Genomic DNA, 121,896 nt, shown 5'->3' with positions numbered 1-121,896 from the left:
GTGTATTTGGATGTAATGATTAAAATCATAGACAACAATTTACACACGACGGTTAATAGAAAACCTACGGATAGAAACAATCTGCTCTGTTATGAGAATTATCACCCTGTGGGGTTCAAGCAGGGGCTTCCCATTTCCCAGTTTTTCCAGATACGCTGCATTTGTGCCACATTACCAGAATTTAAAGCACAAGCTGACATCTTAAGTCAAAGATTTCTCGAGAGAGGATATCCGAAGAGTGTGGTGTGGAAGGCTTATAAAAGAGCCAGATACAGTGACAGAAAATCTCTGTTACAATACAAACCCACCAGAGAGCAGAATCGATTGGTATGTACTTTGCCACAGAGTACGTCCACTGCAGCCATCAAGGCGTCTATTAGGAAACATTGGCATATAGTAGCTCTTCATAAAATTTTGGAAGAAGAACCCTTAATAACAACCAAGAGAGGGGGGAATATTAGGGACCAAGTAGTGCATGCCCAACAGAAGAGTAAGAAAACTGACAGTGTGGGTTATCACAATAAATGTGGAAAGTGCACGGTTTGTGATACTACAATTGAAGGGGATGTATGGATCAATCCAGTTACTGGATACAAAGTGTACAGAAAGTCAATAACTGATTATAACACCAAAATCAATGATATATGTGATCATATGTCCGTGCCCAAAAGTATATGTTGGCCGCATGAGCAGAGCTATCAAAATTCGAATAGCAGAACATCGGTCCCATTTAAATACCTCCACGGTAACAGCTCCAATTGTACTTCATTGTATAGAGAAGAGCCACTCGTATGACCAACTGCGATGGACTGTGATTGACAGCATTGAGGAAAACAGGGGTACCTGTCATTACTCAATTACCGGGAGCAAGCATGGATATTTAAATTACGTTCTGAACAACCGGCAGGGCTGAATGATCAATTGGATTGGTTGTCTCTCATTTAAAAACCCTGTGATAGGTTAAGCTGGTATCCACAGTGCTCTTTAAAAAAGGAAACAGGAAGTAGGAGAGGTTTGAACGCCGCCAGAAGCAGCGTTACATGGAGGCTTTTTGAGCACCTAGGAAGCTGAGGTGGCAAAGGAAGAATATTGCTTTGGATTTTATGAAAAAAGAAAAAAAGAGTAAAAAGGAGATTGACAAACCCTGATGAAGACATTCGGTGTCAAAACTTGTGCCAAGTCGGGATGGTTTGAAGCGGGAGCTTTCGAAGCAGGACTTTGTCAACAGATGAACATTTCAAAGCTAAGTAAAGCGGTCCTATTTCTGACGGTTTAATGAATTAATAAGAAGAGTGTTGCACACGGAGAAACACATGAACAAAAGTTAAAAATATATAAAAAAAAGTTTAAAGAAAATAGGGGTTTCCCTGTTGTCTAGTTCTTGAAGTTTTTAAACAGTATAGTTGTAATAAAAGAAATGGAGATTGGAGGGTGAGTTAATGATTAAACAACAAGGCACCGAGGGGGTTGCCTATAGATAAAGGTATGAAACCATCCTCTTCCTCCCATTAAATTTTCTGGGAATATACCCGGTATATTGAAAAGGTATCTGAGCAAGGCAACAGAGAATACCTGAAAAAAGTTAGTGCCAGGTGAGTTTTAGGAGTGGAGTTAGAGTAAGCCATGGCAACTGACCAATGATAAACCCTTGTCAAATCATGCAACATCCTCATATTCTCCATTTTTGCCAACATAAGTGCTAATAAATTCAAGGGAAGTTTGGTAATAAAATCTGATCTTATAGATCTGTAATCATATTATAAGGTCCGCGACTGTCCTGTCTTTAAAGCAATGCTCCCTTTTTCTAGCTGCAAGAAATTCAAATCTGCAGAGAGTTTTGTGAATAAGTGAGACTTACAAAACAACTCCTAAATCATTTACAGGTAAAGTTTAAAAGGAGCGTGAATGCAATCATAAACACACATATTGGGCATGCAAGCAAAGATACGCTTAATTTTATATCGTGCGTGCAAGTACACGCGTATCATTTAAAATATCCCTGCCGCGCATATGTGTGCAGATTTATGCGAGTACTCACACAAGTGACTCATATTGGGGGAGGGAGGGAGCAAGAGAATCTGACACTATCTCCCACCATAAGAGGGGCACTTTCAACTCAGGGTGGGTTTTTGGGGGGGGGGTGGTGACGTTACATTGGTCTGCCTAGGGCACAAGGGTCTATAGACCCTTGTAACACCCCCCTCCCCCCTCCCATAAAACCCACTTTTCATAAAATTGAGCATCCGTTTTCCTAACCGGCTGACAGCCGATCCCTCTCCTGGGCTGCTTGCTGCCGAGCAGGCACTAGGGGCGCACAATTTCTCCTCGTGTCTCCTTTTTACTGTGGCAGCAGATTTAAACATTAAATCGGGCACCCTGGAGAGGTCGATCAGCGTGCATTGGGAAAGCAGGCACTCATGTTTTCCCCGTGCTGATATTGCATCAGCCTATTTGAGTTTGCAATGAATCTGAGGCCATGCTGCTGTTACCAGCTTAGGTGCAGTTAGACCCAGTGTAACTACAAAAAGTGTAGAGGAAGGTGACAAAAATGATAAAAGAGAATGGAATGGCTCCCATATGTATGAGAGGCTGCACAGCTTAGGGCTCTTCAGCTTGGAAAAGAGAAAGCTGAGAGGGGACATGATATAAGTTTATAAAACTGTTAGTGGTGTGGAATGAGTAAATAAAGAACAATTATTACCTTTTCAAAATAATACTAAAATAATGGGACACTCCATGAACCTTAACAACCAGCAGATTTATGTTTAACGTCTGTTTTATTAAGTTTCAACAAAAATTACATTTTGCAAAAACACAATGTAAGGCACCAACTGTTGTATGATTCCTGCAATGTAAATTACACACTCATATGTTAGCTCCACAGATTTTTGATCACATAATTCTCCCTCCCCCTAGCCCACCTGCCCCATCTCTCCCTCCATTTATGAGCCCCTGTCAGCTGTGCATGTTGACATTGAGGAAAACAAACTGATTAGACGTCTCCAATCCCCAGTAGACAATTCAAAAGCCCAACATTGAATCTGATCACCAATCAAAAATCATTTAATATCTGCCTACGGGTGTTGTGTGGAAGACTTTATATATATGGAAGCCAAATGTTTAAAATAATCTTTTTCTGTCTGGGAGGTGCTGATCTACAGGATAAGTGTTCCATGAATAATAGCTGATGTATCTTGTTTCTCCAGAAGATAATAGAAGGAGATTTTGTCTGTCTCCAAAAATATGAGGGTGACTTTAGCCAAGAGAAGAACCTTTCATATCTATGATCACTGAAGTGGAGCAGCAAGTCGAAGAACGAACGTCTCCAAACAATGCTGAGGCAGCATCAAAAACCAATGAGAGAGCTGTAATCCTTTTCTCATAGGAGTACACTTCCTTCCAGAAGATCTGGATTATCGGACAGGACCAAAAAGAATGTCCAAGATTTCCCACTGCAGATGCACACTTAATACAAACATCTGTATCAGAAATCTGTGCCATAAAGGCTTACCTTTGTGAAATAAATGCTCTATTAAGAAATATCCCTATTTGCCCACCCAGTACAAAGTTACTGTTACCCACTAAAGGCAAAAAAAGGAGAAACTCTAAAATTCAGATGTAGTCTAAGGGTTAACCATCTCCAGGTCCTTTGTAAAGGAACCAGCGAGCAATGATTTTTCAGATGAGTAGGTAAAGAACTGTTGAGTACGAGGAGAACAAACGATAAGGAGAGAGGAGTAAACAAATCGAACTCAAAGTGCAGGGATGTATAATAGCTTGTCCCTTGGAGCCAGTCACCGACATGATGTAAATTTGCTGCTAAATTATAAACTTTCAAATTAAGCAGTCCCCATTCCCCCTTTCCCCCAAGGTTTCATGAGTGGGGTAAAGGAAACACGAGATTTTTTCCTTCTCCATAGGTAGCTGCGTACTTCCCTTCAGAACAAAAGAATAGATGGACCATCCAAAAAAAGGGGAAGCATCCCCAACACATAAAGCCATTTTAGCAATACCATCATTTTAAGTAAATAAACTCTACCCAATAATGTAATATTCAGCGGTGTCCAGACTGTCAAGATATTTTTAGTACTAGTAAGTAATCGCTTGACATTTAGATCTTGCAATAATGTTAAATTCCTCAGCAAAAGGATTCCCACATAGTGAATCATCCCCACTGCCCAATTTAGGGGAAATTTCCCCACCCAGCCTGCGGTTGCCAGTTACCAATTGGAAGAACTTTTTCACTCAGTGCACTATCAAACAGAGGATTTGACCAAGGTGACTAGCATACCAGGGTTTAAAAGAGGTTTGGACAAGTTCCTGGGTAAAAAGTCCATAAACAATAATTAGCCAGACAGATTAAGGAAAGCTATTGCTCTCTCTGGGAATGAGTAATAACAAATAGATCTACTTTATGGGGGTTTGCCGGGTGCTTGCAACCTGGACTGACTACTGTTGGAGATAGGATGCTGGGGCTCAGTCGACCTGGGTCTGACCCAGCACAGCATTTCCTATGTTCACGGTTCCAGCATGGTTGGGAAGCTGCTCTTCAGAGGAGGGCTATCTCACTTGGGCGCAGATCTGATAGGGGCGTGGACTCGATGTGACTGCAAAGCGGGGCTCTAGGCGCGGTGTGGGCTGGCTCTCTGGGATGAGGAAGGTGAAACGTTGCATAAGGGTAGTGAAGAAGATGAAAAGCTCCATCCTGGCCAACTGCTCCCCCAAGCACACGCGGCGGCCTGTCAAAGAGATTACATATTAACTGTCTAGATTTTCACTTGGAATATTTACATTTTCTCATAGCATAGCCAACTGTTGCATTCTTATTATAGCAAGAAAATAAATTTTATTTGGGGGAAGTGCATAAAGAGTGGAGGAGAGCATACTGGACCTTTCCATCAGTTATTTGATCCACTGAAGGTCACAACTGAAGAAAGGAGCTTAGCTGTACATACAAACTCATGTACAGCATCATCCTTGAATCATTCTTAGGTTGACCTGCAAAGGATTCATTTTATCTTTGGGACCAAAAGATTACTAGAACTCTTTACTACTTATGTTGTTAAATACATTAATTTCCAAAAACTTACTTTGAAAAACAGAACAAAATATTTAAATCTGTTACTAATTTCCCAGCAATTTCCAGAAAACTCTTTTGACTTTTAAAAATCCTTTTTCATGTATTATTCACCTATTTGTACTCAGTGGCCTAAACCCTCTCTACATATACGTTATAAACAGCAAGCACCCACTCAAAAGGAATAGAGGGGCTGCAAGACTCAAAACATCAAAAACAGCAAACGAGCTTGCATATACAATCAGTTAGAAAATGGAGAAATTACTACCTACCTGATAATTTCGTTTTTCTGTTTAGACAAATGGACTCAGGACCAATGGGTTATGCTCCCCCTGCCAGCAGATGATGATGGAGCAAGCTGATGTCACAGTATATGTGCTCCTGCAGTGACATCAACCTGCTAGTATTCTCTTCAAAAGCAACTGTGGACAGACTAGTAAAAAATATGATTAAAAACAGTCAACCATTACTGTATTTAACCAGCAAGAAACACTGATCTTAAGCAAGAAACATATGCACCCCAATCCAGGGAGTGGAATAACACTTACCAGTAATCTTCTGGAACACATAGCCTCACAGAAGGACCACTGACACAATTATTCGGCAGCCGAGGGCAGGAAGCTGAGTCCATCTGTCTGCACTAAGGGAAATAAAATTATCAGGTAAGTAGTAATTTCTCCATATCCCAGTGTGCAGACAGATGGATTCAGGACCAGTGGGATGTACCAAAGCTACTCCCGAGAAGGGCGGGAGGCTGCCCACGGTCCAGTCAACACTGCACATGGAAAGGCTGTGTCCTGCTGGGTCTGCACATCCAGACGGTAAAACCTGGAAATCGTACGTAAGGAGGACCACATCGCAGTTCAGTAAATGTCGACGGGAGACAACAATCTAACCTCTGCACATGACACTGCCTGTGCCCTAGTGGAAAGAGCCTTAACCTGAGTAGGCAATGGTTTTCCAGCATCCACGTATGCGGCCGTGACTACCTCCTTAATCCAGCGAGCTATAGTAGCCCATGAAGCTGGTTTGCCCTGCTTCCTTCCACCATGAAGGACAAACAGGCGATCTATCTTTCAGAAAGGTTCAAAAACCTCCAGATACCACACGACAAATCTCCTGACATCCAAGGGTCGGCAAGAAAATGGACTGATTCAAATGAAATTCAAACACTACTTTGGGCAAGGAGGATGGAACAGTATGCAGCTGTAACGCCCCTGGAGACACCCGAAGGAACAGCTCCTGGCAAGACAAGGCCTGCAGCTTAGAAACAATACTCAGAACAGACAGCCATCAGGAACACGGACTTCAAAGTCAATAACCACAATGAAAGGCTAAGCAGCGGTCGGAACGTAGAGCCTGCCAAGAAGTCCAACACCAAATTAAGACTCCACAAAGGGACCGGTAACCTCAAGGGAGGCCAAGGATGCTTCACTCCCTTCAAAAAATGTGCCATACCAGGATGAAACGATAAGGAATCACCATTCACCGGGCCCCGGAAACAGGCAAAAGCCGCAACCTGTACCTTCAAGGAATTAGGGGCCAATCCATACTGCTGTTATGTTTTGTAAGGTTTGGGTGGACCCTTGGACACTGTGGCAGCTGACCACGCCCACGGGGGAAGGTCCCGTGAGGGGCCACAGGTCAGGCTCAGCTCTGGACACACAAACACAGATTATATTAGACAGTTTGTGAAGCCACCAGAGGTTGCAGTAGTGAGTAGAAGATGGAGCCCAGCTGGGCTAGTATTCCTCAGGGCGCTGGAACAGCGGTTCCTCCGGTAGCAGTGCTGTAGTGAAAAGAACTGAGAGAATGAGTACAATAAAACATTCACAGAGTCCCCAGTATGGAGAAGCCCTGAGATAGGGAGAGCTGGCCCTCGAGGAGCGAGTACCAGATCCCTGGGAGCAGAGACTCGTTGGCAAGTACTCACGCAGCAGTTCCACGTAGGAGATGGCACTGGCGCTGGAACGGAGGCAGGCCCTCGAGGAGCGAGTACCTGGTTCCAGGGAAACAGCTCTGAGGAGTAGATGATAGTAGTACTCACAGATGGTGTCTGTAGCGAATTCTTCCAAGTAGAAGAGGAGATGAACACAGGCAGCGAGTCAGGGAACGTAGGCCCTCGAGGAACGAATACCGGTTCCTGAGAGCGACCTGAAAGAAGCAGAGAGGCCCCCGAGGAGCGAGTACCCCATTAGCAGAAAAGAGTCCAATAGAAGTTGGAGGCAGAGTAGCTGGGTATGGAGAGCGAATCCCATCCGTAGAAAATCCCTTGCTAACTCAACGGCTAGCAATAAACAATAGGCTTAAATATCCAGGCAGCGTGACGTCATCACAGGGGGACGCCCCTGAGGTTCGCGCCATAGAGGAAATAAGAATGAGGGCTGCGCGGCATGCGCACACCCTAAGGTACCTGAGGAGCATGGCAGGAGGCAGCGCCCAAGCTGGTCCGGGGACGCCGGAGAGGACGGCGGGCAGACGCCGCGGCAGCCAGACGTCCACAAGGAGCAGGAGTCATCGTAGAAAAAGAAACGTAGGCGGAGTGAAGCAGTCGGGCAGTGACAGTTGCAACAACTGCAAAGCTTCCAGAATGAGCGGGAACTTGACTGAATGAGGAAGAACACCCCAATCCTCACACCAGGCCTCAAACACTCTCCAAAACCGCACATAGGCCAAGGAAGTGGAGAACTTCCAATCATGGAGCAAGGTAGCAATCACCACAGAAGAATACCCCCACTTCAACAAGCGAGCCTCTCAAGGGCCAAACTGTAAGACAAAACAGAGTCGGATCTTGATGAAGGATAGGTCCCTGCTGCAACAGATTCTTGTTCAGCGGAAGATGAATGGGGGGTCTCCACCAGTAGTCTTCGAAGATCTGCATACCATGGTTGTCGGGGCCAATCCAGTGCCACCAGGTGTACCATCCCCTTGTGGCCTTCGATCCTGTGAACCATCCTGCTCAACATAGGCCATGGAGGAATGGCATAAAGCAACGTGTCTTCCGGCCAGACCGGTACAAGATCATCTATGCCCAGGAACCATGGATCTCTCCTGCGACTGAAGAATTGAGGAACCTTCACATCGTGAGAAGTTGCCAGCAGGTCTAAAAACGGAAGGCCCCAGCAATCCACTGTCAGCTGAAACACTTCGTCTGACAATACCTATTCTCCTGGGTCCAGACTATCCCTGCTGAGAAAGTCTGCTCTCATGTGGTCTTTTCCTGCAATGTGAGAGGCCAAAATCATCTGTAGATATCCTTCCACCCATTACATAAGTTGGTCTATTTCCTGCAACACTTGCTCTTTTAGGACTCCTCCCTGTTGACTGATGTAGGCTACCATCGTTGTGTTGTCCAACATCACTCGGATTGCTTGACCCTGCAGACTATGGCTGAACTGCATGCATGCCAACCGAACTGCCCAGCCTTCCAAGGCTGTTGATATTCCAGAGACACTCTTCGGCATTTCAATGCCCTTGGGTTGTCAGCTCCTGACAGTGAACTCGCCAACCCTGGAGACTCGCATCTATTGTGAATATCAGAGAAACACCTTTCTCAGATGAACCACCTGCAACCACCACTGGAGGCGAAAGCAGATTTCCATAGGCAAGTGGAGCCGAAATGAATATTCCTGAGACTGCGGGTTCCAACGAGACAGCAGTGAGCGCTGAAGAGGACGCATATGCACCCTCGCCCATGGCACTACTTCCAGGGTTGCTGCCATCATACCGAGCACCTGTAGATAGGACCACACTGTCGGGCATATAGTGCTCACCAACTGATGCTCTTGTGACATCAATTTATGAATCTGAACTTCTGGCAGGAAGACCTTGTCCTGCCTCATGTCGAATCAAACACTCAGATATTCCAATGACTGAGATGGCTGAAGACTGTTCTTGGCCAGGTTCACCACCCAACTGAGTTCCTGCAACAAGGAGATCACCTTTTGAGTCACCAGGCGGCTCTCTTCCTGACACATGGCTCAAATCAGCCATTTATCTAAATACAGGTGTACCAGTAACCCATCTCTTCTCAAGACCACTGCTACTACCACTAGAGAACCACAGGAGGAGAAGCATGCCACTGCCATGCCCCGAGGCACGGCAGTGGCATGCTGGGCTGTGGGCTGTGGCATGCTGGGCTGTGAAGAGGCGAACCACACCAGAGGCACCCTCTTCCCCTCCACCGGAGAGCCGGGGCCCGTCCCCACCATGGCGGCGCAGCAGGTAAGGAAGGCTGGTCGCGAGCTCCACAGCTGGCCGACGCAACAATTTCTTGAGCCATAGGCACTGGAACCACCGCCCTGAACTCGAGAAGCCTTAGAAGCTTAGATTCCACTGCCTGCTTCTTCTGCGGGGAGTGGCAAGGAAACACCATAAACACGTCCTGAGGAATACTGTGAAATTCCAGCGCATCTCCTTCTTGTATCACCGCCAGGATCCTCTGATCCGATGTGATTTCGACCCACCTCTGATAAAAAAAAAAAAGAGAGAGAGGCGCCCCCCTATCTCTTGTTCCCGAAGTTGGGTCGACAAACCTTCTTTGGGAAGCTCGGGAGGATCCACCCCCTGAGCCCATTCCTTTCTTTGGCAGTCTGGGATGAAAGGATTGAGACCTACCGAAAGGCTGAGTCCTCTAAAAGGCTGACTCTCTGTAGGGACAAAAACGCTTAGAGCCCTGGAGACGACCCCTCATACCAGAGGGGTGCTGCAATGTACTTCTTAACCTCTGGCAATCGAGGGACTGGAGATTCGCTCCACTAACTGGCCAATTTCTCCAACTTGCTTCCAAACAGAGCGAGCCGTTAAAGGGCATTTTTGAAAGATTAGCCTTGGAGGTGGCGTCAGCTGACTCATGTCACAACCATAGTTGACACCTGGCCGCTACCCCGAAACCACTCCTCTGACCGAGGTACGGACCAAATCACAGCCCGCATCAGCTAAAAAGGTGGCAGTGGGGTCCATAAACGCTTTGAAATTCACTCCAGAAGCATCAACTTCCTGAAAGAGAAGCATACAAGATCGTACCACTAAGAACATAAAAACATAAGAAATTGCCATGCTGGGTCAGACCAAGGGTCCATCAAGCCCAGGATCCTGTTTCCAACAGAGGCCAAACCAGGCCACAAGAACCTGGCAAGTAACCAAACACCAAGAAGATCCCATGCTACTGATGCAATTAATAGCAGTGGCTATTAATTATCCTCCAAGAACTTCTCCAAACCTTTTTTGAACCCAGCTACACTAACTGCACTAACCACATCCTCTGGCAACAAATTCCAGAGCTTTATTGTGCATTGAGTGAAAAAGAATTTTCTCCGATTAGTCTTAAATGTGCTACTTGCTAACTTCATGGAATGCCCCCTAGTCCTTCTATTATTCGAAAGTGTAAATAACCGAGTCACATCTACTTGTTCAAGACCTCTCATGATCTTAAAGACCTCTATCATATCCCCCCTCAACCGTTTCTTCTCCAAGCTGAACAGCCCTTACCTCTTCAGCCTTTCCTCATAGGGGAGCTGTTCCATCCTCTTTATCATTTTGGTTGCCCTTTTCTGTACCTTCTTCATCGCAACTATATCTTTTTTGAGATGTGGCGACCAGAATTGTACACAGTATTCAAGGTGCGGTTTCACCATGGAGCGATATAGAGGCATTATGACATTTTCCGTTTTATTAACCATTCCCATCCTAATAATTCCTAACATTCTGTTTGCTTTTTTGACTGCCGCAGCACACTGATCCGACGATTTTAAAGTATTATCCACTATGATGCCTAGATCTTTTTCCTGGATGGTAGCCCCTAATATGGAACCTAACCGTGTAACTACAGCAAAAGTTATTTTTCCCTATATGCAATACCTTGCACTTGTCCACATTAAATTTAATCTGCCATTTCGATGCCCAATCTTCCAGTCTTGCAAGGTCCTTGTGATTGTGATTTAACTACTCTGAATAATTTTGTATCATCCGCAAATTTGATAACCTCACTCGTCTTATTCCTTTCCAGATCATTTATCACAACAAGAAGCTATCTATAAAGTCATCACTACTGCTTCAAAGGCTTGCTTAAGGATAGCCTAAATCCGCCTATCAGGCACATCCTTCAGGGCCGCTCCTCCTTCTGTGAGTGATAGACATCCGCTAGAGACAGCACAGACCAACACATCCACTTTGTGAAAATGTATATGATCCCTCACCACTGGATCCAGGGAGTACAGGCCTTCCAATGTCAGACCCCCTTTGAAACTTGCCTCTGGGGTTCCCCATTCAAGATCAATCAATTCTTGAATGGCGTCTATAACAGGGAAAAAACAAGAGGCTTTACACAAGGAAACCAAAATGGGATTCTTCGGTTCAGACATGGAATCTGCACCAGGAACACCCAGCATCTTCAAGGTCTGAGAAACCAGGGCTGGCAGTTCATCTCTATGAAAGAACCGCAACATGTTCCAATATGGTTCCAATCCCGGAGGAATTTTCCCATCTTCCAGGGAATTAGGATCTGCCTCAGTGTCGATCAGGTTCCTGTCAGAATTACCCGCAGTGAACTGACGCGTGCTCCGGTGCCTAAACATAGGACTGGATGAGGGAGGGGCCACCGGCTGAGGGTCCAACCTGACAGGAGTGAGTGAAGCTGAGGACCCAAGAAAAAGCAGCTGGATCCAGGTCAAACTCGGAAGGAACTGGAATGGGACCTACTGAACTGCCATCCCCTGCGGAGAAACCAGTCAAGAAAGTTCCAAGATCCAGCATACCTCCAGACAGATGCTTAATTAGACCATCATCAGGCTGGGAGGATCCAGGCTTAGCGAAATTAGAGGAAGCCAACTCTCCCAGAGCCTCTAAACAGCACTGCCACAGGTTAGAGAACATGTCAGGCTGAGATGCCCAAATATGACAGGCAACACAGAAGAGAAAGGCGCTTAGATTTCTAGCTTACTGGTGCCATCCGTATACAGGCGATGGAGAATGTGCATCCAGTCGGCTCCTGCTGAAAAAATATCAAGCGCATAAAATTTATGTGCACATAAACTAGGCACCACAAAAGTAAGTGCTGCAAAAATCACACGCACAAACTGTGCATCAAAGCCTGGGCACTCTACCAGCACTTAGAAATGTGTCCGCGCAAAAGGTGCACTGCACACACCAACATCCTGTAGAGGGCAATACGGCACGCACAGAAGCATGTGAAAACGCCGCCACAACCTATCACACGGCTCACATAAAAAAAGCCTAACTGCGGGGCCTAGCTTACCATGGCCGCTCAACCTGCCAGGCTGCCCAGTTCCCCTAACCCCCACAAGAGCAGGAATGAACGTCGTCGGAACGATGTACCTAGCATGGAGACCGGACGAAGTCCTGTAAACTCTTCTATATTGTCTCTGTCTTACAAACCTTTTTTTTTTTTTTTTTTTTTTTTTTTTAAACTTACCTGAGCTCAGCTCTTACTGGCTGAGTACAGAGACGGTCTCTGGCTGCGGGGGAAGAGGGCATGTGCTGTCACTGCCGCGCTCGGCCTCCTGTACCTGCTGCCTTTAAGCTGTACAATCAGATATGTCCATGCCAGGAAACCCAGCTACCAGACCAAGGCACACATCTGAGGGACCACAGAAATCACCTCAGGAATTCTCAACTGGGGGAGGGACCATTTGGTATCACTGCAGGAGAGCGAGGCTTTTCTGTTTCTATATTAAATTCTCCTTCTAAATTCTGAAGCAATCCTCATAGGGAGATGCACGTCCACCATCTGCTGGAATCGGAGAATACTGGCAGGCTGGTGTCACTGTAGGAGTGTATACACTGTGACATCAGCTTGCTCCATCTCCATCTGCTGGCAGGGGAGCATAACCCACTGGTCCTGAGTCCATCTGACTACATGCTAGGAAATCCAAATTTATTAGAATTTCATTAAAAACATACCATAGGCATGCAGGCTAGAAGGGAGAAATCCCCCAACGCCTTTCAAAAGCACTGGTGAGTGCTGGCTGTTTGCCCAGGTTCTTTTGCTGTTGTACATCTCTCTGCATCTATTCGGTGCAACACAGAGTGGCTACTTGACTGTTACCTGCAGAAAAGGGTAAGAAGGCCTCTCTTTTCGCAAACTTCCCCTCTGCATCCAAGAAGTGCTCGGGATAAAACTGGTGCGGCTTCTCCCAATAGGATTCGTCCTTTAAGGCTGAGGATAGGTTGGTGATGACGACTGTCCCCTAAAATCCATAAAGTTTATGCTGTTAAAAGCCTCTCTGGTGTGTGGTCAGACAGATGGTGAGGTGGAAAGATGCAACCCATTTGCACACACCCATGCAGAAGTGCCCTCCCGGCTACTGTATGCTAGCCAGGACTCCTTCCCTTACAGGGACTGTGAGTACTGCATACACATTGCTTCTTCTAACCTCTGCTGGCCTTAGAGTCTGAAAGTTGAACTTGTATCTCCTCCTTGGCATTGCTGTGCTGCCACTAGACCATCAGAATGACCTATATCTGCAATTTCTGATGTCAAAATTAGCAGCATGACTGCAGCTTGGGACACCCTATACATCAGGACCTGTGTGTTTCCCTTTTTCAGAAACCAACAGTACTGAGGAAATTATGCATTTCAACCAATATGTAACTCCCCCCCCCCCCTATCCATCTGGGATCACCTTCTCAGCTTCGGGGAAACTGGGGTAATTCACCTAAAATGCGGGAGAAAGATCTCTTGGCTCGTGGGCTAGGGCAAGCAGACCTGCAGGGCCAAACTGAGCCCAGGACCCTCACAAAACACCTCATTGTCCACTACAGAGGGTGTCCTCAGACAAGAGATAAGTTTATTTAAATAAACTGGTCAATCAGTTAAAAAATAGCAGAATTCACTCTTCCAGAAAACTCAGTAGTTCCACTCTCAATCTTTTCCCAGGATGTCAGACAAAGTCAAATCACAGTTCTATATATAATCTCTCTTCAGCCTTGGACTAAGCCTCACCTCTCCTTGCATCCACAACAGTTTAAGCCCCGAGTTTTCACTCACAACTTTTAGGATGGCTGCAAGGCAACTCACTCCCTCTCTCTGTAGATGGAATGTAGCGCCCCCAACCCTTTCTTGGGGGGGGGGGGGGCTCCAATCAGGCACAGGCTTCCTTCTGGTCCTGAAGGCACCCCCCCCCCCCCCCTTACAGTTCCTTTCGTCACTCTGTAACTCCAAGATCAACTTCTTCCACTGTTTCCTCGCCTTGTTCAGGCTTCCTCAGACATCTGTGGGGTATTGCTGCCCAACTCCTTCTCCTTTCCCCTGTCACCCTGAGGGAGCCCCAGCCAGGGCTGCCAGGTAATCATGAAAGAACCAGCGCTATTTTCCGAAAAAAAAACAAAAAACCAAGCCCAAAACACATGAGATTTGAAACTTTTATTAGAAGGTATTTATACACAGAAAACACTTTAAAAAAGATACTTTTGAGAGTGTAATGGAGGAAATACAGTGGCTTGCAATATTATTCAGCCCCCTAAAATGTGAGCAGATTTTTGTGGAGTACATATGACATTACACAGATTGTTCCAGACAGTATGTGCTAAAAGTACATTTTCAAAGTCACAATTCATTATTCAATAATGGCTTCTTTCCAGCCACCCTCCCGTGCAGGCCAGTTGTATGCAGAGCTCTTGATATGATTGACTGTTGCACCTCCACTCCAGTCTCGGCCACTGAACTCTGTAGCTCCTTCAAATTGATTGTTGGCCTCTCTGTGGCTTCCCTCACAAGTCTCCTTCTTGCTGAGACGCTGAGCTTTGAGGGACAACCTTGTATAGGCAGCGTCTGAGTGGTATATGATGCAGCTTCCATTTCCTCACAACTGATCCAACAATACTCACCAGGATATCCAAGCACTTGGTTGTTATTTTGTAGCCTTTTCCTATCTTCTGCACGTTTACACCTTCATCTTTAATTTTCTTAGACTGCTCTTTGGTCTTCATTTTCACAGCTTTCCTTCAGATTCACAGGCTGACCAATGGTACTGGAATTAGGGAGGGGTTTTATCCAGGAAAGCTGACCCTTTTTAATAATTCACAGGTAGAGGCCCAATTGTAAGCCAATTGTTAAGGCAATATCTTTCATCTATGTCAACTTGGAGCTTCCAAAGCACAGGGGTTGAATATTTATGCCACCAGCAATTTTCAGTTTTTAATTTTATTTAACAAAAGAATGCAGAGAAATAATGAATTGTGACTTTTGAAATCCACACAAAATAGCTGACTTTATTATAATAAATTACTGTAGCTCTCGCAGTTAACTAAAAAAAGGTCCGACAATCAATGACAACAGCCAGTACTTCTTCGTCCTCTGTACTGTCAGCATTGCCACGAGACATATTTTCATGGAATTGCTTCAGCGTACTACTGGCTGGCAAGAAGTTGGTACAGCAAATACCCCGGTGTCTCATTCCATTACGCACTTGCAATATTGCCGAAAGAGCTGCATTGATTATACAGTTTCTCGTCTTGGACTTATTTCTCACGAGTATGAGTACAGAGGCAGTGCTAAAAGCGACAGAGCAAATAATGCCAAATTCCCATATGCGCATTCACCACTAGCACCTCTGTAGTTGTAAACTTCAATCCAAAGAGCTTCCGAGTTTGTGTCATCAGCAGTCTTCCACTGTACTAAACCGAGTGATTTATACTGAAGGTCTAACATCCCTACTTCACCTTTGAATAACTTGATAAGTTCCAGAGCATAAAGCGGCTGTTTCACTTGAGATAGTATTGCAAAAGGGCTGAAAGATGTCAGCGATCGCCACAGCTTTATGTTCCCTGGGAGTTTGTTCGTTATTTGCTTTGCGGCCTCATTCAGGAAACCCATGCAACGATTCTTTATGTCTGTCACTTTGGTTTGAGCAAGTTTCAGCTCTCGAAGCGAGAGATGGGAAAACTGCTCCGAAATCAACTGCCGACATGGGCAGGAAGATAGATGCATCAGAAAGATTCAAAGCAATAAGATCCTCATTAGATTATGGTAGAAATGCAGGGATCAAGAATCGCGACAATATCAAGCAAAAAAAAAAATGATAGCAAATTGTCTTGCATTACAAAGTGATTACCAGATTCCACTTGAAATAATTTGTTAATTCTGTGAAACTGCTGCAGTACTGGTGTCAAAAAATGCAGGTATAACTTATCGACATGATCGCTGTGCATGCTTGACAAAATTTCAGCATCGTAACATCTCTCCTTGAATTTGCACAAGTTAAAGTGAAGTTTTAAATCGTCCCACTGAGAAAGAACACGCTCGCAGCAATTACACATGGACAGCCATCTGGTGGTTGACAGCTGAACAAGTCTAAGAGGGTCCTGTCCATCATTTATTTTCTTGTACAAGTTTGCGTAATTTCTCTGTCGCTGAGCAGTGTGAGAATACCAAGAATATGATCGCCCAACTAAAAACTCTAAATGCTGAGGCAGTTGTTCTACAGCTTTTCTCGCACACAGCTGAAGTGGGTGACACAAGCCCTTAACCAGCTGTAAATCTGTATTTACTTGTTTCATGTTGGTGTACACCAAGTTGTGTTTGCCAATCATAACGTTGCATCTATCAGTACCTATTCCAATACACTTGCTGAAATCAATGTTCAGTTTTTTTTTGTTTTTTTTTTAAACTCCAGCACAGACGAGGTTATATTATTAGCTGTTTCACCCTGCAAATCAATTACGCCAAGGAATGGAGAAACAATTTTATTTATTTATTTTAAAACATTTCTATACCATCCTTACAATAGAAATTGACCAAAATGGTTCTGTTTAAAGCTGTGCTGAAATATCTCACAATGACACACAGTTGTTTCGCCGAACTTATGTCTGTGCTTTCATCAATAATCAATAAGTACGACACGTTGTTGATGCCATCTAGAAGTTCATTGAGTAAACAGGGCGCAATCACATTGCAAATTAAGGTTCTACACTTAGTTCTGTGAAGCCTAATATCTTTGTTTTGCATCGCAGCTGTCAACTCGCATAGGTGATCAACAGTGGATACTGCATGATGACAGGCTATAAAACAAGCATACTTCAGTTACTGCTGTTGCATAGTTATGTTTCGTTTTACTGCAGTAGCACCAATGTCTTTGAGTCACATAGACGAGAAAGGAGTCAAATTTTTTGCGTGTTTCTCCATTTTAGCATGTTGCAGGAGGTCTGCATGATGCGCACAAATTTTGCATTCACAAAATTTGCACATAGCCTTACTGTCATTGCCAACAATAGGCGGAATCCATGTTTTTAGTTCACGTTCCTCTTCCCACGCTTTGCAGTACCTTTTACCGTAATTAGCCCAGTTCTTTACCTTAGCCATGGTAGATCAAAATCGTTTAGTAGAGTAGCAGCCAATGACAGAAATAGCAGGTATGGACAGGCTTTCTTACAGAGGTGATCTTCTGCAGAGAGAAGAAATAAAAAAAAAAACAATTAGATGAAATCAAAAGTGGTGTAGAATAAAAAACCACTCATTCCCCCTGCCCACCCCCTCCAAGCACATCTCTGGCCCCCACATACTCATTCCCTCCTCCCCACCCTCTCCAAGCACGCCTCTGGCCCCCACATACTCATTCCCCCCTCCCCACCCCCTCCAAGCATGTCTCCGGTCCTCTCACACTCATTCCCCCATCCACCACCCCCTCCAAGCACGTCTCCGGTCCTCTCACACTCATTCCCCCATCCACCACCCCCTCCAAGCACATCTCCGGTCCTCTCACACTCATTCTCCCCACCCAACACACTCATTCATCCCCCTCCAGATACCTCTTCTCTTTGATTGTAGCCAGCTGAGTGCTACACTCCCTTCAGCGTTCAGGCCTGCCATGCTGCATAAAAGCTTCCTTGGTAACCCGACGCTGTTGCTTGGCGTGCGGTGTCCGCTCATGTACTCCTGTGATCTTTGCAGCTCTGGCAGGCTATGCTGCCACAAAAATTTGGGGTGGGTCTGAATAAAAAGTGGGTGGGCCATGGCCCGCCCAGGTGCACCCATAGCAATGCCATTGCTATGGACAGGCCTTATCGGCAGCAGCAGCCAAATTACAGCAACAGCAGTGCACAAATCCCGCCCACAAGCCCAAAAAAACGCGACTGGCAGAAAAAAAACGACCAATAAGAAGCAACCTGCAAATTAAAAAAAAAAAAAAAAAAGTGAATCACTAGAAAAAAAGCCCATACTCGTGGGAAATAAGCAAGGTTGGCAACATTGGCCCCAGCTCATTTCCTAACCAGGGCAATATACCCTTTCTAAAAACCCTGCCCCTAGAGCAGAGCTTTCCAAACTGTGTGTCGCCTGCAGTGTGAAGGTGCGTCGCCTGGTCCACATAGCAGCAGGGCCGGCGGAAGCAGGGAACTACAGCAGGAAGATTGGCGGGGCTGGGGTGGAGCTTACCTCACCACGGCCCGAAGAAAAGGGTCACGTTCACTCCTCCTCCTTCCTGCCTGCGCAGCCCCGGAAGAAAAACGTTGCCGGAGCCGCATGGGCAGGAAGGAGGAGCATCTACCGTGTACAGAAGAAGAGCAGCGTTAATGGGCCGCCGCATAACCTACATCGCAGTGACCCGAGAAGAGGAGGAAACCCGGTATTAGGGCCGCTGTGAGAATGAGAACCTGATTGTGTGTTTGAAGGAAGAAGACAGATGAAGAGAAAAGAAATAGAAAAAAACAGACCCTGTAAAAGGAATTGGCAAAAAAACAAGAAAGGGAAGGTGGAAAAAAAAAGCCTGTGACCAACCGATTAGACAGCAAAGGTAAAAAAAAATATTTTTTAGTGATTGGCATATGTTATCTTTGGGAATGTGAAGGAGTAGCACTTTCTCTATGCTGATCTCGCAATGTACGAGATTGACATGGAGGAAGTGGAAGCCCGCAAATATTTAATACCGCGGGGCTTGCACAGAGGAGGTAGCAGAACGGGCTTCAGTGCCAGTAGCAACGATCAGCTCCTCCCCAAATATCCACATGGCAGCAGTGACAGCAGTAGCAGAGGAATGAGAGAGGCTGGCAAAAGAAAGAGAGGGAGGTCTGCCTTCATTGTGCAAGTGTATGAATAGGAGTCTGCCTGGGGGTGTATGTGTGTGAATGTATGGGTGCCTGCCTGAGGCTGTATCTGTGTATGAGAACGAATGGGTGTCTTCCTGGAGTCTGTCTGTGTGAGAATAGGTGCCGGCCTGTGTGTGGTGTAATGTGTGAGAGAATAAATTGGTGCCTGCCTGGGGGGTGGGGAGGGAGCGGTGTGAGAATGAATGGGAGCTGCCTGGGGGGGGTCAGTGTGGGTGTAACATTATGTAATCCACAAAAATGTATGTATATATTTAAGGAAACATACATAAATTGTGGAAATACGTTTTGTTTGTTTAAACCTTTAACCTCTGGTTTGCTAGTAGACTGAATTACTGGGTCGTGAAATTATGTTGTCTAAAAAGTGTGTCACCAACATGAAAAGTTTGGAAAGCTCTGCCCTAGAGGCTAAACCATTCTGTTTGTCAAGGACTTCAGGAACACCCTCTGCCCCACAGATAATCTTTAGTTAACTGGAACCTTTCCACCTCCACTAATTCACTCTAGGATCTCCCATAGGGGCGGGGGGAAACCATTTTAAGCACAATACACTCTCTGCACATTACTCTTTCCCTCTTTCTGTGGCACACAGGTGTTACAATAGGATTATAGTATGCAAACCAAAAGGCCAGGTTAGGATTCTGAAAGGTCAATAATAGTGTAGTGTGCCGACCTTCACAAGCTGCAGACGTAGGACCTGTGTGTTATTTGTGTCTCAGTCTTATCTGGTAAAATACTCCATTTCCTACTTGATGTTCGTAATGCTAAGGAGTAGTGCCATAACTAGGGTGGAGCAAGCTGGGCAGCTGCCCTGAGCACAGCCCAGAAGGGCACAGAGCTCCAGCTATCTCCTCGCCGCTGCCACCTCTCCTCGTCTCATCATTCTTAAAGGAACCATGCGTGAGAGTGGACAGCATGGAAGAGAGGGGTGTGTGAAGACCCATAAGGGAAGCAGAATAGGAAGAAGCAAGCAGAGTGCTGGACACAAAAATATCCAGTTACACATAGCAAGACAGCTTAGAGCAGGGCTTCCCAAACCTGTCCCGGGGAACTCACAGCCAGTCGGGTTTTCAGGATATTCACAATGAATATGCATGAGAAAAATTAACATATACTGAAGTTTCCAGTGCATGCAAATTTATCTCAAGCATATTTATTGTGGCTAACCTGAAAACCCGACCGGCTGTGGATCACCAAGATGGGTTTGGGAAGCCCTGGCTGAGAGTATCACCCAGCTCTTAATATGGGCCCTAGCTGGCAGTATTCTGACAGGTGTGGCAAAGTGGTCAACAGCAGCATGGCACAGGAGTAGGAGTGGCAAAGTGACCAGCACAATGGCCAGTCAGTCTGATACCCTGACCTGGCAGCAGCAGTAGCAGAATAGTAATGACCCGGTGTATAATCTCACCCAGTACAAAACTCTCCCGTGCAGCACTGGGGCACACTGCCTGCTCAGCAGAAATAGCTCACAGTTTTAGAAGGCTCACCAAATACTCAGCATTAAATATCAAATTAAACAAACCAACTCAAGCTTCCATCAAAATCTGACTGCCTAGTCATTTGAAGTCGCTCCTCAGTGTAGCCCTAATCCTAAAATGACATTCACTGAAACAATGCACCCACTGGCATTTTCCACTATAGTTTGAATGACTTAATGGCCTTGACTTTAGTGCTGTCAGTTAATGCTAGATGTATTAAAGGGTTTTCCCTATCTTGGGTAAAATGCTTAGTGCATCTGGTTCAAGTATGAGGACCTTGACAAAAGTTAATATTTGATTGCTATTGCCCAGCCATGCAACGAGAAAACAGTGGCTTTATCCAAGGCCACACAGCTAGCGGTACAGTGAAATCAGCTCATTAAGCCTTGCCCCCTGCAAACACTTCCTCAACCTTCATTGGTACATCACCCGGTGACCATAAAGGTCTCACGGCAACAGGGAAAATCAATTCGTACAGTAATATTTTAGTCACTGTTATGTAGTTCTCTATGGAAAAGCCAGGCCTTTTCAGCTTTTTTCTGAAATAAATAACGGAGATTGCCATTATCCACCAATTCTTGATATACCACATTCTGGTCTTTTCGTTTTTTGGGTTTTTTTTTTTAATGAATCTTGGCACAGCAAAGCCAATGCAAATGAATCCCCAAGGACTTGTTTTGCTGTTCCGAAATTAAATAAAGAACAGTTAATGATAGACAGGTCAGGACAGTGGCTTGAGTTTCACAGTGCATTAAGAGGAAAATTTTCAAAGCCCTTGCGTGGAAATCCAGGAGGATTTATGTGCGTAGGGGGGTTACCCGTGCCGGGCCTATTTTCAAAAGGCCCGGTGGCGCGTGTAAAGCCCCGGGATGTGCGTATGTCCCGGGGCTTGAAAAAAGTGCGGGAAATGGCGGGGCGGTCCGGGGGCGGGGCGTGGGTGGGAACGAGGCCTCTGGCACAGCAGCAAAGCCAGCCGTCAGGCGTAACTTACAAAATAAAGGTAGGGGGGGAATTTAGGTAGGGCTGGGGGGTTGGGGCCAAAGGAAAGTTCCCTCCGATCGGAGCAGCCTCGGAGGGAACAGGGAAAGCCATCGGGGCTCACTTAGGGCTCGGCGCGCGCAAGGTGCACTAGTGTGCACCCCTTGCGCGCGCCAACCCCGGATTTTATAACATGCGCTCGGCTGCACGCGCATGTTATAAAATCGGGCGTACATTTGTACTCTCCGGGTAGCGCGCACAAATGAAGGCTGTGCGCGTAGGTTTTAAAATCTGCCCCTATGTGGAAAATCAACCTGTGGGTTCAAGTACACATGTAACCTGCTTTCCCACAGACTTTTATCTGCGGTAGGAAGAGGCATTCCTGGGGGGGGGGGGGGGGAACAACAGAATTGGGGATGGGGAAATTTATAGCATATTTTTGATTTTCAGTTCATTTTCTCTGCAGGTTTCTCTCTATACATTGCTTTATGATCATTTTATTCTGTATTTGCTGAGGGTCTATCTGTGCTTGCGTGTGTGACAGAGGTGAGGGATTCTGCTGAGGTGCAGCCTCTGTAAGGATCTGTTGCAGGACAGCTTGTTGTGTTTTCCCCATAGGCCACGTATTGTTGTTCCAGATCCGGTGCAATATTGCAGTGCAGGCTTTTCCTCGATAGGGACTGTTGCTGTTTGAATTCTGGGATTTAGTGCGGCTATAGTACGGCAGGGTTGCTATGACCTTTTTTTTTTTGGCAGGGTTTTGTGTTACTTCACAAAGTATCTTGCAGTGGAAGGTGTCCGTCTTTCTCTCACTGAGGTGACACCAGACTTTGAAAATTTTATTTTGTGTGGTGAGGGAAAACATCCAAGGTCCAATCTAAGGAAAATTTCTGTGGATGTGGAGTGTGTTACAGAACTAGAGGTGCAGAGTTGGTATTGAGATTCTGTCCCTTCCTGCACAGACTCCATTCTCGTATCTATATTGAAAAACCAGCTGAATGAGGCTATCAAATAATTTTAGTTTTACCTGAAAAATAAAACTGGCTGGCTTTTAAAAAATTGCACAGGAGGCCTTTAAGACTTTTTTTTATTATCTCTTTTATAGCCAATTTAAAGGCAAGAGATCATGCTATGGTGATGGGCATGGTGTGGTTATTTAGCTTGCCCCCTCCATATTTAGCTTGCTTCACCCCCTAAATAATTCTGTTTAGAGATGCCACTGTGCATATTTCACTTTTTAAAATTTGTTTGAATTCCTTAAATAGTTCTCCTGCAATTCTCTAGTTTTAAAGAAGCAGCTATATTGAAAAGACTGTCAGCAGCAACATCATACACATAAGAACATAAGATTTGCCATAGTGGGTTGGATCAAGGGCCCATCAAGCCCAGTATCCTGTCTCCAACAGTCGCCAATCTAAGTCACAAGTACCTGGCAAGTATCCAAACATTAAACAGATTCCGTGCAACTAATGCTGGCAACAAGCAGTGGCTATTCCCTATTGATTAATAGCAGTTTATAGACTTCTCCAAGAACGTATCCAAACCTTTTTTAAACCCAGTTACACTAACTGCCTTAACCACATACTCTGGCAATGAATTTCAGAACTTAATTGTGCATTGAGTGAAAAAGAATTATCTCCGATTTGTTTTAAATGTGCTACTTGCTAACTTCATGAAGTGCCCACGAGTCCTTATATTATCCAAAAGAGTAAATAACCATTTCACATTTACCCGTTCAAGTCCTTTCACGATTTTGTAGACCTCTATCATATCCCCTCTCAGCAGTCTCATTTCCAAGCTGAACCGCCCTTACCCCTTTAGCCTTTCCTCATAGGGGAACTGTTCCATGCCCTTTATCATTTTGGTTGCCCTTCTCTGCATTTTCTCCAGTGCAACTATACCTTTTTTTGCGATGCAGTGTCTAGAACTGCACATAGTATTCACGGTGCGGTCTAACCACTGAGGTATTATGACATCCTCCATTTTATTTGCCATTCCCTTCCTAATAATTCCTAACATTCTGTTTGCTTTTTGACTGCCACAATACACAGCACATAATGGCAACTGAGATTTAATGGAAAATGTGTAGAGCACAGAAATCCTAGGGAGAGGTATATCATGGGAAGGTAGAGGGTGAGATAGTAATGTTCACCACACAGCAGAGAAATCTTGAGGTAATCCTATCTGATGATCTCAATATAGTGAAATACTGCAACAAAGCAGTGGCCAAAGCCAGAAAAAATTGCATATGGTGATTAGGAAAAGATAGTACCAGTGTAAAAAAAATTAAAGCAGAGTTGCTTACCTGTGACAGGTGTTCTCCGAGGTCAGCAGGAAGTTAGTCCTCACACATGGATGACATTATCAGATAGAACCCTGACACGGGAAACTTATGTCAAAATTTCTAGAACTTTGACTTGGCACACTGAGCTTGCCCAGCATGCCCTATACCATGGTTCCACGCAGGGACTTTTTACAGTCTTATAACAAAGAATCATTTGAAAATGAAAGTTTAAATTAGGAGAAACCTAACTCTGCAGGGTGGCAGGTGGGTTTCGTGAGGATTAACATCCTGCTGTCCTCGAAGAACATCTGTAACAGGTAACCAACTCTGCTTTCTCCGAGGACAAGCAGGATGGTATCCTCACACATGGGTGAATCTCTAGCTACAGGCTGTCCCCAACAGAAAAAGGGACCAACAGACACTCAAACATGTGCCAACGGGCACACCAACAATTGTGCTGTTGGTAACAAGAGGGGAAGACAACTGAATCCAAACAATAGGCCCTAGGTAGGAAAGAGTTGGGTTCTAGACCTCAAACAGATTCCGAAGGACAGACTGACCAAACCTACTGTTGCGTTGGCCATCCCTATCTAGACAATAGTGAGATGTGAATGTGTGGCAAGAACTCCACGTCGCAGCCTTGCAAATCTCCATTGACGCTGCCATGGCTCTAACAGAATGAGCTTTAACATGACCCCCAAGATGCAGACCCGCCTGAGCATAACAGAAGGAGATGCAATCTCCTAGCCAATTGGATAGTGTCTGTTTGGCAATAACAATGCCCAAACTATTCTTATCAAAAGAAATAAAAAGTTGGGTGGATTGTCTATAGGGTTCTGTCCGCTCCAGATAGAAGGTTAAGACTTGCTTGCAGTCCAAACTGTGCAGTGCTCGTTCGTCTTGGTGCGAATGGAGCATGGGAAATAATGTTGGCAGGACGATGGACTGGTTAAGATGTAAGTTTGGTGACCCACCCCATCATGATAAAACTTAGTGTAAGATGGATAAGTCACTAAGTCCTGGAGCTTGCTGACCCTGCACACTGAGGTGACCACCACCAAAAGTAAGACCTTCCAGGTCAGGTACTTCAGGTCACAGGTGTGCAGCAGCTCAAAAGGAGCTTTAATCAGTTGAGCTAACACCATGTTGAGGTCCCAAGACACAGCGGGAGGCCTTAGGGGTGGCTTCAATGAAGCAGGCCCTGCATGAATCGTACAACTATAGGCTGTACAGAGATGGACGTACCATCTATATCCTGGTGGTATGCACCATTTGCAATCAAATGAACTCTAACAGAGTTGCTTTTTAAGCTAGCTTCCGATCAAGCAGTTTTTGTGAAGGGCAGGAGAATGGATCTAGGGCTTTCTCACACCACCTGGAAAACCTCCTCCACTTCAGTCCATAGGACTTTCTAGTGGAAGGCTTTCTAGAAGCCACCAGAACCCAGAAACACATCCTCTGAGAGATCGACTGGTTGCAGAATTAACCTCTCAATATCCTGGTTGTGAGCGCCAGGGCCTGGAGGTTGGAATGTTGCAACCTACCTTGATCTTGCATGATGAAATTTGGGGAAGTCCCCAGACTGATCGGTCTCCGGATGGACAACTCCCGTAGGAGTGGAAACCAGACCTGTCTCGGCCAATGAGGAGCTATGAGGATCGTAGTCCCCATGTTCTTGTGAAGCTTCAACAGATTTTTCACCACTAAAGCAATCATAGGATATGTGCACAGAAGACCCTTTCCCCAATGATAGGCGAGGGCGTCAGAGGCTGGTTTGCCATCTGACCTGTACAGGGAGCAGAACCAAGGCACCTTCCTGTTGCAAGGCGACATGAATAGATCAATGTCCGGGCTCCCCCAGAGGTAGAATATCTGATTTGCCACCCCCTGGACCAGGGACCACTCATGGGGTCTGAAGGCACGACTCAAAGACTGTCCGTTATCATGTTCTCTGTCCTGGCCCAGTACATGGCCCTGAGCACTATCCTATGGTTCAGAACCCATGACCAGATCTGAACTGCTTCCTGACACAGGAGATGCAATCCCGGACCTCCCTGTTTGTTGACATACCACATCGCTACTTGGTTGTCGGTTTGGATCAGGACAACTTTGTTGGAAAGCCGATCTTTGAAAGTCCATAGTGCATATCTGATCACCTGAAGCTCCAGGAAGTTCATTTCACAACAGCTTTCCTGAGCAGTCCAGAGACCCTGGATGTTGAGCCTATCTACATGAGCTCCCCAGCCCAGGGTGGATGCATCCATGGTTAGGACAATTTGGGTAGGAGGACTGCAAAAAAAGATCCCCGTTCCAGATTTGAAAGTACCCGCCATCAAGACAACAAATCCCATAGAGACAGGGTGACTCGGATACAATCCTGGAGGTTCTGTGTGTCCTGGCATCACTGCAACCTCAAAGTCCATTGGGCTCTGCGCATCTATAATCATGCCAAGGGAGTGACATGGATGGTTGCAGCCATATGGCTCAACAGCCTCAATATATGTCAGGCTGACACCTGCTGGGGCTGACATCTGAGCCATGTCTAGCAGGGCTCCTATGAAGTCAAATTGAGGTGACGACTCAAGATGGGACTTTGGGTAGCTGATGATGAACCCGCTGACGATGATAATGACATCCCTGCTGACATCCTGCTCCCCCCGCCTCCCACCCTGCTCTCAACCTCCTCCCACTTCATCCCTGCTGACATCCTTCTCCCAAGCGTACACCGCTTATATCCTTTTTATTATGTTGATAGTTAAACCTCTTCTTTCTTCCCTCATTTTAAGAGTTAATATTTAGTCACCTTTTTTTAATTGACTTATCCAAAGATTTCTTCCTGTTTGCTTGACATTAAACTATTGTAAAGCTTGTTGCTATGTTATGTTATAATGTGAACCGGGGTGATGTTTTTAACGTGCCCCGGTATATAAAAAAATCTTTAAATAAATAAAAAATAAATAGTGACTCCAACACTCAGATGATCCAGCGCATGGACCTGACAGCCTCTGCTTGAGATGTGCTCTTGATCAGTCAATCATCCAGATAAGAGAAAACATGCATCCCCAGCCTGCAGAGGTGTGAAGCCACTACAGCCAGGCATTTTGTGAAGACTTGTGGGGCTGAAGCTAGCCTGGACGGCAACACCCGGTACTGGAAGTACTATTTTCCCACCACATATTGGAGATACTTCCTGTGACTGGGGAAGATGTTGATGTGAGTGTACAAGTCTTTTAGATTAAGGGAGCATAGCCAGTCCCCTTTTTTGCAAAGAGGAGATCAAGGTGTCCATGGAAACCATCTTGAACTTTTCTTTTTTTAGAAATTTGTTCAAGGCCCTTAGGTCTAGGATATGACGGAGTCCTCCTGTTCTCTTTGGAATCAGGAAATACCTGGAGTAAAATCCCTGCCCTCTTTGCCCTGGTAGAACAGGCTCGACTGCTTTGGCTTTTAAGAGGGAGGAGAGCTCTGTTAGCAGTACCTCCTGATGCGCTACCATCCCAAAATGGGATGAGAGGGTAATTTGGTGGAATACCCAGTAGGTTCAATTGGTACCCTTGATGGATGATGGAAATAAACCCACTGGCCCGAGGTTATAGTGGGCCACTAGATGACGAAGAACTGCAGCTTGCCCCTGACCAGAGAGTTCCAGGTATGGGTGACTGGCTTATACCCCCTACAACCCAGTCAAAACGCCGTCCCTGGAGTTAACCGAGGCACCGGCTAGGGCTTAAGGGCACTCTGCTGCCTCGCACCGCCACAGGAGCCCTGATACTGTTGACGGGAGCGAGGGGGTGGGGGATAGTACTTCTTCTGGCAAAAAAAAAAAAAGACTTCCTCTATCCTGATCTCGCCAACCTCCTAGAAGAGGAGGACAGGTCCGGAATGCTGGCAAAGAGCTGTCAGAGGGTTTCATGGTGGTCCTGGAACTGGGCCACCACATCTCTCACCCTATCTCCGAAGAGATTCTCCCCAGTACCAGCACGTCAGCAAGTCATTCCTGTACCTCTGGGTCAGAGATCCGAGGCCTGCAGCCATGCCATTCTGTGGGTGCTGATTCCTGCTGCAGAAACCCTTGATGCCATTTCGAAAACATCATAGATCCCTTGGACCTCTTGTTTTCTGCATTCCAAGCCCTTATGCACCAGCAACATGAGGCTGTCTTGCTGCTGTTGAGGCAGCTGCTCAGCCACCTCCTGCACTTGCTATGCAGAAGCTATACGGACAATAAGCATGGCTCCCTAAAACAACCTTCCTCCCCAAAGCATCCATCATGCTATGATCCTTCCCGGGGCACCGAGGAATGGGTCCAAGAATGCTTGGCTCTCTTGAGAGTGGATTCGACCATCACCGACTGGTGAGGTAGTTGATGCTTATCGAATTCAGCAGCCTTCTGGATGAGGCAGACAGCGTCAGCCTTCTTGTTAATGGGAGGCAATGTGAGGGGGTATTCCCATACCCTCAGCAGCTCCTTAAGGATATCGTATACCAGCAATGCCAGGATCTCCTTGGGAGGCTCCACGAACTGAAGGATCTCAACATTTTGTGCCTGGCATCCTCCTCCGTCAGTTACAAATGGGATGGCTTCCACCATCACCCTCAAAAACCCTGCAAAGGTTAAGACCTCAGGTGGAGACTTCCTTCACTCCTCTGAAGGAGAAGGGTCTGATGGGAAACCTTCAGAGCCCTCAGTGGAGGACTCCGAGATATCACCCCCCTAGGGGTCATAGGGACCCTCATTCTCACTGTAAGCAATAGGGGATGGGGCCCTAGACACATTGCCTTTGTCCAGAGGTAAAGGCACTGGCAAAGCTGGATGAGGCCACAGGCCTCAGCATCTCTGCTGGCCTGGGTGAAGCTTCCTTCTCCAAGGAACCGGCATCAACCACCGAATCGGTAGGGAGAAGCATCGATGTCCCGACGGGCACTAATGCTGTCCCGGAAACAGATGCCAGCTGGATCAATGTATTCCAGGACGGACGATACCGGCTCCAGTACCATCAGTGCCACAGGACCGATGTCCTGCAGCACCAGTTCCACCACCAGGTGGACTCTCCACTCCAGCAAACTCTTGAATGTTGCAGATGCCAACAAGACTGGGAGGAAGGAGGGGTGCCAGATCCTTTCAGACCTGCAAGGCAGATCGGTGACTGGCATCAGGACTCATGAAGAGCACTGCGGACCTCCGGCACTGATGAAGGATTGGCGCTGCTCGCTGCAGGGTCACTTCGAGGGCATTGCAGCATGAGCTGGTGCATTCCCATGCATCAACGGGGATCAGTGCTGGTGCTTCTATGGCTTCCCTTAATGCTTGCACAGTCCTTCCCTGGTGCCAAGGTTGATGAACACAATGTCCTCAGCCTGGAGAAAATTGACAGTGGTCGGTCTTCGGTGCCTCTACCTGTCGACTGACCGACGGTCCTGCAGATGTTGATAGTGAGGTGTCCATCGGTGCGGTTCTGAGGTCCATCAATGCCAATCCGCTGATGCTAATACCGATGGCATGGTCTTCTTTGGTCCGATGAACTGCTCCATCCTGTCAAGCTGAAGACGATGTGCCTTCAGGGTCATTTGTGTGCATAAGCAGCAAACCCGGACATCATGAGATGCCCCCATGCAGAGGATAATTGTTGGATATTATTCTGTTCATAGTTGTTGTGAAACATTTATTCTGCTTATTAGTATAGTTATACAATTATTTCTGTGTTGGGATCTATAGCTGCTTGTCTATTTCTGTTTTCCTAACAGGAGGTGTATTGGCGTTTATGGCCTGATTTTAATATTTGTAGTGTGGCTTTTCATAGATAGGGTTGCTCCTGTTTGAGTGTATTCCATAATACAGGTGTAACTGTGTGCGGATTAGTTTATGTGCATTACTGCAGATCCTAGGAGTATGTTAGGTCGGTTCTGTGTATGTGACCGAGGTGAGGTATTTTACTAGCATGTAAGCATTTGTATCAGTCTTATTTGTTGTATTTTCTCAAGAAGACATGCATTGGTGGTAAACTGCTGTCTTTCCATAAGTAGGAATATTGAGCCTGTAGTAGAAGGAGTTTGAGTTGCTGTTACTGAGATGACACTAGAACCAGAATATCATTTTTGTATGGTGAGTTGTACAGGGAATGTCATAATTTTGCTTTACATCCATAATTGTGGGTCAGGGGGGTTCCTGTGGATGCAAACTGTACTTTTACATTTAGCCCTATGATGGTCATGTGCTCAGTGTGTCAAGCATGTGAGAACCATCAGTCAGGTGTGTCCCGACAGAAAAAAAAGTTGAGAACCACTGTCTTAAGCCATTCTGTGTAAGGGTTTTTGCTGCAGGCTTTGTATTATTTCAGTAGCCTCTCTCTGAACTGCATCCATCCTTTCAATGTCCTTACAAAGGTACAGCTTCCAGAACTCAACAGTACTCAAAGTCAGGTCTCTCTAGTGACCTGTACAAAGTCAATATTACCTTATTTTTCCTGCTGGTGATACCTCTACCGAGTATACTATTAACTTTCACTGTTTTATTACATTAATTGGCAACCTTCAGGTCATCTGAAATTGATCCTAGGTATCCTTCCTATTTAACTGTTGCCAGTTATTGTCCTTCTAGTTGATAGATAGCTAATGGATTTTTGCACCCCAGATGCATAATTTTATGCTTTTTTGCATTGAAGATCAAATTCCAAATTTCCATTGACTATTCTTTTTGTTTTTTCAAGTCTCTTTTCATTTGTTGTCACCCTTCCGGTGTGTTTTCCCTGTTGCAGTATTTGTATCATCTGCAGGCAAAAATGTTTTACCTTCATGTTCTTCTAACAGACTCACTCCCAACCAGTTGCCCAATTAACAGCTTTTTGTTTTACTCCCATACTGACTAGTTTGCTTATCAGGCTTTAGTGTGCAAAGCTAAGAATTACCGAAGTCCAGACACATAGCATCTAGTGCACCTTCTTGATCCACCACATTTGTCACTTCCACTAAGGCAGTGGTCCCCAACCTTTTTTGCACCAGGGACCGGCTTCAAGCAAGACCATTTTTCCATGGCCCGGCAGGTCGGGATTGGGTGGGGCAGGGGCGGGGCTTTGGTCATATAGGGGCGGGGTTATGGAGGGGGTTAGATTTTAGTGCACACTTATTTAATTATGACATTTATAATGTGAATGTGACTCAACTCACCATAGGTTCTCACATGCATGACACACTGACCAATGATCGTCACGGGGCTAGATGTAAAAGTACAGTTTGCATCCACGGGAACCCCCCTGACCCACAATAATGGATGTAAAGCAGAATTATGACATTCCCCATACAACTCACCCAGACACAGAACCGACCTAACATACTCCCAGGATCTGTAGTAATGCACATAATCTAATCCGCACACAGTTACACCTGTATTATGGAATACACTCAAACAGGAGCAACCCTATCTATGAAAAGGCAACACTACAAATATTAAATCAGGTCTTAAAACCAATACCACCTCTTATTAGGAAAACAGAACTAGCAAGCAGCTATAGATCCCCACTCAGAAATAATTGTAAAACTATACTAATAAGCAGAATAAATTTTTCAAAACAGCTATGAACAGAATAACATCCAACAATTAAAAACTCATAAAAACTATTAAACATGCTCCAAACACCAATAAAATATTTCAAAAAAGCAGACATCACACAATTAAAATGGCAGTCAAGAAAAATAAACTTAAAAAGCCACCTTTACTTACCCTCCTCCAGCAGCTCTCCTACTCCCCTTCCCTGCAGGCCGTGGCACACACCAGAAGCAGCAGTAGAAGCTAAGCTCTATACTTATGGTCCTCTTCCTTAGTGCCCATGTCTCTCACACACACACACCCCATACCAGTCATGCCCCCATGACCAGCTTCTGTCTCTCACACACCAATCATCTCCCAGTCTTTGGCACACGCACACCAGTCACCTTCCTGAACAGTTTCTCTCATGCCATACACACACGCACACACAGGCTTCCCACTCCCATGTTCAACTTACATATATGGGCTTCTCACTCTCATAATCACTTTCTTTGTCTCTCTCACACACACACCAGTCTCTCACTCCCATGCTTGTTCTCTCCACATGCACAGGTTTCTCACTCCCATAATCACTTTCTTCACATGCACAGGCTTCTCATTCCCATAATCACTTTCTGTCTGTTACACACACACCTCTCTCTCTCATTTCCATGCTCACTCGCCACGTGCACAGGCTTCTCATTCCCTGAATCACATTCTCTCACATTCACACACACCAGTCACCTTATCAACCAGTCTCTCTCTCTCATGCATGCACACTCACCCAGGTTTCTCACTCCCATGCTTTCTTTCACCCCCCCCCCCCCCCCAACACCAGGCTTCTTACGCCCATGCTTTCCCACATACCCAGACTTCTCACTTCCATGCTTTCTCTCTCTCTCTCTCTCTCACACACACACACATCAGTCACCTCCCTGACTAATGTCTCATACTCTCACATACACATCAGTCATCTCCCTGAGCAGTCACTTTCATTGTCTCTCACATACACACACACATCAGCTCTCTGACCAGTCAATCACACACAGGCTGGCTGGCTGCTTCTCTCTCTTTCTCTCACTCACTTCCTCTCCCCTCCCCCGGAGCACAAATGGTAGCTGCAGCAGCCTCCTCCTCCAGCCCCCACCGGCCAAGAAAGAAGAATCCCATCGGCCGCGGGAGGCTCATGCTGCTCTCTCATTTCCCGATTACTGGCTGCTTCAATTGCTCGGGGGCCGATGCTGCAGCCGCCGCTGCTACTTTCACGCGGCACGGCTCTTTCTCCTTCCCGCGCATCACTTCCTGTTCCGGGTCACGGGAGGGGGGGGGCAGGCGCGGGAAGAAGAAAAGGCCAGCCACGGGTGCCACAGCTTCCTCTAACACCGCTGCCATTCCCACTGGGCTTGAACATGCTGATAGCCCGGCAGCAACGGCAGCAGGGAAGGAAGAGCAGCAGGAGAGACCGGGAGCACGCGACACACCAGCCGGTGCTTGGCGGTGGTGCCGCGGACCGGCAAAAATCCCCAACGGCCCGGTCCCGGTCCGTGGACCGGTGGTTGGGGACCCCTGCACTAAGGAACTCAACTGTGTTTGTTATACAGGCTCTTCCATTTGTGAAACTATATTGCCTTGTGTCCTGTAATTTACTTGTTTTAAGGTTGTTGTACTATATTTAATAATGTTTCCATAGTTTTTCCCACTGCTGAAATTAAACTGACATGTCTGAAGACACCTGCCTTCTCCTTGTTCCCATTTTTTGTGAACTGGGACCACATATGCCCACCTCTAATCTCTTGTAGCCTCCGTTTCACTTACTCTTTCCTGAGCTCTGTCAGTATTCTGGGGTGTACTCCCACTAGTTCCCATGACCCTGTCTCTGTGTATTATTTATTGATTATATCACACTTCCATTAACAGAATCATCAGAGCAGGTTACAATAAAATGACACATATATAACATATAAATACAATTATAACAAATAAAAGTACTTCAAGTAATTTTCTCCTCTGTAAATCGTTTCTGATCATTTCATAATCATTTATGTCCCCATTTCCTGGCTTGCGTACGTCATCTTAAACTTTCTTCTATAAATACTGAGAAAAAGAACTAATTTTTAAAAAAAATTTTATCTTCTGCTGGTTATCCTCCTCACTAACTCAATTTTCTTCCTTAATCTTTCCTCTTCCCTCTTTGGTTTTGTGCCTCTCCCTTATATATATATATATATATATATATATATAGGGCTGGATTTTAAAACATACGCATGCGGGGTACATTTGTGCGCGCTACCCGGCGCGCACAAATGTACGCCCGATTTTATAACATGCACGCGCAGCCGCGCGCATGTTATAAAATCAGGGGTCGGCGTGCGCAAGGGGGCGCACACTAGTGCACCTTGCACGCGCCGAGCCCTCGGGGAGACCAGCTGGCTTTCCCCGTTCCCCTCCTTTGAAAATTAACTCCCAAAGGAGAGTCTATGATTATCATACCCTGAAAGATTTGTCTTCATAAAAGAAAATAACCATTTTTCATTGTGTAATTATTTATTCCTGTGTGCCGCTGTTCAGTGAAAAATTGGCACAAAATTCCCTCCTTCCCCTCCCCCTTCCAGATTTTGACATTTCTGCACAGAAGTTTGCTGGCTGCTGCGCTGGAGCTGTGCCCTGGTGGCAGTGGGCCAGCAGGAGTCAGAACAGGGTCATGCTCTACCTGCTTCGGCTCATGTGGTCCAGAAGCAGACAGTATCGTTGCTGCCAGCCTTTGCCTGTGCTGGCTGGAAGAAGATGGCAGCTGAAGCTTTAGCCTACATGGGTGGGGAGCAGGCAGGCACAGTCTGCGAAGTGACAGCAATGTCAAGTAACTTCAGGGGTGCTGATTTGCTAAGGGGTGAGAGTGGGAGGAGAGGCTGGTGGGAGGGGGGGACAGTGGAAAGAAGCTGGGGGCTGAGCTGAGGAGAGGGAGGTTAGTGCGTTCAAACTAGTAGAGGTTGATAGGGACTCACTGAAGCAGGGAGGGAAGAGTGGTAGAGATGAGCTGAGGGGAGGGAGTGGTCCGCTGCCTTATAATGTACCTATTATAGAACTCTTGCCATCTTTTGAGAAGTAACTTTTTCTGTATAGCAATTAAAAAAAAAATCATTACACATAGATAGTGATTATATTGTGACATTTTAACAAAATTTTGGTGAATGCTGCAAAATTCTAAAATATTTTGTGCAAAATTAAATCATTTGTTGATGCAGAATTGTGTAAGAGTAATACTTAGTAAAGGCGCCTGACAAAGTACGAGCATACTTTCAGCCTGCAGAAACAAGCTGATCTTTCAAAGAAGGTGACCCGCACAGTTTTGTGTTTGGAAATCAGAATATTAATGGGATAAAAAGTATCCTACCGTAAGTTACCTCCAAGAGGGCGAAATGCACATACATTTTTTTTTTAAAGTTAAACGTCTGTGTGCAGTATCCTCCCAACAAATGTTCCTTCTTCTGCAGCTGATCGTGCCCATGTTGTGAAAGCATGCACTCTTAGGCAGCTGAAAATCCACTCGGGCCAGATTCTGCCATTCTCCCTGTGTAACCCCTCTGTAGTGGTTTACTTGCATAGATCCTGACTAAGCTTTTCAAAATGTACCCTTTAATTTTGGGGCACAGAATTCTCCCAGGAATAATTAATTGTAAACATTTTAATGGTATTTTTTTTTTAATCTTTTATTGATTTGAGGTTCTAGGGGAATTTTCAGGGTAATTGCATAAAGAATTTGAAAACAGCAACTTGAAGGTAAAAAAAAAAATTGTAACACATAAGAAGGTCTTCCACTTAGACCTACATAATTCTAGTGAGAGCAGTTACCTTGGGGATGAAGAAGCCCTGGATCTCAGTGTCCCGATATGCCATGTGAGGCAGCGCTATGGGAACAATATCTCCACAACGTTGAGTTTCATGGATGACCGCGTTGGTGAAAGGCATATTCACCTGATCCTCCATCACTGGTCTCCTGTTTCTTCTACCAATCACCAATCACCCGGTCAATTTCCTCATGAACTTTGCCTGGAAACACAGGGAAACTTTATACTGAGAAATGTAATGTAACATAAGGAGTCAGCAAGATATATATATTAGTTGCAGGTACACTATATGGTAGAAGTTATCTTTTACTTAATATATATGCACCAAATTGTTATTCACATAATTGTTTATCTTTATTGGTTGCCAAAGTGATTCAATGGGAAACATATTCATTAATTTTAGGTGGTGATTTTAATATTACAGATAACCTATATATAGATTGGAAACCACCAAAAATACAAAAAAAAATAAAAAAATCAAGCTGATATAGGGATAGGATTTTTAATGCAAGAATTGCATTTGATTGATACCTGGCATTTTTTACATATAAATGCTCAAGAAATTTCACTTTTTTCCAATTCTCATAAAGTTTATTCAAGAATTGATGATATATTATTATCAGAGTCACTTTTTAATACATTCATTTCTTGTGAAATGTTAGATATTGCCTTCTCTGATGATATGTTGGTTTTAATGACTATATCTTTGGGAGTAGTTATTAAAAAATATAGATCTTGGAGAATGCTTCCTTGGCTTGCTGAAGATAAAAGGGCCGGATTTTAATATCTACGCCCAATTTTATAACATGCGCGCGCAGCCGCGAGCATGTTATAAAATCCGTGGTCGGCGCGTGCAAGGGGGTGCACACTTTTGAATCCTAACCTAAAAAGACACGGCAAGCTAGAAAATATAACTTTAGAATTTCTAGGAGCGAGTACAGACTTCAGTCAATTAATCATCTATCTACATTCCTTGTTCTGCCCCACTTTTTATTTATAAAAATTTTATAAATCAGTGTCCAGAACTTACAATAAGGCCTTCCAAAGCGATATACAACAACAAAATACAATTAAAACAATAAAAGCATAAAGCAAACCATTACAATACAATAAACAAATATACAATAAAACAAAATAAAATCCACATCCCTGCTGCCGGTCTTAAATAAAAATTAATCCTTATAGATAAAAAATAATCAGGTCTTCAGTTTACAACGAAATCGCATTAAAATAGTTTCTTCCATGATCAACAGAGGTAGGGCATTCCCTAATTTAAACATAGTCATGGAAAATGACCTATTTTGTAACCTTGCATGCCGAAATAATTTCTGGGATGGAATGAGAAGCTGATGACTATGTTGTAAATGTGCAGCCTAGTAGTTGATTTCCAATAGAGTCTTAGACATGTGAGGGGGGCCAAAGCCATGTAAGATCTTAAACATGAGGACTAATAGTTTAAATTTACATGTTAGCTAAATTACATTGGTTACTAGTGAGGCTAACAAAGGAGCAGCAGCTTCACGTTTTGAGCGACCCATAACAATCCTTGCTGCCATATTTTGAACCATCTGGAGCTTTCTAATCAGAAATCCTGGCAGGCCCCAGTATATTACATTGCAGTAATCTAAATCTGCAATGACTAAAGCATATACCACAGATTTTAATGCGGCAAAGGTAAAAAATTATTTTAGTTGTCTCACCAGTCACAAGTGCCCATACATTGTTCATAAAACAGAGTTAATATGACTTTCCAGAGACCAAGTTGCATCTAATTTAACTCCTAATGTCCTCACTTCATCAGTAGAGGTCATGGAGTAATGATCAATGGTGATCGAAATTTCTCTAGATTGCATCCAGTCTCCAAAACTTCTGTTTTTTTTTCAAATTTAAAACCAAAAAAATGTTTCTCAACTGTGTACTAACTGCAATCATGCACTTTTCAAAACTGGAGATTGAAGATGCTACATCCTGGTGTAGAGAAAATAATTTGAACATCATCTGCATAGATGAAAGGAGAAAAACCAAAAGAACAAATAATACCTTGGGGGGCAGGCTAAGTAAACATTAAACAAAAGGGGTGAAAGAGATGAACCCCGGGGAACCGCATAGGACGTCCCATCTCTGAACATTTTTCCCTCCCATCGCCACTTACTCTGAATGTCAGAATGGAGAAGCATGAACAGCAGTGCCCAGCGCAAGGTGGTAGAGGTGGTCTCCGTGCCAGCTGAAAACAGGTCACTGGTTGTAAAGAGGAGGTTGAGCTCACTAAACGTAGTCTCTTGGTCCCCTTTAGCCTGAAAGAACATGGGACAGTGTGGTCAAGCAATTGCGAGTTTAGACAAAGAAAGGAATAAAGATAGAGAATAAGAAAAAAAGAGGCTGCACCAGAAAAATAAACCAGAGTCACCAAAAGGTTGGAAACTATTTTATTATCTGACAGAGAACTTAAATTCTCCTTCTGGGGGAGGGGTGGAGGAAGACAGAAAATCTGTACAGCTCACTCAACATCCCCTGCTAATCTCAGGGTGAGCGGAGCTCAGAAGTTCACAGGTATGCTCACCACCCCTTAAAACAAACCACATTAACACATCATGAGGATGATATTCAAAAGCCATTTAGACGGATAACTGAAAAGTTATCTGTCTAAATGGCTAGCCGCCTATATTTACAGCATAAGTTGGGGGCTTCCAGGGGCAGGCAGGCTGTGGCGCTGAACATCCTGATTAAGTTAGCCGGATAGCTATATCTGGCTAACTTAACTAGCCACTCCATGGCTGAGTATTGACCACCATGTTGCTATGCTCACTTCTTTAAAAATGCCATCCAGAGGTCATTTACTATTACTACATGTTCAAGCATTCAAACATGTTCAAAAAAAGTTCACTATGATAAATCCCAGGTCTTACCTACCCAGAACATCTTGTGCAACTAGAAACCAAAAAGAGGGTCAAATTTGGGGGAGGAGGCATTTCACTCCACATTACCATCCCCAGGCTGTGTGACAGGTAGAACTCTGCTGTACCTCAGGTCTCTCGGCTGAAGAAGCAGGGCTTCTTTGCTCACCCAGGTTAGAACCCAGGGAACAGAGATCAAGACCATTCCAGATTGATCATCTGTAGTGACCAATACCAGGGAGACAGAGTTTCTTGTCTGGAAAATCAGCGTAAGGAGCATAAGAAAGGGATGTGAATTTGTGTGATTAATGATAAGAATATGGTGCTTCGTAAGTTAGAGCTTCCTGATTGTGAGGTTATTACATTTTTCAAGATCCCCTCTGGTTACTCCCCTAGATATGCTGAACAAATTCTACCAAGAGGTTTCACGGTACCTTTGGAATCCATACCACCCACTGCCAGGCTGCACTATCTGCCTACAAGACACAGAGGATTTATACTTTTTTTTTTTTTTATTTAACAAATTTTCAATAATTCAAAACATATACATGTTTCAGTAAATGAGCATGAGTATTTCCATTTTTTAAGGCAACCTTTTACATCATCCATATCTCAATGGTACAGGCAAAAAAGAAAAAAGGAAAAAAAAAACAAAATAGGAAATATATTTGAAATGGAAACAGAAATGTAATATTACTACTTGCTCATGGTACTTATATACAATCGGGGGGAGATCCCTTCTACCTTAGAGCAATATTAACAAACATTTTTAACCAAAAATCTGAGAGTAAGGCAGTTATTACATTTAATTGCTGATTTAACCTGGATCTGAAGTCCACTGATGTGACTGTATAAAATTGCCGAGCTGATCCGGTTCATAAAAAACATACCTATTCCCGGCCACTTTCATGATACATTTGCATGGAAATCTCAGAATAATCTGAGCTCCATGACTTCTAACTAGAGGTAACAATGACAAAAACTTTTTTCTTTTCCTTTGGGTTTCCTTAGAAACATCAGGGTATATCCATACCTTCTGGTTTAGATATAAAACAGATCGATTTTGTAGAAACTTCTTCATAATATTCTCTCTATCCGATGATATTGAGAATTTTACCAATAAAGTACCTCTTCCTTCTATTTGCTGTTGTTGTGTAGTTTCTAAGAATTCAGTAATGTTTAATACATTTTCACCAATTTCCATTTGATTCCCAGATGTTTCTTTAAGATCTGTCACAAAATAAGCTTTAATTATATTAGGTTGATCTTCAAAAGAGATCTTAAGAACATCTTTCAAATAACTTTTAAATTGTTCCTTTGGAGATATCAAATTACATTTAGGGAAGTTCAATACTCTAATATTGGTATTTCTCAGATCATTTTCAATTATCTCTAACCTCCTGTTTAAAACAGTTTCGGTTTTTATCAATGTATTTTGCACTGTCTCAATTTTATTTATTTTCTCCTCCAATTGAGTTGTTTTCTTCTCTTGTCTTTCCACCGACATTTTTAAGTTACCAAAGGATTCTTGCATTGTTTTCATAGGTCCTGATATAGTCATTATAGAGTTTTGAAGTGTGGCTATAGCAAGCCATAAAGATTCCAAAGTAATACTCTCAGGCTTTTCTAATGGTTTCAATTCCGGGAATGAATTGTTTGAATCACAATGTTTATATTTTCCTCAGCTCTGGACAATTCTGTGGAAGTTTCCAGGGCCATTCCCTCTCCTCCTACGGCTCCAAAGCTTTCGGATGGTTCCCTTCCCCCCTCCGGGGTTGACGCCAATAGTCCGCCCTCCATAGCCGATGTGAGGATTTATACTTATCAGATACTCCCGAGAGAAATGAGCGGTCTCTGGAGAGATCTCACAGCTTTTTTGCAAGATTCCATGTTGAGGTATCTTCTAAGGATTTTATTTATTTATTTAAAAGTTTTTATATACCGCAAATTGGGCAGAACTCTGACCGTCTAAGCGGTTTACAAATAAACATACATAATTAAAGTAACAATACAAATAAAACATAGCATATGTTACGTTTACAACGCTGACTAATAAAAGAAGTCTATTGAGGGAGCAGGAATGTTTCTTTTAAGATTCAACTAATTTTATAAGCCAAGGTAAAAAGATAGGTTTTTAGGGATTTTTTGAAGGATCTCTTCGCATTAGTCTTTGCTCTTGAACCAGATAAAAATTGGATTTAAAAAATGTATTTTTGTGCGAAGCAAAATATGTCTTGAGGGGCCATGAAGTGGTAGCTTTTACTGATGTACCTAAAGTTTGTGAAAGCTTGATTTATGTTGTTTAATTTGTGAGTGTGTTTCTGTGAGCTGCTTAGACTATTGGATAACGTAGCACATACATTTTTAATAAATAAAAAAAAACAACAAATATAAAGTTACACCACAGAGACAGAAAATGTTTTTGAGTAAGAAACAGGAAGTGGTTTCCTTGGGAGCCACCTCTGTACACAGATTTCCTTGTACATGTGAAATAAGGTTAGAGGGTAAGAAATATGTGTTTTACGATCCAGCTCAGTTAGATTTCTTTTTATAGGGCAGGGCCAGGTCCCACACTATGGCTGTTACCATAAAGGTTAATAATTGTTCAGCAAAGATTTGGCCTTAGGTCCTTTGAAGGATTCCTTTGTTTTCCTGTTATATTTATGTTTCTTCAAAGCCCCTCCTTTCAGGTCTAATTAACATGGTTTGGGAGAGTTTAGTTTAGGGTGGTCTGTTTTTTTTTTTGTCTTTTTTTCTTGTCTTCCTTGATACTACGGTGTTTATTTCAAAACAGTATGTATTTCAAAAAAGGATTTGCACTCACAAAGAGGGGAGTAGCTGGCTTGTTACGGCGGTTACTACCCCAAACCAAATAAGCCTGATATTTCACTTTCAATGCATATACAGCATAGCTCTCTGCTTCAACAGCAGGGGAGAAGAATAACTGATACTTCACACATCCAGCAGAGCTCTCTGCTTCAACGGCAGGGGAGAAGAAAAAAGGGTTCGCACTCACAAAGAGGGGAGTAGCTGGCTTGTTACGGCGGTTACCACCACCCAAACCAAATGTGCCCTGATACTTCACTTTCAATGCATATCAGCATGGCTCTCTGCTTCAGCAGCATGGGAGAAAGACTGATACATCACGCATTTCCAGCATAGCTCTCTGCTTCAACAGCAGGGGAAAAGAAAAAACTGATGCTTCACGCATTTCCAGCATAGCTTCAACGGCAGCGGAGAAGAAAAAAGGATTCGCAATCACAAAGTGGGGAGTAGCTGGCTTGTACGGCGGTTACTACCCCAAACCAAATGTGCCTGATACTTCACTTTCAATGCATATCCAGCATGGCTCTCTGCTTCAACGCAGGAGAGAAGAAAAACTGATACTTCACGCATATCCAGCATAGCTCCCTGCTTCAACGGCAGGGAGAAGAAAAAACAACTAATAAGGGCTGTATAACATAGTCTGGGGTACAACAAATATCATGGGTGTAGCTTGCTTATTGCGGCGGTTTACTACCCCTACTGCCCCTAACTAATCAAGCTTGATATTTCACTTGGATGCAGCTCCATCACTGCTCTCTACATTAATGGTGGGTGTGGAAGGGAAATAGAACCAAGAGCTAAGAGAAACAGATAAGTATGAGAGAAAAAAATGTGTGAAGCTTGCTGGGGCAGACTGGATGGGCCGTTTGGTCTTCTTCTGCCGTCATTTCTATGTTTCTATGTTTTGTACACACTTAAAAGTTTGAAATAAGCTAAAAAAAGAGTAGCCTCCTAGTGTTAGAGCAGTGGGCTATAAACCGGGAAAGCCAGTGTTCAAATCCCACTATTGCTTCTTCTGACAGTAGACAAGTCACTCCACCCTCAGGTACAAGCTTAGATTGGGAGCCCTCTGGGGATTTGGAAATGCCTACAGTATTTGAACGTAATCCACTTTGAAGTAGCTGAATCAAAAATGTTCCAAATACCAATAAAAATTTCCCCTGCTCTCCATACATGGAAACTTTTTATTTCCAGGTACCCTGAAATTGTCATGGATTAGCAGGGGGAGGTGAAAGAGGGTTGGAGGCTGTTGCACACAAACTTTCTCCTCTCCCTCTCATATACATACATGCACACTCTCACTCACACATGCTCCCACAGACATACATACTTATTGCTCTCTCTCACACACACACATGCTCAATTACACTCTCACTCACACTCTCTTTCACACAGGCTCATTCACACTCCCTCTCAATCTCAGGGCACCTGGAAATCAAAGGTTCCCAGGAAAATAGCTCCTGGGTCCCAGCCAGCAGGTAGATTTCCTGCAGACCTTATCCAGTTCCTTTGGCCAGCATCGATCTCCAGCTTCTTCTCCTCTTCTGTGGTGGCAGGGGCCCCTCAGGAATGTTCTGAAAACACAATAGCCCTATACAAATGTTCAGCTCCAGGCACCAAGAAGCATGATGGGTCCACTGGGTTCTTTCCCCAGCTGCCAAAAACACGGTGCTCTGCCCCTTTAAGAGGAAGGACCTGCAGTACCTCTCTCATTCTCTCGCGAACTGCTCCCAGCAATACAGGCCTCCCTATCGGCCCCGGTCACTCTCTCCTGTGGGCCGGGCTCCTCATTGGCTGTACTCCTCAGCCCCCCCCCCCTCCCCCATCTTGCCAGCCCAGATAATTTCCCACTCAGGCACGCTTCCACGCCAAATTGTTTTTTCTCCTCATTGGCCCTGCTAGTGCTCATACCACTCTAGCTCTTCCTCTGCTGTTCTCTCCAGTCCCAGGGCATCAGGGGTGGCAGCAAGGTGCAGTGGCTGTGGGCCTGCGCTGGTGTTCTTCAGGCATGTTCAAGACCCCATGGTCCAGAGAAGGACGGCTGGTTCTCTGCTGGGGAAATGCTGCTCTTCTCTCCTGTTCAGGCACATGCAATGGCTTTCTGGCTCCACTCACTAGCTGCAGCTTGGCTGGATGGATCCAGCCGCCTCAGCCCCAGGCCTGTGACAATGGGGGGGGGGGGGGAAAGCAGTGGAGGCTACATCAGATGGGCGCCTCAACTTCTGTTGTCTCAAGGCTTCAGAGTTCCCTGCAAGCTCTCTCCATCCTGCAGGATCTCTTTTCCTAGGCTATGCTTCACAATCCCATGTAGCCTGCCTCCTTGCAGCAGTGGGATCTCCCTCTTCCCGCCTGCGTGGTCTGGAAGAGGAAATGGGGTAAGCCTAGTGCTCTAGGCAGCTGCATAGTGCTTCCGCCACTCCAGAATACAGCAATATAACAGCTCATGCAATAAACATAAAACAATAGTAGTCAATTTTCAAAGGAGTTACATGCATAAAAGTAGCATATATTATAGCAATTTTCAAAAGCCCATTTACGAGTGTAAATCCTTTTTTTTTATATATATATCTTTTATTGAAACTTTCATTTCCATAATAAGACCAGCAATATAGGGGATACAATATTCAATGGACAATTTGAGGAAAAGTTGAGCCCCCAGGTCCAATTGATGGCGAGCCGGTGCCACTATGCCAAAGAACCATAGATTAGGGTCTGTAGGCAACCTGATGTGCAATAGATGATTACACAGAGAGATTAACTTATTCCAAAACGCTGCTATCAGTGGGCATATCCAGAAGCAATGTGAGTAGGTTCCCACCCCACTGTGGCACTTTGAGCAAGTGTCTGAAGAGATTAATTTAAACCGATAGGCTTTGTAAGGTGTGATATATACCTGCCATAAGAACTTATAATGAGATTCTCGTAGAAGTATATTGTCAGATATGTCCAGTAGAGTGGCAAAGATGTTTTTAAACTCTTCATAGGAAATCTGAAAGAGAGACCATTCTTTCCACTTCTCGTATATTCTTGCCAAAATAGGGGATTGATTTGCTTCTTCTAATGTTTTCCTATAAGGCTTAGCAAGGTTCTACATTAGGAGTCGCCATTCAGGAAAAGGATCTGTGTGTCATTGTTGACAATACGATGAAGCCTTCTGCTCAATGTACAGCAGCATCCAAGAAAGCAAATATAATGCTAGGGGATTATTAGGAAAGGAATGGAGAATAAAACAGAGAATATCATAATGCCTCTGTATTGCTCTATGGTACAATCTCATCTTGAGTACTGTATGTAGTTCTGATCACCACATCTCAAAAAAGATATAGCAGAATTAGAAAAGGTACAGAGAAGGGTGACTAAAATGATAAAGGGGATGGAACAATTCCCCTATGAAGAAAGGCTAAAGAGGTTAGGACTCTTCAGCTTGGAGAAGAGACAGCTGAGGGGGGATATGATAGAGGTTTATAAACTAATGAGTGGAATGGAACGAGTAAATATTAATCATTTGTTTGCTCTTTCATAAAGTACAATGATTAGGGGACACAAAAATGAAGTTACTAGTTAATACATTTAAAACTAATAAGAAAAAATTTTTTTTTACTCAACGCATAATTAAACTCTGGAATTCGTTGTCAGAGGATGAGGTGAAAGCTATTAATGTAGCTGCGTTTAAAAAAGGTTTTGACAAGTTCCTGGAGGAAAAGTCCATAAACTATCTATCAAGTGCGTTCGATCCTGGATGTTTGGAGACAAAGTCGAAGGTGGGAGAACCTGGGAGGGATATGGGCCAGAGGAGAATTCACGGGAACCGGCTTCTACCATCTTAGACAAGAACCTAATTAAGCAATTCCATGCAGATCATCCAGGGAAGCCCAAACCTCCAGGAGGAGGGCTTAGAGGGAGGGGGTACTGTTGCACGGGTTGGCCGCCCTGCTCGGCGACCGATCCCACTTACCCTCATATCAGGTTTCTACTTCTCCTCCACGCCATTGTGGTCACTCTGCTGATCTGCTTCTCTTCTGGTCGGCAGCACGACGGGATGTTCCAGGCTGGGCTGTGGCGTGGCTGATGAGATTCTGGGCCACGATCACGGTCGGGGCCTGCCACTGTCATCCCACGTACGCTGTTTCTTTTCAAATTAAAGAGCCAGTGGCAGTTTATCTCACGGCCCCCTCAGAGGACATTATAGTGCAGGAACTATATAAGGATAGTCCCTGCACTCTCCCAGTGCCTTGGCAACAAGTCTCCTAGCCTGGTCCTGAGCTTCTGGGTTTCCTGAGCTTCTTGAGTTCCTGTCCCATCTTGTTCTTCGGACTGATTCCTGTCTTGACCTTTGCCTGGACACCGACCCTGAGTACTGCCACCTGCCTCGAACTTTGCCTGGACACTGACCCCGAGTACTGCCACCTGCCTCGACCCTGCCTAGATACCGATCCCGAGTACCGCCACCTGCCTCGACCCTGCCTGGATATCGACCACAGAGACCCCATATAAGTCTAGCAGGCCCCAGTATCTGTGGGCTCAACCTAAGGGGATCATGAGCTGGTAGTGGTGAAGCTCCAGCAGGGTCCCTGCTCCTCTCCAGCCTTGTCTGCCAAAGGTAGGGACTTGTGGGGTTTCTTCTCACAGACAGGACACCTCCCCTTCGGTCCAATGATCCACTTCCAAAACACTACTTCTCCACCATGCCACGGGCCTTTAAAGGGCATCTTTGTAAGATTAGTTTTGGAGGCTGCGTCAGCTGAACAATTTTGCAACATAGTTGACGCCTGGCCGCTACCACCAAAGCCACTCCTCTGGCCAAGGAATGGACCAAATCGCAGCCCATATCTGCTAAAAAGATCGAGCCACTAGGGCGCAACAGCAAGCAATCTTTAAAGTCATTGCCACTTGTTTGCTTAAGGATAGCCTCAATCTTCCTATCATGTACCTCCACTGCTTATTATTGGGATAGGCAGCATGGAATTATCTATCCCCTGGGATCCTGCCAGGTACTTATGACTTGGATTGGTCACTGTTGGAAACAGGATGCTGGGCTTGATGGACCCTTGGTCTGACCCAGTATGGCAAGTCTTCTGTTCTTATTAAACTCATTTTGGAAACTACTGACCCTTTCACAGTAGCCAAATGAAAACAGCTTTAGCAAAATGCAAATTTATGGATTATACCTGTTACAGCGGTAAGATAGAGCAAGTAGCAGCAGGTTTCTAGGTATGTCTGAGGCTCCCATCTCTGGGGTCTACCTTTTACCTGGGACGGTTTGTTCTTCTTCAGTTACTACTACCACAGTGAAGGCAGCTGGATCTCTTGTAATAAGCAGAGCCCCTGTGTTTGCAGTTCTGATCTGCTAAGCTTTAACCCTCTCCTTGCCAGGTCTTGTGTAGTACTCACTCACCCCATCACAGAATCTTAAGATTTGTACAAAGTTATAGGGCTCAGCATCTCAACCCTCTATTTTAAAAAAGTTGATAATGCTGTATCATTAAGCTTGCTGACGTCAATGGAATGTCAGCCTGAAACACTGGGAGCCTTGGTAGCTGCTATACCTTTTAAAAGACCAGTTATAAAAAAAGACTGTAGTATATGAGCATTTCAGATCACAGAGGTCTGAAGAAGGGACCTTTGTTGTCTCTCCAAACCACATGTTATTTACACGACAGCTGTTTGAGTATTATCCTGATGTGGATTTTGTATTGTATATGAATTTTCTAGCATTATTTCTAAGCATTATTTGTTTATGCTGTACACCTCTTGGGATGATCCTTTGAGACTGGGAAAGTGGTTAATAAGAATTTTAAATCAAATAAATAAACAAATAAAAACAAATGTATTAGAAAAACTCACTGTTGAGCCTACACCATTCTTTTCAGGACAAAGGCAGCTGCTACTAGATCTCTGTATTTAAATACTGTAATCAGCTCTTACAGCTCAATCTTTTCATCTAAGCCCCCTTTTCCATATGTATTGCTCCTGATGACCCTGTGCTTCTCAGGAGGCATGAAATGCTGTTTGCAGCACTTGAAAATGTCCATAGCCAACTAGGGTTTTAGTTATTCTGGATTGAACACCAATGTGCTTGAACTACTAGTGTTATTCCTGGATGGATGTAAGTGCTCAAGCATTCTTCCATCTTCTGTCCAGAGATGGGAATATCTGCCCTTTACCTTCTCAATCTCCTCCAGGAAAGCATCGATGAAGTCCCTTGTGTGGGCAGGATCCCAATTCCTCTTATGCTCCTCCACAATTTCCCTCAAGGATCTCAGGATTTCTTTAGGGACCTGCAATACCTTCTGATGTGGTCCAGGTAGGTGCATTAACCAGGGCACTACGTTTAGAACCTGGGACACAAAAAGTGGTAAGGAGTTAACCCAGGGAACTAAAGAAAAACGACCCCTGGATACTTGTTAGCCAAATATTTTACATAAGTACTAGTCAGATTTGATTATATACCATAACATTATGATTATTTCTCCATTCCTTCTCTGCATTGGCATAGGCTAGGTAGACAGCTGAAAAATGTTCATTTGCTTCATTTTATTTTGTGTGGTTTTGTTTTATGCCATTAATTTTAGCATGCACTAAAGTTTAATGCATGTTAAAACCGATATAGTGCACGTTTATCTGGTTTAAGATGCATGAAATTGATTTACTGCATGCTAATTCAATTTAGGGCGTGCTAAACTTTTAGCACACACTAAACAAAATGAAACAAAACATATAGCAGTACATCTCTAGGACCAGGGAGGACATGTGCTGGCTGGACCAATCTGAAATAAAACTATAGTCTTCGTGTACTATGTAATATTAAAAAAACTATGTATGGCGGGTAATAACATTCATCCTCTATCAGTGTAAAACGTTTCTATAAAGTCATTATATTTAGAATTCTCGAAGCAATTCTCCTGCATCCTGGAAGCAGTGATATCAACAAGTCACAAATCATCTCATACATACAATGGATCTGATTAACCCTTCTTGGCTATGATATCACAAATATTGTCTCACACACACACACAGCACTTGAATGGATTTGATCCTACTGCATTTGACTTAGCTGATGAGAGTCTAAGCCTGAACCCAAGAGTGGCATGAGAATTTTGAGAAAGCAAAAAAATAATGGCTTATGAGTAATATTTTAATTAATATTTATTTACTATTGGTAATTCTGAAATATTACTCAGCACACAGTTAGTACAGGGTTTTGTTTTGGGTTTTTTTTTTTATAGAGAGTGTCAAAAGCCACTCATAGCCAGGGATGATGCTTCCAATGGCTGCTGCCTTTTTGGCAGGAATCAACCAGGATATGTCTTCCAATATAGCTTTTCACTTGCTCCTCCTAGCTGAAGCAGACCCTACATAGATGTCTGAAACTTGCCCTGCATTTGAAACTTGCCCCTCTCCTTCTGGGCTTATCAAGTTTGCTGTCCTTGGTTGACTTAACAGGGCGGTCACATGAGCGTTAGTTTTTCCAGAGTCAGCAAATATCCCAAGCCCTGAAAGATCAGCAGCAATATGTCTCTGCAGGTTTCAGCTTCAAGCCTAAATGTGACCGAAACATTAGGAGGGAGGAAGAAACCTTGTACATAGAAGAAAAGACCAAAGTGATTTAAGGTAAAGGGGGAAAAAAAAGAGTGGAAAAGAACGAGGAGGGAGGGGTGAGAGTTGAAGAAGTCATGGCAAGCATAGGAGAGAGTGCCAAAGCAGTGATAAGTTGTAGCATGACAGAGAGAAAAAGAAGCCCCAAACAGGAGGAAAAGAGAGAGGCAAAAGACGACGAAAGGAATGGGAGAAGATAAGGCAAAAGAAGACATAAGGGATCTGATATTTCAAAGGCTTTTTCAATACATACAGAATAAGATAAATGCCTGCATAAAACAGACCCAGGGAGGAAAGAAACCAACAAAAGAAAACTTGAAGGACAATTCCTATCAATCATTAAAATACCTTCTTTGCCAACCTAGCAGCTTCTTCATACTGATCAGTCTAATACATTTTTCTGTTGGCCAATCAAATATCTTTTGCCTTTTCTAATTTAACAGTAACAATTATCAAGGCCTACCTGGGGTAAGAATCCTGTCCCTAGTTCCATGCTCTCTTCAAACAGATGGAGCAGTTTCAGGAACTTCCTATCATTGTACTCAAAGCGATCTCCAAACGTGACAGAGCAAATCACATTGCTAACTGCATTGTTTATAATGAAATGTGGATCAAAAGGTCTACCTGAGGACACAGAATAGATGGGAAAATAATGATTTATGGTGTTGTATACATTGATCAAGCAATCACAAGATAATCAGCACATCCTGGGCCATTTTTCCCAAGCTATAAGATTCTAAGCTTCATAGCTTTGCTTTTCTTGGTCAGAAAATTCAACTATAAATGCTAGAATAATTTGGGAATGGAATTAAAACATAAGATTGCATAAACATGATCTACTGTACATGGAGCCATCTTGTTATTCTGATTTATGGTCTTGTATTCATCAATTTTTTTGCCACAAAGTACAGAGAATCACAGCACATTTCCGAAATCAAATTCAGTGAGTCATTTGGACCATCATTTTCTTGTGCTCTAAAATGAAGAGGGCTACTTGTAAACTCTATGCATTGGAAGTTTGCACATGACAACACTGAGGAGGAAGTGACGTCATCCTGAGATATGATGGTCTAACCGCAAGGCTCCTTCCCCAATTTCACTATCTTTAGCATTCCTAGCATATATCCTCACTGTAATTCAACATCAGGTCTCGGGATAACATAGCCCGAGCTCAGCAATGTCGCAGGCGAATAAAAAAGGATTTAAGAAAATTCTCCTTCACAAATCGAGAGATACTGCAGGTGATTGGCCCAGAGGGGAGGAAGAAGTAGGTAGGCCTCGACACAAATGGCAGTGACTGCGGAGATGTGTCGGCAGGGCTGCTGATGTGAGCAGAATTTACACAGTGGTTCGCAGAACTGCGCCAAGATATATGATAAAAACAGAGTTTGGAATGATCCGCGATGACATCACGGATATTAGGAAATGTGTCGAGGAGGCAGAGTCGTGTATTGAGAACCAGGCCGCGGATGTCGCTGCATGCCGTGAAGAGGCAATGGTCTTGTCTAAGGCAGTGCAAGACACCTGGAAGATGTCAAAACAGATCTAGGAGATCTAATTTGTGTTTCCATGGGGTACAGGAGTTACCTGAATTTTTAGACTGCTTTCAGGTGGTTGGTTGAGGATCTGAAGACTGAATCAATACCAGCTATTAAGCACAAAAGAAAGCATAGAGCTTTGGAGAAGCAGAGAGGAAACCTGTCCCAGGATATAGTGGTATGTTTTCACAGTTTTCTATTAAAAGAGAGAGAGAGTGGCTGCATTGGCTAGGAAACAAGGCCAGATTCTGTGGAAAAAAAGCGAAGGTGGAAGTGTTCCAGGACTTGTCCCTGATTACCATAAGCAAGCACAGAGAATTCTGGAGCACTATCGCTATCTTCCTCCCTGTTTGCCTGTTCACCTCCAGAGATTTGCTCTGTTGTTGATTTTCATACAGTACTTCAGATGTTGATATTTGCCACCCTTGATTATTGTAATGCTCTTTTATTTGGACTACCTTTGAGAACAATAAGAGCATTACAAATTTTACAGAATGCTACATCTAGGATCTTATCGGGTGGGAGAAAGTTTGATCATATTACCCTACTTTGATCACTTTACATTGGTTGCCAATAAAATTCAAGATCGATTTTAAAATATTATGTTTATTACATAATTCCATTTATAATGAGAAAATTAAATGGTTAAATGCTTCTTGCATCTACACATTCCCCAATGAAATCTGAGCTTCTTATTTAAAGAAAAAAAAAGGAGGGATTAAGACTACAGTTAATACAGAAGATAGGCAAACAGTAGGTTAAACATAAGAAATGCAATGATGAGCAAATAAAGTTAATGTTGGAGCTAGCTTGTCAGGAGTTGAAGGTTTTGGACCTTGCAGAAATTGCATCTCAGATGTTGCAGACTAAACAGAGATATTTTGAATTTGGGAACAAAGCGGGTTGAATGCTGGCCAGGCATCTAAAGGAACAATCTTTACAAAGTCAGATCCTTAAGATCAAGGATAGGGAAGGGAATATGATATAGGACAGCAAATTGATTTCCAAGCGTTTTGCACAATTATATGAGGATCTATATGCGTCTGATACTCATATCAAGGATACAGATATTGAAAAATATCTTAACTCAGTCATCTTACTATGTCTGCCAGCGAAGGCATGTGACCAGTTGAATGCAAAAATAAGGGAGGAGGTGGTACTGGCAATTATTGCAGACTTAAAAGTGAGAAAAGCACCTGGACTTGATGGCTACATAGCCAAATTTTATAAAGTGGGCAAACAGGCAGCAGTGAAACCCTTAATATCTATGTTTAACTTTTTTGAGGGAAGGAGGGGAATTGGCGGAGGGAGCAAATGTGGTGGGAATCACTGTAATTGTAAAGGATGGGAGAGGCCCTACGCTTTTCTTGGTCTTATAGACCTATATCCCTCATTAATCTGGATTTAAAGATCATAGCGAAGGTTCTGGCAGTTCATTTGGGTCAGGTAGCACCATTCCTTATTCATGGAGCTCTGTCAGGTTTTGTTCAAGGCAGGCTGGCTGCAGACAATGTGTGGAGGGTTTTGAACCTCGGCTGGTGGGCCTAACTCTATAGCACACCTGCGGTCTTGCTGGCGGTTGACACTGAGAAGACTTTTGACATAGTGCACTGGACCTATTTCTTTTGGATATTACATAAAATGGGTTTGGGTTCCTGTTTTATGATGTGGATTAAAGCATTTTATGACCAACTTAAGGCATGCATTAGAGTGAATGAGGGATATTCGGAAATGTTTAAGGTGGGTAGGTGAACAAGGCAGAGCTGCCCACTCTAGCCGTTACTCTTTGCACTTTCTCATGAACTGTTTGCGGGGAAAGTTAATTGTCAAAGGGATATTAAATGGGTGGAAATCAGTGGAAAGGCTTATGCGATGACCCTATTTGCTGATGATCTGATGTTTACTATCTTGCATCATCAGAAATCTCTTACTATACTTTTGGGAGAAATGAGAAGGTGTGGTTTAGTGTCAGAGTTCAAGGTTAACAAAGATAAATCTGAAGTTTTAAATTTAACATTAGATGGGGACATGGAGAGCAATTTGCAGGAGTAACTCTCCTTTAAGTGGGTGAAACAGAGCCTGAAATATCTTGAAGTCTGGTTAGGGACAGATTTGAAGCACTTATTTACTCTAACTTATGGATCCCTAGCAGAAGGGATATTCAGAGATCTGGAAAGGTGGGATCATAGAAACATAGAATTGATGGCAGAAAAGGACTAATCGGTCCATCCAGTCTGCCCAGCAAACTTATGGCAGTATCTGCTATGCTATACAATTCACCCCCATCAGTTTCCCAGACCATCAAGCCAGGGGCCTTGTTGGTTGCTGTTTGAGTCCAATTCCCTGTCACCTCTTGCCATTGAAGAAGAGAGAATGTTGGAGTTGCATCAAAAGTTTCAGGGTAGTAAGTCACATCAGCAAATTACCCCCATGCTTATTTGTTTTCCCAGACTGTAAAATTCAATGACCTTGTTGGTTGCTGTCTGAATCTAATTACCTTTTCCTCTCTTTTCCCTGTCGTTGAAGTAGAGAGTAATGATGGAGTTGCATTAACATATGAAGGCTTATTGGTTAAGGGTAGCAACCGCCATACCAGCAAGCCACCACCATGCATTCTTTTCCTCATTTCTATCTTCTAGACTTTAGGGATCCACAGTGGTTATCCCATACCCCTTTGAATTCTTTTACTGTTATTGTCTTCATCACCTCTTCCGGAAGGGCATTCCAGGCATCTACCACCCTCTCTGTGAAGGAATATTTCCTGATGTTGGTTCTGAGTTGCCCTCCCTGGAGTTTAATTCCGTGACCCCCTAGTTCTACTGATTTCTTCCCAATGGAAAAGGTTTGTTGTTGATTGTGCATCACTAAAATCTTTCAGGTATCTTAAGGTCTGTATCATATCTCCCTGTACCTTCTCTCCTCCAGGGTATACATATTTAATTCCTTCAACCTTTCCTTATAAGACATTTGATGGAAATGGCTCACCATTTTGGTTGCTCTTCTCTGAACCACCTCCATCTTGTCTCTGTCCCTTTTGAGATACGGTATCCAGAACTGAACACAGTTCTCCAGGTGAGGTCTCACCAAGGACCTGTACAAGGGGATTATCACCTCCTTTTTCTTACTAGTTATTCCTCTCAATGCAGCCCAGCAATCTTCTGGCTTTAGCTATCGCGTTGTGCATTGCTTAGCCATCTTCAGATTGCTGGACACTATCACCCCAAGGTCCTTCTCTTGCTCCTTGCACAAAAGCCCTTCACACCCCATCACATACAGTTCTTTTGGATTACCGCACCCCAGATTCATGACTCTACACTTCTTGACGTTGAATTCCAGCTTCCATATCATGGACCAATGTTCAAGCTTTTTAAAATTAAGTCTCATTCTCTCTATTCCTTCCGGTGTGTCCACTCTGTTGCAGATCTAAGCATCATTTGCAAATAGACAAACTTTACCTTCTATCCCTTCCGCAATATTGCTCACAAAGATATTAACAGAACTGGAACCAACACAGATCCTTGTGGCACTCTGCTTAACACCATTTTCTCTTCAGCGAAGATTCCATTTACCATCACACACTGTCTTCTATCAACCTGTTTGTAATTCATGCCATCACCTTGGTGCTCACTCCCTAGCTTCTCATTTTTTTCACAAACCTCCTATGTGGGACCGTATCAAAAGCTTTGCTGAAATCCAAGTAGATGACATAGAGTGCTTTTCCTCGATCCAGTTCTTTAGTCACCCAATCAAAAAAATCAATCAGATTTGTCTGACAAGACCTTCCCCTAGTAAATCCATGCTGCCTCAGGTCCAGCAATCCTCCTAACTGAAGATAGTTCTCTATCCTTTCCTTCAGCAGATTCTCCATTAATTTTCCCACCACCAAGGTGAGGCTTACCAGCCTGTAGTTTCCAGCTTCTTCTCTGCGACCACTCTTGTGGAGTGGGACCACCACCGCTTTTCTCCAATCACTCGGCACCATTCTCGTTTCCAGGGATCTATTGAACAGGTCCTGCAGCAGACCCGCCAGCACATCTCTGAGCTCCCTCAGTATCCTGGGATGAACCTCATCAGGCCCCATAGCCTTGTCCACTTTCAGTTTTCCTAGCTCTTCCCATACATTCTGTTCTGTAAATGGAGTTTCATCTACCCCCATCTCCATCTATGGTCTTGTCAACCAGCAACGGTCCTTCTGCACGGTCTTCTTTAGTGAATACTGAACTGAAGTATTTGTTTAATATTTCTGTCATTTCTTCATCTCTCTCCACACATTGATCCTCGTCACCCTTCAGTTTCACTATACCACTTCGGGCTTCCCTTTTTTCTCTGATGTATCTGAAAAATGTTTTGTCTCCTCTCTTAACCTCTTTGGCAATTCTTTCTCCTTCTTGACTTCTTGCTTTCCTGATTTCTTTCTTTGTCTCTCTCATTTTTAAGAGATTTTTTTTGTGTTCCTTTTTTTGAGATTCTTTATACTTCTCAGATGCTGTTTTTTTTACCTTAATGTTTTCAGCCAGCTCCTTAGAGAAGCAGATAGGTTTATTTTTCCTCTGACTCTTCTTTACTTTCTTAACATACAGATTTGTTGCCTTTGTAATAGCTTCTTCTCATTTGGCCCACTGTTGTTCGACCTCACCCATTTTCTCCCAGTCTTCCAGCTCTTCCTCTAGGTACATTCCCATTTTGACAAAGTCCATATTTGTGAAATTCAAAACTCGGGTCTTTGTGTGACTTCTCTGTATCTTAGTCGCAATATCGAACCATACTGTCTGATGATCACTACTGCACAGGTGAGCCCCTACCTGAACATCAGAGACATTACCCCCATTAGTGAGCAATAGATCGAGGATCACACTCTCCCTCATGGGTTCCATTACCATTTGTTTGAGCAAAGCACCTTGAAAGGTATCCACTATCTCTCTACTTTTTGTAGATTCCACAGAAGGGATATTCCAATCCACATCTGGTAGATTAAAATCTCCAACGAGCAATACTGCTCCCTTCTTTCCAAACTTTTGGATGTCCTCGATCAGGTCTCTGCTCAGTTCATCTATTTGGGTTGGAAGCCTGTAGATCACACCAATAAAAATGGAAGCACCATCTTCTGTTTTTAGAATGGTTCATAAAGCTTCTTCTTTACCCCATGTCCCTTGCAATTCAGCTGTTGGATATTGTTTTTGACATACAGAGCTACTCCTCCCCCCCTTTTCTGTCCTCTCGGTCCTTCCTGAACAAGTTATAGTTCGAGATGGACACATCCCAATTATGAGACTCCGAGAACCATGTTTCTGTAACAGCAACAATGTTCAAGTCTGCCTCCACCATTAGGGCTTGTATCCCATTATCTTAGTTTGGCAGAATATCTGTAACTAAGATGAACATACTCCTAAGATTTTGCTATTTTTTTTCAAACACTTCCAGTTGCTATTTCAACAAGAGTGCTGAGGGAATGGCAGAGAAAACTTCTTTGTTTCATTTGGAGAAGGCCCCCCTCGGGTGGCAAGCAAGGTTCTTCATCAATATAATAGTCAGGGAGGTTTGGGAGTCCCGAAACTGGCTTTTTTATTATGCTGCATCGCAATTGAGAGCACTATCAGAATAAACACAAATTTTGGATAGATTTGGAGCATGATACGTTAGGTTCTCCATCTATTGAGATTTTAATTTGGGTAACTGAAAGGTTTGAAGATCATATGAGGAAGGGTTCTCTTTTTACATACCACACTTTGGAGTTGTGGCGGCAATATAGGAAGAGGTTGGTGGGTGACAAACAGTTCTGGCATCGATCCTCCTTTTTGCTCTATAAGCTTAGGTATCGAAAGATTGGAACAGGTATGGGACAGGAGGGCTATACGCTCATTTAAGGCAATTCGACAGTTATACAGTCTGGAGGAAAAAGATAGATTTCATTATCTGCAATTAACATCTTTTGTCAGATCTAAGGGAGTAAATAGAGGATCTCCATAAGAACAGATCAGTGTTTGTGTTATACTTTTCAAGAGCTGACACGGTAGATAACATTGCGGTAGATAAAATATATGTTATTAACTGGAGTAATGGAACATAAACCAAAACATATTATAGCCTGGGAGGAAGATCTTTCTGATCTTACTGAAGACACCAAGTGGGTTCTATGTTATCACTTTACTGGGAAAAGTTCAGTGTCTATTTTGATACTGGAAAATGGTTATAAGATACTATATAGGTGTGATCTCACCCCAGTTCAGTTAGAGAAGATGTTCACTGGTTTATCAGATCGCTGTTGGCGGAATTGTGGTGGGAGGGGTTGTTTTTCTCATATCTGTAGGGATTGTACAAAAGTGGTAGGATATTGGGGCATAGTAATTAATTTAATTGAAGAGATCACTGGAAGTAGGATTCAGAGGGATCCTAAATTATTTTTTGGTTACTTTTAGAGCTGATGCAATAGCAGAGCAGCATAGATGCCCAATTCTTCATATTATTATGGGAACGTGCTGTGAATTTGCAGCTTGGTGGCTCAAAGTAGATGTCCCTCAAGAAATACATTTGCAAGAGAGGCTCATTCACCTGTTTTAACATGTATCAGTTATCTGCATGTTTATATGATTTTAGGTCAAAATTTGAAAAAATATGGGGCCTTTATATTGACTGGAAGGGCGCCCTAGATACTGTTGTGGATTCATAAAATATATGATGCTATGCAGCCTGTTGGATATTCAAAATGGAATTGTTTAGGGAGAAGGGGGGGTTTGTGATTCAGATATGAGAATGAGAATGTGGTGTTGAAGGGGAAGAGGGAAGAACTGGAAAATGGTTTTGCAGTACATATTAACAGCATTACGCATTGTGGATTTTTTGTAATGTAATTTGTTCATTTTTCTCTTTTTCTTAGTGATGTTATTGTTGTCAATCAAAATGCTGTGTTTAAAGGTGTTTCCTGTAAAAATATTTGTGCCTTTGTATGTGTACTGCAATTTTGTTAATAAAAAGTAATTATTAAAAAAGAAATGCACGGAGAGCGTAAGGCAAGACTCGAAAGAACTACTATCTTTGTGATATCACCTGAGGGACTCCGGGCTTCGGGGCTGCTTGCTTTTACCGAATCCGACGGTAACCCGATTGCTGAGACCCCGCTGACACCACGGGGCGGGTCTAGAGTGCGGAAGCAGGAAGCCCATAAAACCAGGCAGTGAACGGCGCGCAGCTGATGCCGGCGCGCCGCCTAAGGGGCGCGCGGTATGTCAGGCTCAGCCTGGCTTCGCATGGTTTCACCCGAAACAACTGACTTGATGGAGAGTCTCTAGGTAATGACTTTATTTTCTTTCTGGTCATCCTTAGGGGTCACTCTTGCGGTTTATCTTGGCTATACAGTAAGAATATTGAACTGATTTCTTTATTAAAGCTGTTCCAGCTTTGAATTATGCCCCCTAAAAGGAAGGTGAAGGTGAGGGTTTTTCCCTCGCTTCCATTACCTTCCCCTATACAATCTGAAATCAGTCGTTTTATGATCTCACCTGCATATAGTAAGGAAGGTATCGATGAGCCTGATGTGCCAATCAGTCAGGGAGGACTGATTGTGCCGACAGAGGAGGCCTCCCTTAGTCCTAACACAGGACTTCCTCCTGCGCAGAGAGATGGAATTGGATTTATTGGAGAAGCGACTGGGGAGACCTTTTCGTCCAGTCCGGAAGCGGGAGGGAGTGATACCCGAAGTAAAGGACTGATATCCCAGGTAGCTGTGGGTGTTGAAGGAGCTGAAGGAGGAATGGAAGTGTTGTCTCCCCATAAAGGGTTAGAGACACAACTGACCAACGGGACACCCCCTATCCCAATTCCACATCCCGCAGTGGTAACCTTGGACACCCTATGGGAGATGATGGTGAGGGTTGGCTGGCTGCCTATAAAATTCAGGATACTCTTTAAAGCACTCATGATGATTCACAAGGCTCTACACAACATCTCTCCCCTCAACCTTTCTTTTCGACTACAGCAGCACACCTCAAAGAGACCGATCAGAAGTGCATACCAGAACATGCTTCACACCCACCCGGCTACAACTTCACTGAGGAAACGAGCTTTGTCCACTGCAGGTCCCCTCCTTTGGAACAGGCTTCCACCAGACCTCCGCCAAGAACCCTGCCTAACAACTTTCAAAAAGAAGCTAAAGTCCTGGCTATTCACCCAAGCCTTCCCTGAGAGCTAAAACCTGATGAAGAGACAGACGGTATCCATATTATTATTATTATTATTTATTTCTTTTATATACCGACATTCAATCGAGATATCACATCGGTTTCCAGATAACCAAGGGAATAGGGCGTAGTCCGCCCTATTTTACAAAAAACAATTATAACATATTATAACAGTGGTACATGGAACAAAAGGTTATAGGATATAACAAAAGGTTATAGAAAATAACATATGTACATGAATGTGTTGTTGATAAAATAAAATTGGGATAAGGGACTTGTTGGGTAGGTAATTTAGGAATAGAGGTGGGGGGGATGAGGGAAGGGAGGGGGGAAGGTGGGGTGGGAGGAAGTAGCGGAGTGAGGGATTCAGGGGGGTGAGAAGACTTGAGTATGGGATGAGGTGGGTTGCGTTCGGGCAGGTTAAGGGTCGGGTGGGAAGGCTTTTAAAAACAGCCATGTTTTTAGGTGTTTTTTGAAGGTTTGCAGTGATGGTTCATTTCTGAGACAGGTGGGGAGGGTGTTCCATAGGGTGGGTCCCGCTATTGTTATGGCTCGTTTGCGGGTTGCGTTGAGGTGTGCAGATTTGAGATTGGGGATGGCTAGGAGGCCAGTGTTGGTGGATCTGAGGGTTCTTTGTGTGGGGTGTGGATGTATTGCGTTGTTTAGCCAGTTCATTTTGTTGTTGTGTATTTTTTTGTGCATGAGGGTGAGTGTTTTGTAATGGATTCTTTGTGTGATGGGTAGCCAGTGGAGTTCTTTGAGGGTAGGTGTGATGTGGGAGGATTTTTTGTTGTTGGTGATGATTCTGGCGGCGGCATTTTGTAGAACTTGGAGGGGTCTGATGTGGATTTCTGGTAGGCCGATGAGAAGGGAGTTGCAGTAGTCGAGTTTTGAGAGGATAATTGATTGAAGGACTGTTCGGAAGTCGTGCGCTTGGAGAAGGGGTTTAAGTTTTTTCAGGGTTTGGAGTTTGAAGAATCCATCCTTAATTGTATTGGAGATGTGTCGTTGAAAGTTGAGTTGGCTGTCAATTGTTACTCCTAGGTTTCTTGTGGATGGAGTGAGTGAGATTTGTGAGATCTGTGGCACTCCCGTGTTGATTGAGGTTCCTGGGTGGTTGGAGGGGGTGCACTTGAGGGGATAAGAGGGACGGTCATCGTGGATGTGAAGGATTTCTGTTTTGGCTTGGTTGAGGCATAGTGATAGTTGGGATAGTAATTGGGACAGATTTGAGCTGAGGTTGTTCCATTTTTCCATGGTGAGTTGGATGGACTTGTTTATGGGGAGAAGTATTTGTATGTCGTCTGCATAGACGAAGTAGGTGAGGTTTGCATCTGAAAGGTATTTGCATAGTGGGAGGAGGTAAATGTTAAAGAGGGTTGAGGAAAGGGAAGAACCCTGTGGGACCCCATGTGTGAGGGGCACTTGAGAGGATTCGGATGAGTTTGTCTTGACGATGTAGGATCTGTTTGAGAGGTAGGATTTGAACCATTTGATTGTGGTGTCTTGAAGACCAATTTCTTTAAGTCTGGCGAGGAGTGTTCTGTGATTGATGGTGTCAAAGGCGGCTGATATGTCGAGGAGTATCAGGAGGAACGATTTGCCTTTGTCACGGCCTCTGAGGATGGTATCAGTAAGGGAGAGGAGGAGGGTTTCAGTGCTGAGGAATTTTCTGAAACCGTGCTGTGCTGGCTGAAGAACATTATGGGTTTCAAGGTGGTCTGTGAGTTGGTTGTTGACTGTTTTTTCTATGATTTTTGCTAGGAATGGGAGGTTAGAGACTGGTCTGTAGTTTGCTGGGTCTGATTTGTCGAGTTGAGGTTTTTTGATGATTGGTTTGATGATGGCATTTTTGAGTTTTTCTGGGAAGATTCCTTGTTCGAGGGATAAGTTGATGATGTAGGTTATTGGTTTGACAATGATCTCTCTGATGAGTTTTAGGGTTTTGACGGGGATGGGGTCTAATGGGTGGGATGCAGGGTTGGTTTTTTTGATGATGGGTTCGATTTCTGTAGAAGCAACAGGTGCGAATTGTGACCATATGTGGATGGGGGGGTGGATGGCAGTGGGGTCGTTGTGGGTTTGTGGAATCTTGGCAATAATGTTGTCGACTTTGTCCTTGAAGAATTGGGCTAGTTTTTCGCTGGAGATGTTGCTGGAGTTAGGCGTTGTGTCATTTTGGATGGGGTTGGTTAAATCTTTGACATAGGCGAAGAGGGTCCTTGGGTTTAAATTGGTAATCATGAATTCTTGACGTGTAGAAATTGCGCTTTGCTGTGTTGAGATCTGTTGTATAGTTGTGTAGTAGCGTTCTGTATTTGTCTTTCAGGTTTGAGGTGGGGGTTCGTCTCCATTGTTTTTCAGTTTGTCTCAGTGTTCGCTTTGAGGTTTTCAGTTCTTGGGTGTACCATGGGGCTTTTTGCTTTGTAGATTGTTTGATTTCCTTTCTTATCGTGGGACATAATGTGTTGGCTATGTCTGCGTTGATGGATATCCAGGAGTTTGTGGCGGTGTTGGCGTCATTTAGGTTGATTGTTTTTAGTGCCTCCGGTAACAGTTCGGCGATGTCTTCACTGGAGCATGGTTTGGTGAATTCGATGATTCGGTTGTCTGTTTTTTGTGGGTTTGATTGGAGTTGAAGCTTGGCTTGTATGAGGCTGTGGTCGGACCATGGGATGGGGGTTGTGGAGGGTGGTCCAGTTGCGGATATTTTGTTGTTTAGGAAGATTAGGTCCAGGGTGTGGCCCGCTTTTTGTGTGGGCGTGTTGATGATTTGTGTGAATCCAATGGCAGACATGGTGGATAGGAGTAGTTCACTGGTTGGAGAAAGTGGATGGGAGTCGATATGGAGATTGAAGTCTCCTAGTATAATGGCTGGCTCTTGTAAGTTGATGTGGGTTGTGATGGATTCGATTAGGGGAGAGAGGTTGTGCTGTAGGCATCCAGGTGGGGCGTAGAGGAGGAGGATTTGGAGATGTTTAGATTTGAATAGGTTGGTTTCGAGTGGAGGTGGTAAGTTAAGGGAGTGGGAGGAGAATTTAAGTTTTTTGTGAGCTAGGAATAGTAGGCCACCTCCTTTTCTTTTGTTTCTGGGAATGGAGAATATGTTGTATGTATTTCTGGGTAGTTGATTGAGTAGGACAGTGTCGGAGTGTTTCAGCCAGGATTCGGTTATGCAGAATATGTCTGGTTGGTCGTCTGTGAGTATGTCATGGATGATTGGCATTTTTTTGGTGATCGATTGTGCATTGATGAGGAGTAGTGTAATGAGTGTGATTGTGGTATAGGGTATGTTAGGGTTGGTGTGGATTTTGGTGAGGCGTCTAGTGATGGGTGTGGCTTTAGGAGTGTGGTGGTGGTTGTAGCGATGAGGTAGTTTGGGGATGTATTGGGCTAAGGCCATTGTGTGTGTTTTTTGTGTGAGGGGTTATATTGTTGTGAGTTGTGAGATTGCTTTTAGAAGATTCATGGGTTGAGTGCTGGGAGGCAAATATAGGGGATTGGAAGGTTGCTGAGGGTTGTGGTGGGTTGTGGAGGGATTGGTGGGGAGGGTTGTGGAAGCAGAAAAGTATGCGGGAGTACACTGTACATACTCCTTTCTGATTGTTGTACCTTATATCACCTGTGGATACCCTCACTTTGTATCTAGTTTTGTACCCTGCCTCAGTTTATCTTGTTCATGAATATCTCCCTTAAAGTTCTTTGTCAACATGTTACAATGTATTCCGCCCCAGAGGCGTCAGTTCAGTTCCATGTAAACCGGTGCGATGTGTATTGTATACAGGAACATCGGTATAGAAAAAGTAAAAATAAATAAATAAATAAATAAATGATGGATGGAATGATAAAAAATATTAAAGGTCTGGAGAATAAAGTGGATGCACTAAGTACTGGACATCAGCAAGAATTTCTTCAAATTCAGAAGCAAATTAAAGATTCATCTGAAAAAATTAAAATACTTGAATTAAATGAGAAGAAACATCAAGAATTTCACTCAGCTGTGGTTAAGGATAGAGACAATATAGCTAAGAGAATCGAGGCTATTGAAAACAATTCCAAGCGCTTAAATTTAAGATTTTTAAACTTCCCCAGGATAATTGGGGAAGTTCCTTTAATTACCTTAAAAAAATTTCTGATTGAGAATCTTGGTTTTGCAATAGCTGATTCTCCTATTGTATCTAATTGTTACTTTCTACCTAAACCTAGATATATAATACCACAAGAATCAGGTCAAATGTTTCAAGGAAATTTGACTAATTTTTTGGAAGATTCCCTTGCTCAGGTGATTGATAGGGGTACATTGTTGGCAGTATTTTCCTCAATAGGTGACGTTAATTCAGTTATGAAGAGATATTTTGCCAAATACCCCATCAATCACATGGGTCAAAATATTAAAGTGTTTCCAGACTTGGCTGCTTCCACACAGGTGAGACGGAAAGCCTTTTTAGGCTTCCGTCAAGAGGTAATTGCTTTGGGTTTTTCCTTTAATTTAAGATTTCCGTGTAAGTGTTTAATTGCAAAGCATGATGAAGTTTTCATTTTTTTCATACCTGACCATTTAAAGAATTTCCTGGAACAAAAGAAGTTAACAACTTCATCTCCCGTGCCCAAGGTAAACATAAGTAAATGATAATGCAGGTTTCTGTATTAGCCCTGTTGTTTTAGGAAGCTTAGAGTACTTATACGCCCCTAGTTTTTGTTGTTGAAATGCCCCATCCCTCTCAAGACTGGCTTGAATGATAATGGTGTTGATGATGTAAGGAATGTCTTAAATGTTAGTGAAAATTATTTAATTATCAAACCATTTTTTTTTGTGTGTTCTGTAAATCATTGAGTGTGATTTATTAGAAAATATATAAATAAAGAAAAAAAAAAAGAAATGCACAACACTGGCAGAGTTTAGTGTGTCTTTCTTTGTCTTGTATTGCAATTATAAGGAAATAGGGAGAACAATTTTCAAAAGCATTTCTACAGGTAAGACGCTGTTTTACATGTGAAAATTGGCTTTTTTGAAAACTGCCTGGCCCTCTCTGCGGGTAAGAGCACATGTGTAGTGCCAGTGCATGCAGTGAGAGGAGGTGTACAGCACTGTTTCACTGGAATAAGGACCCGCACAAACAGTAGATGTAGGTCATTTTTCCGACACAGTTTTCAAAGAGAAAGGTTTTAACACAGTATTCCAGCTCGTCCCACAGGAATAGACCCACAAACCTCTCAACCCATGGATGGTGTCAGCTGCATGGCTAAGACCTGGTAACATCAATTAGTATGGGCTGGTAGCGCACTAGTAGAGTCACTGGTTAAAAGTCCAAAAATTGCTGATCTGATTCCTGGAAAGGCTCTTATGTGAACCGAAGTGAAAAAAAGATCTCCCTAGTCAAATTTTCAGTTTCTGACCTCGGAGAGCAGTGGCCAGGTCACTACAACTGAGTCAAAAGTTCGGCTGTTTGAATCATGGCAAACTGCCCACGTGAAATACAAGGGAAAGCACAAAGTCAAAACTTTTATTTTATTTGCCAGTATTAACTGTTTCTGCCTTTGATAGTGTGAGTCTTACAGTAGCAGTTTGTAATCTAAATAAAAACTCAGACAAAAAAGGTTTCACTTTACTGAAGGTAGAACTTGAACTATGTAGCATATCTATATATTTTGCCATTTTTAGATTTCAATGTTATTTTTGTGTATCACTAGGACATATTTCCCATACTCTTAGACCCGGTCAGCACTACTGGGGGACTTACTTCAGCAGGAACTATTGGGAGAGAATAACTGCAGCTTGAATAAGGATGCTACCAAACAGTTGTACTGACACTCTTGACAACCACATAGTGCTTTCTAAAGATGTGCATTGAACTCTGAGCTGCAGCTATGCAAATCTCCTTCACAGATGCTTGTGCTCTTTCTGCTGAGGATGCAACTTTGGATCTTGTAGGAGTGTGCTATGATAAAAGACAGTTCTGATGCTTTTGCTGCTTTGCATGCTTCTGCAGTGCAGGTCTTGATTCCCCTGGCAATAGATATTTTTCATGCAAGTGCTCCTATTTTGTCTCCATTTAAAACAAGCAGTTCTATTTTTCTGAATTTCGTTTTTGCAAACTAATACTTTAGGATTCGCATTACATTTAATAAATGAAGCACTTTCCTTAGTTATTCTTTGACTGCAGTGTCTAGAAAAATCTCTCTCAACTCAGATGAAAAATAGAGGGCTTAGTAATAAACAGTGAGGAATTTCTGCCAGTTCATGTCGGCTCACCAATCCAGAACCTTTTTTGTTCTTGCTTCCTTTTCCCCATTGGGAAAAGTGGAAGGTGCAGGCCACCACTGGACCCGACCCAATACCTTTTTAATTTTAAAAATTACTACTGGTAACAAAAACCTACACAGTTCTCCTACGTTTAGGGAAGATTTTGTGTTCCATACTTGGGTGTTTTTCTTTCTGCTTCTGACCTGCATTCTCGCAGAGAGACATTGCAGATGGATTTGGATACCCTGTTCAAGTGGATGGCAGAGCAGCAACACCTCCATCAACAAGCAGGACCAGTGCAGGAGAATTTGGCGCCCTAGACAAACCTTCAGTCATGCACTCCTAACCTTAGCTTACCTACTGAAAAACAGCTCCAGCACAGCACTCCCTTCTTTGGCAGTATTGGCTTTCCCTCTCTGGGCCTTGTGCTAATGGGATCTTACCACCCCCAAAACTTTGTCACTTTAGGCAACTGCTTAGTTTGCCTAATGGAAGCACCGGCCCTGTCAACAAGTACAACAGCAGTTCCTTCACCAGTTCCCCCAACAGCAACAGCAGACATAACAGTGGACAGAGAACTTCCAGTGAATCGAACAGCAGCTCCTGCAACAGGTGATTGCTCTAGGCTCCATCTCCTCTCTAGGAGGAGCCCCAACAAGAGATGGTGCCCCACTCAGCCAGCTAGAGTAGACCTTTGTTTAGAAGGGCCTTGTCAATGACCTGGAAGTCTTGGTGACTTTTGAAAGAGCAGCAGAAGCAGCAGCATGGCCCAGAGTACAGTGCATCTTACAGTTAGCCCCATTCCTTGTAGGGGAGGCCCAAGCAGTCTCCCAGACCAAAAGTGAGTAAACTACAGCTCATGAGCCAGAACTCGCTCATCAACACATTTTTTGCAGCCTCCCTGCCTCTGTCAGGAGCAATTTTACCTCCGGCCCGCCAAAGCCATCCTTGATCTGCCTGCCCAATGTCATCATCGATGACCTTTGTTGATGACTGTGGTGAACTGAACACACTGCCTTTCTCCATGCTGCTTCTGTTCACCTGAAGCCACTCAGTTGCTGCAGGCAAACTGCGCTGCTCTGGAGTAGGACTCCTGGGGAGCTCTACTGAGCACTGCACATTCGTACCACTTCCTTAGGGACCCAAAGAAGAGCACATTAAAGCATGTGTTATGAGTGGCGTGAGTGTGAGCCCTTAGTGCTGTAGCATAGTTGATACAGCCTCGTAGATGAACCTACAAAGCCTACACTGATAGCTGGCAAATGTGCCCTGGAGCAGGAAAGGCTGCAGCTTCATCTATACCAGGTGCCTTCCCCGCAGGTTGAGCCCTTGGATTCTAGCAGCTGGGTGCCAAGGGCAGTTGAGCAAGCAAGAGTCCAAGAACAAGTCAAGGTCAGGGCAGGCAGCAGACAGGAGATACCGAGGGTCGGGCCAAGGGGTAAGCAAGCATGAGGAGGTCAAAGGCTGAGGTCAGGTCCAGGAGGCAGGCAAGCAAGGTCAGGTCCAAGGCCGAGGCAAGAGGTTAGTACCAGGAGATCAGGCCGAAGATTGGACAAAGACAGGCGAGGTGAAACTGGACATGACAGGCTAGGCAAGACAAGGCTGGATGAGGCAGGCTGGGCGAGGCAAGGCAAGATGAGGCAGGTTGGAAGGCAAGGCTGGAACAGGAACACAATAACAGGATTGCTAGTGCAACACCCCACCCCGCCTCCCCTATGCGCTTCATCCCCCACCCCCGCGCTACCCCCCCACTTTGTCGTCTCTTGTATATAATTAATTTATGTCCAACCTGGTTAACCACATGTAATCTCATTTAATAACTGTGGCGCCCGTTGGCTCTACAGTAAAGTTGTCACCTTTTAACTTCCTATCCTTCCTCCATTTATCATTGTAATTTCCTTTCTCAGTTGTCTGTAAACCGACATGATGTTTTTTTTTACGAATGCCGGTATATAAAAGTTATAAATAAATAAATAAATAAATAAATAAAAAACAAACTACTTCAAGACAGGAGACCCACTGCTGAGGCAGATTGCAGAAGGCGTGGCTGGGTTTAAATTCCCAGCCGCGCGACATCATTGGAGGGCACCGACGCTAAGGTTTCCCGCCATGGGGCTTGCTAGCATGTGTGGATACCGTGCGCACGCGCCTGTTTAGAAAAAAATGCCAGCAGAGGAGTGATGGTGGTGTGCTGGGCCGCAGCCTGAGCAGGGAAACGTCCAAGTGAGTGCGGTCAGTTGCGGGTCTGCCCTGCCACCAGCCAAAGATAATAGCCTTCATGTGCGTGGGAGTCCAAGCAGGACAGGAAATGGGAGCTGATCAGAGTGGTGACAGGAAGTGGAAAATCAGAGGGATTGTGACTGATACTGTGAAGCTTCAGTACGCGCTCCAGGTCCCTCTCTGGGGGAAGCTTTTCATGAGGCCATAACTCAGGTGCCACCCAGGACATGGGGATGTGTGTTCCAATTTTTTCCCTGGGCTCGGTGCTCTCCCTCAGGCAAACTATGCCACAGCTGGGGAGAGTACAAGAGGAGGATAGGGAGATGCTGGGGAGAGTGCTGATGTTTGGGAGGGGTCTCCTGAGATCGAAGAGGGGACCATGCTAACCTGAATCTTTTTTTTCTATTTAAACTACCAGGCTTCATTAAAACTACTAGAAATCCCCTCCCTCAAACAAGCACGGCTATGGGAGTCTCATAAGCGCATTTTTTTCTATTGCGGGCCCAGCCCTAAGGAATAGTCACCCACTGGAAATAAGAGCTGAAAAGGACCTGCTTCATTTTAGGAAGTACTAAAGTTTTATTTGTTTACCGCGGCCTGCCCTGACTGATGTGATTCCCTTCCGCCTCTTAACCTTTCAGGTTTCCAGTAGTTTTTGCTCCTTAATTGCTAGTGCTGCTTAATATTAAATTACTGTTTGTCTGATTTTATTTTGTACATTTTTTGTACTCTGTTGAGATTTGCAGCTCAGCAGAATAGAAGTTTGTATAAATAAATAAATGAACCACTTTAAATCAGTGTTACCTATCTAATCACCTCAGTTTGTTCTATGTTTAGCATCAGTCTGTTTCCCATCATCCACTGCTTGATGGCTGAAATACAAATTGTTACTTCAGCCAATGCATGTTGAATTGAAGGTGATATAGGAATAAAGAACCGAAGGTCGTTGGCATAAAGCTGGAACTTGACATCAAGTCCGGCCAGCAATTAACAAATTGGTTTCAAATAGATGTTAAAAAGAATGGCTGACAATGCTGAGCCTTGAGGTACCCCTGTCAGAGGGTAATAGGAAGAGACTGAATGATCCATCCTGACTTGTACCCTCCTATCAATCAGATAGGACCTAAACCATTCTAATACCGTATCCCTAATACTGATCGCCTCTAATCTAGATAAAAAAATAGAATTATGAAGGGTATCGAATGCAGCAAAAATATCTAAAATGGCCCATACACAGCATGCATTAGTGTCAAATCCTCAATGAAACCTTCCAGACATAATATAAGTAAAGTTTCTGTATTGTAGCCAGAATGGAAATCATATTGATGCCAATTGAGAAATTCATGTTCCTCAAGATATTCATTGAGCTGTTTTAATACCATGTCCTCAAGAATTTTATTTAAGAATGATAGAAAAGATATAGGACAATAATTTGATAACTCAATATGATTTAAATTAGGGGAGATCCTCTATCCTGATTAGTTTCACAACTTTTTAAATCACTCCCAGGTCTCCCAAATACTATCTGGTTTCCTGAAACTCAATTAAGAAATGTTGTAAAGACTATCAGAAAGGCTTGCTGTAATTCTCTATACAACCCAAAAAACTCTCAGCAGGGACAGTTTCATGTCCCCTTGGTGGTATAACTTGGCTTCTGCGCGGTGAGCCTCACCACCCTCCTAACTTCTCCATGTGTTGTTTCTTCTTTCCTATCTACCGATCCCTCTATGGAACTTACCTTCTTCAGACTCGAACGCAGAACTCAGAAAGCTGGCTTCCTCAATTATTCTCTCTTCTAGGGTCTTCTTCCCCATCCCGAAGTTCCGCAAGGTGGAAAGCGAGAACCTCCTCAGATCTTTCCAGGCGCGACCATACCTAGCCAGCACCAACCCTGGACAATTGAAACACAAAGCAAATGAGGACTCTTGACCTGCTCAGCCCCCAGAGGAACTCTGCAGAACTTAACATTCAATGGGACACAATTAGGCTCCATGCTCTAGAAGCCATGACGGTCACCTCGGATAAAATGATAGGTTCTCTCTCCTTTTTGGGGGCAGTCTCTTTAGCAAAAGTTAGCCTGCACATGTTGTGCCTTGGCAATGCTGCAGCCTTGCAAACTCCTTCCTGGACAAGGACACATGGGCTGCCGCTTGTGAGGAAAATGAATAGTTAAGCCATATAACCACCAGTCTCAGGGAAAAATGTTTTCAGGTCCTCTAGAAAAAAGCCATTTGCAGAAGTTAATCAAGATCAGTATAGGTATATAAAGGTTTATTTCTGTAAGGTAAAAAGCACGTGTACTCAGGAGCTATAGGTTTCATGCAGCAGTGCCATTTTGCATATGGAGCTACTTTATACTGGAAATAATTTCTGTACCAAAAAAATTAGCATTTTTTTTTTTTAGCTTTCTTTCCACAAATAATCTTCTTTACTGCATTTCACAGGGGGAAGAGGAATTGTTAAAATCCCATATCTTTTTATTTCTCTCCTGGAATATTTCCCTCCCTCACACCATGAGCATATTTGCGGCCTAACATGGAGGGGGACCTAGAGTTCTTCCTCGGCATTTTGTGTTTTGACAGAACCATTCACTTTCCAACGCCTCCCAGGCCACAACCCAGTACAGATTTTAACCTGGGGGTCTCAGCCACACAAACCTGTCATAATTCTCAGGCGGACTCCTTGATCGTGGTGAGAGAGCCTGCTGACCCAGCAGCCCTGAAATCACTGGCCAGGATCACGGTAGCACCATACGGTGATCCCGGCTGAAGAAAGGTAATGGGAGGGTTAGGATAAGGGCCAGGGAGTGATAGGCACAGGACGGCTCATTCTGAAAAAACTTAAGCAAAATTGGGGCGCAGGAAGGGATTTGGGGGAGGAGAGAGGCCAGCGCCAGTCCTTCAAATTTTGCTTTAAGAATATTTTGAGGGGTTTGGGGTCATGCGGGCTCAGCCCAGCTAGGTACGTTTTTGCCATTGACTGTGGGGGGGTTGTTGGGGAAAGGGCTAACCAGGTCCATGCTCCATTTTTTATTTTTTTTTAGCTATTCCCCACTTAACTGGACATGTTCTTTAAATATAGCCAGTTAGGTCTAAAGTTATCCAGATGTAAGAGGCCAGATAACTTCGGACCTATTCTCAGCCACCTCTTATTAGCTGGGAGGGAGGGAGGAGCGTACTGCTTGGATTTCAGCAAAGCTTTTAATACTGTCCCCCCACAGGAAGCTCGTTAATAAGCTGAGCAGCGTGTAGATGGGTCCCAAGGTGGTAGACTGGATTAAGAATTGTTTGGACGATAAACAGAGGGGTAGTGGTAAGTGGAATTCAATCAGAGGAAAGAAAGGCAATTAGCAGAGTGCTTCAGAGATCATTACTGGGACTAGTTCTCATCGCCATCTTTGTGGGAAATATCGTGGAGAGGTCAGAAGGAAAAATGTGCTTTCTTGCAGATGAATAAGATCTGCAAAAGAGTGGACACTCCTGAGAGAGTAGATATAATTAGAAATGATCTAAGAAACCTGGAGGAGTGGTCAATTACACTTTTTTAAATCCTGCTAAGGGTTACACACTACTTTGTTGATTATTTTTCCTTTTGCTTTAACCACACTATGTGACACTTTGGCAACTTGTGTAAAAATTGTCATGCCAATAAAGTTATTTGAATCTGTTTGCTCATGTTTGCCTCATCCCCTTCCCACCTGTTGTCTGGAAGGGGGTGGAGCAGGAAGCAGAAGACAGTTCTCTGATGATTGAGATGCCTAGGGATGGGGAGAGTCCTGGGGTCAGGAAAGTGGGATAGTGCTGGATTCGGGCTTGGGGACTAGGGTGAGTCTCATACCCGGAAACACTCCAGATCTGATCCAAAGGAATTGCTTGACCTTCAGGCCAGCTCCAGCTGCACAAACCAGAAGCAGGCCTCGAAGAAGAAAGCAGGTGGACTGCACAAGCAGGAGGAGCATCAAAGCTTATGTGGCAGAAGAAGAAACAGGAGCAGCATCAGATCTGCGCAATGGAAGGAGGAACATTGGCTGCATGTTGCAATGAGGAAACAAGTGCATTGTAGGCCCCCAAGTGGTGGAAGGAGGAGGAATCAGTCTGTTGCATGGGCCTGAAGGGAAATGCTGCTGCCCTGCCGGGGAGTGGCAGGAGGGGAGCATGGAGCAGGCCGGCCCAGAAGATACCACGGGGTATCTTCTGGGTCGGCCTGGGCGGAAAATCCCCGAGCCAATCTTTACGCGGAATCTGCCCCTGAGTGAGGTGCTGGGATTATCCCTAGAAGTGGGGGAGGGGGACGCAAAAAGGTTGGGAGAGAATGACAGAAAGAGAGAGAGCAAAAAAGTGTATGAGAGTGGGTGGGCCACCACCAAAAGCCACATGAGATAAGACTGAAGTACCTAAATATGTACATCCTCGAAGAGAGGAGAAACAGGAGGGACATGATAGAGTCATTTAAATTTCTGAAAGATTATAATGCACAAGACAAAAATATATTTTAGTAGAAAAGAAGTTGTAGCACTAAGGGTATATGATATGAATCTCCAACTGGGTAGGCTCAGGAACATCATCACAAAATACTTTTTCACAAAGGATGATGGTTGCCTAGAATGACCCCCCAGAAGAAGTTATGATGACAAAAAAAACCAGTAGTGGAATTCAAAAAAGAATGGACTATGTGGAAGATCCCTAGAGGCAAGACAATGGGCCTGAAGTACTCGGTAACCTGCATGGAGTAATGGGCACTGGGGATAACCTGCAAAGAGAAACAGTATAAACCAAAGCAGCATTGGCAATGCCTTGTGCTTCTTACAATGCATTTGGGTAACCTGCATTCTAGAAGCAATTCAGGTAACTGGTATGGAGCACTGGTTATAATCCTAAACAGCAGTGGTGTAATTGCACTGGGCCTCATCAATAAGAATGAGGAGGCTGGATTTTACCATGGAAGAGGCCTTCTAGTGGACATGGTGGAGGCCATCATTATAACAAATTTTGGGCATGATAGGAAAAGGGTGCGGAGATCATTTAAAAGGTGTGGGGAAAAAGAGTTGGTCCTGGGTTGCATGTGAGAACTCGTTATGTGCATCTATGCAACTGCAGCACCTCAGACTAGATTGGCCATTTTAGTCTTTCTCTGCCGTCGTTCACTACGTTATTGTGTATGTTACTATCACAGAAGCAATGGCATAACTTCCTGGAATTGCAATATTTATTAAAATAAAAGCTTTATTATTCAGCATTCATAGGGGGTGCCAGTTAATCAAATATGCTGGTTACCTGAGAGTCCTTTGTTTCCTGCTCCAGCCCTTCCACTCCCAGGCAGCAGCGTGCAGGATCAGGAGGGGCAGGGGTGGGGATGAAGTGAATGGAGCACAGAGCAGAACAGAGAAAAGCTATTCTGATCCTTAGTCCAGCTCCTCTCTTCCTTTCATTCTGCCCCACTGAAGCCGCTGCCTGGGCAGGATGATGGTTAACAGAGCATTCTGCATGGTAAAGGACCAGATAATGGAGCTTTTACTCTATTGTGATTTATTTATATTTATATGTAGAATGTCTAGTCATTGATGCATGGTTATGGATTACCTCTTACCAGTCATTGACTATTGCTGCTAAATAACTGATTGCTGTATGATTTAATTATGACTATTCATGTGTTTTATGGATTGCATTTTGCTGTGGGTTTTGATAATTTTGTATTGTGATCCGCTTTGAATGAATATTGTTTTGGGATCTGCAGAACGCAAGTAAATCAAATCAATATTAAGGCAGAAGAATATTAAATCTTCTTAAATAAATAAATAAAGTAAAATATTCAAGCTTGGTTTTTAGCACAAGAATCACTGTGCGTGTCCCTTTTCTAAGAATTCTGTCAGAGCCTCTTACTGTATTTGAAGAGTGGTACCACTACCTCATGCATTCTTCTGATGTGAGCAACACAATGCAAAGCTGAACACCCCCCCCCCCCCCTCCAAATCCAACGAAGCAAATGACACTGCTCCTATAAGGAAGACCTTTTTATTGTTCCTTCTGATTGCCAATTGTAACATCCGTAACTTGTACTTGAGATCTCTTTATAAAAAGGATGGATGGTCGTGCCAGCAGGCTGAAAAAGCATTTAATTGGCTAAAGGCCATTTTGTGATCTACCGTAACAAAAGATTCACACTTGGTTCCATTTATTTTTGGAGAAATAACAGCGCTTTGCTTGCCCAGCATTACAGTCTGATTGTATGTGATGAGTTGGCAAATACTTGCCTGCTGTATTGTCACGAATCCCCATGTGCTCGTAGAGGGGTAAGCGCGGCCGGTCAGCGATGTCCTCAGACTTGTTGACCAACGCTTCCTTTATTACCTCAAACCCATTCAGCACCACCAGGTTTCGCCAACAAATCTGAAGGCTGAAGATGTTCCCAAACCTTTTACTCAACTGTGAAGGGCAGAGTAGGGAAACGATGGAAAAATTATACATGTAGCAAGGACAGGAAGAGCAGGAACAGATCAGAGGGCTGGGGAGGGCAAAGAAGAAGAGTGACAGAAAATAACTATGTGGAAACAGAAGTAATACAGACACAAACAATTCTCTAGCCATTTTTTTTTTTTAAGTGGGTATGAGACTGTAGGACTCATACTACAAGGCACTGGTAACTGAGGCTACTGAGAAAGCTAAAACCGAGGAAGCAAGAGGTGATGTCATAAGGTTCTGCAGATACATACTGTTTCACTACGGCAGTGATTTTTCTAAACAGCAGATTTACAAAGCTATTCACAAGTATAAACAATGTAGATTTGTTGGATTCTGTTGCATTTTAGCATGGCTGGACTACCTTCACAAATCAGCCTGGGAAACTTACTCCTGCCAGCTCAGCCTTTAATTTCTGAGATCGATAGTTGAGCTTTGCACAGAAGGAAAATAAACAATTTACAATCTATTCAGTGCTGCTTCTGAGTACCAATTGCGTAAAAGCCTCCATGTCTCTTCCTGTCCCTCCATATGGGTTACAGATTTCTCCCTGATGCTTCCCACTAGGAACGGAGCAGACATCTCCCAATGTGGACAGGCCCACTTGATCAGGTTCAGAAGAGGTTTTACTATATTGCCACCACGCAAGGATTTTAGGATTGGTGCTGTCTTATATCAAACCTCTTGGGAACAGTTCACGTGGGTTAAGGTACAACTGCCTTCCAGAGGTATGCAGACAAAAATGTTTAATTTTGGGTTTTTTTAATTTCCCCACTTTCGAGTTTTTTTTGTTTTGTTGGTTTTTAGTGCACACTAACTGGAAATTAGGGTGCACGATTTTGATTTAGTGCGCACTAATTTTTAGTGTGCAGTAACTGAAACAAAATTTTAAAAATGCTGCACATCCCTGCTGCCTTCTACTCACTTCGCTGATCAATGCAGCAAACAAACAAAGAATGTGCAGTACAATGGGGGCAGAATTCAGAAAGCCGGTGAGTGGAGGAGCTGTCTAGCTAAATTTAAACAGATAACTTGTTCTGGACATTCAGCGGGATAAACGCCTCACTGAATATATTCATCTACCGTTATCCGGCTACATGGTACGTCTGAGCATAACTGGTTACGTTTTAAAGTTATTCGCTGCACGTGGCTGGATAACTTGCCACTTAACTGGATTTATTCAAAAGATATCAGGTAAAGTGACAGCAAAGGGGAGCAAAAAAAAAAAAATCTCCAGGGCCTCCAGGCTTAAATTTTGAGCATCCCTAGCTTCTCAAAACCAGTAAGAGATTCGGGCAGCCAAAGGCTCAATTCCACTTCCACCCCTCCAAACAGAACAAATGCAAAATTTGAAAGGCATCCCCCCCTCTCTCGCTTACCCATTTTATTTTAATAAAAATCTGGCTCCCTCCTGCCCTCTCCCCAACCATAACCTCTTGGTCACCCTCCTTACTCTCCCTGATCTGCAAAACCCCAGCTGGGAGCTCTGAGGCAGAACTAAAGTTATCCGACTAGCTTAGCCAAATATAGTTGAAAACTGGCTAACTTTGCCCCCCCCCCCCCCCCCCTGGAATGCCCCTACATCATCTGGCTACATTTTAGCTCGATAAGTGGCCCCAATATTCAAAAGTTGGCATTTAGATGGATAACTTGTGAATTATCTGGTTAAAGGCCTTTGAACAGTGACCCCCAACGTGGCCATGGATTCAAAGGATGATTCTGCAGATAAGGGGGCACTCCTTTCGGGAGGGTACTACCGAGAATGCGAGAGAAAGGGGGTCTTCTGGATTCCCCAATCTCTCTCGTGCAGAAATAAGAGTCCACGAACTTAACACATCTGTGACAAGCTTTAAAGAGTTATTCTCATTTCCCCAGGTCATAAACATATCCAAGTGGACTAACGTGGCAACCACAATACTTTGTCCAGTCTCTCTCCAAATTCCTCTGACACGATGACACCAGAGAAACTATGTAGTACGTGCTGCTTTTCCAAACACTCCCATTCCCTGGAAAATCCCCAGAGAAACACCTTATGTGAGGCCAGAGAGGTGCACTGGCTCACACCATTCCCTGAGTGAGGGCAGTGGATTAAGGTCGTGAGGGACTTAACCCCAGAATTACCTTTTCTCACAGAGGAGAGAGGAGGCTGGCTAGAAGCCGGGTGATGGGTTTGTTTTCATAGCAGGAATATATCTGGAGCCTTCCCAGTTGTGTACAATCCTAGCTATAATGTCTTCTATTTTATTACCAAAATGAAAAAAACCCTCAGAATTTGTAATAAAGCAAGCTTCTCTTTGCCCTCTGGTGCTACAAGGTGTTAAGAGCTACTTGTGTCCTGGTAAACTGAGTTTTAATAGACAACAAAGGACTAAAGGCAAACCCAGGTCTGTCAGCATGCAATTGCCTTTTAAGACCAGTATGACTTTATTCAGTTCCATATGCTTTTGGGCAACATACACTATAATATGGCTATGGAAAACGACCTTAACTCTTTCCCAAAACAGAGTTCTTTGATAACCCGTATTAAAATAAACAAATTCCTCCCACTTATTAAGTAAGAAAGATTTGAAAACAGAATCTTGGTAAAGATGGGATGGAAATCTCCAGTGACCTTTAACTGGGATGTCCGTTGGGCCCTCATGGTTCATCCAGATTAAGGAGTGGTTCGTATTTATTTATTTATTTGTTTTTATATACAGACATTCAACGCATATTGTCACATCGGTTTACACAGAACAAGTTGAGAAAGTTACATTGCAACAGGATATGGTAACTGGGAGAGCAAAAGAGGGGGAGAGAGATTTAACAGGGAGATAAGGCAAATAAAGAAAATTTAACAAGCAAATAAAGCAGATAAAGAATAACTGGGAGGGGGTTTCTCTTATGTTCATTTAGGCATGTGGAGGATCGGGATTGTGTGTTAATTGAGTCACACAGGATCAGTGTAGGAGTGTGTGGGATGGATAGTGGAGAATGGGGAATTGGGCATTTCATGGAGGAAATGGGTTGGCGAGTGAAGGGGGGGGGGAGGAGAGGGTGAGAGTGAGTTGAGTGGTGATTGTCCTCAAGATGTTGTGAAGGCTTTTTGGAAGAGCCATGTTTTTAGTTTCTTTTTGAAAGTTTGTGATGTTGGTTCGAGTCTTAGGTCGGAGGGGAGGGTGTTCCATAGGGGGGGGTCCAGCTATGGAGAAAGCACGTTCTCTGGATGAGTTGTGGTGGGTTAGCTTTGGGGAGGGGGTTGTGAGAAGACCGGTGTTTGTGGCTGTATTTGTATTTGCCATGAAATCTATCTGCACCTTAGAAACTTTGTTAAAAAAATAACAGCAAATGATCTTTTCAAGATTTGGTTCCATGGGCTTGGCATACATGGGTAAAATCCCTTTCCAGAGGGTACAATCTACACCAAATATCGGTCAAATCTAGAGAGTTGCACAGTTATGAAACACCCCATAACCACGCTCCAAGGGATGATCCACTATAGCTTGATTTATCTAGAGACGGGTCATAGACACAACTAAAGTCCCCACCTATCAATAACATTGAGCGTGCAGAAGGATGCATAACTGGGAAATATGTTGAAAGAGAGTATACATTAGTATAACGCAATAGGGGTAACATGTAAAGTACCCTGTACAATAAGATAGTGATTTCTGCATCAGCTAAGAACATAAGATATGCCATACTGGGTCCATCAAGCCTAGTATCCTGTTTCCTATAGTGGCCAATCCAGGCCTCAAGTACCTGGCATGTACCCAAACATTAAATAAATCTCAAGCTGCTATTGCTTATTAATTAATAGCAGTTTATGGATTTTTCCTTTAGGAACTTATCCAAACTTTTTTTTAAACAGTTACACTACATCCTCTGTCAATGAATTCCAGAGCTTAACTATGCACTGAGTGAAAAAGATTTTTCTTTGATTTATTTTAAATGAGCTACTTGCTACCTTCATGGAGTGCACTCTAGTCCTTCTATTATCTGAGAGAGTAAATAACGGATTTACATTAACTTGTTCAAGTTCTTTCATGATTCTGTAGACCTCTATCATATCCCTCCTCAGTTGTCTCTTCTCCAAGCTGAAATGTCCTAACCTCTTTAGCCTCTCTTCATAGGGCAGCCGTTCCATGTCCCTTATTTTGGTTGCCCTTCTCTGCACTTTATCCAGTGCAACTATATCTTTTAAAGATGCGGCGACCAGAACTGAACACAGTATTCAAGGTGCCGTCTCACCATGGAGTGATACAGAGGCATTATGACATCCATAATTTTATTTGCCATTCCCTTCCTAATAATTCCTACATTCTGTTTGCTTTTTTGATTTCCACAGCACACTGAGCTGAAAATTTCAAAGTATTATCCGCTATGACACCTAGGTCTCTTTCCTGGTGGTAGCTCCTATGATAGAACCTAACATTGTATAACTACAGCAAGGGTTATTTTTCCTAGCAGACAGTTAAATAGAAATGTGACAATAATTCAGCGAAAAGACCTTATCACAAATTGTCTCTTTCTCTCTTTTTTCTTAGTTAATATACAATCTTTAACCAGAAAAACTATGCTTATATCAGATATTCTGATAAAAAATAATCCGGACTTCCTAGCCATTACTGAGACATGGCTAAAATTGAGTGATAAAGTCACTGTAAATCAGATAGATAATATAGAATACAATATTTTTTCTATGCCAAGGCTCCAGCGCAGAGGAGGTGGCCTAATGTTAATCATCAAAAAAATACATTTAAAATGAAATCGGTTCCAAGTCAAATAACTCAGAATTATGAAGTTGCCATATTAGCTTCTGAATACTTACAAATTTGTCTAGTGTACTGCCCTCCTGGACTTTTAGAGCACAATGTATCGCTGATCATTGAGCTCTTCATAGCCAACCTTGATCCTAGAAAACCCTCCATAGTTCTTGGAGATTTTAACTTACATTTCGACATTCAGCCATCATCTGCAACTTGTCAAATGCTAATAGAGGCATTATTAGCTCTAGGATATAAGACAGAATCCATTAAACCTTCACATAAAGCAGGCCATTCTTTGGACGTAATTTTCACCAACTTCAATTTAGTGAAAAAAATAAAAACGAAATACACACCGGTCCCATGGTCCGACCACTTCCAAATTAAAGCAAACATAGTCTTCAACAAAAATAAGGCTCAGCAGTGTACCATTAATCTTTCTTTTGACTTTCGACCTCCCTTTAATATTGACACAACACAAACATTATTAGAACAACAATTGCCCTCTATAGATATTTCAAATATAACAAATGCAACACAGTCATGGTTCTCAACCACAAAACAAACAGCGGACGACACAAATCCAGTAAAAACGAAACACATTAAAATGAAAAAAAGATCAAACCCCTGGTATAATAACAACATTAAAGAAATGAAACAAAAACATAGGGCCAAAGAGCGAGCATGGAGAAAGAAAAAATGCACCTCAACTCTTACCAATTACCGGATATTTCTGACTCAATATAAGAATTTAATAAATAACACAAAATAAGAATACTATAGCAATAAAATTAAAAAATTCTCGGGAAATCCAAAAGCATTATTTGAAATAGTGAACAAACTAACTACTGATCCAAATCAACCTGACGCATATACCAACCAAAATCTCAGCCAGGATTTAGCGTTATTTTTTAAAACTAAAATAGATCTGATCATCTCTAGTTTTGACAAAACTCCCACCCAAGAAGTTAAATTGAATAAACACGACATACCTCTAACTGATCTGAATTTAAAGAAACATTAACAGACGAAGTGACCAAACTGATCCAGAAATTAAATCCTGCACAACACCCTGTGGACGTGATACCAATTTCAGCGTTAAAACAGATGGTGCAAACTATTGCCCCTACGATCTTTATTATCATTAATTTATCGGTAGGTGAAGGCTCCTTACTCACTGAACTCAAACAAGCTATTATCAAACCTATTTTGAAAAAAAAAAAAATCTTGACAAAATCCTAAGCAATTATCGACCAATTTCAAACCTTCCATTTCTTGCAAAAATAATTGAAAAAGTGGTCTTAAAACAACTAAATGAACACCTAGAAAATAACGAGGTTCTCTATCCTACGCAGTTCAACTTCCAGAAAAATTTAAATACAGAAACTGTACTACTCTCCCTACACTGGGAAGAAATTTCTACTCCTGATTGACCTCTCAGCAGCATTCAATACTGTCGACCACAATATTATGGTTCACAGATTAACTGAAATCAGAATATGTAGTAAACCTTTAAAATGATTAACAACATTCTTAAATAACAGAACATACCAAGTCAAAATCAACAACGTCTCATCCGAAACTATAAATCTTGATACCGGAGGCCCGCAAGGCTCTGCGCTGTCAGTGACACTATTTAATATCCACTTAATTCCACTACGCCACCTATTATCAGGACTCGGATTAAAGTATTATTTGTATGCTGATGACATACAGATTATAATTCCGGTTACCGATATATTAGAGAAAGCTTTTCAACTGATATCATTATACCTAAAAGTAATCAAACAACTCTTAAATCAACTGAAACTCAGTATCATTATTGCAAAGACAGAAATAATTGTATTAGTAAGAAAAATGTCACCAAATAATAGTAACCTGTCATTTAATTATGAGAATTTCCAAATTAAGACGTCATCTTCAATCAGAGATCTAGGGGTTTACATAGATCAAGAATTAACCTTCAAAAATCACATTGCCAACAAAACGAGAGAAGGGTATTATAAATAGCTCATTTTGAGGAGACTAAAACCTCAACTAAAGTTAAAAGATTTCAGAACGGTGCTACAGGCATTCATTTTTTCATCCATTGTTTATTGTAACGCCCTGCTGCTTGGATTACCCTATTCAACAATTCGACCTTTGCAAATCATGCAAAATTCTGCCGCATGAATACTGACAGGTACTAATAGAAAAGAGCACATTACTCCTATTCTGAAGGAGCTCCATTGGTTACCAATTGAACAGCAAGTACAGTTTAAAACCCTATGTATTCTCCATAAGGCAATACATGGGGAAAAGGTTGAATGGCTGAACGCCGCAATAAGGTTACACACACCGCAAAGAAATTTAAGATCCGCCAACAAAGGCCTACTATGCATCCCTTCGATGGTATCAGCAAAATTAACAGCAGTGAGAGACAGAGCCCTGTCACTTGCCGGCCCAAAAATTTGGAACAATCTACCAGTCGATATAGGACTTGAAACAAATATAGCAATGTTCAGGAAAAAGGTCAAAACATGACTTTTTCAACAGGTATTCAATGAAGATGATGGTAGTCGAGAAACAGGAACCTAATTATGGAGACAAATGAGAAGAGATGATGAGTAAGGCAGATTGTTGAATGTTTTGTAGTATGTGTTTCCTGTTTAGGACTTTTTTTTTTTATTATAAATTGTAATGGAATTTAAATTTGTTAGCAATATTGTTTTATCATTCTGTAATTCTTGCTTGTTTTATTTGTAATGTGAAATGATGTAAACCGGTATAGAAATTTTAATAAATAAACTGTAAGACAGAACAGAGTCGGATGCTCGTGAAGAATCAGTCCCTGCTGCAACAGATCCATGTGCGGTGGAAGACAAAAGGCTATGTCCACCAGGAGTCTCCTCAGATCCGCATACCATGGACACTTGGGAAATCAGGGCTGGCAGTTTGTCTCAATGAAAGAACCGTGACATGGTCTGATACAGTTCCAGTCCTAGAGGAATTTCCCCATCATCCAGGGAATCAGAAACAGTCTCATCATCACTGCCATCTGAGTTCCTGTCGGGACCACCGGAATGAGCAGAGGCGTCCCCTGGTGCTGAACTACAGGATTGGAAAAGGGAGGGGCCACTGGCTGAGGGTCCTGACAGGATTGGGCGAAGTTAAGGACTGTGCTTAGGCCTGAGTGCAGCAGGAGAGAGCCTTATATAGGGAGAAGGCTCTGACAACATGAGAGGGCGTCGCAGGCCCTTTAAATTGCAGGAGGTTGATCACATGCGCGCCTAGAAACAGCCCAGAGTTGGCGTCTCCCCGCAGACTGCCGCACGTTCAGTTGGGGGACCTGCCCTGGCGTCGAAGGCATCTTTTGAGGGCTTGGGGCTGGAGGCAAGAGCTGCGGCCCTGATCTGCGGACCACCGATCAAAACAGTCAGGAAAGGTTTTTAGTTCATGAAAGACCAGATTAACTGCTAGAAATGCTGCAGCTTGTCCCTAGTGGGCTTATATCAGCTATTAGCACCCCTAAAATGTTGACGCCTGGATTTTAACTTCCATCCCCCCAAAAAACTCCTGGGTTTACAATTTGTATTTTCCATAGAGAAACCAGGACTGTAATCCCCAGAACATGAAAGTTTCAGGATGAGAAAGGGACAAATCTGTTTCTGGCAAAAAATGTATCACTTTTGTTTTTGTTTGCTGAAATGGCTTTAATTTGCTTTTCTGTTTTTCCCTCCAAAGCCCTGTATAGCCTCTCCAGTTCTTAATGGAGGTTCTGGTCATGCCACTTCCCCCTCCCTCACATGCCACCACAGCCATCTGTGTCCCGCACACTTTAATCTCTGTCCATGTGGGGCAGCTTTCACGCCATGCCATTTCTGATCATCCGTGCCTAGCCAACCAATGGCAACAGAGCAAAAAAAACATAGGACTGGGCTTGGCATTAAAAGGACTTTTGTACATTTGCTTTCCTCGTTATTTCTTCTCCATTAACCTAGAACATCGTCGCCCTCTGCTGACTGAGAAGGACCCAACAAATGCTCTCCTTAGGACAACCAGCAGGTACTGGCATCGCCATTAATGCAGTGTCTGGCAACACTTTACCCATCTCGCCATCCTTCCACTCTCCTATGGTTACCAGATGGCTTCATGTCGTCAGGGACAGGTTATGCCTCTCCTGGTTTTACTCCCATTGTATCAATACACTTGTAGTTCTATTTTTCTTAACAAAACTGGAATTAAAAATACTCAGACAATAGAGGGCAATACTAGGACTGGCTTATCCTGGTACCATCCGGAACATGTAGGGCTTCATTCTACAGCATTTTTGATCCAAAGAATAAAAAGACCCAAATCAGAATGTAAAGAGCCCACGCCTAATATTTCTTTTAAAGAATGTTGTGATTCATGAATTTACAGAAATCATTTAAAAGTCACAAAATATTTCTTTTTGGAGCATTAAAAAATTCAATGGCTAGATATATATATATATAGGGCAGACGAGCAAATAAGTTCTGGAAGACTTTGTTTAAAAATAAGCAACACAAAACATGCTGGTTTTAAAAAATTGTTACATGCAGGGCCAGTGAAGGCACTAATCAGCCACCTAGAGTATCAGAAGTTTGGTGATGGCTGCCTAGCAGCAGCAGGACTGTGGCAATTTTATCCCTTTCTTTTTACCACCCGCACAGACCAGAAGAGGAAGTCTTGTTTTGTGGGCTCATACAGGCAGGAAGAAGAGGGCTTCTTCCTGCCTGTGTTTTGTGGGCTTACATAGCTGGCCTGAAAGAGCAAGAGTAGCATCAGTGGGTTCAAGGTGCTAGAACAAAGGAGCAGCGTCGGCCCACTCCTGCCCTGAAGAGAAGAACCTGAGCAGCTTAGGCCTACACGGCCAAAAGAAAAAAGCAGAGTCCCTTTAGTTATGCAGGCCAAAGGAGAAGGAGGCTGCTGCTGCTGCTTTGTGCATTCAGAACGGCCTGAATAGCGAGCATATATGTGAGTGAAAGTATGTGAGCATGTGTTTGTATGTGAGCGAGCACGTGAAAGTGAGTGCAATGGCGTAAGCATTTGAGAGTGAGAGTGTAGGTGTGAGCGTATGAAAGTGAGCATGTCAGAGCATATTTGTGAGATCACATGTGTGTGTGTGTATGAGCATGTGCAGAACAGCGAATGTGCATGCGTGAGTGTGTATGAGAATGAAATGTGTGTGTCACTGAGTATGTGTATATAAGAGAGATAGGAGAAAGTTTGTATGTGCTTTCCCCCACTGATCAAAAGTTCCCAGGTATGGACAGCAGGGAATATTTTTTAACTTTTTTTTAATTATGGGGTGTTATTTGATGTGTCTACTGTTTTGAAATATTTTATTGGTGCTTGAGAATTTTTAAAATTTTTCAATTTTTGGATGTTCTGTTTGACAGCTGTTTTGAAATATTCTTTTTATTAGCATGGTTTTACTAATTCAATTGATATTTTATATTTTTAATTTTATTGTTTGATGTTTTACAAGTAATGGTGATATTTGCTTTTCCACTGTAGCAAAACATACATAATCTGGCTTGTTGTGGTTTTCAGTTCAGTTTTTCTCCACATGTTCCTATTTATACTTTATGGTCTTTTTATTCTTTATTTGATGGAGGTTCTGTCTATGTCTGGGCATGTGTGATCGAGATGAAGTATTCTTCTAGCTTACAGTTTCTGTGTAGGGATCTATAGCAATCTGGTTTATTCTGTTTTCTAATAAGAGGTGTGCTGGTGTTTTAGGGCCCGGTGTAATATTTAGAGTGTTGCTTTTTCATAAGTAAATTTGTTGCTGTTTGAATGCTGGCAGTTAGTGCTGTTTAGGTATGGGAGGCTTGCTATATTGTAATTGTAATTTTGTAATTCAATATTCTCATGGCTTTCTGATGACCAAACTCACACCCACATGCACTGCAATAGGCCAAATATCATGTGGATTTCAGATGACTTTTTTGTTTGAGCTAAGAGACAAAGGAAACTCAACAACAAGAAGGTCAACAAAAACAATTATTTTTTCTAATTTGACTTTCCCTACTGCCCAGTCTATGCCTTTTGACTGTGACGCTGGCTACTTCATCCCTTAGCTCTCTGCACAGAAACTCCCTATGAGCTCATAAAAATGTCTTACTAAAATATAATGAGCAAAGAAAGCAATTAAAAGTACTTACGTCCTAGGTTTAAAAAAAGCAGTAAGGCAGTTCTGCATGTCACAGAAAACTGTCACATTAACCCTCTTCATGTAGCTCTTTAAGCCAACTCTCATTCTGAATTGCAAAACACACGATCAGTATTTATAAATCCTCTTTATTCCATATAAGAATAGCTTTCATATGTCCCCAATACCTGAAATAAGGTGAGAGAAGCACACTGCATACTCACACCACTCACAGCAAGGGCCTTTAATCAAAGTCAAGGCTGCCCTTTCTATGCATCATTTCTCAAACGCTGCCATTTGAAGTATTTTTCAAACACTCAAGAGGTCCACATTCATGAGAATTTCCCTGGATAAGTTTGGGCCTTAGCTGGACAAACCTGGGGATTAAATGTTGCTCCCCTTTGACCAATCAAGTTTTAGCTGGTTAATTCATTATTTGGCTAAAAGAAGCGGCACAAGGATGTTTCAGGGGGTGGGGCTTCAACTTTGCCAGCTAACAGGAAGATGCATCAAGTCTCTAATGCACGTTACACAGCAATGCGTGTACATTTGTCTGGATAACTTTACGCCTAACCAGTTAGATCCTGAAGTAAAAAAAAAAAAAAAAAGAAGCTATCAGGCAGGTAGGCCTGATCCCCAACCCCCCAAATAATAATTTTAAAAAAATGTTGGGGCTTAGTGCTCATTCTCTGCTCCTGGGACTCAAAATAATTAAAACAAGTCACAAGCCATAGTGACCTGAGCCCCCACCCAGATAGTAAAAATAGTAAAGTTAGCTCCGGGACCCCCTCCTGCACCCCCTCTCACCCAGATCCTCTATCTCCCATCCACCTTATCCACCCAGAATCTCCCCAAAGCTGAGTCTGGAGTTGTCAGAGTCTTAACTGTTTTTCATTGTGTGTTTGTCTGTCTTTCCTGGCTAGATTATAAACTCCCAGGAGTGGGGATTGTGCATTATGCATCTCTATATAGTATTTACATTTCTATACACACACACGTATATATATATATTTTTTTTCTTTTTTACTTCTCACCTTTTCATTGTAGATGATCTGGTATCCACTATAGAAATCATGGGGCAATATTTAGCCGCTGAGCGGCCTGGCTAGTTAGCCAGATGTATACAGTGGTGCGGTTGCGCCACTGAATATATCTATCTTAAAGTTAGCCACATATGTATATGCAGCTAACTTTAGGACAGGTCAGCGGCACAACCAGAGTTAGTCACTCCTCCCTGTCCCCATAATGCCCCCAATTTATGTCCCTAAATTCTACCTGCATAACTTGTTATTCCAGCTAGAATTTAGGAACATAAGTCTTTTAATATGCCGGTTTTGCCATACAGACAGATAACTTTTCAGTTATTTGTCTAGACGGCTTTTGAATATCAACCTTCCTAATAATAATAATAAATCATTCTAGATAAATTGATGATTATTCTGAAGACATGTGCAGCTGCTGTTTGTTGCTGGGTTTATTTTATGCCGGTGCTGCCTTTTAGTTTCTGTACAATTAAACAGATCAGGGATCTGCGCAAAAGCTGACAATTGCTATCTAAGGGCAGACAACAGGACCCAGCAGAACGCACACAGTAGGAGGGGAAAAAGAGAGAAACCCACAGAGAAATAATCTGAGCTATGCAATTTAACAGAAAAATCCCCCCCCCCCCCCCAAACCATGCCAAAAGGCTAAACACCCCATGAGAACAAAGGGCAGGTTGCTTGAAAACAGAAGAACTGCTTGCTAGCATCAACCAGTAGGAAGCTGCTTTTGGTGTGCACGTGTGTAGAATGAGCCCAAAAGGTGAAATTCATAAAAACTAGGTAAAGCCACCTTCAGAATATTTAATTGAAAGATCTAGCTAAGTAGCTCCGAACAGACGAAATTGTGCAATGTTTTTCTCCATTAAAGCCTATGGCAAAGTTAAATGGAGTTAGTTTTGTGGAACAGTCCCAAACTTATCTAAGAAACGAAAATGCCCTCACCTGCCTGAACGAAACGTGCGGCCGATGAAAATCAATCTGGAGCATGCTTCCTAAGAAGGGAAAAGAGGAGGGTCCCGGGGGATAGCGGCTCCATGTCTTCCTGCGCTTCATGAAGTCGACGAGCAGGACAAAGACGGTGAGGAGGATGCCCAGGAGGGTGACGCTCTGACCGCAGGAGGACAGCAGGGACCGGGGCACTGACAGCAGCTCCATGCTCACAGAGCCCGGCTGGCTTTTCCCTCGTTTTCCTTCTCTACTGAATTTGCTTCTCCTTCTTCTATTTCTGATTATCTCTCTGTATCACTTCATCTCTGGTACTTTCTTTTCCTGATTCTTTTTTTTTCTTTCCCGTTGCTCTTGCTACGCGTCTGACTTCTGTCTCTCTCCCTCTCTGCTTTACTACTGCAGCAGCAGCAGGCTCAGCTCGCTGACAGCTTTCTTTGGCACTGCCCACTTTTAATAAGTGAGATCCTAATAGGAGCAGTGCGGAACAGAAGCTCAAGGGCTAGGCCGCAGGCCTGCTCAGGAAGAGAGGGTGGAGGGCGCCCCTTCTGCCTCCACTCCTTCTACTCAGGCTTCCCTCTCACTGGCCTCGGACTTGGATTGCAAAGACAGATGGAGGGAGGGAAGGATTTGGAGATCTAACAGTTCTGTGGTAATCGCAGTCATTTGGGATGAACTGAAAGTTTGGAGGGCTCAGTGAAAAGGGGAGAAACTGAGGGCGTTGCCGCGTTAGGGCTGTGAGAGGAAAACAATAGAAGGGGACAAACCTTGTCCCCAGTTAGGTAACAACAGGCAGCTGAACAAAGGGCCATAGATTTACAAGGCCCAGATCTTAGCCTCCCCTTTCAAGGGCTGTTTGTATAGTCTTATGGTCTGGCCAACAGTTAAAAGTCTTCCTTTAGAGAAATATGTCTTCATGTGCCTGGACAAGGGCAGGAGAGAGAAGTGACCTATTTCAGTAAGATGGAGAGCTTTTAATGTTATCCAGCAATGGTGCTTCCATTAGGGAAACTGGGCGGTTGCCTAGGGCACCAAAATTTTGGATGCATCAGAGCCAGTACCCATAAGAAAAGGCCCACTCTGCTGGAGGTACAGTCGCTAATAGTAGGGAGTGCTGTGCTGGAGCTTCCACCAGTAGGTAAATTGGGGTGGAGGGTGCATTACTGAAGGTTTACCTATTTATTTGATTTATATTCCACTTTTCAGGCAATTCAAAGCAAATTATATTCAGGTACTATAGGGTGCCAATTACCCTTGCACCAGCCCCGAACCTCGGGGCAATTTTCAAAAAGCTCATTTGTGCATTTTGCACGTGTCAATGCGTTTGAAAATATGATTTTGAGAGGGTAGTTTTATAACTGCCCATATAGGGCTGAGGTCCGTAGGTAGAACGTACACATGGACTTCAGCTTGAATTTTGAAAGCCTAAGATAGCTTTAAAAATGAGCAGGGAGTATGCAAAATCCCGAGTGGCAAATGCAAACACATTTCTGCAAGCTTGGGAGCAGGTGTAACTGTGTGTTGTGTGAGCACATGGTTTTGAAAACTGAAAACATGCATGGATATGGTTTCCCCGCTCCCAGCTCCATCCCCAGGAACACTTCTCTAAGAACACATATACATCCGCACAGAATTACTTCTGTGCATACATTTACATGCATAATCCCCAGGGGAATTTTCAAAAATCCATTTATGTGGGTAAAACTGCATTTTACGTGCGTACAAGCTTTTGAAAATGACTCCCCTTAGGGGTAAGTTTTCAAAATGTCCCTTGCAAAAAATATGTGTGTATGTGAAGCATTTGCACGCAATCTGTGTTTTATAAGCGGGTCACATACACGCATATAAGCACCTTCACAAGTAAAAGTATGCATGAAAAAAGGGGGCATATTAGAGGCATGTCAGGGCGATGTTAGCATGTATGCACATTAGATATGCAATGTTTGATTCTAACAGTTTTGTTAACTATCCTTTACATAACTTTCCAAGTTCAGCATTCACCCTGTTTAATGTATTTCCCTTCTGTTACACGTTACATGTAAACTGATATGATGTTTCGACGAATACCGGTATAAAAAAAACCCGTTAAATAAATAAGTATATGTGCTATTTTAAAAGCGACTTACACGCAGAGGTCATCAAAACTGCGAGAGTACATTTAAGACTTTACGCACGCAAGTTCAAACTTTCTTGGTGATTTGCAATTTGGCAGGCTGGCTTCTCTGGGCGAGGGGACATGGCAGTAGGCTAGGTGGGGCAGTTAGTGTGCCTGGGACAGACTGGGCCATGCTGGGCTATACTGGGGGGTGTGAGTGAGTATCAGAGAAATATAGGGCCACGCAGTGGGGGTTGGGAGTCCATGATGGAGAATAGATTTTCAGATTGACTTTAATGGGCTTTTGGATTCTCCCTTCACAGCAATTGAGGAGGGAGAGAGAACAGAGGAGGAGGCAGCACCTGTTAGAGAGAGTATACAGGACTAGGGCACAGTTTTTGGATCTGTCAGAGGAGCAAGTCATGCACAGGTTCACATTCAACAAGGAAACCATACTGTACCTATGCCAGCAGTTAGAGCAGGACTTGCACCTTCCACCTGCAGGGGGCATGCCTTGCCTGTACCCACCAAGGTCACTACCGCCTGGTATTTTGTGGCCACCGGCACCTTCCAGACATCAGTTCCTGGCTGTGTTTCTCAAGAAGACCCACCAAATATATATCTTTTCCTCAGAGCAGACAGCAGCAACAACAAATAATTTCTATAACATAGCATGCTTCCCCCTCTGTCTTGGGGGCTATGAGGCCACCTACGGCAACTACAAGGGCTTCTGCTCCCTCAATATGCAGGTGGTCTGCGATGCCAAGGGCATCATCTTGATGTCATGCCCAGGTTTCTGGGATCCAGTCATAATGCCTACATCATCTCACAGTCAGGAATTCATGACTGCTTCCAAGAAGGAACATCACCCGGGTCTGGCCTCTTGATAGGAATGCACTTACGCTACCACCACAAAACAAGTAACCTCTTCATTTAGGTGGCCTGACAGCAGTGGCCCAAGGAGTTCCAACCTGAACCAGAGAACTACCCTCCTGCCCAACACTAAAGGATATCTAATAGGGATGGGAATTGGTACCGGACTCGTTTCCGGTATCGGGTTCGGGTAAAAACTGCGGGAAATCTTCGTTCCTGTGGTTTTTACCCGTTTTAATCGGCTGTGTCGTGCCGAAAAAAACCCCAAAACACCCCGACTCTTTAAATTTAATTCTTTCTAATCCCCCCCCAAAAAAACAAAACTTTTTTAAAGTACCTGGTGGTCCAGCGGGGGTCCTGGGAGTGATCTCTCGCTCTCGGGCCGTCGGCTGCCAGTAAACAAAATGGCACCGATGGCTCTTTGCCCTTAGCATGTGACAGGGTATCCGTGCCATTGGCCGGCCCCTGTCACATGGTAGGAGTAATGGACGGCCGGCGCCATCTTTAAAAATGGCACGGGCCATTTAAATTTAAAGGGTCTGGGTGGGTTTGGGGGTCATTTTTATGTGCCCTTTCTTCCCGCCCCCCCCCAAAACAATAAGAGAACCCCCACGAAAAGTTTTTTGGTGTTTTCCTATCGGGTTCGGGGGCCCCAAATTCAGACGAGTTTGAAAATGTCTTTTGGTATTTTCAGTCGTCAGAAAAACGATTCACATCCCTAATATCTAATGCTGCTCTTCTCTGCAGGGGCGGATTGGACCATTGGGGGTTTGGGTATGCCTCAGTGGACCAGTCAAGCCAGTTACATGGCTTATGGCATCATTTGCTGGAAGCTTCTTGTGGCCTTCACAGAGGAGGGAATCAATGTTGCAGGAAAATGAGGGGCATGGTGGTAGCAGTAGGAGTGAGAAGAAGAGGACTGCGATTGTGGCAGGCGGTGAATATTAGGGCCAATATTAGGGCAGGAGAAGTGATCAGGGCTGTGTCAGCGGGAGGAGCAGAGAGATCAGGGCTGTTTTCAGCGGGAGGAGCAGAACAATCACGGCCATGTTGGCGGCAGCAGTGGGAAGATGAGGGCTGCAGAAGGAGCGTAAAGGCTCGGCCAACTGAGGTAGCGGTGACAGCAGGAAGATTAGAGGAGAGGAGGGCTGACAGCAAGAGCTAGAGTTTTCAGAACTGAGATTGCTGGATTAGAGGGGAAGAAGGGTGCATTAAACTACCATGGTTGGGGGTGGGTAGGGTGAGAATTAGAATGAGACTGTTGGAGGCAAAATGATTGGGAAGGGGTGAGTGGAGAGTGAGACTGCTGGGGAGATAAGCTGGAGAGAATGAGACTGGTGAGGAGGGACATAGGATGGGATGGTGCTGGGGAGGGGGGTTGGAGGCACAGGAGAGAGGGTGGGGAGACAGACTGCTAGGGATGGGGGTGGGGGTTAGGGAGACTACTGGAGATGGTGGGGTGGGGGGAGAGGGAGATTGCTGGGGAGGTAGATGATTTGGGTGGAGAGTGTGTACGATGGGGGTAGGGGAAGCATTTACATTTACTGCTGGAGAAGATGGATTAGGAGGGAAGGCAACTGCTGGGAATGGCCAATGGAAGAACTACGAGGCAGCCTAGCGTGCTACAGTCCATGGTGCAGCAATGATACCTCCTCCTCCCCTCCTGCGATGGCAGGAAGGCGGTATCATTGCTGCTGTGCCGGAGGAGAAGGCAGTAGGGATGGCCCATGCATCCAGAGCAGGAGGCTGAAGCAATGGCTCAAGGGGCCTGAAAGAGCATGAATCAGAAGGGTCGCCTGCAAGGCTTTGTGTAGCCAGAATGAGCAGGGTTGGCCTGTATGCTGACAGTAGAAAGCAGCAGCGTTGGCCCTCCGAGCTGGAAGGAGCGGGAGGCAGCAACATTGGCATTGGCCTGTGCACTAGGAGGAAGACCAGGGGGCAGATCAGCATTGGCCCTGTGGCCCAAAGAAAGATTGAAGGAGGAGGCTGCTGCTGCCCCTTGTCTGTGCTTTCAGAGGGAGACTGAGCATGTGTGTGAGCAAGGAGAAACATTTGTGTACAACAACCCCTTCTCCCCCTGCTAATTCACGAAAAGCTCAGGGCATCACAAGTTCCCAAGTATGGAGATGGATTTTTTTAAAATCCTTATTTTTAATTATTGGGTGTTATTTGGTGTGACAACTGTTTTGAAAAATTCTTTTTATTTGTGTGGTTTTACTATTATTGATAGTTTTATAGTTCTTGATTTTATTGTTTGATGTTTTATGAGGAATAGTGGTGATTCTGTTTTGCCTATGGAGTCCGGCTTGGAGTTCCAGTTCAGTTTTTGTGTGCACATTTCTGTTTATACTTTTATGGTCTCTTTATTCTGTATTTGGCAAGGGTCTATGTTCTGCATGTGTTACCGAGGTGAGGTATTCCTATAGTGCAGTGGACCCCAAATCTGTCCTGGGGGCCCACCAGCCAGTCGGGTTTTCAGGATATCCACAATGAATATGCATGAGAGAAAAGTTGCATGTTATGGAGGCAGTGCATGCAAATTTTCTCTCATGCATATTCATTGCAGATATCCTGAAAACCCGACTGGCTGGTGGGCCCCCAGGACAGGGTTGGGGACCACTGCTCTAGTGTGTAGTTTCTGTATAGGGATCTATAGCAGCCTGGTTTATTCTGTTTTTCTAATGAGTGGTGTATTGATGTGTTAGGACCTGGTGTAATATTTACAGTGTTGCCTTTTGATAGGTATAATTGTTACTGTTTGAGTGCTGGCAGTTAGTGGTGTTTTGGTATGAGAGTTTACTAAATTGTAATTGTATTTCAGTTTACTTGTGGCTTTCTGAGAGCCAAGCCCACATGCAACACATATTACAACAACAAGCCTAATACAATAAGGGTTCCAAGTGTCTTTTTTTGTTTTTTTATGCAGGGTTTTCTGGTTGGCATCACAGCTATGCATGTAAATATAATATATATATATTGCAAGTGATATATTTAGCTTGACTGTAATTTGTTCTTTTTCATTTAAAATCTATTATCATAAATGCATCATTTTTTAATTGTGTGTGACATGGGCTGGGAGGAGGACAGGATTTGCTTAGAGTGCTTAATTTCTTTGGCCTTGTCCTGAAGGTGGGTGACTTCTGGTGGGGAGTTGAATGGGGTGGTAGGGGTGAGCTCTCAAGAGAAGAAATATTTGTAAAAAAAAAAAAAAAAAAAATCCATAATAGTGATTGCATAATAAAATTACAGGTTTAAGAAAGAACAGTAGCAATTCCTAGGTTTTGCATCTAGTCAGATTACATTACTGGCTATGGCGGGATAAAGCATATTTTGTTATAACTGATGTTTCTCCATTTTTATTTTTTATTATTTTTAGTAGAGAATGGATATAATTTTGGAATAAAGATGGTATTGTGTTAGATTTTCTGCTGATGTTTTTAGACATTTTATGCTAGGGATGTGCACTGATTTTTTTTTCATGTTTTTGTTTCGGGTCATTGTCTATTAAATTTAGTTTTTATAATAGTTCAGGATTTATTTATTCCGGGTTTCCCTAATTTCGTAGTTAATGCGCATTAAGACCCGTTAGTGCGCACTAACCAGTTTTCATAATTTCGGGCTTAGTGCTCACTAACTAGATGTTAGTGCGCATTAAGACCCATTAGTGCGCACTAACCAGTTTTCTTAATTTTGGAGTTAGTGCTCCCTAATAGGACTTAGGTTGCACTAACTTGATGTTAGCGCGCATTATCAAAAAATGTTAACAATAAGTTAAAAAGTGTCAATTGACGAGCAGTTCATTAGCTAGAGATATGGTTCTTCATTCCCATGTAGAACCATACCTGTAACTAACGTAGTGCGCACTACGCCCCGGTTATCGTGCACTGTACTGCTGATAGTGCATACTTTTCACAGGCATGCGCATTGGGTTGATAGTGCGCACTAACGCAAGTTAGTGCGCACTAAGCACGGAGCTTTAGTGCTTAGTGCGTGCTAACTTGAATTAGTGCGCACTGCATTAGTTACAAGCTCAATGGTGTTCCCCCACGCCATTTTTGCTTAATTCAGCAGTTACTTTAACCTGCAGGGAGCCAGCAAGCTGAAGTCAAGGACAACTGTTTGTGTAGTATACAAACAGAAACACGTGACTGCAAGTATAAGCTTTTGTTTTAATTTCTATGGTACTACTTTCTTTACTGTAAACCAAGTTTAAAACAGAAGTTGTAAAAATAATGGTGGGGAAAACTGTGACCAGGTTGCCAGTTTGTGTTTAAACCTTTTTTCTCCTAAAGTACCTTAAAGTAAAATGAAATAAAGTACTTCATTTTACTTTACGCTACTTTACTGAAAAAAATAAAAGTTTAATACAGAAACTGGCAACCTGGTTATTGTTTTCCCATCATTATTTTGACAATTTCTGTTTTAAAGTAGTACTTAGATAATGTTTTACGTTCCACTTCCCTCCCCCATGCAATGCTAATGTACCTTCCTGGCCCGTCACCCCCTCCCCTCTCCCATATACCAGCCAGTGAAATGTTTGTGTGTGGGAGGGGGAGGGTCGTGATGGGTGAGACAGCCGCCTGCATAAAGGTCTGACCGATACTGTGCTGCTGACACACTCTTCCTAACAGTCAGCTCTCCTCACAGAGGGTACTGCCGGGCCCATCACCCCCTCCCCTCCCATACTATCCATCCTCTGCCCTACACCACATACGTTTCCTCATCTTCTTTTTTTATTTTACCATGGTAGAATGGACCCTGAACCAGTACCGTCTTCCTCGAAGGCGGCAGCTGAGGAGAGGACTCCTCGGTCCAGGAAGCGCCACTTCACAGAGGCAGATGTGGACCTCCTGGCCCGGCTGATCCTTCTGAATCAGCAGAATCTGGAAAATTGGGCATCCAAATGGCAGATGAAATTTAATGTGGACAAGTGGAAGGTGATGCATATAGGGAAAAATAACCCATGCTATAATTACACAATGTTGGGTTCCATATTAGGAGCTACCACCCAGGAAAGAGATCTAGGCGTCATAGTGGATGATACATTGAAATTGTTGGTTCAGTGTGCTGCAGCAGTCAAAAAAGCAAACAGGATATTAGGAATTATTAGAAAGGGAATGGTGAATAAAACGGAAAATGTCATAATGCCTCTATATCGCTCCATGGTGAGACCACACCTTGAATACTGTGTACAATTCTGGTCACCGCATCTCAAAAAAGATATAGTTGCAATGGAGAAGGTACAGAGAAGGGTGACCAAAATGATAAAGGAGATGGAACAACTCCCCTATGAGGAAAGACTAAAGAGGTTAGGACTGTTCAGCTTGGAGAAGAGACAGCTGAGGGGGGATATGATAGAGGTCATTAAAATCATGAAAGGTCTAGAATGGGTAGATGTGAATCTGTTATTTATTCTTTCGGATAATAGGACTAAGGGGCACTCCATGAAGTTAGCATGTGGCACATTTAAAACTAATCAGAGAAAGTTCTTTTTCACTCAATGCGCAATTAAGCCCTGGAATTGTTGCCAGAGGATGTGGTTAGTGCAGTTAGTGCAGCTGGGTTTAAAAAAGGATTGATAAGTTCTTGGAGGAGAACTGCTATTAATTAAGTTGATTTAGAAAATAGTCACTGCTATTACTAGTATCAGTAGCATGGGATAGACTTAGTTTTTGGTTACTTGCCAGGTACTTATAGCCTGGATTGGCCACTGTTGGAAACAGGATGCTGGGCTTGATGGACCCTTGGTCTGACCCAGTAAGGCATGTTCTTATATACTGCCAGGTTGCAGACCCAACTTTGAAAGGGAGTCTGCAGGCCAGGTCGCTCTCCAGGAGAAGTTCTGCCAGAGGGCCTCTTACCCTAGTGAGATCGAAGATCTCAAAAAGAAAGGTGAGAGATAATGTTGTGCATATTTATATTTTTGTTTTTGAAAATTTAATAGAGTAGTAGTAGTGCTAGAATAGAATAAGTTATATAAAGTTATAAGTACAGTAGTAATATATTATAATAAATATTTTACAAGAACAGAAGAAGTAGAAGCACTCTACACTAACAGGCCGATACAGTAAAGCGCGGCCGCGGTTACCCTGTTTCTAACCAGCTTTGGACGCACAATTTGGACGTGTAAGGCGAACCCGCGATTCAGTATCTGGTTTTACGCGTCCTTACCGCTTGCCGAAATGGACGCGTATCCGTCTCTGCCCGCCGCATGTATATGATATGTTAATGATTGATTTAGCTATTCCCTCCGATACAATAACGTGCACCCAGATTATCGCCTTTTGAACCAGCTTATTTGCCGCGTCTTTAACCTGCATATTTACCTCCTACCCTGACCCTGGCGTTAATGTGGTAATTGCTTTTATGTTCCCCATTCAGCAGCAGAGGCCGCCGGGCCACGCTCCTCTTTTGTTGTTATTTAGGGCTTCAGATCCTGGACTGCTCGGCGGGGAGGGGTAACAGGCAAGGAGCGACAGACGGATCGCGTTTCCTCCCCCAATCGGAACCAGACATTCGGGACACCAACCTCGAACTGCCAGTGTGCCACCTGCAGCAGCTGCTTGGCTTGATCCGCCGCGCACCCCGTCACCAGCACGAACTGGTTGATCATGACTTGATGCCGCAGCTCCTCCATATTCACCGACATGGCGAAGGAAAAGAGGAGGGGGGGGGGGGCGGGGGGAAGAACCGAGCAGGAAGGCAGCAAACAATAAACGAGCAGAGGCGAACGGCGGCCACCAGCACTGGAGACAGAGTGGGAGAGGGGGTGCGGGGGGCGGGGGGTGGGGGTTGAGCGCCCGGCTGGACGTCTAGCCGGGCGCTCAAGGCAGCGGGAAGGTCCACGAACGGCGTGCAAGCCGCGAGAAAAGAATCATCCACTTACCTGGTGGAATAATATTTCAAATGACATTTTGAAATGACAGGTACTGGCGCACCCGGGATACTGTATAGGCGCTGTAAACCGCTCTATACAGTAAGATGGATTGTGCGCCTACTGCTTCATGGGCGCACTTTGGATGCCGCTTGCATTTGCGTCTCATTTGAATACTGAATCGAGCGTTATGTGAACCAAATTGTGCGCGCGGCAAATGAGGGTGCGCCCGGCACTGCCGCACTCTTTCTTACGAGACCTTACTGTATCGGCCCGTAAAAAAGAAGCAGTTAGCTGAGGTATTATTTGTAAAATTGTGGTATTTGAAATTTTGAATGCCACATTGAAAAAACATTTCTATGTGGCATACAAAATTGAATGCCACATTGAAAAATAAGTAAATATAAAATAGTATTTATATTTACTAACTTTTCTATGTGGCATACAAAATTAACTAGTAGATCAAGGCAAATCTTGGGCATGTTTATAATTATTAATTAATGTTATTCCTTTATTTCTCTAATTCTAAGGTCATCATCTGCGACTTCACGAGGGTAAGTGGTTCAAGGAAGTCGGATGAACCCTGTCCCGTCCTTTGCCTTGTAGGTTGATTTTAGAATACTACTGTGACACAAATATTGTTTATTCAATAACGGCCTGATTTTAAATGGCCTGCACGCGTAACAAACAGGGGTTACGCGCATGGCAGGTAGGAGAAGGGGAAGGGAGGTTAGGGAAGGGGGTAGGGAAGTTCCCTCCCAGTCCGCTCCTTAATTGGAGCGGACTGGGAGGGAACTGGGGGAGCAGACTGGGAGGGAACTGGGGGAGCCCCGATCTCGTCACCACGTGATTTAGCTAAATTCTACCCCCCTTGCGTGCGCCGGTTGGGATTTTATAACATGCGCACATCTATATTTTTTAAAAATCTGTCCCTAAGTGTGCTGCTGCTGCTGTACTAAATTTTAATTGTAATGGAATTTGATATATGTTTATTATAACAGTCATTGAATGCAATTGCCTGTGGCAGTAGTGTTACTAGTACTCATGACGTCACTCCTGTGTTTTTCAACTGTTATTCTCTCAATTTTGAACTGTCTTTTACAGAAGCACACACCAGCGGTAGCAGGGACGCGGGGCTTCTCGGACCTAGCTGCCAGCTGAGGAGGACGGAGGCAACAGCCTCAGCCAGTGGGCCAGGTAATACAGTAGTATATCTCTCTGAGGCTGAAAGACAAAGCAATTTTTTATCATTTTCTGAGATGATTCAGTTATAGTGACTGGGATGGATGTGTGAGTATTAGAAAAGTAAACTAAATCCTAGGTTTTTCATTTTGCTATAAATGTTGCATGAATAATGCTTGCGATAGGAGAAGGGGGCGTGGTTAGGGTTATTTCCAAGATAGCACAATGCGAGATATTTTAACGTCTGTATAGGTATTTTACCGCAATGTGTGTTACAGAGAGAGAGAGAGAGAGAACCTCTGTAGAGGGTCTTAGAAAAACAGAGCTATGTTATTTTTTATACCGCTGTAAGAGTAATTCAGGGTGAGGTTTGTGTGCTGAGTTTGGGTTTAGGGGCCATTTAAGTTTAAGATGCAATAGTGAGACTTACAAACAGCACAGCTACTTTTAGTGAAGTTTTAATGTGCTTTTGAGAAATGGAAGGAGAAAGAAGAGAAGATTTGTAGTGTACCATCATCTTCTGTCTGCCTTAATGCCAGCTAGGTAGAGAGAAAATGGTACAAAAATTTCCTTTTTTCTCCTTCCAATTCTTCAAATCACGTAATATCTATCTAGATTTATCCCCTCCCCTCTCCTCTCCCTCTCTCTTCCCTGTTATGGACTCCTCATTTTCCTAAAACTCTCTAAGTTAGTAAACGAACTGTATTATATGATTATGTGTTTAATTAAACATACAGACAATGTTATTGGAATATTAATGCTAAAATATTTTTTGCTTATTTATTTGACATAAATGTATTGTTCTATGTCTTATGTTTATATATTTTTTTTTTACATTTCCTTACAGGGCAAGAACTGGCGGCAGCAGCACCATGGAAATCCACCAGCAGTCAGGCCCCCACCCTCCCATACTTCCTGCAGGATCTCCTGCCTGTACTTGCAGGGCACAGATTGAGGGGATCCTACAGGAAGTACGGGAATTCAGGGCAGAGCTCAGGGTATTGGAGAGGAGGGTAGCAGCCCTGGAGACCTCTCAGGAGCAGAGGGCACTGGCATCACATGAGGAGATGCCAGAGCCCTCTGCTCCAGAGCAGGATCCTCCTGAGACGCCACCCTTTTCTCCAACACCCTGATTTTTGCACCCCAGGCGCCTGCCCCATATTGTGTATGTATATCATTTTACTTTGTTATTGTTTTGGTTAACTTAAGAATAACACATGTTAAATGAAAACTTTTGTTTCTTTTTTTGAAATTTTAGAAATATTAGTGTTAAGAACGGCCTCGAAAGGGCCTTGCATTCTGTTGAGATCGGGGGTGTTTAGTGTGCCCATGGGCCTCAGCCCAACCCAGACCTTCAGAGCCGAGCCAAGGGTTGACGGTGGCTCCACATGGCTGACAGTCTGACCCTCTGCCAGGCCGGCAAGCTCCCAAGGCCAACATCCGAGGATGTTGGAAGTTGAATGGTCCTCCGACCATTCCGAGCCCTTTCGGACCTGCTGCCAGCAGCATAGAGCAGCAGGCCTGGCCTGAGGTTGAGGGCAGACGGACCTTGACATGAAGACAAGACTATAAAGATTGATGCAACAGCATCACATGACACGAAGACTTGGGTTGATGCAACGGCATCACAGACGAGACTAGGGTTGAAGACATGACACCAGGATTGATGCAACGGCATCGCAGATGAAGACTTGACACCAGGGCTGATGCGAGGACATCACGGACCAGTGGTCGATGCGACGGCATCCCGGACCAAAGTCGATGCAACGACATCAGAGACATGACGCTGAAGTGCAGACATAACGAGGAACTTGGAATCCAGACAAGCCGAGAAGTAGGGAAGGCGGACATTGGCACTGTCTCTCAGGGTGCCCTACTCAGGCCACCCGCGAGACTGAGTCGCGGACCACCCTGTCCCACTGCGCGCCCTACACAGCCCTTGCAGGTTGGTCACGGACCACGAGGAGAACGGGACAGCGCAGGAAAGATCCAGGACATGACGGCTTGAGAGCGCAGGACACCTGTCCACCTGTAGGCCACTCCAACCCGGGAAAGACATCGTCCGAGGGAGTCCGGCCCACAGGACCAGAAGGCTCAGGAGTACCAGACGAAGACACAGGGACAAACATCCAGGAAGTCAGGAACACCAGGACGAAGAAGATCATGAAGACACCAAAACACCTGGACGAGGACCTCAGGCACGAAGACTTGACATGATACAAACGGACGAGACGAGGAGCTCCACGAAGACTAGAAGACCTTACAAAGGCTCTGGCAGGCAAGAGCCTCCAGAGCAAAGTCACCTCGATGCAAGGCAAAGAACAGACTGACGGAGCAGCCCTTTATAGGGCTGAAGCAGGAAGTCCCATTGAAGGTGGGGCCAGCACACTTCCTGTGTCTGGCCCTTTAAATGTAGAAGAGAGGCGCGCGCCGGCACCTAAGGAGAGCAGCAGGGAGCTGCTCAGGGCCGAGGACAGCGGCCTGCACTGTCGTCATTACGCAGACGCCGAAGAAGCAGGGCAGGGCCTGAGGAGCAGGCCCTGACATCGGCAGCGGCTCCAGCTGCTGTGGGGAGCCCCAGGGGCGGCTTTAGCCGCCGGGCCAGCCCGGGGATGCGGCCTTAGCGCCGTGAAGATGGGAGGCAGCGTCGGGGGCGGTCCCAGCCCCGAAGAAGGCAGAAAAGGCCGCGGCTCCGGCTGCAGTGAAGAAGAGACTCCAGGGCGACCTCCGGGCCGCGTGGGAAGGCCGACGACGGCGTCCTGCCGCATCGGCTGAAGAAGCAGCATGGGGTGAGTGTGCCTGCTCGCGGGAGAACCCGCGGGCAGGAGCGTTCATAACAATTAGGGGACTGAGTTCTATTGTGAAAAACAGTCCTCAGTGCATGTTTGATTACATTCATAAATGTCTTTCTGTACTATTATTACTATTATTAATTAATTACTAAATTTACGAGTTACTAATCATTATTATTAAATTACAGAGCAGATATCTATTAATGTAATAAACATATTTGAGTGTTTTGTAACATGGCACTTACTCATACACTTTCACAAAACATTCTGTCAGGTTGAATTAGCACAAGTTGTATACTTGTGAGCAGTAGCGCCAACGTCAAGGCTTCAACCATGGCTACTGTCCATTCACACATCTTTCACACTGGCCAATACAATATTGTGCACCCAGGCTAGTGCAACAAGTAACACTTCCATGTCATAAATTGAATCCTTAGCATTATGCACCCAGGAGATTTATTTATATTTATTTATTTAACATTTTTCTATACCTTCGTTAAGATGGATACCGTCACAATGGCACATAGGCAGTAAGGCACATAAAAATGTTGCTAAAATATATCAAATTGCACAGGTGCCGTAAAGATTCGGTAACATCGTTTGTAGACTATATTAATTTGTAAGTATGATAAATCAAGTCCATTTCTCACTGTATCAGTTTTGGATACGAGATTAGCTTTATCATTGTAATTTTATCCTTTATTGATGAATGAAAAAAAATGAAGATAAAACTAAAATAAAAATAAAAAATAAAAACTACACACATCGATTTTGGTTCTGTGTGTGGGTGTTCAATTGTTTGTGCCTTGCACTTCCCTGAGTTCTATTCTCCCTTCTCTATTTGATAAGCTTGTTTAAAGAGCCAGGTTTTTACATTTTTTCTAAAGGTTTTGCTGTCTCTTTGTAATCTTAACTCCAAGGGCATGGTGTTCCATAGTATGGGTCCTGCCAAGGATAGTGCCCTTTCTCTTACTTGTGTTTAGTCTTGCTGTTTTGATGAAATAGTTAGGAGTGCTTTGTTGGCTGATCTCAGATTTCTGTTCGGGACGTGTATGCGAAGGGCTGTGTTCAGCCATTCTGCTTTTTTGTTATGTATTAATTTGTGTAAGGTGCATAGTGTTTTGCTCAATGGGTAGCCAGTGTAACTCAGCCAGGGTTTCTGTGATGTGGTCTCTTTTGCTTTTACTGGTCAAAATTCTAGCAGCTGTGTTTTGTAAGATTTGTAGTGGTCTTAGTGAAGTGTATGGTAGACCTAGTAGAAGGGTGTTACAGTAATCAGTACTTGCAAAAATCAAAGCTTGCAGCACTAATCGAAAGTTGGTAGTTGTTAGAAGTGGTTTAATTCTTCTAAGCACCATGAGTTTGGCGTAATCTTCCTTTACTTTTAAAGATATATGTTGTTTTAAGCTTAGTTCTGTGTCAATTATTACTCCTAGGTTACGTACTTTCTGTGGGAAATTATGAGCTTGCCAGCAGGCCATGTCAGGGTTTAACACTAACTTCCCTTCTCCCTGACCTTTGCACTGAATGAAGCAACACTAGTGCATCTAAATCTCTAGCTTATAATTAAACCTCTCTGCCCAAGGGGAGGATACCTGACTGTCACGTATTTCTCTAGCTTTTGATTAACCCTGACTGCCTGAAAGGATAGCTAGTTGCCACGTAGTCAGATGCAGGATAAAGACAGACACATTATGGTATAGGATTCAGCAGCCAATGAAATGATCCGTACACACCCCCTGAGCCAAGCCAATAGTGTAGTGACACGTCTGTATGCTATGGGGAGAGGAGCCAATGATGTGATGACACATTGTATGCTATTGAATGTATGTACAATAAAAAGGGGACCCACGGGAGTGGTCAGCCCTTTTCCTGCCTGCCATGAATCCTGCCTGATGTGTCTTCATTGCCTCAATACTTTCTCTGCTAATTCTATTTTTTGGTTATTTTTGAGTATAATTGGGCTTTGAACGATCTCAATATTTTTCCGTTCTAAGTATAGGAATTCTGTTTTCTCTATATTAATTACTAGCTCCATTTGGTTTAGTAGTTGTTTGATATCTAGATACATGTTAGCTATGTTTAATGTTTTTTCAATTGTGTCATCAATGGGTAGTATTAATTGAATATCATCGGCATATATATAATGTGTGATGCCCAGACCAGCCAATAGGTGACATAACGGTAAGAGGTATATGTTGAAGAGTGTGGCTGATAGGGCTGATCCCTGTGGCTATGTGTCGTTCTATCCCACTACCGGCAGATTACAAAATATTAAACATGCCCTGGAGTGTGTGTTGTGTGTGTAGTAACACTTCGATGCTCATTTTAAAGCGACAAATGTAATGCTTGCCCGGGAGTTTTATGTGATTCTGCTAGTGGCAGTATCATTCATTGCGATACTAACACTAACTAAAAAATATTACTACACACACAACACGCACTCCAGGGCGAGTATATATTGTAACCTGTGTATGTATATTGTGCCAGTACTGGGATAGAATGGACGTATAGCCACGTCTCCTGGGCGCACAACGCCAAAGATGCACATATTATAAGTGCATCGGTTTGAACATCTTTCATACTTCATTCACACAATCATTACTTTGTTTTGGAAATGAGTCTCAGACTTTAACCTATGACAGAGGTGACTATGTGAAATTTGACTGACTCAGTAGTAGTTGGTTAGAAGGAAATATATTGCAACTACCTCTGTCATTGTTTTAAAGTAAAAGACTTGGACTGAATTTCCAAAACAAAAATATCATGATACTTGTCTAACTAAATGTGACTAAAAGAAAAGGAAAAAAGTTGGGATGGATTGCACAGAGTGATAGAGGCTAATGGACTGCTGCTAGTAGTGTGGTGGTGACTCATTTACCAATGTCAACACACTACCAGCACCAGTAGTCTCTCACTCTGACCATCCCAACTTGTTTCTAAACACTACCCCTGTGGATGGATTCCACTTACCTCCCCTGCCTAATTCGCTCCAAACAATTGTTGAGGTGAAGCAGACAGGGGAGATCAGTGGAATCCAGCTTCAGTGGTGGCGTTGGGGGAAAGGAGGCAGAGGAACCCAGTGGGCACATGCCTCGGAGGTGAATGTTGGGGGAAAGGAGGCAGAGGAACCCAGTGGGGACATGCCTCGGCGGTGGATGTGTGTGTGCATGAGAGAGAGCATGGGAGTGTGAAGCCTGTGTGTGTGTGTGTGCATGAGAGAGAGCATGGGAGTGTGAAGCCTATGTGTGTGTGTGTGTGTGTGCATGAGAGAGAGCATGGTAGTGTGAAGCCTGTGTGTGGTGTATGTGTGTGTGAAAGAGAGCATGGTAATGAGAAGCCTGTGTAGGTGTTGGGAGTGGGCAACCTATGTGTGAGAGCCTGCATTTGACAGTGGGAGCCTGGTAAGAGAGAATGTGTGGAGGAGAGAGCCTCTCTGAGAGAGGAAAGAAAGAAGACAGGAGAAGAGAGAAGAAACAGAATAAAAGAGACCTTGAACAAAAATTAGGAAAGGAAAAGACAGACAAGGGTGAAAAAAGTGTAAGGCTGCTGCTGCTAGACCTCTGTGTTGTTCATGTTGGGGTAATGGAAGTAAAAGGCTGCTACTAGTTGCCATGCCAGACCCCTGTCATGTCCCAGTGTTTTTCTTGGAAACAAATAAGGAGGAAGACAGCTGAGTCAGACCCAGTTTTAAAGTGTGCCCTAACTGGTGCTGTTGGGACACAGCACTCAGTACGACTGGGCAGGCATTGTTGTATTGTAGCCCTCGGACTGGCTTCTGGGACCACAAGGGGCAGCAACAGCCAGACAGTGTACTTGTCTTGTTATTATACAGTCTGCCCCAGCTGGCAGTGTTGGGACACAGCACTCAGCAGCATTACAAACATTTACAGTCATTCATGAGACTTACTGCATGCTCATATGTTTTTGGAGGCACAAGAATCAGACAAGACAAATATGGTACATTATTATTGTAAATGTATGTATTGTAATACTATTAATATTATAGTGTCTGTCCCCCCCCCCCCCCCCCCCCACCACCTCATTGGTAAACCAGCATGATTCTCATCTCACTCCTCCTCCCAATCACAGGGAATTTACAGAAAACCAAGCAGAGGAAAGTTTATTTTGATGAAAACCAATTGTACTAACTCTGGAGCCAAACGTACACATTGTGGAGTCACAACATTCCCTGTTATTGAAAATACTCTTTCACTTTGCACACTGGTTGGTGGGCAGGAAAGAAAGTGCTGTGCGACTATGGCAAGATCAGGCTACACTGATGCTTTCTGTGCCCAACATATCAAGGAATCTGTTGCCTTGCTCTGAATTGGCTCAGACAGAAAACTCTTTACATAAATTTCTGAAAGCTTTTCTTGCAGGTAGGGCTCATCACTCACACTCTGCCAACAACTGATGCGATTGCCTGTGACATGGGAGCCAGTTCATCAAAATTGGAATGACAATGCTGTCTAATGGGAGGGGAGCAGCTGGTTCTTCTTGAGCAGGATGGAGTTGGAGACTGAGAGGATGATCCTAATTCATCATCAACATCATTTCCACTGACCCTCTTTGACATTATCTTTTCAACCATTGTAATCAACTTATTTTTCCAGTGTGTAAGGGCATTGCACTTGAGAGCAATACATAGTAGCTAACATATAGCAATCCTGTTGTATGAGACGTTTCAACCTTTTTTGAAGTTGCTCTTTTAAGCATTTAACAAGCAGCAACATTTCCTTCGAGAAATCTGGCTGATGCAGAAATTCCTCTAATACCTGCTCCAGATAGTTTGTTACAGGGATGACGCCACCCAACGTGGCTGTAGCTGAACTCAGTACATCAGTATATACCTTGAAAGGCTTGAGGACAAGCACCATCTGTGCAATGTTTGTCCAGTCCTGACATCCAAGAGAACTTTCCAATACAGATGCCATTGCCAAATCATGAAGAGGTGTCTGCTATTCACACAACCACTCCAACATAAGATAAGTGGAATTCTATCTGGTAGGCAAATCCTGAACAAGGTTGTGCAATGGTGCCCTAACTGCTACTTGCCTCTTTCTCAATTCTTTCCCACTTTTCACACTGCATTTGAAATGTCCGGCTATTTTGCGACACTTTTCAATCAACTGCTTCCGGACTTGGCTACCACCTTCCTTGCCACTAAGTCCCAAAGCATCCCTCACTTCTAGGTGCAGCATATGGGTAAAGTATCGGATGCCCTTGAATCTACCATCACTCAGAGCCTTAATAATATTGGCACCATTGTCAGTAATGAAATATCCATTTAAATATTCTAGTTCACTGCTTCTAAGGAGCCCATGCCATCCTTTCATCATCCCCTGGATTACCTGTAAGATATTTTCTGAAGTGTGGCTCTTGTCTAGCACTTGAGTGTGCAGTAAAGCCCACTGGTATCCTGATGGTGGTGAATCCTTTTTTGAGCTGCTGCTAGTGCTATTGCTGCCAGTGCTTACAGCTAATGCCTCATCCAGCTGCCACCAATGTGCTGTTAGAGACAAATATGCATGCATTGCATTCATACTAGTCCAAAGATCAGTGGTGAGATGGATGCTCCTCCCCTTTTCCCTTGCCAGCACAGTCTGCATTTGAGCACGACATTGTGTGTACAGGGAAGAAATCACCAGCTGGCTAAACTTTGTAGTAAGGGGCAAAAAAAAAAATGAATCAGCCGCTTAAATCCAACATTCTCTATGATCTGCAGTGGCTGATCATCCAAAGCAATCATTTCAGCAATATGTCGTGTAGCCATTTTGGATATTGCCTGCTTCCTACTCCAGGCCAGTACGGTAGGACACCATCTCATCTGCTCAGTGGTAGCTTGCCTCTGCTGTCGGGGAAGAGACTGCTACACATGCACAGTTTGCACACTAATACCTGAGGAAGAGGACTGTGGGGTAACACTAGAAGAAGAAGAATGACCACAATCTTCTGTTCTATCCTCCTGTGGCTTCCCAGTTGCTTTACTTGAAGCCCGGGCAACCATAAATGTGCAACCATCTTCTTCTGCAAGCAACAGTGCTCTATGTTATTTTTCCAGGTGGTATTTCATGTTGCTATTAGAAAGATGTCCAATAATCTTTCCCTGGATACATAGATACATTCAGCAAATCTCTGATCAGCCAGAGCATGAAAATTATAGTAGTACTAGTAGTCACTTGCTGATGTTCAAATGGTATAGGAGTGATGCTGTTTTTTATACTCTATTACTACAATTACCACTATCTTCAAGTACATTGTCATTGGTAGTGTTCTCTTCCTCCTCCTCAGAAATTTTACTAGCCAAGAAACCCGGAGATCTTTGCACAGATTTTCCTTTACCTTGCTAGCAGATTCACACATTAGGAAATCCACATCAGATTCATGATCACCAACATCCTGATCTCCTCCTCCTCATCATCATCATCAATATATGAATAATCAGATTCATCATGCAAGACTTTATGTAGCACTGTTCTTTCATCTAGAATAAAGTGCACTGCACAGATTTGGCCTTTCCCTCACATTGTTCAGATTTTCTTTGATCTTCTACATTCTCACAAGTATTAGGATTATCATTCTTATTCTTCTCAAAAATTAGGAACTGGCACATTGCTCTTTCTGATAGCACTTGTACAGGCCCTCTACCTCTGCCAAAGTCAATACCCTTGCTGCTACCACCATATCTAAACATTTGCCAGCCACTACCAGTATTTGTAGTACTAGTAGTAGTAGTACCATGTTTTTTTCCAGAGGGAAGTGGTGTGTTGATTGATTGAATGAATGAGTTTACTTCCTTGTTCCTTTACACTTTGCTTAGAGACTCTAACTTGGCTGCACAGTGAGTGCACACAGACAGATAGAACACACACTACACACAGTGACAGCACACTACAGAGACCGTCTCTATTCTCTCTAATTCTCAAGTTGGCTGCACAAAGAACACACACATTTAGTGAAAGTGGTCAGGTGGCAATGGCAATTGCTGTGACCACCAGTGAATCACTGAATGACCAGTGCTGTACTACTACTGTCTGCCTGCTTGGCTAGCTGCCAGCCAGACACAGTCAAAGCTGCAAGTGTAATACCAAATATCATCAAATAAAAGATGTCACTCACTGATATTGATACAGTACAAGAGCACTTGAGTCACTGCTCTAATTCTCTCACTGCTCTTAAAATGTTGTATTCAATTTGAAAATTTGGCACTGATGTTATTGATCTAGTTGCCTGCCTCAGGCCTGGCAACTAGAGAGATTGCAGAACCTAGGCCACAGGATAGGATGGATAATAATATAACAATAACAAGCACTAGGGCAATATACAGGCAGCTTACTCACACACACAGAGAAAATAAAGTGGCTATCTGGCTGCTACTGCAGTGTATCCCATAGACAGCTCTGCAGAAAAAAATGCAGGAGTTCTGCTCTTCATTTGATTTTATAGAAATATAAATCAATTGGTTTTACTATATGGTTGTTATTGGCTAGCTATTAACTAATTAATTAACTGGTGCTACCACTACTTTGAAAATATAATTAACTCCAGTCTATTACACAACTGACAGAGATGTTATGTTACTGATTACTGAAGTGTGTAGCAGCAGCACTCTCTCATTCAGATCAGGTCATCAAAAAAGATGTCACTCACTGATGTGAGTCTTCTTGATACTATACAAGACAAGCACTTCAGTTACTGCTCTTGCTCTAGTCCTCTCACTTCTCTTTAAAGGTTTTTTTAAATTTGAAAATTTGGCACTGGTGGTGTTATTGGTCCATATGCCTCAAACCAGTGGCAACTTGACAGATTGTAGAGCCCAGGCCAAAGGACAGAGGACAGGATATTAAAATATAATAACAAGTTAGAAGAAGAAAAATTGTGATACTGTTTACTGTGTGGCACTGGCTATTAGTGACTAGTAGCTAGTGCTACACTAGCACATCCAGTCCAGCAAACTAACGCCTGAAAGATATTAACTCTGCAGCACTCACTCACAGAAATCAGTATTGCATGTACTGCACAGAAAGCGCCTTCCTTATAAGCACTGGTGATGTGGCAATGTGGCTAGACTAAGCTACTGCTCCTAAGTGGCTGGCTACTACTAGCCTAGTAGCTACCCCTCAACAAGACTGCTATTTTTAGTATTAGTAAATCAATCACCAGCTGCAGCTAACACTGATGGATTGATATAAATAATATTTCTGTTCTAGAAATGCAAATGATAGGATCAATGAATAAAGAGCTCTTGTTTTCTCCTCAAACCCCACAAAACAAAAGCAGCACACAAGCAGAGAATCCCTTATTATAAAGCTATTGAGTAAAAGTAGGAGGGGAAATAAACATATAATAGGCCAATTCAAAAATACACTTAACCAATTACCATGTACCTCTCATAAAAAATAAAGCAGGATTGGAAAATTAAAAGTACTGTGTGCATATACATACACAATATTCCAAAATGCCAGGACCCCCTTTTCTAAAATACACAAGGACTGGCAAATTCAAAATATGCACTAGCATTTGACCTGCCAGTGCCTGGTAACAAGAATAAACAAACATAAACAAACAAGTTCTAGTCACGTGACTGATGTCACAGGACTAGAACTTTTTGCTTACATTCAGTCAGTGGGAACCTTGGCAACAGAAATAAATAACAAGAAGACAGCCAATGGGAATACAGATTCATACCTGTTGCCAACAAACTGCTCCCTTGAAAGACTAAAATTGTCAATTTAATAACATTTTCTGTTACATAGGTGTTTGAATGCACTAATATTAGAGATGCGCATTGGGTGTCCAATCGTTTCCGCTTTTGGTTTCGTGTACCCGCGGGAAAAGTTCATATTCCTGCGGATCATCGTTTTTTTTTCGTATAAAATCGTTTTCGGTTTAGTGCGCGCTAACATAAACCCATTAGCGCGCACCCCGATCCTTCACATTTAATTATTTACCAACCCCCCCCCCCCACCCCAACCCTTCAGATCTAATTATTCACAATCTCCCACCCTCCCGACCCCCCTGCAAAACTTGCCTAAAGTCCCTGGTGGTCCAGTGGGGGACCCGGGAGTGATCTCCCGCTCTCAGGCTGTCGGCTGTCAGTAAAGTCTAGCTAACATGTCCCTAGACATAATTAAACAACTACTAAACCAAATGGAACTGGTTATCAACACTGACAAAACTGAATTCTTTCACCTTGAGAGAAAACATACTGGATACAGGTTTCTTCGGAGGTTTTATCTCAATTGAGCATTCGCGTATATAGTGGTCAATTCGCCCAACCAGGTCCATCAATGAGCTTAGAGTGTCTGGTAACTCCCGGGCAACAAGTTCATCCTTAATGCGGGAATTAAGTCCTCGTAGAAAAATAGCTCTTAGGCAACCTGAGTCCCATAGGAGTTCAGAAGACAGAGTCTTAAATTCAATTATGTAGTCCGAGAGTGGTCTGGTAGATCCAGGAGTGCTGAACCGGCAATAGACTGGCGAGCGGGGTCATCAAAAACTGACTTAAAGACAGCCAGAAACCCAGGCAAGTCATTTAATATAGGGTCATTGCACTCCCAAAGGGGTGATGCCCATGCCAGGGCTTTCCCATCCAACAGGGATAAAATGTAGGTAGTCTTGGTAGCAGCTGTAGGAAAATAAGCTGGTTGCAAAGAAAAATGCATACAGCATTGATTGAGGAAGCCCCTACACAACAGGGAGTCTCCAGTGATATGTGTGGGGACTGGCAGAGGAACTATAGTATGCCCGGTGACCACCAGGGGTGATGCAGACATGCTGGAATTAGAAGTGTCCATCAGTCTGGAATTCAGCTGGTTGAAGGTTGTAGTCAAAGCGTCAAAAGACCTCTGTTGCTTGGTGATCCGTTGGGCCAGGCCAGGAATGGCCTGCAAGGCTGAGAGCTGAGCCGGGTCCATGGACTTAGCAATCTTTTATGTTCGGTGTGACTTGAACTAAATACTGGACCCTTGGGTTGAGGTGAGTAAGACTCCACCCACAGGGAGGAGCCCTGTGGGCCCTTACCCCGACAGGCAAGGCCTTCAGCAGAGATGCAACAGAGAGAGAGAACTTTATTGTACAGCAACAATCTTGTAGAGCAAGCAAACGAGGCTGGAATCAGCTGATCAGTCCCGTAGAGCGACGCAGTGCAGGGAATCCCAGTGTATACCTTATCTAGGCTGGCTTGTGCTGGCTGTCCCAGTAGTGGTCCGCATCACGGGGTAGGCCGGAAGCCGCTGGTAGAAAGCACAAGACACGAAGGGTCCGGTAGTGGTCCGCAAGCGGGGTAACCCGAGAATCTGTGCCACAAAGATAGAGTACTCACACTGAGATGGTTGAGGCAGAGGTGGCAAAGCCCCGAGGATAACTGGAGCAGGATCAGCAGGAGAAGATGAGAACAATGCAGGAACTCACTGGAATGAGAAGAGAGAGAGATGGCTCTCCGAGGAACGGATAGCCCTGAGTGCGGCAAGGCCCTCAAGGAGCGGGCATCTAGGTCACCCAGTAGTCAGTGAGGAAGTCCCAAGGTAGCGGAACTAGCAGGACGAGATTCCTTGCTAACTCGTAGCTCAGATGGTCAGCTGGGTTTAAGTATTGTGTGCGGGTGACGTCATGCGGTGGGGACGCCCCCAAGGTTCCCGCCATGACATAGTGCGGGCGCACGTACCTAAGTAACCCCGGTTGAAAAATGGCTGCCGGGGAGCACCCACGCCGTCCCGGGCATGCCATGAGGTCTGGCGTGTGGAAGCGGAGGCCGCCATTCTGCCCAGACTTGGAGCTGTGTAGAGAAAGGAGGTGAGCAGCATAGGTCGCAGCTGCCTGCGACCGACGGGCGCAATATCTATGAACCATTTAGGCAATTGTCTATTTCTTCTGGTATCTGGTTTGCACCAATACCATTTCCGTAAGTCTTCCATTATGGTTAATAAGGATAAATCATACCCCTCTTCACCTGCAGTCTTGGGGTAAGTCCCTGAACCAGTTAGGCCATGCCCTCTACTGCTACTATTCAGGTTTGACCCAGGACTGATGGGTCATTCACTAGGTGGTGTCAATGATTGAAATTCCATTAGTAGAGGTATTTCCCAAGTCTCCATTCAAAGTGAGATGGATGTAATATCCTGCCATTTGGATAACTGGCCATCCGGTTGACAGATTTATCCTAGGAATATATATGGCACCATAGAACCTGGATCCGTGTTGAAAGTCACAGAGACCCACCTCCTTGGACTCTCCTCCCAAAGCATCTTAGGCCTTGACTCATTCTGCCCAGGAAGGTGGTGTAGGATTATCCCAAACTGCATTCTCCGTGTGTATGGTCTCTTCCACAAATACAAGGGGGTGTTTTTATTCCGGGCCTAGGCTCCTCACTGTCCCAAATCCAGTATCCCCATAGTCAGGGCAGTAGGAGGTAATGCTATTTTTCCAACCATGTCTCTAGATTAATAGGCATCGTTGGACAATGTACAACTCTCCTGGGAATTCCCAGCATGACTTTGAGAACCAGGGAACCCCTGTGGTGGCTCAACTTCAGATAGGCCCAGCCTGCACATCCACATTTTACAAAGACAGTTTATCAGTGGCCTCAGATAGAGCCCCATCCATGGCGCTTCTCTCCTTCTCAGGCTGGGAGCTATTTTCCCTGTGAAAATGTGACCGGTCACTGACAAGTGGGTACAGTGTTTCTGCGTTCATTTGCTTTGAAGCAGGTACAAATATAGTCATAGAAAAAAAAACCCGTGGGGTTTTCAAAGTGAAAGCCCCATGTATGCTTTGCTTCTCCCTACCTGTCTTCATCTCATCTCCATCCCTTTAATTAGGCGGCTTAAAATCTGTGTGCTGAGACCAGTGTATGTACTTTTACCCGTACATCGGAGCGGGCAATATTCTATGGGGCTCTTTACACAGCTCAATGGTTTTTTACTCACAAAAAAAAGTTTTGAAAATTGTCCGCTTTGTGTCTGTCCCATGCATGTTTGAATTCTGTCACTGTTGTGGCCCCTACCACCTCCGCTGGAAGTCTGTTCTAGGTGTCTAACGCCCTCTCAGTGAAAAGGTGCTTTTCTTTTGAGCCTCCCTCCCTTTATTTTCATATGAGGAACCTATTCTATGACAAGTGCTACCTTTTGGTATCTTTTTAAATCTGGCTATTTATTTGCATGTTTGTATAATATCTCCTTTTTCTTGTCTTTCTTCTAGAAATTCTTCTAACTACCTCTCTGTATGTAATCAAGCATACTATTAGCCTTCCCATCTGATCTGTTCCATTGACTGGCTACCATGAGGTCTTCAGACTGTCAGACTAGCTGACTGCTAGTTTTTCCCCTCCCAAATTATATTTGGCCCTTAGATTTATACACCTCAAATAGTACTTGATTTTGCTTCTTTTTTAAAAAACCAGAGCACAGTTGGCAAATTCTTGACCATCCTTCCAGTTTTTTTTTAAGTTGTCCTTTCTTTTATTTATCCCCAGCACATCTCTCTTTGCAGGTTTTTTAGGCAAATGTCTCCTGGTTAGGTCATGTCCATCTGTCTTATTCACTTGTGACCCCATGCAGTTCCATCAGCTGCCACATGGGGGCACTGTGAGCTGCGATTAGGGTTAAGACCTATGCTAGTTGCGCTACCTGGTTTGGCTTTGCCAGCAGTGCAGTGAATGCAGCTACTGTACGTCCGCTGCGCTCACTCCCTTTGCTCTGTCTCGTGTCCCACTCCTATGGCAGCTACCGTGTCCTCCGAAACTCCCCATGGAAAAGAACGCCAGTGTCTCTTCCTGCAGCACTGGCACCTCCCAGTGCAGGCCATGTATGTCTGTACTCTTCCAACTTGTTTATTTTTTATCAGCAAACAGACTTATAAGTTAAGTTTGGTTGAAAGAGAGAAACCTAACCATAGTTAAAGAAAACTCGGCCATTCTAGCCTTCCCATTTTCCCTAGCTACTGCATTACCACAGACCTTACTTCTTCTTTTTTTAACTTTTTATTTTTGCAAACAACATACAGGCATATATACTGAAAGAATTACATAGTGAGGTCACCGAATTTTATAAAATACAAAATCCAACACTCAACAATATAGAGGCCCTCTCCTAGTCCTAACCCTCCCTTCCCCCCGAATGTTCATGAAAGGCAATCAGCCCCCCTTCGCCTTTCACACCCAGTAGAAACAGTCCATTATTTTTGCAAATAGTCCCAGAACTTCTTCCAAATACGATCACGTGTGTCCATTTTTTCCTTTAATCTTTTCAACAGTTGCAATCTCAACCATTTGGAAATGCCACCATGACATATTAAGAGCACTCTCCCACATCAAAGCAATTGTATGCCTAGCGGCAAGAAGGCATGGATTTATAAGAAGTGTGTCCATGGCTGAAATGTTTTCAGTTGCGTCCTTCCAATAACCTAAAAGCCCCACACACGAAGTTAAAGAAGAGTGCTTATTACACTTTAATCTGATTTCCCTTTCAATGTCCTCCCAGAGAGTACCACATAAGAAAAAAAATGTGCCATTTAGTCCACAGCCACGCCAGCACAGCGGAGATGCTGTCCCAAAGAAAATCGTATAAAACATGGGATAGCGATACTTATGGTGTAAGAGTTAACCATTGGATCAACCCTTTTTGCACACAACCACAGACCTTACTTTATCTCTCCCTTTATCCCGGCTTCCCTGCACTGAAGGATCCTCTGTGCTTAATCCCAGGCTTTGCTGAAGTCTGTTACTGTTTTTGCCTCTACTATCTCCTCTGAAGAAATACATCTTCATGATCTTTTGTTCTAAAACTTCCTTTCCACAATAAAAATATTTGCCCCCTTGTACATTATTTAGGTCTCTGAGATATTCTCTCACATTCTTTCATATACTGCCTCCATCCTCCAGGGTATTCATATGGAAGTCCTTTTATCTTTCCTCTGAGGGTTTATGATACAGTCTATGCATGAAGGTCCACTGAATTTATCCTTCTTTGAAAGTAACGATTTGTTTAGGGCTCATATTCCGTGGGATTTAACTGATAACCTGTGAGTTTTAATTGCCTATTAATAGTCTTCATACCTAGATTTACATTAGATTTACATGCAGACACATTAGGCTTGGGCCAGGGGCGGCAGATTTTCCTGGTGTCTGCTGTCCTGCAGACACCAGAAGAAGCGTCGACTGCTACTGCCGCTACTGCTTCCTTCCCCCCCCCCCGGACCTTGGTTCCTGCAGGGATCCTGAAACTGCAACGAGTACAGGGACTAAGCCTGCGTTTACAGGCCCCATTCCCTCTGGGCTTCTGTGCGGAGGCAGGGACTGTGAGTGCAGGCTTAGTCCTGCACTCACAGTCCCTGCTGCAGCTGAGGACTGGGGATACATTATGTAGAGGTTTGCTGGGGGTGAGGGGTGGGTGGCGTGGCATCCAATACTGAATCAGTACCTAGGGCTGGCATCCAACCAAATCCATCTCTGGCAGTCTTAAGAAACTATACCAGTGCTCCCAGATATTTATTAATCCAAACATGAGGTGAGCAAAGGTAAGATTTGCTTTTATATTTCATAAATCTTTCTGTATTTTGTAAAGTAATTGAATTATTTATGTTTATAAAAGATACACAGACTTTAGTACCTACTAATCACAGGATTGAAAAATGTGCTAACTGAAGCCCTTTTCATGTCTTTTGTGGAGAAATGGGCCCATCTTGTGGTCCCTTTGTAAACTGCAATTCCTTGTTTCCTAGGTGGGTTAAGAATTGTGGTTGCTGCATTAATCTGCTTGGCTATGTAGAATTAAGAGTCAAACAATTTGTGGGTGACACTTTTTTATTGGATTAACCATATGTATTTGTGGCTAGCTTTTGAAAATTATCCTCCCTTTATCACTGATCTGATAGAGGATAATGTTCAGAAGCTCATCACAGATGTATTGAATTAGTCCAAAAAAAAAAAAGGTTCTCTCCTACAATTTGTTTGTTGATCCTTAATTCTATATTTCCTATGTGGGGTTGAAATTTTCCTTTGAAATTTAACTTAAAGGAAAAATAAATGTCAAAGTTACTGTTAATTCTGCATGACAGGTAAAATATTCCTTTTTGATCCTTAGAAAGCCATTGGCCCAAACTCCTAAATCAGTATTAATTCGAACAATCACTAAATCTAAATGACCAGTAATCATGTTAACATCTAGAAACTCATCCAACTTAATTTATACATGCTTAATTAACTGGTAACAGTGGTTTTAATAAAGAACATGTTCCATAAGTTTACCAATTTAGCATAAAAAAATCATTTCAGGGCTTCCATTTATATCAGTGTGGTCCACAGGTCTCCAGTTCAGACAGAAGAGCTGGACAGAGATCTGATCAGAGACATTGAAAAGATGGGAAATAAGGGAGAAGTGTTGCTCGTTGGAGATTTTAATCTGCCGGATGTAGACTGGAGAATCCCTTCAGCAGAATCTAACAAAAGTAGAGAGATAGTGGATGCTCTTCAAAGGGCTCTGCTCAAACAAATGGTAATGGATCCCACGAAGGACGATGTAATCCTGGACCTAATGCTCACAAATGGGGATAACATCTCTAATGTCCGGAGAGGTGCCCACCTGAGTACAAATGATCATCAGACAGTATGGTTTGATATTGCAAATAAGATATAAAGAAGCCACACGAAGACCTGAGGTTTTGAATTTCAAATATACGGACTTTGACAAAATGGGGATGTACCTGGAGGAAGAACAAGAAGACTGGGAGAAAATGGGTGAGGTGGAACAACAGTGAGATAAATTAAAAGGAGCTATTACAAAGGCAACAAATCTATATGTTAGAAAAGTAAACAAAAGTTCAAGGAAAAAGAAACCAATTTGGTTCTCAAAGGAGGTGGCTGCAAAAATAAAGGCAAAAACATCAGCGTTCAGGAAGTATAAAGGTTCCCAAAAAGAGGAACACAGGGAAGAATATCTGAGGGAGACGAAGAAAGAAATCAAGAAAGCAAAAAGTCAGGTGGAAGAAATGATTGCCAAGGAGGTAAAGCGAGGTGACAAAACATTTTTCAGATACATCAGAGAAAAAAGGAAAACCTGAAGTGGTACAGTGAAACTGAAGGGTGATAAGGAGCAATGTGCCAAGACAGACAAGGAAATGGCGGAAATATTAGACTAATTCTTCAGTTCTGTGTTCACTAAAGAAGACCCTGGAGAAGGACTTTTGCTGAATGACAAAACCATAGAAGGGAATGGGCTAGACACAACTCCCTTTACAGAAGAGAATGTATGGGAAGAGCTAGGAAAGCTGAATGTGGACAAGTCCAAGGGGCCGGATGAGGTACATCCCAGGATACTACAGAACTCAGAGATGCCCTGGCATGTCCGCTAAAGCAGTAGTCCCCAACCCTGTCCTGGGGGCCCACCAGCCAGTCGGGTTTTCAGGATATCCACAATAAATATGCATGAGAGAAAATGTGCATGCTCTACATGGCCGGCCATCTTTAAAGATGGCGCCGGCCATCCAGTGCTCCTACCATGTGACAGGGGCCGGCCAATGGCATGGATACCCTGTCACATGGTAAGGGCAAAGGGCCATCGGCGCCATTTTTATTACCGCAGCCGAAGGCCCGAGAGAGGGAGATTGTTCCCCGCGCCCCCACTGGACCACCAGGTAATTTTAAAACATTTGGGGGGGGGGGGGGGTCGGGAGGGTGGGGGAGGCTATGGGGTCAGTTTTAAAGGGTCGGGGTGGGTTTTTTTTATCGGGTCATCGGCACCATTTTTATTAGTGGCAGCTGAAGGCCAGAGAGCGGACTTCCACTGGATCACCAGGTGATTTGAAAACATTTTGAGGGGATTTGGGAGGGTGGGGGAAGGTAAGGGATTAGTTTTAAAGGGTCGGGGTGGGTTTAGGGGTTGTTTTGGTGTGCCGGTTTTCCCGCCCTTCCTCCAAATAACTCCCGTTAGTGGACACAAACCCGATTAACGATTTTTCACGATAAATCGGGGGAATTTCTATTGTATCGCACTCTTTGATGGTTTTTGACGATTTAAAAAATATCGGACAATATTTTAAATCGTCAAAAAACGATTCACATCCCTAATAACCAGTAAGAAAATGGAGGTGGTGATGCCCTTGTACAGGTCCTTGGTAAGGCCTCACCTGGAGTACTGTGTTCAGTTCTGGAGACTGTATCTCAAAAGGGATAGAGACAGGATGGTGGCGGTCCTGAGAAGGGCTATCAAAATGGTGTGGGGTCAATATCAGAAAATCTATGAGGAGAGACTGAAGGATATGAATATGTATACCCTGGAAGAGAGGAGACACAGTGGTGATATAACACTGACCTTCAGATACTTAAAAGGTTTTAATGATGTGCAAATATCAAACCTTTTCCATTGGAAAGAAATCAGTAGAACTAGGGGGTCACAAAATGAAACTCCAAGGAAGACGCCCCAGAACCAATGTCAGTGGATGCCTGGAATGCCTTTCTGGAGGAAGTGGTGAAAACAGTGAAGGAATTCAAAAGGGCATGGGATAAATACTGTGGATCCCTAAAGGCTAAAGGATGGAAATGAAGAAAAGTGTGCATGCGGTAACTTGATGGTGCGGGGGTTATTAACTTTAACAACAAGCTTTGATACTGTAGATGCATTACTCCATCATTGCTCTCTGCTTCAACGGCAAGGGGAGAAGGGGAATTGGATTCATTCAGCAACCAAGAGCCTTGACTTTTACAGTCTGGGGAAACAAGTATGGGGGCAACTTGCTGATGCGGCGATTACTACCCTTGAACAAAAGACTGTTACTTTGATGCAACTCAAACATTGCTCTCTGTTTCAACAGCAAGGCATGACAGGGAATTGGATTCAACAGCAATCAACGAGGGCCCTGACTTTCATGGTCTGGGAAACATATAAGCATGGGGTAACTTCAAGGCACATGCTTACTAAGACTAGATGGACTATTTGGTCTTTTTCTGCGAATAGGTTTGTTCGAGTTTTCTTGTAATTCTAAAGCAACAATATTAGGGCAAGGTTATTTTTTTCATAATTTATGTGATTTATGATAGCTAAAATAACTAGTTTTCCCCCTTTCATTCTGATTTATATTTTATTGCTCTTTAAAGTTTTTATTTTTATTTGTAAAGGTCTTGCTGCTTATCAGAGGCCACAATGTAGGCATCACATTGACACATGGAAAGCAGGAATACATGCAGCATGGGCAGCTGAAGGGTGGAACCAGGGAAGGAGAGTTATATAAATAAGGCACATGACTATAATAAAAGCTGCACATCATATATGTAATGAAGTGTAAAATGTGATTAGAAATATAATACATTAGGAAATAAAAATAAGAAAGGAGACCTAGGGATGAGACCCAAAGAGGAAACAACAGAACTAAGGAACAGAGAAGTTGATTATTTCAGAAATCTGGCTAGCACTGCTATATGACCTTGTCACAAACAAAAGTATTTTCTCAGAACCGTGCACAAGCGATGTCTTTTTATGTTGCTGCAGTGAGGTTCTCCTTTACAAAGATCTCTGCAAGGAGTCAACAAATATGCAGGTGGCCCATGGTCTGCCCTTCATACAGCATTGGAGCTGCCTCATTCAGTCACGTTAGACTTTTGTTAGCCAGTTTGTATGCGTAGGCAGTTCAGACATGGAAATGTTTACTAGGGATGTGCATGGCAAAAAATTTTGTTTCATTTTTCTTACATTTTGTTTTTAGGTTTGTTTTTTTTTCATTTCTTTAGTTTCGTTTTTTTTATAAATTGCTTTAACATTTCATGCACACATAAAATTAGTGCAACTAAGTCAATTTAGTATGCACTAACTTGAAATAGTGTGCACTAATTTGAAATAGTGTGCACTAACTCAAAATATGGTGCATCATTTTGAATTAATATACACTAAATACACAAAAAAAGCACAAACGTTTGTGTTTTTTTGTTATTTTGTTCAAAAATCAATATGAAATGTCAACATTATCTCTGTTATTTCAAGCGAAAGTGCGTCCCTGATATTGTTTTCTGGCATACCTGGAAGCTTTTTATTTCCATTCACCCTGAGAATGTCATGGATTAGCGAGAGGGATGGGGACGGAGGAAAGGCAGGGACTGGAACACTTTCTTTTCTCAAACACAGACACTCATATGTCATTCTCACACTTACTGTGTTCCAACAGGATGGGCTCTACCTTAACCAGAGTGGAACTAGGCTGTTGGTGCTGTTAGAAAGAAGATAGAGCAGTTTTTAAATTAGACCATGGGAGAAAGCTGACAGTCGCTCAGAAGCACATGGTTCAAATGGAAGTATCTTCCAAGGATACTTGCAAAACAGAGAGGTTTGGATATCCCAGTAGAGAGGTATAATAATTTTTGGAGTTCCCCCTGTGAATAGTTCTGGTCAGAAAGCCACTCATATTTAGAAACCGATTGGGAACCTTTGTGAGCATTGATTTGCTGCACTCAGAAGTTTTCATCCTTTGGACAACCCTCCGCAAGGCATCCTTTTCTCAACTCTGGCATTTTCCCCTGATAGAATATCTGGATATGATCATTGACTTATGCGTTAAGCACCCTTGACACTATATTAGTTTTTCTGGGCCTCTGTCCCTCCCGATGCAGCCCATGTGGTGAAACACGGTCCGTGTTGGGGGACCGAAACCTTTCTCTAAGAATTTATGAATAAAAGGTGGAAACGCTTGATCTAAGTCTTCACTTTTTTGATTAATTCAACACAAGGATTTGTGAACTCTTAGCGCTATACCATCTCTGTTTATGGTTATTCAACATTAGTGTATACCGCTCATCATCTCCACTTCCTATTGGCTATTATTTGAGAACAGACATTAAAGGCATTTCAAAGATATGGTGGAAGGAGGCTAACCAATGGGGCACTGTGATACCAGAGTATACATTATGTTGATATGATAGGGCAGATCAAATAGGGATGGCACTATATGCAAAAGATGGCAAAGAGTCAAGCATGATAAAAATCCTTCAGTAAACAAAATGCAGTGTGGAATTCTTATGAATAGAAATTTCTCAGCATTCAGACAGGTTAATCCATGACCAGTGGGTAATGCACCTCTACCAGAAGATGGAGATGGAGCAAAGTTGACGTCACGGTATATATACCCCTGCACCAGCATCAGCCCGCCAGTATTCTCTGTCTCCAGCAAATGGTAGACATGCATCTCCCTACTGGGGATTGCTTGTTTTAAAATTTAAAAAAAAGAAGAAAGAAAGAAAGAAAAGTTGAGTTTTCCTGAGATGATATCTGGTAATCCCTCCCTCAGTCAAGTGCCTTGATCCGATAGCCGGTTGCCAGCATGGACTTAGCTGCCAGGAGAGAATCAGCTGAGAGGCTAGCGGATGCAAGAAGCCTAGCACGGCAGTGAAGGCATTAGCCCTCTCCACCGGCTGCCGGAGACCGACTCTGTGCTTGGCCAGGACTGCTTGAGCTCAGGTAAAGAGTTAAAAAAAAAAAAAGAATAAGAAGAGAGGAATTTAGGGATTTCTCTCCCCTCTTCTGTTTCTGCTCTCTGAGCCTTGATGCACCAATCCCACATGCGTTCCCATCTCCGTGTGGGACTTGGGGAGTCACTGTAGTTTTGTGGAGTGAGCAGCTCTTTGGGCTAGGCCCTGCTGTCAGGCTTCACTAGAATGCAGCGTGGTAGGCCATGACAGTGTTTGCGTGCTTTTTCTGCACAAGTAGCCCGCAAAAGCAGTACCTGATGTTGGTTCGCACCTGCGCATCCAGCCTGAGCATCCGTCTGGACTATGTGCTTGGATGTCCAAGTTTTGGGTGTCCAAGTTTTGGGCAGAATGTAGATAGATAGATAGATTATAGATATAGATGTATAAGCGTCCTATAACTGGATGTCCTAAATTTTGGGCTTGCCAGGTACTCACTCATTGTTGGACACACAATTGTTCAGCACTTCTGTTGAGCATGCTGCCTCTGGACGTCCTTTTCCATGGCGCCGGTAGCAAAGAATCCTAAGCTCCTTGTGATCTGCACTGCTTGCCATATTCGGGCATCACAGCTTGGGGTCCCCTTTAATCTTTGTCAGCGGTGCTTGGAGGCGCAGGGCAAGTAGTCTCCAACTGATTTTGCTAAGCCCAGCCCTTCCCAATAGGTTACAGTAAGGGAACCGGAGGGGGGACCTGTCAGAGGTTTCACCTGGTTTTGAGACTCCCCTAACTGGTTCGTCAGCAGGGGAGGGCAACTCAGTGGGTGCCAGACTGACAACCCTAGGTTTTAGTATGGATCCTTCCGTCTTTTCTTGGGTGGAATTTTTTCAGGGACTGCAATCCTTTCTACAGGCAAGTTCAGCAAAGCCGGCCAAATGTGATAGCTCGGGATCGCAGGCTGCAGAATCCCGCAAAGCTGGTGCCGCAGGTAAACATCGAAAGGAGCCGCGAGCTGTTGTGGGTCACACTGATGGGGACCCGGATGGCATGGATGAGGAAGGAGATCCTTACTCCCTGGAAGAAAGGGAAATTCCTCCGGGGTTGGAACCTTATAGAGCAATGATGCGCTTCTTTCATACAGGCCGATTCAGTAAAGGTTGCGGGCGAGCACCTGCTCTCCCGGCGCATGCACAGGCCACTCTCCAGGGGGGAAGAAGATGCAAATCAGGGCCCGTGGTAAAAAGAGGCGCTAGGGACACCAGCGCGTCCCTAGCGCCTCCTTTTTGACAGGAGCGGCGGCTGTCAGTGGGTTTGACAGCCAATGCTCAATTTTGCTGGCATCGGTTCTCGAGCCCGCTGACAGCCACGGGTTCGGAAAACGGACGCCGGCTAAATTGAGCGCCTGTCTTCCGACCCGCGGGCCGCGGGCAGATTAAAAAATTTAAAAAATATATATTGTTTTTTTGACTTTGGGGCCTCCGACTTAATATCGCTATGATATTAAGTCGGAGGGTGTACAGAAAAGCAGGAACAAGGATCCGAAGTACAGGAACTCACCGAAGCAAGCAGACAAACAGCGCTACAAGAGACATTGCCAAGTCAAGGAATGAGCAGA

At 43.7% G+C, this 121,896-nt stretch overlaps 1 protein-coding gene and 1 long non-coding RNA gene across 2 annotated transcripts; one reads left to right on the top strand and one right to left on the bottom strand.

Annotated features, from left to right (window-relative positions):
• Positions 1-2,764: 2,764 nt before the first annotated feature.
• LOC115084824 (cytochrome P450 2D15-like) lies at positions 2,765-86,474 on the bottom strand. The gene is given in 10 exon segments (XM_029590149.1): positions 2,765-4,739; positions 13,143-13,284; positions 35,247-35,405; positions 35,407-35,444; positions 37,395-37,536; positions 47,127-47,300; positions 49,022-49,182; positions 68,473-68,625; positions 72,985-73,156; positions 86,077-86,474. Coding segments are annotated over 10 exon segments (1,533 nt in total). The 5' UTR covers positions 86,290-86,474; the 3' UTR covers positions 2,765-4,560.
• A 9,974-nt stretch (positions 86,475-96,448) lies between these two features.
• Positions 96,449-98,067, top strand: LOC115084825. Its single transcript, XR_003854655.1, has 3 exons — positions 96,449-96,523; positions 97,026-97,118; positions 97,951-98,067. It is a non-coding gene; the product is annotated as an uncharacterized LOC115084825 (long non-coding RNA).
• Positions 98,068-121,896: the final 23,829 nt, after the last annotated feature.

Source organism: Rhinatrema bivittatum, chromosome 2 (genome assembly GCF_901001135.1).
Source record: "Rhinatrema bivittatum chromosome 2, aRhiBiv1.1, whole genome shotgun sequence".
NCBI classification, from domain to species: Eukaryota; Metazoa; Chordata; class Amphibia; order Gymnophiona; family Rhinatrematidae; genus Rhinatrema; species Rhinatrema bivittatum.
Note: the sequence above shows the minus strand (reverse complement) of the source record. Positions and strands in the feature narration are given on the sequence as shown.